This window comes from Cupressus sempervirens, chromosome 1, assembly GCF_028749045.1.
Source record: "Cupressus sempervirens isolate cs-2001-9-10 chromosome 1, ASM2874904v1, whole genome shotgun sequence".
Lineage (NCBI taxonomy): Eukaryota > Viridiplantae > Streptophyta > Pinopsida > Cupressales > Cupressaceae > Cupressus > Cupressus sempervirens.
Genome location: NC_143118.1, coordinates 878,721,372 through 878,865,550, shown reverse-complemented (window position 1 = coordinate 878,865,550; position 144,179 = coordinate 878,721,372). Strand labels below are relative to the sequence as shown.

Genomic DNA, 144,179 nt, shown 5'->3' with positions numbered 1-144,179 from the left:
TTTACTCTCCAACTTTCCAATCCAAAAGCGAGAAGTGAGGAATTAAATTCCTCTTTGGATAATTATTCACTTTTTGGGTGAATAATCGATTAGGGCATTTAACCAGCCAATCCAGTTAAACCTCAAATCGACCCAAACGAAAATAGGTTATTCCTATAAATAGGAATTCATCTATGGCAAAGCTGCCAGAAATTAAAATAAAATAATTAAAAAGCCTGAAAACCCAAAAACACATAAATCTCCTTAACAACTTCGCGACAATGCGAACCTCTAAATGCACAGACATGCTTACTGGTCTAATCACATAATGCAAATGAGTTCGGATTTAATAATCACCGAAAGGTTTAATTTAAACATTTAATTAAGGATACGTTGACCATACAAGAACGACATTGGTAAAATATGAATTGTTGAATCACTAACTCCATGTGCCACTGCCAGGGATATAATCCTGCACACTAAACAACACAATCAAGTGCAATTGCATATAATAATATAGCCGAAGCAATAAATGCATTAAATCACCTAATTTAACCATTTATTTAATTATATTAAAATAATCTATTTACATCACTCATATTCGCATAAAGCATAGCAACGCAAGAATGAAGTAAATAACCATAGCATTAAATCCATCATATAGCGAAATTAGAGGTATGTCCAAATACCAGATAACCAGATAACATCATAAAACACACTATCATCTCAAAATGGCATCATCATGCAATATGATTAACTGAACAACATAGTAGTCTAAAATCCATGATACTGGAATCAAAGTGTAGCATTTGACCCTCAAGTCATCTCAAATGTAAAACATCACATGAGTAACAAATATCTCTCTAATCAAAAATATAACAAGGTAAATGTCCGCAGCACATAACCAAAGAATCCAACATGAACAATCCATTCTAATTACTTAAGCATTTAATAATGATTGATTACTCTGTGTTAAAAAGGCATTTAAAACATATAAACAACCATATTCATCAACATGACTAACCACTGCTACAGGAACCTAGTCCAGTGTAGCATGGTAAAAGAACATAGTGCAATCTCTGCACACATCTCAAGGTAATCACGGAACAACCTCATGATACCACATCGATCCTGGTAACCACTGGCACAAACCTCAGTGAACCAAAAATCACATCATAATCTCATCGATCAGACAAAAGCATAAACAAAGCAACTGATAAAGAAACATAAATCCAAACACCTCAACGGTGTAGACCACTCAGGGTAACAATCATGATCCATCACAACAAAAGATCAGCTAGGTTGCATCCATCAGGATGACTTGCAAAAGTCAAATGGGAGAGGCACTACATATGGAAAGCCCTATCAAACATTTATGGAGGAGATCAGAATGTCCAAAGAACAAAAAGAGAAAGCCTCTGAGGAAAGTTTGATGATATGAAAATGGAAGAAAGTGAGAATGCTGCTCAGTATGCCTCTAGAATAAAGGAAGTGGTAAGTGCAATAAGATGTTTGAGTGGTCAATTAGATGATAATCTTAAGAACCTTGCTCCCTATCTATGTTATTAGAGTATCAGCTATACAAGAGCTAAGATGTGTGCCAGGAAACAATCTAAGTTTTGAAGGTATAGTGGGTAGACTCACTGCATTTGAGTTATCTAACTTTGACAACTACAAACCTGAGAATGTTGAATCTGCTTTCAAGGCCAAGCTATCACTGAAGGATGTTGAATAGGTGAAATCAAAGAAGGGAAGATTCAAAGGTGAGTTTCCTATCATTTGTTTCAATTGCAATGAAGTAGGACATATTGTTGCAAGGTGTACACAGCAAAAGGAATACAAGGAAGGCAACAAGTACAAACATAGAAGAGAAGATGATAAGAGAGATTACAAAGACAAAGGCAAGAAGTGTTATATTGTTGAAGAGGATTTAGATGATAATGATGATGAAGTTGTTTATGTGGCCATGAAGGACCAATCTGATGAAGAAGAGCCTACAGCATTGGTAACATGTATGAACAAGAATGACAGATGGATCATAGACAGTGGATGCTCACATCACATGACAGGAGACAAAAGTAAGTTTGTTAACTTTACTCAGTATGATGGAAATAGTGTTAGATTTGGTAATGATGCTCCATGTCAAATCAAAGGAAAAGGCTCCATTAAGCTTACAGAGCAAATTTCATGTGATAATGCATACTATGTTGAAGGACTAAACTACAATTTACTAAGTGTCTCACAGTTAGGCAATGTAGGGTGCAAAGTAGAATTTGGAAATAAAACTGCAAAAATCTATGATACTGATGGTAAATTAATAGGAAAATGAGATCAAACAAGAAGTAATCTGTTTTATCTTGATATGGAAAATGCTTCTTGTCTTGTTGCAAAATTTGATGACGTGTGGTTATAGCATAGAAGGCTATGTCATGTCAACTTTGATAATCTGGTCAATATCAGTAAAATGAAGAAAGTCAAAGGTTTACCTAAACTAAAGAAGCCTGACAATATCATGTGCAAACAATGTCAGCTAGGAAAGATGACCAAGTCAAGTTTCAAGAGTAAAAATTATACATCTAAAGAAGTACTTGAGTTAGTCCATACTAACTTATGTGGTCCAATAGAAGTACAAAGCTACAAAGGAGATAAATATATAATGTTATTTGTTGATGACTATTCCAGGATGATGACTGTTATGTTCTTAAAGCAAAAATTTGATGCTTTTCAAATGTTTATGCGGTATGTGGCTAGAGTTGAAAAAGAAATAGGAAAGAGTTTGAAATGCCTGAGATCAGACAGAGGTGGTGAATTCACATCAAATCAATTTGAGACATTTTGCAATGAAAAAGGAATCAAGAGACAAACATCATCTCCTAGAACTCCTCCACAGAATGGAATTGCTGAGAGAAGAAATAGATCTGTGATTGATTGTGCCAGAACATTAATGATGGAAAAGACTGTTGCTCTAAAATATTGGAGAGAAGTTGTAAGTGTGAATGTTCATACACTGAACCGAGTACAAGTCAAGAAAGGTACAAGTACAACACCTTTTGAAATATGGTATGGTCACTCACCCAATGTAAAGCATTTCAAAGTATTTGGTTGTAAATGCTTTATCCTTAAAGATGCTAGAAATGGAAAATTTGATTCAAAAAGTGATGAAGGCATATTCCTTGGTTACTCCACTAGAAGTAAAGCATATAAGTGTTTAAATTCTAACACTTACAAAATTGTGAAAATTGCAAATGTAAACTTTGATGAGCATGCAGATGTCCAAGTTGAAAAACCAAAGAGAATGGATGACTACAGAACCTTTGTGTATTCTTATGAAGGAATGCTTGTTGATGAGGATGCTATCAATCAAATTGGGATTCAACAACAAGTTTTAGTTTCAGCTGAGTCACAACCAGTAAATGTTGAGCTGCATTCAGAAGCCGAGTTGCAGAATGAAGGAAATGCACATTCTGACTCTGAAGTCAGTACACATGAAAGAGGCATAGAACTACTTGACAACAAAGTGCATAGTGACCCTAAATCTGAAAGATCAAACATGGAAATAAGGACAGAACCAAGATTATCCAAATATGTAAAGAAACATCACCCTGCTGAATAGATAATTAGTGGCAAAGATGCAAGGCCAATGACAAGGAATAGACTAAGAAATGAATCATGTCTTAAAGAAAATTTGAACCTAAAACTGTATATGATGCATTACAAGATGGTGACTAGTATAAAGCTATGGAAGAAGAGATTGATCAAATAAAGAAGAACAAAACTTGGAGTTTAGTTCCCAGACTAGTTGACAAGAATGTGATTGGTACCAAGTGGGTATTTAGAAACAAGCTAGATGAGAATGGTGAGATTACTAGAAACAAAGCTAGACTAGTATGTAAGGGTTATGCTCAAGAAGAAGGATTAGACTATGGGGAAACATTTGCCCCTGTTGCGAGAATGGAAGGAGTAAGAACTTTACTTGCATATGTTGCATATAAAGGTTTTAAAGTCTATCAGATGGATGTCAAGTTTGCTTTTCTGAATGGTATATTGGAAGAGGAAGTCTATATTGAACAACCAAAGGGATTTGTTGATGAGAACAATAGGGATATGGTTTGTAAACTACATAAAGCACTCTATGGTCTGAAACAAGCACCTAGAGCATGGTATGAAAGACTTCACAAGTATCTAGTGCAAATAGGATTTGAAAGAACTGACGATAACAGCAACATGTACATCAAATCAGAAGAAGGTAAGGATATTATTGTATCTGAAATCTTTGTGGATGACATAGTGTTTGGAGGAAAGGAAGTGCTTTGCAAAAGCTTTGCTGACAAAATGAAACATGAGTTTGAGTTGTCTATGTTTGGATAGATCAAATTTTTTGTTGGATTGCAAGTACATCAACTAAAACATGGTATATTTATGACACAATCAAAGTACATCAAAGAGATACTTAAAACATTTGGATTGGAAGACTCCAAACTAGTCGGCACACCAATGGCAACAAGACATAAGCTATCCAAAAATGATGTATCAGTTGAAGTCAATCAAAAAATGTACAAATCCATGATTGGAAAACTACAATATGTTGTACATAGCAGACCAGACATAGCATTAGCAATTGGAATAGTGGCTAGATTTTTTGCTAATTCTAAAGAAAATCATCTCATAGCAGTAAAAAGAATAATGAGGTATCTCAAAGGAACTGATGATTTTGGCCTATATTATAAAAAGAATGAAAAGTTTGAGCTTAATGTATATATAGATGCAGATTGGGGAGGCAACATTGATGATAGGAAAAGCACAAGTGGAGGAGCATTATTTTTAGGTAAAAGACTAGTTACTTGGACTAGCAAGAAGCAAACATGCACATCTCAGTCCACTGCAAAATTAGAATATGTGGCAGCAGCAGTCAATTGCACAAACATTGTGTGGCTCACACATCTATTAAAAGGAATGAAAGAAGAGGTAACCAAACCTGTGATATTGTATTGTGATAATACAAGTGCTATAAACATATCCAAGAATCCAGTAATGCATGCAAAAACCAAGCATATTGCAATCAAGTATCACTATGTCAAAGAATTGGTAGAAGACAAACAAATAAAGATGGAGTACATTCACACAAAGGAACAAACTGCAGATATCTTCACCAAACCATTGCCCAAGGATGCTTTTGAATATCTTAGAGGCAAGTTGGGGGTAATGCCCCTAACTCAAGCAGTTTAAAGCAACAAAGAAGTTGCCCTGCATCAACAAAAAAAAATCATTGAAATATCAGAAGATTGATGCAGATGATGACAGAAGGAGCAGGAACTCCAAATCAGTCACAAGCATGGTGACAGAGGGAGAAAACATGAGACACAAAGCTTATATTCCGCATGTTAAAGATGCTACATCTTTGGCATTTATGTCAAAGAGGGAGATATATGTAGAAAACTGATCAATACAAAGTAAGAAGGAGATATATATGAAAGAGGGAGATTTATGAGAAACTGAAAGGTAAAGATATGAAGATATATGAGATCAGTAGTAAGGATGATTAATGAGAAACTGAAAGGTAAAGATATGAAGATATGAAATCGGTAGTAAGGATGCAGCAGTCAAGAGGGAGAAGTAGAAAACATACATAATTTTGGTGGTAACTAAGTTGATCAATTGATCAGTTTGGTTTGCCATCAATGCCAAAGAGGGAGATTATTGAAAATGATTGAAAAGCTCATGAATGATGAGTAATGGAATTGGTAAAGAATGTTTTCAATCATTGTTTTGTCATTGATGTCAAACTTGCTACTTGTAGGAATGACAATTGCTTTAGTAATCCAAATACTATCAATTGGTTGATTGACAAGGAGGTGGCAATCAAAAAGATGTAACTAGAGTACCTAGAGAAAGGTTGAAGTTATGATGTTGTAATAAAGTATGAGGATCAGCTAAGCCATTGATGAAATAGTGCATTGATGACATACTCTAAGACACAGAGGATGGACACACCAAGACATATCAAAGATGCAAGGATTAACTAAATCCTAGTTAGTGCCGAACAAATTCTTAGTTGAAGCTTAGCAAGTTCAACTTAGTGTGTGCCGAGTGATCTTCAGATGTCGAGTGATCTTCAGGTGTCGAGTAGTCTTCAGGTGCCAAGTGAAGATCAAGTGCCGAGTGATCTTCAGATGCTGAGCAGTCTTCAAGTGCCGAGTAGTCTTCAGGTGCTGAGCAAGAAACAGGTGCCAAGTAAAGATACAGGTGTCGAGCAAGATACAAGTGTCAAGTAACACAGAAGAAGCCAAGCATCAGTAAACCAATAATGCCAAGTTGTTGCATTATTTTGAAAATTGAAGATTCGCCAGATTTGAGCCGACATGGTAGTTATCTAGAATTTTGTGAATTAGATAGAAGATAAGAATGATGAGCTGGTGGCACAGAACACTATGTAAAAAAAAATTGGTGAATACAATTGGATTCTAGATGAAGTTTCTAGATAAGAGCACACTGGTACATTTGAGGTGATTTTGAGACCAAAATTTGCGACCATTTATTAAAATGTTTTAGATTGGTCGCAATATGGAAGGAAAAATCTCTTCTTTTTTTAAATCCATGCCTGTGTTGGTTGAAATTTCGACCAACACTTAGTTGAACATGTCAAAATGAAAAAGAGTTGCACCCGCCCATTTCATTGTTTTGTTAAATAAGGGTTTGGCTGCCCATTTCATTGCATCATTATTTTGTTAAATAAGGGTTTGGCCACCCATTTCATTGCATTTTGTTAAATTGAGAGGAGATTAGTGCAGAGGATGGGATGTATATCGCTCGTGGGGCATCTCGATTTGGATGTGAATATGCTTGGGATACGGATGTGAACACCATCTTTCTCATCTCCGCTAGTTTGAAAGATTCTACGGAGCGCGCGCAGGGGAGCTACACAAGCAATTTAGGAGAAGAGGCAGAAATCAAGGAAGAGGTAAGGAATCAAGGTGCTTATCACATTTTTCTGCCATTTTTTGCTCAATCTTAGCCATGGCACCAGGCAGTTGGATTCAACCTTTCAATTATGAAGGGATCCCCTTCATATGTATAAATTTCTTTAAAATATGTCACGTTGTTGCTAAAAATGACCTTGTGACTTAGCACCTCTATTGTGAATCATGCCTTATTCGTGTGGACCAGATGATTGCCATGATTATAGATGGAGTATTGAATACTATCATGACTCAAATTCCTTGTTTCCTCACTGGGGCACCTCGCTCAAAGATCATAGCCATGGACACTTGGCTTCCATTTCTCCATATGGTAGTTAACCTTACCTCTACCATTAATAACTATTGGCTTCACAAAAATCATTAGGTGCATTCAAAGATTTAAAGTTCAAATGAATGCATTCACCTTTCTTCAAGGACAAATCAAGAAGTTAAAGATTTACATTTAATATTTGATTATGACAATTTATACCCCATGTATGACTTGGAGAATCAAATTACTAGTTATCAAAAATGGTATTGTATTTATGTTGCTTAATAATGTCTCTAGTAATCATTTCTCATAATGATATTTGCTCTCCATCAAAATCTAGAAACCATGCTTAGCACTACAAGCTATTATCGATACTTCTGTCCTGATGACCTTTATAACATAAGGTATGATCTGATGCCATAACTTTTTATGTAAACATTAGTGCCTTGCTTTGTATTCATGTACTTGTAATAACATATGACCAGTATTTACATTTGATCTCCATATTTGAATAACAAACTTCGAGAACTTCAACAATTAACTACCTTAAGTCTAAATAATTTGTTTCTTAGTGGGAAGATTACTCTTTCCAACATTATACTATTGACAAGAATTCAACATTATACTATTGGTTATGTTGTTGCTTCTTTGGTTTTTCCTACTAGTTCTTTTCTTTCTGTAGGCTCAACAAGTAATAGTGTTCCATTTTGAATTTATTGTTTTGCTAATATTTTTGATAAGGCCTCAATTAGTGCTTCTTCTATGCTTCTTGAAGGTGTTTCTAGTGCTATCTATTTAGTGGATGTTGGTTCCTTTTCTATTGGTGCTTTTTTTTCCTTAGTTTTTGTTGGCTCTTTGATTTGTGTGGGGACTCCATTACTAGATTCCATTTTCTAGCAAGTTGAGGCTACAAAGGTGAAAGAGGATTGGATTATTGTAAAAAGGAAAAAAATTATAAATTTGTCTTCTCTTTTGATATGACTATTCAATCTCATATATGGGAAAGAAGAATGGTAGCTCTTAGTGTCTTTTTGTTGGTGGTAGGACTTGACTAGTTTTTTTTCTAGTCTATCCTTCTTTTATTTGGATGGATATGGTCTTTCACGATCTTGTCTATTGTCATGCAAATCTATTTTTTTGGTCCATTTCAAACATGAAAGATGAATTAGCATTTCAAACACCTGAAGTATTGATAGTAGGGAGTCCATTTCATCCAATGATGAACCTTTAACTGGGACACCAAGAACAGTAAGTGTAGTCCTCGAAGCTATCATACCTGTGTTATAACTTAATTGTTTCATTAATAAAGATTCAAGAACCTATCAAACATTTTGGTTCTTTTTAGAGATGTGAACCACAAATGACTTTATACATTATTATTTCATTCATTAGAGGTTCACTCACCAGGTAGGGGTGTTGCTCCACCTGCACTTGCTTTTATGACTTTGATTCCTTTTCCATGGGCCTCTTTAGCATATTCTGCCATTCCATCATGTGTTCAATGAGTAGATTCAATGGTTATCTGCAACACAACCAGAATTCAAATATCTTATCAAAATGTGTGGTACCAAATATTGTTGCATTCCATTCACTTAAGCATTTCTTAAAATTATTCTTCAGGAAATTGTGTGCAATTCAAATAGGCTTCACAAACCAACCTCATATGAGACACTAAATGATTTGAAAATTTTTGCAGCAGTTGTCATGACTGGCAGATTAGAATCTGAGCCCATTATAATACCCACTTCTGGGCTACCTGTAAGAAATAGACAAAAGGAAGAAATCTTAAGACAATAGTCTATGTATGTACTGAAACAAATCATAGAATGAAAAATAAGACAGAAAATAGTAATGTAGAAGAATAGAGATATTGGAACTACAAAATCAATTGGGACAGACGCCTAAAAATATTGAATAAATAATAAATAGTCAATTCGCAAAACTGCAAGCATATGTCATGATCAATGAGTTGATATTGTTGTACATCAAGGGTCTAATACACCAAGATGATGGAAATGAACTTAAACATATTCATCTGTCAATTGGAATTGCTCCATTTTGCTGATCTATGTGCTGATAATCCTATGTATTCAAGGTATGATACATTGAGATGTTAGAAGGGAACTCAAGTTTGATGGACTGTGAAGTCTGATTTGCGGTCTCTGTGAGCTATTATCATCCAAAAAATATACCCCATTTCATTCATCTATCCATGAGCTATTTCTTGTGATTGTGATTGTGATTGAGCTTGTAACTCAATGACCTACTTTGGTTGCTAGTGTAGTTTTAGTCTTTTTCTTACTTAGATTCACTCCTCTATCACAATGTAATGTCCCCAAATCTTATTTGATACACTAACAGATTAGATCTAATAGAGTAAATATTATTCTAAATAGAATAGGAAAAGGTGGATTATAATTAACGAGGACTGTCATCAACATTTATTTTCCAAATATAATTTTCAAGCCTCTTGGAGCATGCAGGGGAAGAAGCTGACATAGCTTATGAAATTATGATATGCTCTTATTCTACGGAACCAATTTTTGTTGAGGTTGGACACCCAACATATTACCTCAAAACCATGTGGTTGATAAGGCACTGTTAGAAAATATTTCTCAACATATTCATTTTGTTAAAAAAGAGTCAATGCACAAAAAAATTCATCAATGCACATAAAAATTCAAAAATCATTCCTAATGGATACAGAAAATTAATGAAATAAGGGGGATATGATCATATTGTGTGACTTATGAAGATAGATATTGGAACCCTTAACATGAACTAATATACTACTATAACCTTGTTAACATGTTTTTTTTTTTTACAGTAGATGATTTGTGATGCAGTCACATTGTTCTTTGACGTTGAGATCCCAGTCATGTTTGGAGGCTTCATAGATCAAAATTTACAATTATTTTTTATTGATCTTTGAAGGATTCATAGATTAATTTACAATATTTTCAGTAATCTTCAAGGGCTTCAAAAAAAAATCACTTTGTGTGATCTGTGAAGGCATCAAAGATAAAGTCATGATATTTTCAGTTATCTTTGAAGACTTCATAGATAGATATGTCAAATTTTCCTAAGTTCAAAGATTTCAAAATTTATGTATTTCATAGAAGGATAAATCCCACAGCGTAATTATATTGTTAGTATCTATTTTCTCAGAAACTAATTAGAGAGGAGTATATCATTGAATATATAGATTTTAGTGGCTTAAAATGAAATTCCATGTGGATGCATGGCCAGGATTGATATAATGCCTAGATATCCAAAACATCTCGGGGACAAGGGTATTGCAAAATGTAATGACACACAAAATGATTACCTAGAGATTCAATATTAATAAAGGAGTGAAAGTCTCAATTAACAAGAGTAACAAACCATGTCTAATAAGGATAAGATTGAAAACTAAGAAAAGATGACAACTAAAAGAATAAAATAATTTTCCAATCAACTACAATGTTAAAAACTTTCAGCAAATCCAATCTAATTGGATAAAATGACTCACCTTTAGATTTTTGAAGCAATGTTGGAATAGAGCAATGCCGCCACCACCCATGACACCCATTCAAAATGCAATTCGAACCTACCAAAACTATAAACCTTACAGAAAATCCAATGCAAATGGATATTAGGTCCACCCCTGAACCTCATTTGAAGCTCAATTTTATGAGGAAGAAAAGAAATTATACATACCCCAATTCTCTCCCATTATACCTACATAATCAAAATACAAATTAAAACAAAACATTAAGATCAAGATTCAAGGATATGGAAGTCAAATCACAAAAAAAGCATTTATAATAAAACCTAGCACTATAATCTTCTCTAATTCGGATATTTATCTACCAAACGATTCAGTCCACAACATAGCTTTTTTGCTTTATAAACTATTTTCCGAACCAAAACTACTCTCATAAGGAAGATAGGGCTCAACCTTTTAGACCAATAATTACATGGAAATGTATGTGAAATGTCTGATCCTATAACCCACTTCAATTTCTTGATCATTTTTTTTTGTTCTCTCTCATAAGATTTGGCAGACATTTGTTGGTTTTGTGTCTGGATGAACTAATTTTAGAAGTTTACATTACAATATTTGTGAAATTATCCTTCCAAAATTGAGAAGGTGTCATGCGCAGAACCTGACAAGGCAACCAACACAAGCACAACAATTTTTTTTTAAATTTCTTTTATATTATTATTAATATTACCGTTAACCTTTACTTATCTTTAAACCTAACACATGGCATCAATCCAACTGACCTATAACTCTCTATGACATCAAGAACATCCTCAACTAAACAACACATCCTTGTACCTTAACTTGCTACTTTGTTAACACAGAGTACTCCTTTAGATAGACATGGAACTTTCACATTACTCACACAATAGATTTCACCATCATAATATCGGTTCTTCCTCACACTACATTTTAGATATATAGATGTTATCATGTTTACCATTCTACTTTGTTCACTAACATTGGCTAACTTAATTGGAGACTACATTTGATGGATGTCGTTCTTTAGTGAATTAACTATACTTATACTTTGATATTTTGCAAAGTGATTTATAGCATTGACTGATATATCTATGTGGATATTAGTCGTAACCAAGCTTCATGCATATTGTTGACATGAACATTCTATGTAAATTTTATTTCAAACTTATTATTTTCTTAACTCAATTCCCACAAACAAAGGTAACATTCCTATTTGTTTTTCTCTAATAAATTAAAATTCCAATTAATAACTCTACATTATTCCCATAAATCTTATATTAACTACTTCTATTAATCTTCTTAAGATCTTTACTATACTAAAACAATGACATTTTATCCATAAAACTATACCCCAATTATACTAATTCTTCTTACATAACTAAAGCCAAAGTTAATTTCTTATCATATATATATTATTATTCTTTACCAAAATATAATAATAAAATATCTACTCATTAGTTTAACTAAATTTTCTATACTCTAACTATGACACATAACTATAATAATGTCCTAACCTACATACTTATTACAACCTAAATACTTTGTGCTAGCCTCCAAACTAGTCTCTAGGCATGAGAGGGAAGAATCTATAGCATTATGCTTTCATGCTAGGCGCCTAGGATGAAGGAGGTCTTGTCAAGTCAAAGTTTTATTAAAGTCTATTTTTTCTTGCACTCCTCACAATTCAAACAAAGCTGCGTACTATTCCCAAACTTGCCTCTTTCCTAGGCGTGGGTAGTTGAAAATCAAACAACTTTTATTCCATTCTCATTTTACATGGGTAAGCGCCTCATCCAAAATATGAGTAGCAATGAAGAGGATTGTACTTTTTCCAAGGTGGAGACTGAATGGTGAATGGGGTACGTTTACCCAAGTGTTTATTTTTTTTTAAAACAAGTCTCCTTCCATCCTTATTTAAGATGTAGCGCCCAAAATGACATAAGGTCTGACATGGGTCAGAGTATATCACTTTTTGTGATTAGAAGTGGGCTAGGGAGTTGGGCGCCTTGTGGGACCATGTCCCCTTTTAGATTTATTTGATTTATTGTTGTTGACTTGCTTGATTCAATTCTTTATGGAAGTGACCAACATTTTATTTTTATTTTATTTTAATTTTTTTTTGTTTTAGATGTGAAGATTTATTTTAGTAAATATTGTATTTCTTCTACATGTGTACTATACCCTGATTTGACTAAAACTTGAGTAGTGGAACTAGGGTAATTGTTGGAGAGTTTAGTGTTAACTCATTCCTATCCTAGCTCCTAAGTCACCTAGGGTTCTTGATAGGATGCCAAGCATATCCTCCCATGAATATTTTAATGATATGTAATCAAGAGAAAAAGGTTATTCTCTTTCCCATATATTTTCCAGAATGTTAGAAGAGCTCCTACAGCAAGGTTAATATTATGCACTTATGCATTGATGCCAACTATTTGTTTTTCTATCCTAAATCCCAAGGTAACTTTTATATTATTATGCCAAGATTATTGTGAGGGATTGAACATACTAATTGTGGCCTAAAAGAATTCTTTTAACCTTGATCATTCACTTATTATAATATGTATGCATTTTACATGAGAACTTGGATATACAACTATTGTACCAAGAAACTGAAATAGAAATAACATTCCATAATCCAAATCTTTCAGTGTTGCTATTATTTCATAATGATGAAATCCATTCCTACTATCCACATAAAGATGCAAGATTACAATAACTAAAGGAACAAGATAGTTTATCCTCATACACAAGAAGGAAACTTTCTCCAATAATGTCAGAGATACACAAAAAGGTGGTGAAATCACTATAACAAAATTACACAAATGGAAAGACCTTACTACCATACCCAAATGTTTCCTCAATTCCTCTATTTTCAATTGGATATAAGCAACACCATACTCTTTGATCACAAAAAGAACCACATATCAAGTTGGAGATTGCACCTCTATTATCAAACCAATTACAATAGTATTCCTTTCTCTAATGCAATGAAATTCTCTTAACCTCCAAGCATCCAAGACATCAAATAACCTGTAAATACAAAAAAATATGGAACCATGGAGGCTCACCTCCCAACCTAGGCCTCAAGGAGACCACCCCCGCACTAGGGGAAACAAGGTTCAACCAAGTTGCACTCAAACATCATCACAATAACAAAAACCAACAGGGATATCTTAGTTAAACATCACATTTACAACTCCCAACCAAGGCATGCACAATGATTCACACATAGAATCATAAACATTGGGTGAATGTGGGCTCACAATTAGGAGATTTGCCATATCCTATAAGATTTGTAACAACAATTTTCATGCCATTTCGGGGCTTAATTGATCAATGATTTCCATGCCTTTCGGGCTTTCACAAAACAATAATTTCATGCCCTTTCGGGGCTATTCACAAACATCAAGTTTTCATGCCCTTTCGAGGCTTTCACAAACATCCTCCAATCATACTACCATCAACGAAAACATTACTGGATTTCCATACTTCACCAACCTTCTTCCACACCACCACTCTCCATACTATCCATAACAAATTATGAAGGCATATGGCATACAATGGAGACCATTCTCCAAGGTTCTCAACTATATCTCAAGCCCAACTAACCCCTTCACCCTAGGCTTGCTCTTCCCTCCCAAGGGTGAGTGAAGCCTTCACACCCATGTACAAATCCAACACTCAAATAACACAAGAAAATCCAAGAAGAAACCCCAAGAAAATTCATGAAACAACACACACACTTTCACAACACGACACAAAAACTCCAATGACAACACATGATCCCATAGCATTCTTACAATGTCTAATTTCAACTGCATGAAATGAAGAAACATGGCATGAAGCACTTACCTCCATCCAACTATGGCTTTGAAATGGTGAACCAGAGCTCTTCTTGTTTTCCTTGGCTTCTAGACTACTCCATAACCATATGTGTCTCTACAATTAGAGAGTGGGTAAGCAACTACCAAGGTTAGCACAAGCTCCCTATAAAGGCCTTCACTTTCCTCCTCACCTACCCCTCTTACCTTCTAGTATTTTCCACCAATAAGAACTGATCCAAGTGGTGTAATGAGGTAAGAAGTCATGTTACAATATGATTTTCGAATTGGCTTAGAAATGACTATTTTTGAGGGTCTCCTAGGTTCCCTAGACCAACTTATGTTTATATTTAAACCCCCAACCCATACTATTACCATGTAAGTAACTTATTTTCACAAAATTAACACTTGGGAATCATTTTAGGCTCTCTAAAGTTCCTATCAACTTGTAACTTGAATTTCCATCACAAAGGTGACTCTTCCTAACACTCTCCAAGGTGGGTTAATTGATTTTGTCATGAGGATTAGGCTCAAGTTAAGTGACATCATGCCAAAGAATCCTATTAGACATGTCATTTACACATAAACATTACAAGTGTCAAATGACACCCACACACACATTAAAACACTTTACACTTCATGATGACATGTCTCTAATTAATCATACTTCCTGATTATTACACTCATGCACAATCACATTACGAAATAAACACGATACAACGAGGTTTTGAATCTTCCAAATATTCACCTTGGCTTTACTGTGTTCACATAAGATTGAACCTTGTTTCCCCCATTTATCTCCATGGTTTGACTTTTCTGCACACTCAACTTAAACATTAGTAGCCCGATAAAATAATATACAAGACATACAGAGAAATGCAGAATAAATCCAATGTCACATAATACACATTAACATATACATTTAACTTCATCTAATCATTTCTGTTCTAACTACTATAAAAGAAGCATTGCACTGTCATAACCATTTAACCTTCGTCTAAATACACATATATAATTCATATTCAAAACATTGAAATTTCATCATATGGGTATTAGCATAATGAATTACTATTCTAAGTACTATCACCATTCTTATAATCCATTAAACAATCAAAACATATAAAATGGATTGCAGTACACATGTCTTAGGTGAAAATCACTAATATGCAGCCTTATGAACTACTATTGTCCATCAAGTTAGACATATTGACATTCCTAGCAATATCTCTTTATCACCCTACGAGGGGTTTGTGAGTAAGTTTCTAGGGTTAATTTCCTCAATCTATTAGCATGTTTTCAAAAGTGTGTCATCGTGCTTTAAACACAAGTTTCACATGTAATCATATGTCTTATTGCCACTTTAACCTACATTCATTGTTATCCCCTAGAAGAGGAAATGTTAATTCATTTGGCTAGGGAGCTGTTCTAGCAATCGTTGATCAAGTCCTTAGATTGAACCTAGAGAGTTTCATTTTCAGGTGATTTTAGTTATTCCTTCTAAAGTTACTTAATGGTGATTACACTTATCATTACTGAAGTCTACATAGTCTCTACTAAGATCTCATAAACCATTTCTAGTAACAAAAATGTTCGTCCTACTCTAATTCACTCCTAATCACATTCATTCTATGAAATCTAAAATGGGGTACTCGTGCGGGTCTTACATCCTCCCCCCCTAGCTCTCGACTTCCTCCTGGAAGTCTTCTATAATATGGCTACCATTTCCATTGTCATATATATAAGGTGTTCCTTGATTGGCATAAGTTTTTCCACTAAGGAACCTTTCCTTAGGATCACTTCACATTATATGTATCCGAGAGATAGACTAGATAACATTATTCCATAGTCCATGGAGGAATGATTCTTCTTAAATAAGTCATCTCATAAGTGTTTGTGGGCTAACTTCTTCCAAGATGGATAGGGTGGCTCTTGTTTATATTTAGGGTGCTCAGTTCATTGCAAGTTTCCTCGTCTCTTGGTAGCTTCAGGTTAGGTTGTGATGAATAATATATTCGATGGCTATTCTATAATATACCACTGAGGTCTTGTCCACTATACAATCTCATGATCCCTGTCGTTTGGCTAATCGGTGTCATTTCCTGGAATAAATCAATGTTGTTATCTACTTATCCTCTCTTATGTTGTACCTTAGGTGACATACTCATTTGATTTCCTTACACTTGGTCACATCTTATCACAAAGACTTCAATGACCTATGACTGCCACTTTATTAATGGAGTGGTTTAGGATTAGATGCTTCTATTTAAAATTTTCCATGATTTAGTTGTTTATTCATTCCTAATTCCTCATCAATATTCTATTCAAGGTCTTTTATTTTAATAGACTGTAATAAAAGAGCTTTTATTTATTTATTTATTTTTGTGTTGATAACTCGTGATCTTATATACTATAGCTTGTTTGGGCAATTGTTCTTTTACCATTGTCACCATAGTTTTCATTAGGTTCTTACTGGCTAGCTGAGTTCTCACTCACCTTAGCACTAATAAGATATAGCTAAGATCGACTTATCAGTGACAAGTTGATAACTTCCAAAAATTTCTAGGGATTCTTCCTTTAGTTTAACATTAAAATCCACTTACATGTCCTCAACTGTGGATACTTGGTGGTTATGGTATTCTTTGGTTACATCCTATTCGAGAAATTTGCCCTTACAACTATTGATGTGGCATACCAGTTAGGTATTAAGTCAAGATATCATTGCATATCTTTTCACTTCCAGTCCTTATAGGCTTATCACATTCAATACTGTTACCTCAAGTCTCTGGCATGGTGTGAAATTGTGGTATATTTGTTCAAGATTCAAAGTATTCCCTATTGTATGGGGTTCAAGGGAATCGTATCTCGTGATGGAATGAGAGGGTAATATTCTAATTTCCTCATGATGGTTGACAGAAACTCTCCCTGATATGACCAAACTATAAATTTACTGCAACATACTCGCAGGATAACAAAATAAATGCCTCATAAAATAAACTAAAACAAAGGTAATCATCAATTAAATGTAAATGTGGCCACAATGGTAAATCTTTTGTTAAAAAAATTCATGTTCCGAGGCAAAAGGGACTCATACCAAGAAAACATATCATAAATGAGCATTCCTCAAAATTACCGAAAATAAGCAAGACGGATCAAAACACAATAAAAATTCAAATTCTCAAAAGCATTGTGGTCATACCAGGGTCTTTCTGAGAAAAGATGAGGAAGGGTAGTCCTAGAATTACATGATGAATCCATGGCATACAAAAATGATGCCCTGGTATACTCTATTGCTTATGGTTTATTGAGTCTTAGAAATTTATCGTTCAGTTGCCTATGTTTCCTTATGTACTGTCCCATTAGTGTCAAAAATTATTAGATGCAGTCTAGGGTTAGGGTTTCCACCCAAATTACATTAGTGACCCTTTAGGTAGGAATAAAAGTATGATTTGTGCCACTCACTTTTGCTACTAAGGAGATCATTAGGTATCACTTGTACTCTTGTCACACCCTCCTCCAAACATCATTCAGGTGTATCAATAGCTTTAGGAGGGATCTTACCCTCTGATCTCATGATAGATTGGAATTCTTTAAGGTATTCTTGTCATAGTGAGAAATATTTAGTTTTTTTTTTTGTTTTTGCTGAGCTTCCATTGCTTTGAGCTATAGTGCAAACTGAGCAAAATGTTAGTGCTTGTGTGACAATTCGTCACCGAGTTGGAAAAGTAACAAAATGTTTGAGATGAATTGGATATGCAAATCCCATTGATCAATTCTAAAAAACCTTATTATTTCGAGAATTATATTTAGGATTATGAAACAAACAACAAATGGTTGTGGGCGTCATTTCTTAACCTTGTTATTAGAGTAGCAATAGTAGATTTTTGTATCTTCCACTCACCATTAGGCTTTTAACTGTCCAAGGGTAAATAGGCAAGAGAAGCCATTGATAAGGCATTGAAAGAGATCATTCAAAAGCCTTGTAGCATGGAAGGAGTAGATTGTGAAGACTTCTAGCAATTCTATTGGCTTACCAAATGACATATGTTATTACTATCAAACATACTTTTCTTTAGTGGATGAGAAGTAGAAATCCTTAGGACATATCCTAAAGTTGGATCTCATCCACTAGATCCAATATGGATGAGAAAAAAGAGTCAGCTTCCCTTAGTAATGGAAATCCTCTCATCACTTTCCCATATGCCCCTTGAGTTTTGTTTTCAAAGTGTTGCTTCTTAATAATTAGTAGGTAATTTTTCATGTTTTGATGGGAATTGTGCCATTTAACTAATAGTTCCCACATGGAGTAGTGCTTGCCAAACTGCATGCAGGCTTTTTATTTTCATCTTTTGAAGTTTTACCTATATGGGTGCATGTGTAGTTTTTAATGTGCATGAGAGTCCCTCATAGAAGACCTCAAGGGGATCATTTTTAAGTTTTTCGAGTTAGCAACTCTGAACTTTTGATCCTCTTTCTTCTCCTTATTATGTGACCATCTTATTCCATCAGCTTGTGTGTTGGTCTAGGTCACAAAAGCCTCGGGCTTATCATCAAAGTAGTATTCTAAATCTCAGATGAGGATTTTTTGTATTATAATCTAGTATTATAAACTAGTATAGGAGTATTTATGCATATAATTTCATACATCTGCACTATAATTTTATTTTTATGCATGGTTAGAACACTAGCTATAGTTTCTTAGTTTAGGAATTGAAGCATTATATAAACAAGTATGTACAATGTAAATAATATTGACAATTTTTTTGCAATAAAGCTTTATGCAATTGTTGCTTCACTCATGGTGTGAGAATGCTTATATCTATGTCATTTGATTTTTTTCCACATCTTGTTCAAAACATATAATGCAATCTCATCTATGAAGCGCATTAAAAGCTAAGGGTTTGGAGTGACTCGTATACAATTCATTTTTTGTCATTTCATTATATAGTTTGAACAAGTGTGGAAAAAAATCAAATTTTTATTACGAATTTTTTGTTCACCAATCTATGTTAAACTAATCAGCAAGGTCACTTTCCTAATACTTTATGAACTAGATGCTATTCGCAAGGTCAGTTTCCTAATACTCACTATAGTACTTGCTATTTAATTGAGATAGACACTACTCATTAGTTTGTTTGTATTCTCTTTGGATTTTGTTAAAGAAGACAGTTGAATGCTATATGAACTAAAAATTTTGTGGTGTCAATAGGCTTGTGCATCTCTTGAGCCAAATTACTAGCCCCAGTGACATTTGTTGTTGTTCAAAAGCAGCACCATACTAGACTATTTGCAAACAACCATGCAGATAGGCATTCTATAGATAGACTTGGGAACATCTTGCCAAGTCTTCAGTACATAATAAAGCAACTGAATTTCATAAATTATTTTTTTTATAGTTGATTTGTTTAAATATTGCCCATCAAAAATTACTTAGTACATCTCATCTTTTTTCTGCACAGGAGCTTGTAGTTCTGAAGAATCTGATAGCGAAGAATTTGAAAAAGATATTGTAGCAAAGGTATATTTGGTGTTCCTTTTTAAGTGAAAATGTGATTGGAAATTCTGTATGTTGTCATATTTCACTTGCAGAAAGGTCAAATTGTAAATAGAGGTGAAGTTTTATGGATTTAAGTTTCAACTTCATTATTTATAATGCTCTCGATTCCTCCTTTGTAGCTATAAAAATACTTGTTTATTTTCACCTTTCCAGATACCCTTTACCAGGTTCTTCAAGATTCCAAAATATCTTGGGCTAACCCCACTCCAGCATGTCCTAGCTCCTACTTGGTTCAGAGTCCTAACTCCTTTTTATATGTGTCTTCCTCTTACTACTCCATCTGCAGGTTGCAAACAAATCATCCTTCTTCCACCAATGAGTCATTCCATTCAAGAAAGACCATGACTGACGATATCAACGCACAAAGAAATAGGGATACAATTGCTAGACTATGTTCTAACTTAAAAATAAAAGGTGATGGAAAATTTTATTTTCCTTGCAAAATGTTTAAGGGCTTAAAGACTCGAAGATATCTAATCACAACAGCTGAGCAACATTGTAGGCAACATGGTCACATTGAAGGGGGAAATGAGTATCACCCATTGGTATGTATTTTAATAGTTTATAAATTACATAAGACATGATTTGATGATGACATCATGGTCATGGTTAATATAAGGTCATCATTTTCATATAGGTCAACATCCCTGAGTTTCATATTATGGACCATGACAATTCGAAGAATGCAGATTTCCAAACGAGGGAACATGGAGGTGTGAATATTGAAGTAGAAGGTAATGATACCATGGAAGAAGACCAAGATGATGAAGATCACGATGATCAAAATTATCACAATGATCAAGATGATGATGATGATGATGATGACGTAGAGCTTGATGTACCTTTACTTGAGAAGCCACAACAGTTCCTATATGAAGGCTCCAAAACAACTCTTCTTGCCGTTGTATTGCTATTGGTGAACTTGAAGGTTATGAATGGTTTATCCAACATAGAAATGACACGTATGTTAAGGTATCCCATCGTCTTTCATTATTTTACTTGTAGTTCCCTTACAATTAACATTGGGTTCGTGTAGCAATTAATATTCTTTAAATTAAGAAATTATATTTTTGGTAGTAGGTTGATAGGTAAGTGTTTGTTACCACCATCAAACATTCTACCTTGCTCGTAGTGAGAATTATCTACCATTATGAAAGATATTGGAATGAAGTATCAAATAATACATGCATGTTCGAACGATCATATTATATACCATAAACAGCATGAATTTGCAACACAATGTCCTACTTGTCATATCAGTAGATATCAATCAGACTGATTAACAAAAAAGGTGCCTCGCAAGGTTCTTCGACATATTCCCATTATTCCACGTTTGCAACGATTATTCAAGTGCAATAGCTTGGCACAATTTATGGATTACCATGCAAGCAATAGAAGTCAAGATGACATTAAGTGAATGCCTGCAGATGGTTTGGCATTTAAGGAAATAGAGGGAAAATGGCCACACTTTAAAGAAGAACGTCGTAATCTCAAGCTTTCATTGGCAGCAGATGGTGTCAATCCTTATGGAGAGATGAGATCTACTTACTCGGTGTGGCCTATTTTTTTTATCAACAATAACATACCTCCTTGGTTGGCCATAAAGAGAGCACATAATGCTGACACTGATTGTTTCAGGTATTTTTTTATTTAGTGGTCATCTAAATTAATTTATTATTACTAATCCCTCAAATGGTCAAAATAATTATGTAATGTTTTTGCTCATTTAACTAGGTAAGTACCAAGTTAAAGATATCAACGTATATATTGAACCCCTTATCGACGAGTTGGTGGTGTTATGGAATGGGGTTACTATGTATGACATTTGTAGACCAATAGGACAAAGACAATTTCAATTTCATGCAATGCTTGTATGGACAATACATGATGCCCCTGGGCTAACACATTTTTGTGATATGTTCTCTTCTTGACACCTCTTTTTTGGTATGTCAAAGTTAACACATTTAATCTAATTATACACGATCTTGTAGGTCTTCAAACAAAGGGTAAATTTTCATGTCCAGTTTGTGGTCCAAGGACAAAATCTCATCATTCAAAAAGTTTAAGAAAGCAGGTGTTTGATGAGAATAGACACTTTCTGCACAAAAATCATAAGTACCGAATTATCGAAAAACATATTTTCAATGGTCTAGAAGAGACTATGTCAAAGCCACAAAGAATGACACCTCGCCTATGGAAGTTGGCATACAATAAAATAAATCATCGAGGTAATGTCATTCCATTTGATGGTTTTTGTTTCAAATTTATATTTTGATATTGTGTTTTGTTTACTGATGATGTGATTGATGCTTGTGAAGGTCGTCAAGACATCAATGACCAACTTCCAAAAGGACTAAAAATTTATCCTACGTAATTTACTAGGTTTCCATACTACGAGAAACTCCCAATTGTGCATTTGTTTGATCCTATACATATTGGAAAGAATGTAGCAAAGACATTATGGAAAATCTTGGATGGAAGGCATGACAAAGATCAAATTGTCAAAACTTGTAGTGACATTGAAGAATCCAACCATGCAATGAAAAATGGCATTTGATCAAATAACAATGGCGACCAGATTGATACAAGTGCCCTTAGTTGGTTATTGTCAGAGCAGCAAAGCAATGCTATAAAAGAAGTCATAAAAAAAAATGATTTCCCACAAGATTTGTTGCAAACATAAACAATGTCATATCAAATAAAAGTGAATTTGGGCCAGGGTTGAAAACACATGATTGGCATACATTTATTAAGGTAATTCATGTTATTTTGTATTCACTATATATTTATATACTGCATGTAGTTTCAATTGCATTCTTTTATAAAATATTGAAGATCATTTTACAATATTGCAGTACGTTCTACCTCTATCTCTCCCATGCCACTTTGCCAACAATGTCAAATAGGTTATCTATGATCTTGGAAAATACATGAGGTGGTTGTCATCTAAAGAAATCAATAAAGAAGATATAAAATATTGGAAGAGAAAAATTCCTCTTCTGATGTGTGAAATGCAAAAGTGTCTACCTCCAAGTTTTTTCAATGCACAAGAACACTACCCCATACATCAAGTTGAGGAGATTGAATTGTGTGGACCTGTACCAACCAGGTCAATGTGGATGGTTGAGAGGCACTTGAAATTTTTGAAAGGCTTGGTTCGACAGAGAGCACATCCTGAGGGTTCTATGGTGGAGGGATATATGGTATACCAGACTATGGTGTACATTAGTGAATATCTTCCTAAGTTTGCAGCAAAGATCCATATAGATCATATTTGGGATCCCAACTCAATTAACAAATTCGAAGGGGAGTACTTGATGGGCAAAGGTAGATCAAGAAAAGTGAGAGGTAAATCTAAGATGTTATTGTAGTTAATTAATTCTTATAAATCTTCAATATAAGTTATTTTTAATTGGTGTATTTTTTTGAAATAGGTGGTCGAGAGTGGGATGCAATACATTTGTATATTGCAAACAATCTTGATTGGATGACGGAATGGATTGAACGATGTCAACAAAATGGTTGCTCATTAACATGGGAAGGTGTTGCTTCATTAGTTACAGAAGCTCATCATAATGGAGATTCCAATGTTATGTTGATGGTAGTTGATCTAGTAAAGGGTTTAAGAGGTGGAGAGGTACGTAAAAATTTATTAATGATCATAACTCGATGTATTTTTCGTATCAACTCACGATGAAAATAATTTACACACACTTCAAAAATTGCAGGTCAAGCACCACAAAGCTATGTACTATCATGGCTAACAATTTTTCATAAAAAGGTTGGATGACACTGTTAGGATAAACCACAGACAGAAATAAAAACTACATGCAAATATAACCAATAAGACAGAAATAAAAACTACATGCAAATATAACCAATAACAAAAAATAATAGAACACACAGAAATGAACACAAGGCACCAAGATTTAACGTGGTTCACCCAATCCCTGGGCTACGTCCACCAAATAGCAAGTCCAATCTTATTACAATCCAGTGATTACAACTTGATTACAATCTGTAATCCTTACAGCTCAATACCGCCGCAAGAACCAATTTCGTATCACAACATTATGAAAAATACCCAACCCTAAGCCCTTTTTATACAAGTATTAAACTGCTTTAGGGTTATAACATGTCGGCCATATGTCGGCCATAATATGTCGGCTACCATGTCGGCTACTGCCCAAAAAAAAAATTTTGGGGCGATGCCCTGAACCCCACTATTTATGAAGTATGTACAATACTTTCCTAATCAGTCACCACAATCTAACAATCTCCCACTTGGGGACTGATCAGGCTCCACAGTAAACAACAATCTCCCACTTGGAGACTAATCCTGTAGCAATACCACTACCACATAGGGCTCCCACTGGATCAAACCATCCTGGACTCTACTGTTCTTTTACTCATGTTCAGTCTAAAAGACCAACCGAAGCTGAAGAGGAGTTTAGCTTCTCCCTTGTTACAACCTTTGTCAACATATCTGCTGGATTGTCATTGGTATGTATCTTCTCCAGCTTTAACTGTCCATCCTCCAAAACTGACTGAATGAAATGGTACCGCAACTGTATGTGTTTGGTCTTAGAATGCAGAGCTGAATTCTTAGCAAGATGAATGGCACTCTGACTATCTGTGAACAAATAATTATCCTTCTGAGGATGTCCCAATTCTTCCAAGAAGAACTAAAGCCATATCATCTCTTTGGCTACCTCTATAGCAGCAACATACTCTGCCTCTGTAGTGGAGAGAGCATTAATCTTCTGTAACCTAGAAACCCAGCTCACGACTGCCCCACCAACAGTAAAGACATAACCTGTAGTACTCCGCCTGGTATCAATATCCCCAGCCAAATCTGATTCAACATAACCCTGTAAATTAGTAGTAGAGCCCCCAAAGTGTAAACACTTATTGGATGTTCCTCTCAAATATCTGAGAATCCACTTGACAGCATTCTAATGCTCAAATCCTGGATGACTCATATACCTACTAACGACTCCCACTGCATGTGCAATATCTGGCCTAGTGCATACCATAGCATACATCAAACTTCCTACAGCTGAAGCATAGGGTACCTTGGACATCTTATCCTCCTCTTCCTGTGTCTTGGGACACATCTCCTTAGTCAATTTCAAATGACCAGGTAAAGGTTTGCTGATAGCTTTAGCATTCTCCATAGAGAAACGTTGCAACACCTTCTCAACATAATCAGCTTGAGATAGTGTCAATGTTCTGTTCTTCCTATCTCTGCAAATCTTCATACCAAGGATTTGTTTTGCTGCCCCCAAATCCTTCATAGCAAATGCATGTGCTAATTGGCATTTCAGCCCCTTAATATGATCCATGTTAGACCCAGCTACAAGTATATCATCAACATATAAACATAAAATAATGTAGCTATCATCATCCAACCTCTTAAAATAAACACAGTAATCTGAATGACACCTATTATATCCATGCTCATGCATAAAACTGTCAAATTTCAGATACCATTGCCGAGGTGCTTGCTTCAAGCCATATAAACTTTTCTTCAATTTGCACACTAAGTTCTCCTTACCTTTGATCTCAAAACCCTGTGGCTGAGCCATATATATTTCTTCATCCAAATCACCATGAAGAAAGGTTGTTTTAACATCCATCTGCTATAAATGCAAATCTTCAGTAGCCACAAGACTTAAAACAGTACGAATAGAAGGCATTTTAACAACAGGAGAAAATATCTCATCAAAATCAATTCCCTTTTTCTGTGCAAATCCTTTTACAACTAACCTGGCCTTAAATCTTTTCTTACCTCCTTCCTCTTCTTTCAACCTGTAAACCCATTTATTCTGTAAAGCCTTTTTACCTGCAGGCAACTTGCACAAATCCCATGTCTTATTTTTCAACAAAGAGTCCATTTCATCTTTCATTGCAGACTCCCACTGAATCTTAGTATCCACCTGCATAGCTTCATCATAACTTTCAGGTTCACCAGCATCAATAAGTAAAATAGAATACAAAGAGGGAGAAAACCTTTGTGGAGGTCTAATTTGCCTTGTTGACCGTCTAACATTCATTGGTGTGTATGGTATTTGTTGTTGCAGTTGTTGCACATCATGAGGAATGGCTGGAACATCAGCTTTTGGAGTATCATCCAGCACTACATAATCATCTTCTTTATTCTCATGTTGCTGCAACAGATCTTTGTACAACACTTTCTCATTGAATATGACATCCCGACTTCTAATAATTTTAAGATTTTCAAAATCCCAAAGCCTATAACCAAATTCATTAATGCCATATCCAACAAAGACACATTTCTTTGATTTAGCTTCTAGCTTGGTTCTATTTTCAGAGTCTATATGAGCAAAAGCTTCACGACCGAAGGGCTTGAGAAAAGAATAACTCACCTTCTTACCAGTCCATGCTTCCTCTGGAATACCACAGCCCAAAGGAGTAGAGGGACCTCTATTAATCAAATATATTGCAGTATTGACAGCCTCCACCCACATGTGTAAGGGAAACCCAGCATGCAACTGCATGCTCCTTGCGCGCTCCATTATAGTCCTGTTCATGTGTTCAGCCACTCCATTTTCCTGTGGAGTCCTTGGAACAGTTTTTTGTCTACGAATACCATTAGTGGAGCAATAATCTTCAAATTCATGACTGCAATACTCACCACCATTATCAGATCTAAGACATTTTAATTTCTTACCAGTCTCATTTTCAACCAAGCATTTCCATTTCTTAAAAGTTTGAAATGCATCATATTTCTGTCTAAGGAAATAAACCCATACTTTTCTAGTTGCGTCATCAATAAATGTAACATAATAATGAGAGCCACCAAGGGAAGATACCTGGGCTGGTCCCCATACATCTGTATGCACAAGCTCTAATTTCTCCTTTTTGTTTTCCTTCCCTGTCTTTACAAAACTCACTCTCTTTTGTTTTCCATACACACAACTTTCACAAAAATCCATATTCACACATTTTAGACCTGGTAAAACTTTCCTTGAATGAAGTACTTTCATACCTTTCTCACTCATGTGCCCAAGTCTATTGTGCCACAGCGCTGTATCAAAATTTACGGCAGCTATTTGTTCTCCCTGCTCAATTGCAGTAATTGTTCCTGAATATTCATTTTTCTCTGAAACAATCAAAGTAGAAGGAACAATATGACCTGTACAAAGATATAAGGTGCCTACTTTCACACCTTTTGCTACTACAAGGGAACCTTTTGAAACCTTCCAATTTTTATCATTAAAAGTAACTACACAACCCTCATCACCAAGTTGCCCTGCTGAAATTAAATTTCTACTTAGTTTTGGAACATGTCTTACCTCATGTAGTAGCCAATGATTCCCATTCTGCAACTTAATCTTAATTTTTCCCTTTCCAACAATCTAATAGGGTTCATTATCCCCCAAATAAACAAGCCCAAAATCCCCTTGGACATAATCAATGAAATAACCTCTATGAGGTGTAGCATGAAATGAAGCACCAGAATCTAAAACCCATGAATCATCAACACTCTCTAAAGACAGAAGCAAAGCATCCTCTTCGGATTTGTTACTTACCACATTTGCCTCCTTGTCTCCATCTGATTTATCTCCTTCATTTTTCTTTCGATTCCAGCAATCTTTCTTTTTGTGCCCTGGTTTCCCACAGTACCAACAATCATTTGGTCCTCTCAATTGAGACCTCCTCCCCTTTGACTTTCCTCTTGATTTCCCATGATTTCCAGAGTTACTTCCTCTTTCAGTCGTTCTGCCCCTGCTTTGTGCATTTAAAGCACTTCCTGATGTAGATCCACCTAAGGATTTTCTACGAGTTTCCTCACTTAAAATAACACCGATCACATCATCATATTTTAGGGTACTAGATTCAGGAACAGAATTACTCACCGCCATTACCAAGCCATTCCAGCTTTCAGGCAAAGAACACAAAATCAAGAGAGCCCTAATTTCTTCATCAAAATTGATACCCACAAAAGATAATTGACTAGTAATAGTATTAAACTCATTTAAATGATCTGCAACAGATCCACCTTTTGCCATTTTCATATTAAATAAACGATTCATGAGAAATACCTTATTTGAAGCGGAGGGCTTTTCATACAGTGTCGCTAGGGTTTTCATCAAATCTTCTATCATCTTTGCTTTTGTAATATTAAATGCCACCGATGGTGCCAAGCATAACCGAATGCTTTCGAGTGCCTTTCTGTCCAAAAGATCCCATTCAGCCTCTGACATAGTTCCCTGATTCTTGGCTTTTCCTTCCAACGACTTCCATAAATCCTTCTGATATAAATAGTCTTCCATTTGCATCTTCCATAACTGGAAGTTCTGCCCATTAAACCTGTCAACCCTCAACTTACCCTCATCTGCCATCGCTCCCACTCAACTGTGAGACTCCCACTTAACCGTGAGACTTTCCTGCAGAGGATAACTGAAAGACAACCTTGCTCTGATACCACTTGTTAGGATAAACCACGAACAGAAATAAAAACTACATGCAAATATAACCAATAACAGAAAATAATAGAACACACAGAAATGAACACAAGGCACCAAGATTTAACGTGGTTCACCCAATCCCTGGGCTACGTCCACCAAATAGCAAGTCTGATCTTATTACAATCCAGTGATTACAACCTGATTACAATCTGTAATCCCTTACAGCTCAATACTGCCGCAAGAACCAATTTCGTATCACAACATTATGAAAAATACCCAACACTAAGCCCTTTTTATACAAGTATTAAACCACTTTAGGGTTATAACATGTCGGCCATATGTCGGCCATAATATGTCAGCTACTGCCCAAAAAAAATTTACAGTACTTTCCTGATCAGTCACCACAATCTAACAGACACAAAGAAAACCTGTGATTCTAACTGCAGTTTTCGAGGTCACCAATATATCATCTAGAAATGACATATATCCTCAACAATCTCAAAATCAATACAATGGAATCTTGGATGATATAATTGAGTGTGAATTTAACACCTTCAAAGTAGTTCTATTCGTCGTCAAATGGTACAAATTATGATTAAATCAAAATGATCCAGATAGAATGGTTATTCAACATGATAATGAATTTACAATGATCAATACAAGGTTGTTTGAGCTAGTTAGAGATGAGCCCTATGTTCTTCCAAGCCAATGTGAGCAAGTGTTTTACTCAGAGGTTCCACATAAACATGGTTGGTCATCTATTGTTAGACATGATCCAAGAGGAAGGCCGATAAAGTATAATGTTATGAAAGAAGAAGATATTGAAGATGATGAAGAAGCAGATGATGAAGATCAAGATGATGATGATGATGATGATGATGATGATGGTGATGATGATGATGATGATGATGGTGATGATGATGATGATGGCGATGGTGATGATGGCGATGATGATGGTGATGATGGCGATGATGATGGCGATGATGATGGTGATGATGGCGATGATGATGATGATGATGATGAAGATAATCAATGACTACAAATGTCGTCACCCCTTCTGATGATGATCTTGCATTCCATATATAAGGTAAATTTGTTCATGTTTATGATGTTGCATATTGTTCATGTTATCTTCTAAGTTATTTGTAGCATACATGTATCATGTAATTTTTAGCTAACTTAAGATAAATGATTAACATATGCAGGAAATTTGATTACATATTTATTGTGTTCATTTCTAATTATTACAACATATGTTATTTATAGTTACCAATGTTTATGTTGTGTCTGATTATGACCCTTTTTGCAAACAGTCAATTGACTACAGGTACATCATCACCCCTTCTGTTGATGATCTTGCATTCCATATATAAGGGAAATTTGTTCATGTTTGCGATGTTGCCTATTGTTCATGTTGTCATCTAAGTTATTTGTAGCAAACGTGTATCATGTAATTTTTAGATAACTTAAAGTAAATGATTAACATATTCAGGAAATTTGATTACATATTTATTGTGTTCATTTCTAATGATTACAACATATGTTATTTATAATTAACAATGTTTATATTGTGTCTGATTGTCACCCTTTTTGCAAACAGTCAATTGACTACAAGAAATTTGACTCGTTTGGCGTGGATTGTGCACAGTGACATGGATCAGCAAGTATAAGTCAATAAATAGACATAATTTTCTTATATTCTTCTTGTTTATCATTGAGCACGTATGTTATAAATAGACATATTATATAGTCATATAATGTATATATAGACAAAGAAGGTCCGTATAGAAATATAATTGTATAATCACTTTCAACTTACTACATTTTATATTTGTCACTTTCACTTTCCATTTGATGGATTGCATGACCCACCAAATAGGTACTTGTCAGATCTATCTACATCGACTGAGGGAAATGAGGAACTGGTAGATGAAAGCTCTACATGTAGTATGGCTTAAATAGGGAGATCAACTACAGGTCAAAAGAATAGAAAAAAAATTGACAAACACATGCAATTTTTCCTTGCTAATGGGGGGTCATGTTCTTATGATGATGAGACCAAAGGCGACATCAAGGTGCCCTTTCGGTACTCACACATTGAGAAAGAATGGGTACCCAATGAGCTACCTTCAATTAACACAGATTTTTGTGTTAACGAGAGGATATATCTCATTGCTCCATCCTCATTACATGGTTTGGGCCTATTTTTCATGGATGGGATAAAGGTAGGTTACAACAAAGTTGTCGAATTGTTCAAGTATGTCGATCCATGTTACAAAATTTACAATGATTGGATGCAGATTGTTTGGTATTAAAAAAGTATGCGTAGGTATGGGGTATCAGCTAATTATATACAACGGAAAAAAAATGATCAAAGTAAAAGATTTTCTATGTACATTGATGGGAAACCAAAAGCAATAGGTAATATTGCAGGTTTTATAAATAGTACGCGACCTTCTTCAACTAGTAAGCAACCCAATTGCATATTTGAGGCACATGAGGGGAATGAAGTTTTTGTTTGTGCAATAAAATCAATAAGTGCAGGGGAAGAACTGCTAATCAATTACCATTTAAATCGCATAGATACAAACAAAGTTACTATCATGAGGGCTGTAAGCACTCTTTACCATTTTGTTAATAAGTTTTTTTTTGCTGTCTATTGCTTTCAGTTAGCTGAATTTTTTATGTTTAATCTTTGTGACAGGATGATATGGATCCGACAGATGATAGAGGTCACCAGGATGCTACTCCCACCCCTTCTTCAGTGAGGGTAAACCTTTTTGAAATTATACAAATTAGATAGTTGAAAAATGTTATACTATTATGTTATTTTATTTATGGTGTAAGTACTATTTACCATTTTTTTAATAAGTTTTTATTTGATGTCTATTGCTTTCAGTTAGCTAAATTTTTTATGTTTAATCTTTGTGACAGGACGATATGGATCCGACAGATGATAGAGGTCACCAGGATGCTACTCCCACCCCTTCTTCAACGAGGGTAAACCTTTTTGAAATTGTACAAATTAGATAGTTGAAAAATGTTATATTATTACGTTATTTTATTTATGGTTTTTTAGTTTTTATGATAGTTTTACTGATATTCCTCTCACAATTTGATGTTCAGTATAAGGGTAAAGCAGCATCAGTAAGTGTCGAGCCACTAGCTACGCTTTCTGATGAGGATATTGTTGAAACTCCCAATTTAATAAAAATGTTGAAGAAAAAAAATTTTAAAATTAATTTAGAAGCAATGAAAATTTTGGATGAGGCAAATATGGAATCCAAGGAGATGATGAAGAGGCTATCAGATTTGAGAGCGCAAGATTGTCATTATGAAGTAAGCTCCAATGAATATTTAGTTATAAGAAAAGTTTAATAAAGATTTGTATTTTATAATCTTTTATGTTGTGAAGTAAAATATGTAATATTGGCAAAAATACTTTATTGATGCAATTTTTTTAAAGAGTTGTAAGAAACTTTAACTACTAAATTCTTGTTATACAAGAATTTTTGGCAACTGATCCACAACTTGGTCAAGGACAATGCAGTGAGGCCGGTAGTAGCAGAGCTCCGACTGTCACTGGTAAAATAATCTTTTAGTTGATAAGTTAGAAGGATTTTTTTATTTCAAACATTCAAAACTTCTTAACTCTTACTTTTATTATTTCAGAATGTCTTTGCTAACAATGTATTGTTCAAGTCATCCAGTTCAGGAGACTCCTAAGAGGTTGACGGACGCCCATACAAGATTATCGACTGCAATGTCGGCAACAAGGGGACGTCTAGTTGGTAAATCCTTATTTTTCTATATTTGGTTTTGTGTTAATTATGAGTTGATAATATGTACTTTAATCTTGGGTGCATCACATAGTGTATTGTTTTTTTTGTGGTAGGAGATGCACCGTTTGGTACGTCGCCAAATGCAGATCATAGTGCATGTATTGGTGATAATTCACTGTCATTTCCTGGAGCTACATGTATTTCTAGCATAGGAGCTATGCAAACATCGTTGTTGATTGACGATGATGAATCAATGCCTTTGAAATGTCCTAAGATTCCAAGTACTTTAAATAATATTGTTTTATATTGTAATAAGGATTTTCTTGCAAGACGTAAACATGATAGGAAGTGGTTTGGTAGGATCATCTGAATTATCAATGACCTTTTGTCTATACCAGTAATTCTCTAGTTTAGTAATTTGGTACATTGCAATTTCATGCTTTCAGTAGAAGATACTAACCAATTTTTCTATAGAGAACCAAAAGTGGGAGTCTTCTTTCATATTCAATGTTCAGTTTTCAATGATTTCCCACATCATTGCTATTGCCTGTTAGAGTTTTAGAGTGCTCACTTTCAACTTCACTATCTATTTTAGCAATATTTGTTTTCCATAATATCCCAGGTATGATCAGTGACAACATCAATTAAGAATGACAAAAAATGAAGGTCATGGCAAGTTATATGTATTATGCACTATATGTTTTTTTCAAGGTATACTGATTAATATAGTCACAATACATTTTTTAGTTTCAGAACATCAACAACAAAACCCCGGTAGAGTTTGACTGGTTTTAGACATTTTAAATTTTTTTCCAAACTTCTTTTTTGGTCAATTTTGTTCAAGTTGATCCTTCAACCTTGAAATAGACCACTAAAAAGATGAAATTTATCTCATTTTATGTATTTGTTATTCACTATAAAATGTATTCTTTGTATGATTCATTTTAATGGTTCTTACTATTAATTATCCCGTGACATTTTTTGCAGGAAACGATACATTTTATAGGAGGCTTTATGACCTCACGCTGTGAAGATTCAGGCCCACCATATGTAAAAGGTGGAACATCATAACTGAACTAATTTAATCCCACTATTTTTTTTCATATCATTAATTGGCACAACATTTTTCCTTTCATTTGGGTCTTTTCTTATACTAGCTATATCTAACAATTTTGTGTTTTTTCTTAAAAGGTGGAACTACCAAGATCAAAAATTAAAAGATGAACTCATCAAAGATATAGAGCATGAGTTTGGTAGTAATATTTTTGATCATAAGAAATTGTTACAAAAAGCTTCCAGACATCTTAAGGTTGTGAGGGACACATATAGAAAGAGCCTCGTCCTAAACTCGAAGTACGAGCGTCCTCCCTTTGTTTCAGTAAGGGACTGGAATGAGTTCATTTTGGATGCAAAGGAGAAAAGGGAATGTCCAAAAGAAAGTACACCAGCAAATTCGAAAAGGTATGCAATAGTATTAACTACTAGTACATTAATGAGCAAATTTAGGGTTCAACTTCAGTATCAACAATTTCAACTAGCTCAATTTAATATATCTATTGATGAAAGGTATGTAATTCATATGCTGACACAATTGCTTATAAATCTCAATCTCAATCTGGGCATAAATCCTACATAAGATATAACTGACACAACTGCTTATAAATCCTAAATTCATATGCTGACACAATTGCTTATAAATCTCAATCTCAATGCTGACACAACTGTATATATCTCAATCTAGGCATAAATCCTACATAAGATATAAATAGTGCGCTTATAACTTCACATATAGCTATATTATGTCTTGAAAATATAGTAATGCTCAACTACATGTACCATAGTTGTATGTGTTAGCAGTATAGGTGATAAATGATATTCAGTAATTGTAATGACAAGTACAATTTTTTTGAAAAATTTTGCAAGAATTTTACTAATGGTTAGTCTCCTAAAAGTAATAAGCATCACGTTCAATGCCAGAAACACAAGTTAATGAAAACAATCACATTCCTATCTTTGAGGACTAACAACAACCCTTGTAGATTTATATTTATTGGTATTGTGGAGAGATGATCCAGCCTACACTAGGTTAGACAAACTATTTGAGACTTCATTTGGATGACATGATGTATGTTACCTATAGACGATGGCTAGGCATAGAGCCATAAGATGATGTCTTCTCCTAGCTAGGATTCATGTTGGTATCTTAGCCACTGAATGTCCATTCTTCATTGAAGATAGAGAGATTTTTGCTAACCCATGTTTAGAGACAATTCAACTATCAATACAGTATATCATAGGAGTACTGTAGTTACACCTGCTTCACCAAGGAGGTAAAGAAAGGTTGTTCTCCTAGATTAGACCCAATTAGATGTATGGAAGATGTTAGTGGCCTTACCATTTATAGGTGGGACTACTTTCTAGATGTAGTGAATGATGGTGTCACTCCCTAGTACATAGAGCATTTGGCCACACATTCATTTCCTCATATAACTGATCCTATAGGGGTAGTTAGTCCACCACACCCTGATGTTCAGCAACCACAAGAACATCCTTTGAGGGAGGAGAGACCATTATAATGGCCACTGGTAGTTCTTGTTACAATTCCTTCTCATCTTGTTAAATTGGATCTTAGATCGAGCAACAATGAATAGGCACATAGGCCTACTCATGTGAGAACTCACAAAGAGATGAGCACCATGGGTGTAGTAGGAGGTGATGCCAGGAGACATAGGGTAGAGGGAGCCACCACAATAGGATGTTGGTGGAGAAGGGGATGATGACATGCCAAATTAGCCTCCACAGGTTTCACCCATAGGAGATGTACTAGCACAGACTCAAGATTCTCTATGACATGTGAGGGAGAGATTGAGGACTTCTCAGAGGTAGGTGGGCAAGTTACAGGTGCAAGTTATAGCTAGAGATGCATGACTAGCTAGAAGAGGGGAATTGTGAGATAGTAGATCTATGGTCTGAGATCATAGAGCTAAAGAGATAGATAGAGTTAGAGCGATATGAGACCTGTCATCATACCTCTCGGGCTTCTCATGTCAATGATATATATATGACACTGGATGTGAATTTTCAATGATATATAACTTCACATATAGCTATATTATGTCTTGAAAATATAGCAATGCTCAACTACATGTACCATAGTTGTATGTGTTAGCAGTATAGGTGATAAATGATATTCAGTAATTGTAATATATAATGATATATAATAATTGTAATATAATATAGTAATCATACCTAAGACCTATAGTTAGAGCGAGATGAGACCTGTCATCATACCTCTCGGGGTGCTCATTATTATATAGTATATGAAAATGCAGTACCTCTAGCTCAACATGTCTCAAGGTTCTTTGATTATGCTTGAGCTTCTAATGGTGTAGTGCCTCCTGTACGTGCAGATGTTACTCCTCCTCCTCCTCCTGGTGATGAGAGGGAAGGCTGTAGTTAGGTCCATGCTATCTTTTGTTCCTTTTTGTATCTTTATATTGATCATGAGATTCATTGTATATTTGATGTATCATTTTGAGACTTGAGATATTGATAGTGCTCTAATTAGCACTTAGTTTTGATCTTTTGATTGTATCACCCCTCCGATATGTCAATGATATATATATGACAATGGATGTGAATTGTCCACTCTTAAAAAGCATTAGAATTATTGATTGCAGTTTGCCTAGTAAGATAATGGTGAGCTTCTGTTTACCTAAATGTCTCTATTTGGAAACTGACACTCAACTTCTGGAACATTTTGCAAAAGTGAAATCGATTAGGAAAATCACTTGTTCTGATGATGAAGATTTTGCTAATGTCAAAGTTCTACAATGCTTTCCTTATTTGGAGGAGTTTTGCGTGCATTCTCCATTATTGGCCGTGTCCCCTACAAGTGTAAGCATTTATGTTATTTTAATCTGCATAAAAGCATCTGTTTGCAAGCATTTAAAGTTATGATTTTTTTTTTGGAAAACTCTAACCCGAATTTCATTCTTATAAATAATGCTGATAATTTCTGCTATTTCTTTCCACTCTATGAAATTTACTGTTTCTTAAACTCTTATACCTTATTTACAGGATCAAAATTATGTGGCATTATTAAAGCGAATGGTTTCAACATGATCACATACTAATTTTCTTAATTTCTATAGAAAAAGTGTTAAAGTTGACTTTTTATTTTTTTCTATCCTTAATTCTTCTTTTACTATGTGACTTTTAAGAATAGTTGAAGCTTATCTAAACAGTTTTCTATCCAAGTGTCAGCTTTGAAATCGTTTGTTGTGGATGTAAACTATACGAAACATCCTCCAAACTATGATGTAACGTTTCTGATCTTCTCAAACATTCTGAATGGTGCTCGACTACTAGAAGCAATCAAAATAAACATAGATTAATACAAGTCTTAAGTCGTGAGTCTTCTGCTGGAACAATGCTAGGTAGTTCCTATTAGTTGCTAGTTATCTTAGCAAATCAGTGGGGATTTTGTTTCAGTTACAACCACCATTTATAAAATCAGTTCCATGCAGTGTGGAGGCTAAAGAAGCACTTGATGCACAAAGGTGATGTCTTTTAAATTGAAAACAAAAAAATACTTACTTTTCAGCTACGGGTAAAAAGGAATGCTACTAAAACAATTTGAAATCTGACATTCGCCCTCAAGTTTATACCTGTTGTAGCCTTGGGGATAAAAACACTTTGAGTGTGGAACGTAGGGATAAAAATTTAATCTATAAAATCTACTAGCTGTTTCAACTTTTAGCTTATCGTTTACTTTGTGTGACAATGGATAATATAGACTGTCAAAATTGATGTGTAATTTTATGGAGAGGCATGTCAGAATATGGATAAATACTTAGCACGAACTCCATGGATAAATAGCATGATTACACATGTCAATTAAAGGTATGATGCTATAATTTCTTCCCTTTTTTCATATTTTTGGTGGAACATGCTACTTTATGCTAAAACCTTCATACCATATAATAATCCACTATTTAGTACTGATCTTTATATCTATATCATCTAACATATTTCAAACTTTTCATAGGTTGTAGGACACATCAAAGGCAACAGAGGTGAGGCTAGAAAAGGTTGGGCAGCACAGACTTGGCTCCAGGGGATATTCGAAAATCAAAGCACGCGTTGTAAGTAGAAATAAATGAATTGCAAAGAAAAATGACTTATAAAATGCAAATAATTTTTTTAATTAATAAAAAAATGCAAGCCATTGATTTTAATCTGGAGGCCACAGAAGAACACAAAAAAATTGCCTTCAAGCAAGGCTATGCAGCGGTGGCTGAATGCCTACGGAAAACTTCCATTGCCTCAATCGAACAGTCTCATACATCATGTGCATAGGTAAATATGCCAACATATATATATTAGAAATTGAATACTTGAGCAACAATTTATTTGATAATAATGTGCATGACATTGCAATGCAGCCTATTAATCATGACACAGATCATACGCAGCATCATGAAGCCCCTGATGTGCATTGTACTATCGATGGAGGTGCTCATTTGTTATTTAAAACTAATTATATAATTATTAATACAATTTAACATCTTTAATTGAACTTGGTGTAACCTTTTTGTGTTGAGGATATAGAATCATGTCGTGTTGAACGAGTGCCGAAGGATGTTCAAACTAATCAGCAGGTAGATCATGTCGCACATTCAGGTAAAGAAAATCTATGTTTTGTTCTTTTAAATTAATTTTTTGATTTATAGTTCTTTTACTTAAATAAAAACTCATAATTCACTAATATAAAATGGCGTGAATTTAACTCATGGAGTACTTGTTATTGCAGCGGAACCCCCTTTGGTGCAACGGCCTCATGATGTTCCTGAACGGATGAGGAGGAGACATGTGTTAGAACCAGTAGAGGAGGGGGATGACGAGGATATTGATATTCCTCTTAGAAATTTTATGAAAAAAAGAAACGGCAAGAGAGAAAAAAAGAAATGATTATTCATGAATGACTTACTCTTGAATATTGTTAATGAATATTGTGTTAATGAATATTATTCATTAATGTTGGGTGTTAATGAATTATTTAGGAATGACTTACTCTTGAATGTTGTGTGTTAATGAATTATTCACGAATGTTGTGTGTTTATGAATTTTATGTGTTAATGAATGTTATCATGTGATTATAATGATTGAATGTTATATTTCAAAAATGGATGAATTGAATATTATTAAATGTTAATGGGGATGACGAGGACATTGATATTCCTCTTAGAAATTTTATGAAAAAAAGAAACGGCAAGAAAGCAAAAAAGATATGATTATTCATGAATGACTTACTCTTGAATATTGTTAATGAATATTGTGTTAATGAATATTATTCATTAATATTGGGTGTTAATGAATATTGTGTTAATGAATTATTTATGAATGACTTACTTTTGAATTATTCATGAATGTTGTGTGTTTATGAATTTTACATGTTAATGAATGTTATCATGTGATTATAATGATTGAATGTTATATTTCAAAAATGGATGAATTGAATGTTATTAAATGTTAATAGGGAATTTAGAGTGATGTTGGGGGGGGGGGGGGGGGGGCCTTCACGTGGTTGGCCCTGTTAAGTAGAGAATATTTAACTATTCTCGAAACCAAGTGAAGCTCAAACTTTAAAGATAAGCTTATAGTTAATAGTGACAACCAATTAGAAGTCGAAATGAAGTTCTTCGTTATAGGTACCTTTTTAGTTTTTAAAGCACAATATCATGTTTTAATATTGTATAGTTTTTTTTTCTTAAGTTAAAGTATTCTTTTACTACAACAACATAATTTATGACCATTTTAGTAACTATTCTAACATCGCTTTATGAAAAATCTTGTTTTGGCAAAGATGGTGATATGTGGTGCTATCTATTCCTTGGGAGATTGGATTGCACAAGTCTGTATCTCAACATCAACATGGAAAATGGTGTGAAATTGCACTTTCCTTAGTCGTGGTTGCATACCTACTGCACTCTTTCATTTGAAAAATGAATAGAAATACCATATCTAGTAGCTTCTTTATGTTGTATTCATTTATTGGTAATGATTCAATGTCATACCATTTGATGGTAGCTTCTAGAGTTTCATTTAGTTGTAAGGTGTGTCTTATCTTTTCAAGTTTGTATACTCCATTTGGTAGTTTGGTATTAATTGATGATGTTTGGGATCTTCTACCTTCACTGTAGTCTTCATCATCATCCAACTTGTTGTTTGGTATTTTCCATGTTATCCTCTATTTCAATGGTCTTCGGCATGGTTGTGTATTTTATCTATCTAGTTCAAAGACTCTATGCACCTAAGGTGGAAGCCATTTAGAACTAACAATTGGAGAGATTGTGTTTCCCCCCGTAAAACTAGAAAATGTCACGAGTTTAAGGTCAAGAAGGAAGAAGTCGTAACATTTTGAGTAGCAAAATATGCTTAAAATTACATATTTAGTTGATTCTTTGGTGAAGTTTCTTATTTCAATTCAATTGATTTTGGTTGTCAACCAAATTCCTAACTCCAATGTATATTGTATTTCAGTGCTACATTTTCATAGGGATCTAAGTAAAATGACAGTTGACTATTATTTATATTTGAGAATTTGTGTTGTGCCTTACTATGATCCTCTGATAATAGAGGACAAATCAATCTGAATTTGTTTCTCATGTCCCATGTTTGATGCTTCTTCTTGTGTAACGAACCACTTTTGATGTGGGTTATGAACTCGGATGCTAGTATGCTATTACACTGCCATTTATTATAGAGTAGATATAATAAGTATCTCTGAATATACTGTAAGGGTCTCTAAACATGAGTAAAGCAGTATTACATAGCGTAGATCTGAACTCAAAATTCATGATGTTTTTCACTCTGGAGAAAGAGGGGAACTTAATATACTCGTAACACACGCCATTAGAAGAGATCCATTGGATGGTTTTTGTTGGGGTTTGACTCTCCTGGTATAGCGCTAAGCTAGGCTTCTAGGTGCTAGGATATTTGCTCTTGTTGGTGGTTCTAGACCCATTGAATGCTCTAGAGAATTGTCTGTCAAATTTTGGTTGAAGGAGCTATGCTTGGGCTATCAAGTCTTATGCAAAGTTTGTCCTATTTTGTGGTGATAACATGGACTTTTATCAGTGTAGAAGTATGGTCTATAAATTCTTAGAGTCTCTAGTGTCTCTAAGATATACACCGTTGGGTGACTAATTCTTTGAAGTCCCTAATGTTTGGTGACATTGAGCTATACCTATGTGAGTTATGTTTGGGTTTTCCTTCCTCATCTTCATTTCACTTTTTTGAGTTGTTTTGCCCGAGGCCATTGGAAATTCCCTTTGCTAGTTCCTAAAATTGGATGGATCTAGTACAATTTTGGGCTATTATATGTTTGTATTCTAATTGAAATAGAGATCTCTCCACTTCAATCATGGTTGAGGAGAGGCCATGGGTGAAGCATTGAATATGAGGGTTTTCCATTTTGTTGTAGAGATTGCATCTCTATAGGATACATGCCTAATGATTGCTATTTTGTGTTGGATAGGTGTTGTCACTTGATGGAGGGCCATGACAAATGACCATTTGACAATTAGAGCTTCTGATTCTGTTTTAGATTTTCCTTTTGAGGACTTGTTTTCTAATGAAGAAGAAACTTTTTTTGATTATATTGATGCTTCTCATGCTGTTGGTCTGAGCTAGACTTCTATCGCTTCCATTCTTGTCACAATTTTGGATGTTAGACCGTATTTCAAGTGCGATGCCTGCTAGCCTTGTGGCCTATGTTGTTGAAGTTATTGCTGCCACTTCTGTTTTGAACAAAATTCTACTGATAATGTTGACTCTTAAATAATCACTCTTGGGCCTTGTTGACAGGTTCTAGTGGGGTTTCCTTTGTTGCAATCCTAACAATAGCATTGCTTGGACTTTTGTCCAAGTGCATAGGAAAAGGTTTATTTTGTTGTGTTGTTGATGCCCTGTATTTATGCTTTCATCCCTTGTTTGTGTAAAGGTTAATAACCCCTTGTTTTGGCTGTTATAGAAAAATAACATATCAATATCATATACACTCGTTTGATGAAGCAAATAAAAACCTTCCAACAATAATTAGTCAGAACTATCAAAGTGAATTTTTAGGATTGTATAAACACAATTGGAAAATGGATCAAGAAGATTTCATGTCTTTCTCATGGAAACTTTGGTTATTATGTGTAAAATTGGCCTCATTCTTTTAACAATTATTGTCATGTTATCCGTAGAATTTTTTTTTATCATTTAAGTTTCTTGTTCTTGCAAGATGAACTACGAGACGCAGTGTTATTGGTGTTTGCAAATAAGTAGGATATTCCCAATGCAATGAATGTTGTAGAGATCATGATAAACTTGGGTTGCATTCTCTTAGGCAACGACACTTGTGAGTATTACATTCTTTATAATTTTCAGTATTAAAAATTGTAGACACTAATCATCTATTATGTTGCACTATTTCTACTTTGCATATAGTTTATCATTACTCTAGTAAACGAGAACAAAATTGGAATGTTTAGTGTTGCTCGTGAAACAACTTGTATCATGTCCTAAGGTATATACAAAGCATCTGTGATAATTTGTTAGAAATAAATCCTTTTATTTTATTTCTTATGGCTTTTGTTTTATTTTTCAGGTTTGAAAGATTACAGTCGAATAGGGTTCAAGAATTTTGTATTACAAAAACGTCTTATTTCTTTATTGATACAGATAGATTGAGGAGGTAAAAATTCAGTTTTGATGCATACTCATATGTAGGATGCAAACTTATTTTGATGTGACATTATGTGTGTTCTCTTTCACATTTTACTATCAATTTTCTATCCAATTTAATGACCCAAAACTACTGAGAAAAACTGTGAAGGTCACAATTGCCATTAAAATCTTGTATTACCTTTTTATGTTTATCGCTTACCTATCTGCAACTCCACAATCGATATTGGCAGTCTCTTGCCCTCACCGTACAACTGAACTACTTTAGTTTTATTGATGCAGCTGAACTACAAGTGCCTTTTGTGTTCTTGACAAATCATAAGCTTTCAACTTTTGTGAAGCCATTACGGATGCAAATGAACAACTAGTGAGGTGTCAATTTTAAGGCAATTTTTTGTTTCTATAATGTACAGTTCAATTGCTAGAAATATTTCATCTAGATTGTTAATTGATAGATTGTTAACTTTTCATGTCATTTTCTACTTTGGTTGGGTAGTTCTCCTTGCATTTGTAAATCGTAAATCTTGTTGCAGTCTTTAGCCTAATGATAGTTTGGTATTACATCCAAGGCAATAACATAGTTGACTTAAAACTTTGCATTAAAGAAAACATCAAAGGATAATATTTGAATTGTGGATATTTGTAAATTATGTTGGTTTTAGACATAGTTATAGTTATATATGCGCTCTTATGATGATGTGATTGGGACTGTAAGTTTTTTTGTCATGTTTATGTGTTTGAAAAATAGATGAAATTATTGGCTTTCATTCCTGATAAATAATTCTTTCCTAATTTCATTCTTCCCTGCAGGAACCAAAATTTAGACGTGTTGTGCCAATTATTGCAAAGGCTTTGCTCTCATAGGAGCCTTTTAAACTGCAAAAAATTTGAGTTGTAAAGCATAATTGCTCGGTGGAGACTCAGGATATTGTGCACATTTCTTCCTCCTTCCCATTGTTTTGTATGAAATAAATCATGTGACAAACAAAACAATGGTGTGGAGGTAGAAATGTGCACGATACCTTGACTCTCATGCACCGAGCAATTATGCTTTAGAATCAAGTTTTGTGCAGTTTAGAAGGCTCCTATGAGAGTAAAGCTTTTACAATAAATGGGATAGCTCGTCGAAATTTCTACATATCTTGGTCTCAATTTCAACACAAATGCAATATTTTGGTCAAAATTTTGACGCAAAACTGGTCCACTTTGGTGTCGCTTGTATGGCACTGGCGGAGAAATGTAAATTGCTTTCGTCACAATTTCGACGCAAAATTATGAAGGTTTACTTCAAAATTTTGACTAGCATCGTTTGCAAATGAGGAAATACCAGTTCATCTTGGACCAAGGAAATCGACGAAATTCGCATCGGTAAGTCCACCTTTATGTAGTCAAAATTTTGACGCAGAATGTATGTGGCAAAAAATTAAACAAAAAAGATCGACAGCAAGCTTGGTCGCCTTATTGACCTACTCTGGTCAAAATTTTGACCTTTTTGCGTCGAAATTTAAGCCTAAATTTACTAGTGGCAAGATATGGGACAGATACATTGTATCCTACCTAATCTATTGAAACCCTAAAGTTGGAAAGGGAAAATCGAGTAGGAAAGGTATCCCATATTTCTATTTAAGGAGTCATAAGGTCACAAAGCAATGAGATGGTCAAGCATGAAAACATGAAGTGTTGAAGAAGGTGCTAAGGTGGAAGAGAACACAGATACTTTGCTTCGATAGGTGACCATAGATATGATTGCATTGGTATGATGAGTAAGGAGACTCAAGGTGATGAAGCTTGAGATGACAAGCTTATAGAGTTGCAGTGATTAAAAGCCAAGCAAAGGATTGAACTGAAGTATGATCTGTAATCTGCAAGATATGTTGTAAGTTGTATCAAATCAAAAGCCATTATTGTTACTCTCTAGCAATTGTAACAGTCATAATAAATCCTATGGACTTAGGTTGGTTTAATAGCCATGTTGTAAATCCTTTAACAAGGTGACATTCTAATTGAATGTTCCAAAGTCCTTTGACCAGACCCATTCCTAACAGTATGGTGAAATCCTCTAACAAGGTCACATTTAACAATGTGTTGTAACCTTTAACAGGGCAGACCATCAAAAGTGGTTGAAATCAATTGTGCAGTTATTTTGTGGGTATCATTCCCACTCCAATTTTACCTTCTTATTCCTGGAGGGTTTCTGGGTTATCAAATTCTCAGTGTTATGGTGTGATTCATATTTACTTTTCATAATTGTTTAATGTTCAATCGCATGCATGATAATTTCAGTTATGTGCCATTAAGGATTTGGAGAAAAAGTTGCATTGGACCTTGAATAACTGATTCACCCCACCCCCCTCTCAGTTATTCTAAAGAATTATAACAACAGATGAGGAGGATGTAGAACAACTTGAAGCACTACTAGCAAGAAGATTCCACAAAGGTAAAGGCAAGTTCAAAGGTAAATTACCTATCATTTGTTTGAATTGCAATAAGGTTGGTCATATTGATGCTAGATGTCCAGAGAAGAAGAACTACAAAGGTGGTGACAAGTACAAAACTAGAAAAGATGAAGATAACAAGGACTACAAAGACAATGGGAAGAAGTATTGCTATATTGTTGAAGATAAAATAAGAGATGAATCTAATGAACATGATGATGAAGTGGTGTATTCTATGTATGCTTCTGGGTGTGATTGTGTGTTGTTTTAACAACATCAACGTTTTAGATCATACTCAATGATCCATAATCAGGATGGAGAGCTAAGAGAACATAATGAAGGATGAATCTAATGAAGATGAGGCAACTACACTTGTGACTTGTGTGAACAAGAATGACAAATGGATCATTGATAGTGGGTGTTCACATCACATGACTAGAGACAAAAGTAAGTTCGTTACCCTGAATTGTTATGATGAAAATAGTGTAAGATTTGGTAATGATGCACCAAGTTTGATAAAAGGGAAAGGTTCTATCAAGCACATATATAATATTTTATGTGACAACACTTACTATGTTGAAGGTCTTAACTATAATCTCTTGAGTGCATCACAACTGAATAATTTGGGATGTAAGGTTGAGTTTGAAAAAAAAATTGTTAAGATATATGACATTGATGGGAAATTGATTGGAAAGGGTGATCAAACTAGGAGTAATCTATTCTATCTTCATATAGAGGATGCTACTTGTCTAGTTGCAAAGTTTGATGATGTATGGCTATGGCACAAAAGGTTATGTCATGTCAATTTTGATAACTAGTTAGTATCGATCACATCAGAAAAGTTGAGGTTTACCTAAGTTGAAGAAGCTTGATAATATAATGTGCAAACAATGTTAGTTAGGCAAAATGACAAAGTCAAGTTTTAAGAGTAAAGCTCATATATCTAAAGGACTAATAGAGATCGTTCATACTAACTTGTGTGGTCCAATTGATGTGCAAAGCTATAAAGGAGATAAGTATATTATGTTGCTTGTTGATGACTATTCTAGAATGATGATAGTTATGTTTCTGAAATAAAAATCTAATGCTTTACAAATGTTTAAGTGGTACTTAGCAAGAGTTGAGAAGGAAACAGGTAAAAGTCTAAAGTGTTTGAGATCTAACATAGGAGGAGAATTCACATCAAATGAGTTTGAGATATTTTATAATGATAGAGGAATCAAAAGACAAACATCTGCCCCTAAAACCCTTCCACAAAATGGAATAACTGAAAGAAGGAGCAAATCTATAATGGACTGTGCTAGGACACTCATGATGGAGAAAAATGTTGTTTTGAAATACTAGAGAGAAGTTTTAAGTATAGTTGTCTATACCTTGAACCCTATACAAGTCAAGAAAGGTACTTATTCAACACATTTTGAACTATGGTATAGATTCTCACCCAATGTAAAATACTTTAAGGTATTTGGAAGTAAATGTTACATTCTTAAAGACTTCAAGAATGGTAAACTATATGTAAAAAGTGAAAAAGGTATATTCTTAGGATATTCCACAAGAAGTAAAGCTTATAAGTGTTTAAATACTAACACTAACAAAGTTGTGGAAAGTGCAAATGTAAGTTTTGATGAATATACTGAAGTGTATGAGGCTAAACCTATGAAAGAACTAGAAGAATACAAATCATTTTTATACTTTTATGAAGGTATGCCTACTGAAGAAGATGCTACAAATCAAGCTACAAACCAATAGCAAGTTTTAGTGACTGTCGAGTCACATACTATGAATGTTGAGTTGCATTGAGGAACCGAGCTACATTTAGATGATGAGTTATAGAATGAAGTTGAAGCACATTCTAATTTTGAGATTAATATGCATGAAAGAGATGTTGAACTACTTGAAAAAGATGTACAAAGTGACTCTAAAGTTGGAAGTCAAATTGAAGAAACTAGAGCTGAACCAAGATTGTCCAAATATGTCAAGAGACATCATCCTGTTGTACAATTTATTGGAGATAAAGATGCTAGACCAATGACAAGAAATAGATTGAGAAATGATACATGTTTTTAGAGCATGAGGGAACCCAAATTTGTAAGATATGCCTTAGAAGATGTGGACTAGAGTAAAGCCATGGAAGAAGAGATTGAACAAATTGAGAAAAACAAAACATGGACTCTAGTTCCTAGACCAGAAGATAAAAATGTGATTGGCACCAAATGGGTATTCAGAAACAAGCTAGATGAAAATGGTGAAGTCACAAGGAATAAGGCAAGATTAATCTGTAGAGGATATGCACGAGAAGAAGGAATTGACTATGGAGAGACATTTGCTCCTGTTGTAAGATTGGAAGGAGTAAGAACTTTACTTGCTTATTCTGCATACAAAGGTTTCAACGTTTATCAAATGGATGTTAAATCTGCATTTTTGAATAACATATTAGAAGAAGAAGTTTACATAGAATAGCCAAAAAGTTTTGTTGATGTTAACAATAAGAACATGGTATGTAGATTACACAAAGCTATATATGGTTTGAAACAAGCACCAACAGCATGGTATGAGAGACGTCATAATTATCTTGTGAAGATTAGATTTGAAAGGACTAATGATAACAACAATCTGTACATGAAGACAAGAAAGGCAAAGGTATTTTGTTATCTGAAATTTTCATTGATGACATCATATTTGGAGGTTAAGATGCTTTATGTAATACTTTTGCAAATGAAATGAAGCAAGAATTTGAGATGTCTATGTTTGGAGAGATGTGGGCTTGCAAGTATATTAGATGAAATATGGTATATGCATCATTGAGTCAAAATATGTTAAAGAAATATTGAAAACTTTTGGATTGGAGGATTCCAAAATAGTAAGTACACCTATGATGACATGACACAAGTTATCAAAGAATGATGATTCAACTAAGGTGAATCAAACATTGTATAGGTCTATGATTGGAAAATTATAATATGTAGTGCATAGCAAACCTAATATTGCATTATCTGCAGGGATAGTTACAAGATTTTATAATATGTAGTACATAGCAAACCTAATATTGCATTATCTGCAGGGATAGTTACAAGATTCTCTGCTAATCCCAGGGAGAATCATTTGATGGTTGTAAAGAGAATAATGAGATATCTAAAAGGAACAAAGGAGTTTGGTCTATACTATAAGAAAAATAAGAAATTTGAATTAAGAGCCTATACTAATGCTGATTGGGTTGAAAATATTGATGACAGAAAGAGCACCAGTGGAGGAGCATTTTTCTTAGGCAAGATGTTGGTTACATGGACTAGTAAGAAACAAAATTGCACCTCACAATCTATTGTTGAAGCTGAATATGTTGTTGTTGTTGTGAATTGTACAAACATTGTATGGATCAAATAATTACTCAAAGGTATGAAGGAAGAGATCACAAAACCAGTAACACTTTATTGTAACAAGAGGTGCAAGCGCCAAAGTTCCTGCTTTTGGTGGTGTTGTTGGCACGAGGACATCGAAAGAAGTTTTTGGTGTTGGTCTTTAACTCATAAATAGAAATTAAGCATGACATATTTTTTTTTATAAATATGAGTACAAGTTTGAAGGAAAAAAAAAAAAAGAATTTGTGTATGTATAATCCTTTTTTAAACTTTTAGGAGAACTATTGAAATGGTGGTTTGAGTTTGTATGTTTGTAGACATGAAAAATTGAAATCATATAAAAGGCATGTTGAGTGTGTAATTAAATGCCCCAAAGATTGTAAAACAATTTTAGAAAACATATAGAGGTTGTCAATTATATTTGATTGAATATCCATGAAATATTGTCATGTTTTAGAAAGAAAATGTTGTAATGATTTTTCAATTAGATGTTACTCATAAAAGGTTTTACTAATTGGAAAAATTATTAATAATTTTAGATTGTATGATATATAATAATAATAAAATTAAAATTAAAATTATTAATAATTTCAATTTTTTATTATTTTGAATTAGGTGTAGGAAAATATATCTATCTCATTTTAAATTTTATTTCTTATAATTAAGATATAAAGATTAAATTTAATTGTATATTTTTTTATTAATTTTTAAATTGAAATCAATTTATTTAATTTAATAAATATATAATTTAAGTAATAGTAAAAAATATAATATTAGAGACATTATAGTGTTATCTTATATTAAAATTTATTAAATTGTAATATAATTAAAAAGAAATAATTTGAAGTTTATTAACTTGATATATAGAAATTTTATTATTTTGCAATTATATTAAGCTCTCTATTTGGATTTTTCAATTCTTGAACCTTATTGTGGGTGTGTCTCAGGACTTCTTTCTTCCCTAATTCAATATTTTCTAATTTTTTATGAATATTTTCTAATTTTATATGAATATGCAATGTAGAACAACCATTATTAGATCATAAATTTGATTTTTTTAAAATTTTGTTTTCAGTCGAACCTAATCTTAGGGAGGGCTGGATGCTTCTGCATCCTAGATGTATGTATCATGCATATGTCGATCTCTCCTGCCTAGGCCTTCAAGAACTACAGTATTTAAATTAATTTATTGGGTGGAAAAAGTTTATAGTCGTAATTTTCAAGCATTGGAAATTTTTGCATAACTTTGCTAGTTGTGCCCTTCATTTTTACTTATAGCTAGCATGCCTCAGAAGCCTATTCACCACACGACAAGCATTTGATGCATTAACCAATACATTATGCCATCTATTATCTATTATTGTTTCCTGTGTCTCGTTTGAGAATGTGTCAATGCTCTTTGCCTACTCGAAGTTCCAAGTTCCAGGTTCATTTTAATTCTCCCGCCTACCCATAGGGTCCTTCTACAAGCCATGATTCATGAACCATGTCTTATTTTCAAGCCTATTATTCCCCAGCTAGCGAGAGAATCAGAATAGGCAACAACAATAAGAGGTGTGACATTGAGCACCAAGCATCTATTACAGATCCCTGTATAGTAGGGGTGAAACCACTCCATGTATTTGTGTGTACGCAGACCTGGCATTTTTGGAGAGTAGAGATCCAAAGCGGGAGAATATGGGTCCAATGCAACTTTCACTTGAATTATGTAGTAACATACGATGACAATTGATCAACTGCCTACAGGGGATCTTGAGCTTTAATCGGGTATGTTGCAGATAATTAGTGGGGTGTTAGTTGTGGAAAAAAATAATGATATCTTGTCAAAGAAAAAAAAACATTAAAGCTAACAAAATATACATTGAAGCAAGACTGGTACAAGTTGAATTTTGTGAAAGGCAAGAAAAGATGTTGGCAATGACATGGCTAATGTGGGTTTTTTAAGACCAAGTATGAAGCATATTTAGGCCGAGTTTGGTAGTTGTAGGTTATGTGGGCAATGAAGTTTTATGTTTCTACATGATGCCCTGTTTCGTCATTGTTCCTTCTTAGTTGGGCATCTCTCTTCTATTATTGTTACTTGCATTGTTCAGTCAAGGAGTTGGAAGCCTTCTTTTCTTCTGCCTTGTTTCTTTAAAATCTCAATTTTATGTTCTTTTTCTTTATTCCTATGATATTGATGACTGCTCTTGCTTGCAGGCTTTGTGATAGTTATTAAAAAAAACTTGATTCTTATGGGAAAAATATTTATTAGGATGGATTTTTTTGTTAAAAATGTTCTACATCTAAATTCGAATAGCTAAAGCGAACTGGAAATAGAAAATTTAGATAGACAATAGTGCGATACAGATTTTGGTATGAAATCTCTAGTATTAAGAAATTAGCATCTTTGAAAGCTTCAAACTTATCTAAAATAGTTGAAGCATAAAAATGACAATTCAAGCTCAATAAATTGTTAAGCATAAAATGGGCAATTCAAGCTAAATAAATTGTTAAGCATAAAAATGACACTTCAAGCTTAATAAATTGTAAGCTATATGAATTTTTTTTAAAGCTTCTTCTTAGATCCATAGACGTCTTTTATATTTTCTATGGAGTCTGCAAGATTTTTTTTGGATTAGGTAGCACACTCCAGCTGGAAATGGAAAACAATATTTCCACTGTTCATCCAGAGATTTTTCTAGATTTTCCAGATTTTCCAGAGATTAGAGAATTTTTCTAGCTTTGTCTACGGACGGGAAAAAAAATTTGATTTAAGCTAAAACGCCTCAGTGTCGATAAGGTTGGGATTAATGATTTTTAGATTCAGTACTAAAAATTAAGTAGATATTGTACAAGCCTGTATGCAAATATGGTAATAGCTCTAAAATTTTCAACAATTAAAAAGTTGTCATATAGTTAAATTGTTCGATGTTAAGGAATCCAACTACAATGAATATAAATGTTGTACATGTCTATTTTATTTGTTGAATATGGAGCCCTGACTAAAACCCCTAAAAGACACAGTCATACCTCAGCCCAAGTTCTTATGCCTCTTGATTTTCTTGAAGATTTCGCCAAGTAAGCGTTAAAATATGAGAGGGTCAAGTTCTCGATTACTGTAAGAACATTAAATTCATCACGTATGCTACACTTTTATATTCATCACATTATAGAGGATCATGCATAAGCCGGTATGCTTCACTACACATGCCAAATAATGAGATTTACATAAACACATATAGGAGCAGTAGCTTGGAATTGTTACACTACCTGCAAATTTGTAATGAAGGCATGGTCGTAATGAAGACATGGTGGTGGATATGGCGGTGGACCAACAACAAAATCTATGGCGGTGAACCAACAAAAAATCTAGATGAAAGGAAAGGACAATGCCAATGCCACATTTAATCCAAAAGTACATGATGCAGTAGATTTCTTAATTTCTTTCTAATTTTTGTTCCAGAATTCAATTTTTCTCCTTGCCTTTATTGGTAGGAGCCAATAGAAGTTGAGACAGAAAGCTTTTTTCAAAATTAAAAAATATAACAAAATCATAAACTATGAGAAAAACTATAGATATGTATTAATTGTTGAAGTCTATTGGTTAAAACTAATTAGCTTTTGAATCTGAATGATTCCACTAGTATTCCTGCCAAAGGCAGGAACTAATAATACAAGTTTTATCATTATATCAAAGAATTATGTGATGCACACAAAGAATAAGCACATTGCAATCAAGTATCATTACTTAAGAGAGTTAGTTCAAGATAAAGAGGTGAAGATGGAATATGTCAATACAAAAGAGCAAATTACTGATATCTTCACAAAAGCATTACCTATGGATGCTCGTGAGTCACTAAGAGGTAAACTAGGGGTGATACCCCTATCAAAGGCTATCTAAGTAACAAAAGAAGTGCCCTGCATCAAATAAGCTAATTTTCATATGTTACACATTGATGCAAAGGATCTTACTTTAAGAGCTTCCTAAAGTAACCAAAGAGCTGAAACTTCAAATCAATCACAAGCAAGGTGACAGAGGGAGAATTTTAAAAAGCTTATATTTGCATGTTAAGATGACAAGTCTTTGGCATTGTTGTCAAAGAGGGAGATAGTTATTGATCAAGAGGACAAAGACGGAGAAATCCTAACATCTATCCACTAGGAGGGAGATACAAGAAGTAATTTAGAGGGAGTTAGAAGAAAGAGTTTTGTAACCTAGTCAGAAGATGGAAGCTATTGATAGATAGAGGGAGAGATTTCAATACAAGGATTTTTTTTTTTGGTATTTTGTTGGTCTTACTATTTTAACCTAGTCAGTTCGTTTGATTGGTTTGGTTTTCCATCAATGCCAAAGAGGAAGATTGTTGAGAATAGATTGAAGATGATTATTAAAGAAGGAGATTATTGAGAACATACAAGTATGATAAATATGTTTCAATCATTCTTTTGTCACAGATGTCAAACCTACTATTTGCTGGTTAGACAACTACTTATATGATTTAAGTACTATCACTTATTTGATTGATGAAGAGGATTTGATCAAAATATATAACAATAGCACATAAAGGTTGAGTTATGATTATGTAAAAAAAGTACAAGAATCAATTAAGACAGTGATAACATGATGTATTGATAATCTACTTAAGGCTACAAAGGCTAGTTACAGTAAGAAAGTTTAGAAAAACAAGTTACACAAAGTTTGTTTGCTAAGCTTGACCGATTGGATAGTAGGTGCTGAGCAAAGTTAGTGCAAATTGAGCAGAAAATCAATTGGAGCCAAATAAAAGTATATTCTAGTGTATGCCAAGTAAAATAGTGGATGTTGAGTAAAGTTTAGTTGATGCCGAACACCAGTAAACTTTAGTTGGTGCCAAGTAAGTTTTTAGAGGATGTTGAGCAACATAGTATGTACCGAGCATCAGAAGCTAGATAATGTCGAGTTGCTACATTACTTTAAAGATCGTGAATTTGATGAATTTGAGCCAACAAGTTTGTTTTCTTGGATTGTGTGAACAAGGTAGAAGATAAGATTGATGAGCTAGTGGCATAGAATTCAAAGTAAACCGTTTTGAGGTGAACTCAAATAGGATTGAAGGAGAAGTTTCTAGAAAAGATATGGAATATGGGGTAGATTCATTATATCCTACCTAATCTATCCTAACCCTAAATTGGATGATGGAGAATGAGCGGCAAAAGATCTTAATTTTCTATTTATAGGAATGGTTGGCCAGAAGCAAAGGTTGTCATGTGTGTGAACCTAAGAAAGACAAGGAGTCAAGGGTTTTGCTTCATCAAGTGACCTAAGAGAAGAGTCTGCATTGGCACGTTAAGCAAGAAGGCTTAAGGATATGAATGCTTGAAGAGTGAACAAGCTATTAGAGCTAAAATATGTGAAGGCCAAGAAGAATGGGGGACTAAAACAATGATTTTTAATCTGCAAATGGAGTTGTAAGTTGTTATCAGATCAAGCCTTACTGTTACTCTCTAATAATTGTATCTGTCTAGGGTAAATCCTTTAGATTAAGGTTGACCTAACAATCATTTGTAAATCCTTTAACTAGGTGACATCCAAGTGAATGGTCTAAAGTCCTCTAACAAGGCTCACTCCTAATAAGGTGATTGAAATCCTTTAATAGGGTCACATTTAATAGTGTGTATTATAACTTTTAACAGGGTTGGCCTTTCACAGGGCATCACTTTAGAAGAGTGAAAAGGGGTAGCATGTTACTAGTGGTTTTTCCCAACTTAGGTTTCCACCTAAATCATTGTGTCATTTATATGTTGTTGAATCTATTATGTTTCATGTTTACATTTCTGCAAGTTGATTTAACAATAACCTACAAGATTTAAGTGATTTCATAATCTTATGGATGCATGCATGATGAATAATATTTTATGGGTTCACTAAGCTGAGAAAAGTTTTACTTATACATCTAGACCTTGGGTAATTGATTCACATCCCCCCCTCAGTTATTCTAAAGTATTCCAATAGATTATGTAGTTAGACTTTGTAGTGCCTCTCCCATTTGAATTTTGTAAGTTGTCCTGATGGATGCACCCTTGTTGATCTTTTGTTGTGTTGGATCATGATTGTGACCCTGAGTGGTCTACATCGTTGAGGTGTTTGGATTTATGTTTCTGTATCAGTTGCTTTGATTATGCTTTTGACTGATCTTTGAGATTATGATGTGATTTTTGGTTCACTGAGGTTTGTGCCAGTGGTTACCAGGATCGATGTGGTATCATGAGGTTGTTCCGTGATTACCTTGAGTTGTGTGCAGAGATTGCACTATGTTCTTTTACCATGCTACACTGGACTAGGTTCCTATAGCAGTGGTTAGTCATGGTTATGACTATGTTCGCTTATGTGTTTTAAGTGCCTTATTAAATGCATTAATGATTAGAAATGGATTATTCTTGTTGGATTCTTTGGTTATGTGCTGCGGACATTTACCTTGTTTTATTTTGATCTGAGAGATATCTGTTCTTATGTGATGATTTACATTTGAGATGACCTGAGGGTCAAATGTTACTCTTTGATTCTAGTATCATGGATTTTAGACTACTATGTTGTTCAGTTAATCATATTGCATGATGATGTTATTTTGAGATGACAGTGTGTTTTATGATGATATTTGGTTATCTGGTATTTGGACATACCTCTGATTTTGTTATGTGATGGATTTAATGCTATGGTTATTTACTTCATTCTTGCATTGTTATGCGAACGTGAGTGATGTAAATAGATTATTTTAATATAATTAAATAAATGGTTAAATTAGGTGATTTAATGCATTTATTGCTTCGGCTATGTTATTATATGCAATTGCACTTGATTGTGTTGTTTAGTGTGCAGGATTTATATCCCTAGCAGTGGCACATGGAGTTAGTGATTCAGCCATTCATATTTTACCAATGTCACCTTTGTATGGTCGACGTATCCTTAATTAAATGTTTAAATTAAACCTTTCGGTGATTATTAAATCCGAACTCATTTGCATTATGTGATTAGACCAGTAAGCATGTCTATGCATTTAGAGTTTCGCTTTGTCGCGAAAGTTGTTTAGGAGATTTATGTGTTTTTGGGTTTTTGGGCTTTTTAATTGATTTATTTTAATTTCTAGCAGCTTTGCCATAGGTGAATTCCTATTTATAGGAATAGCCTGTTTTCGTTTGGGTCGATTTGGGGTTTAACTAGATTGGCTGGTTATTTGCCCTAATCGATTATTCACTCAGAAAGTGAATAAGTATCCAAAGAGGAATTTAATTCCTCACTTCTCACTTTCAAATTGGAAAGTTGGAGAGTAAAACCCAAAATCCTCTTCATGAAGATTTACTGTTTTGTTCGTTGTGGGAGCTACGGGTGTGGGATCATCACGAGGTTGGGCTCGTTGGATCCGGCTCGGGGAAACCTTGGATTGTCGTGATTTTCAACTACTTTTGCGAGATATTTATTTTATGGTTCAGATTCCCGTTTTGCCCTTTTGGCTGTGAGGTAGGGCTTTCCTGTTTTATTGTTTCTGCTCCGTTTCTGCTTCTGTTTTTGGTAGTCGTTTGTTTGGAGGCTGTGAACTAGTGTTCCCCTCCGTTTCTGTATGTTAGTTCTATCCGGTTGGGCGGGTATGAACATTTCTCTATTTTTCGGGATGAGGGTTTGGGATTTTGCACCGTTATGTTGGCCGTTTTTGCATACGGTGTCCGATTCCATTTTTTTTGGATTTTTGGGGTTTTTGAACCCAAAGGCCAAATGGGTTTTAATTTTGAAGTTTTCCAAATTTTTGGAGTTTTTACCTCGTTTTGTGTGCTGCCCTGTTTTCTTAAGATTTCTTGGCACAATGTGGGTTGTGGACCTTGATGATCCGTTTGGATATCAGTCAGACCACTTTTACACTTTTATGTTGCATTGGGATGCGTGTTTCATCCGTACTCCTGACGTTGTGTTCGGTTGAGTGATTTTATACTTGTTATGGTTTTTGTTGGACCTTTGCTTTTGTTTCATGAATGCTAGGATTCATGTAGAATCCATACTCTCGGATTGAGGCCAGTTGAGTGAGTTCATGATGTTTGGTCTTGTTACATCATTGGGATTTGTGTAGAATCCATACTCTCAGATTGAGGCCAATTGAGTGATTTAATGATGTATGGTTTTGTTGGCTTTGGGATTCATGTAGAATCCATCTTTCCTGTGTTGCTTTCAGTTGGGTGTTTTCTTTGCATTGTGTTCTCATTCCTGTCCTTGTGTTATGATCTTCGTGATGGTGGTGCGCCACACACGAGTACGTGCGCGTACATTTGTTGGGTGACTTGTGAGGCCCGATCTTCTGTGGATTTGCCGAAAGTTATGATCATTGGGGTTGGGATGGGAGTATGCATGCCCACGGGCACTTGTCGTAGGATGAGCATGGGTAGGGTAGGGTAGCATATGGAGGGGGCTTCTATCTCGCAGCCCGATGATCATGGCATCATGGGTTGGCAGAGGAAGCTTTATATAAGTGATAACTAAATAAAATGTGTGACTGGTAATAAAATTTAAGATAAGTAAAATGTGTGAGCACCCGATTAAGTTCGAGGACACAATGTGTGAGCACCCGTTTAAGTTTGAGGACACACGATCCAAGCTTGGGCTTTTTGATGCCAAACGACTCTCCAGGATGTCAGCCCCTACATAGTAGCCTATTGAGTGTCTGACCAGGACCCCTACTCCTTGCATTGTCTTAGGTTCTTGGTTGCAACCATCATACTGTCTGGCGTGAGTGTTAGCCATGGATGTTGTGTTTTATGTGTGTTTGTGGTTGGATCATTATCTCCATTAGCACGGCAGGTGTGGACCTATGGGTGCCACGTGGTTGGGAGGTGTAGCTACCTTCACCACTGTTAGGGATCAGTGTACAGTGACGATCTTTTGTCCTAGTGCGACCGTTGTTGGATGTCTTCACTTGGTACTTCGAGTTCTGGAGTATGCTTTCTTGTGATTTATGCTTTCATTGGAATGCTTGGATATCATGTTTAGATGATGTTAGTTTATTTGATGCATTCCCTTATCATGATGGTTAGCATATGATTAGATGATGTTATTTGATTTAGTAGTATATCTGTTGCTTACTGCTGTTTAGCATGTGATAGGTGATGTTATCTATTGTAGGATTATCTTATGCGTTATCACTAGCATGTTAGATTTCCTTATGCTTATATTGTTGCATGTTTTTAGTAGTGACGTCCCTATTACGACAGTACCGACGATCTAGTTGGTGGCTTGGGATGTTACGCGCGAGGGATGGCTAGGACCCACGATGGTCTTATGATGCTATTGACGGTTGGGAGGAACCACACATTTATTTGGTTGTTTAGTTCTGAAATGTATTTTGTTCATTGCGATGTTTATTTCAGTATGTGCTTTGCTTTTATGTTTTAGATGGTTAGATGTTCCTCTTTCCTTGCTGTTAGTTCTCTCGAGTGTTCCTTCCTCGATTTACGTGGACTCGGTACTCCCCGGTGTGGAGGTTTCCTTGTTTGTTTAGCTTTTTGTTTGTGTTTTGTGTTGCACTGATTTGTTTCCTCGCGCGAGACTGTTTCTTCCTCACGCGAGACTATTTCTTCCTCACGCGAGACTGTTTCTTCCTTGTGCGAAAGAATACACTTCCCACGCGAGAATGTACATCTTTGTGCGGCGCATAGGAATCCTTGTGCGAGAATGTGAATCCTCGCGCGAAGCTCAGTAGTCCTCGCACGAAGTGCGCACTTTCTCGCGCGAAACTCGAGAACAGTTTTATTTCTCACGCGAGAAACAGGGGCTATCTAGGCTTGTTGGATGAAAGTTCGAAAGTTGGTTTTGGACACCCTTTTGGTTCTTACACCTTCCTGGTTCAAAACAGATTTCCTAGGGGTTTAAAATATATCATTTAAGTATAAGTTGACGTATATTTAATTCGTTATACTTAAGATATATTTTAATATATGCGACAAATCGTTTGAGATAGGTTTTAGACCTCTCAGAGATAAGTTATGGATTCTAGGAAATTTCAGGGCTTCAGAAATCCATACTTAGCCAATTTTCAGGGCTTCAGGATTTCAGGCTTAGCCAAATTTCAGGATTCTGCATTTTACCCCAGCTTGGTGTTTTGTTGATGAGTGGTTGTTTCTTGTGCCCTCGTCATGTGCGTTGTCTTTGTTGGCTTTGTTTGTGTGTGTCAGTTTGGTAGTGGCGTTCAGAGATTCGTTGGTTGCCGAGATTGTGTTGAAGTCTTCCGTTGCGATCTTTGTGATCCCTGTATGATGTTGTCTTGTGCATTCATACTTGTAAAAAAAAATATCTTGGCTTGATTTGAATCCTTGTTTCCAAGGATCTCCGGGCGGGGCATTACAGACTTAAAAAACTGTCTAAGTATCAACTAAGTTATCTAGTAGGGCAGATACAGTTTCGATATGTATGGATGACTGAGAAATTTTGGGCATGTGCATAGGTAGGTATAGATAGTACATAGTGTCAAGATGACATGTTCAAGTGCACAAGTCAATACAGTTAACATGGAAGAAGATACAATAGTTTTACCGGTTCCAACAATGTATAGACATGAATAGCTCATAATAGAAAATGGGTAATTATGAGTTAAGGAATTATTCTATTTACAAAATAATTACTTGACTAATTATAGATAACATCCTAGATGTTAACCCTAAGAGGGAGAGAGTTAATTTTGTATTTTGTCAAGTGTGTGAAAGCTTGAAGGCCAACTGGACAATGTTTTGTTAATTGCAATGGTATAAAAAGAAAGTTTATAATGCAAAGTTATGTGTGCTTCCATGGAAGACTATGAGAACTTTACGTGATGTGAATTTCGGTGTATGATTAGAGGATTGCAAGTTTTGTGATGAGCAACAAAGACAGAGATTAGATATTGAAGATATTAACATTATAAAGAGGTTTTGTAATTGTCTCTGGTATTGAAGAGCTTTATTGTATATTGCATGTTAGGGAAGTGGGCTCTTCTTGCATGCATTATGTATATGTATATAACAACTCTTAATAGGGTCGAGGCTTCTAACAAGGACTGAGACACTATATGCATGTACTCCTAACAAAGTTAATATCTTTAACCAGATACTTTTGATTAGTGGATCATTCTGTGGGTACCATTCCTACTGGGATTTTCCCTTGGCCAGGGTTTCCCTAGTTAACAAAATATGGTGTTATGTGTTCTCTTATTGCATGGTTATGTTTATTATTTAGTATAATTAGTAGGCAATTAATAATATCTAGTTTTGGGCTAAAGTTTGTAGAATATTGATTCACCCACCGCCCCCCCTCTCTTAGTATTCCCTATTTCTAATAACTTTATCTCAATGTATTTGCAAAAATTCTTACAAAAGATATCAACAAGAATCATAAGAGACATAAGGATGTTACAATGGAAATTACAACCCAAGATGAGTCATTTCAAGCAACAAAAATGATCACCGAACCTGAAATAACCAAGATATCCAACAAATTGTAAAAATAAAAATAAATGAATAAAAAGTATGTAGAGAAAAATATTAAAAACAACTAGCATTATTGGAAAGATCACATAACAAGCTTTCCAATGATATAAAGTTTTCACAAAATGGAGATTAGATGCTCAAGATATTTCTCCTGGAGTGCAAAATAGAGCCCGAAACTATAATAGTTAAAAAATCCACCAAAAAACATCAAAACTAAAAAAACCTACATCATTGTGATGAGCTCAAAATCAATTTTCCACACATATCTTTTTTGCGAAAAAAGAGAATCTATATACCTAAGATACGAGCAAAAAAACACCAAGTAGGTCTAAACCGAGTTAGAAAGGTTAATAGGCATGCTGATGCAATGTTGATGTCAGTAGATGACGAGCCCAAATTTGATGGTCAAATGGTTGTCAAGGCAAAAAAAAAATCCAAAAAAAATCCTCATACCTAGAAAGCATCATCAAGAAAGCCAAGTCAATGTCAAAACAAATTCTAGTGGCCAAAATGTGCATGTGGCAAAATTCGCTAGCATAAAGCTAGAAACCACAATCAGATCTCTAAAACCATTGCCCAATGTCACAAAACCGTTAAGAAGACAAAAAAATCTTGGTGTTGACAAACCATTGTAGGCCCTAGACCACTGCAAATAAAGGTTTGGAAACTGCTTTTCAAAAATGCTCCACATATGCCAACAAGGGTGGCTTGATATTTGACATGTGGTGTTTAGGCAATAAATAATGTGCCTAAAAAATGAATTGGCCAAAGCAAGGCAAAAGTTAGCTTTAAAATACTGAGAATTGCTTGCAACTTGAGTGGCTAGAAATTTTCCACATGGCGTGTGGGGCCAAAAGAAGGCCTACGTGCCTTTTGCCCAACAAAATGCACCTTTGTTATTTTTTAAAATTCTATTGTGCACAGGGGCGGACCCAAAAAAGGACAGGCATAAGGCTATCAAAAAACGTGGGGCCCAAAGTCAAGGGTGTGTTGTTGCATGTAACAACACTTGTGCGGGGCCCAAAAAGTGACATCTAGCATTGAATTAGAGGTGCGCGGGCCTGCAATGCTAACATTGTACCCTGCATAGAAATTAGAGCCCACGAGGGATGTGGAGCCGATGGAGATGTTTCTCTACTCGAGGAGGTCTGTTGCCAAGGGTCATGTGGACTGACAAGGGGTTGAGCACAAGGATAAGGAGTCTGCCTTTGATAAAGACAACCCTTATTTAGATGCTTTTTCAAAAGTGCCCTCTTCCTCCAAAAGGAAAAAACACATGCACCTACATAAAAGTATTAATTTTTTTTTTTTTTTTTTGTCAAAAAATAATTTAATATTGTCATCTTAGAGTGCATGCCCAAGATCCTATAACCTTTTGCAATTTCTTTTTGGCCTCAAACTACAACTTTGTCCAAAATAGACAAATTTTATATGGAAATGGGGGTTTTGGGGTCCTCTGAGCTCAATGATGATGTTTGTTAGGGCTCAAAGTCACCATAAACAAAAGTCCCCCCAAATCCAATAAAAAACCCTCATGAAGAGAACAGGGGCATGAAATGTTGGAACTCCTATACCATGTTGAAGTTGAGGAAAACTCAAGCCACTTCCCCCAAGAATCACTTGCATGCAAACACCTATCATTGAAAGACATAAGAAAATCTATGGAGGGTTGAATTCACATATCCACATAAGAGGAAATATTATTGATGTGCAAAAGATAAAATGCAATTGTATTGAATGAATGAGTTACAAAGAGATATCAATCCTTGCAAAAGGAGATCAAAACCTAAAAGGGAACTAACCTATGTTGTATTATAATAATTAATAAAAGAATTAATTATTATATGCCTAAAGTTAAGCTTAAGTAAACTAGAGATAATAAGTGACTTAATAATTAAATCAAAATAATTTAATTAATTAGAAAACACCTTATTACTCTAATAGTGGGGTGAATCAGTATATTACTGAGAACTTCAAATCTTATTTTAATCTTACCTCAGACTAGTCTACAGAGATAGATGACTACAACTTAACTAGTTAGGATCAAGAAAAAAAATTAAACACAAGTAGCATCACATAACACGTAGATTTGTCTCATGTAAATCTAACTAGGGTGAAAACCATGATGTGTGAAATAATCCTTACAAAGCTTGTACTCTCTTGAAGTGCACTTGGTTAAGAGCCTATTTTTGCTAAAAGATTACAAAGACACTATCAAGTGTCACTTAGCTAGGGAGTTTAGTATAGATTTGTGAGAGTCTTTCTCAATCAAGAGAAGCCTAGTTAAATGAGTTGGAACACAAAATAATGTGTGACCTTATTAGGGGATTTGATACAAAGAACTTGTTAAAGTCCACCCTCGACAATATTTGTTGTTGTAGTGATTAGAGAATAATAGAGAGATCAACCTAACTAACATAGCTACTTCACTTAGCTTGATGTATATCACTTTGATGGTCTTGGACCTAACTACAAATTTCTCTATCGTCCCTCAACTTTGCAACTCATACACAATTATTGACGTAATCATATTTTCTAGCTTTAACACATTTTGTCACTATGTTATTCAACACACTGGCTCTTGTCAACACACTTCACCTTCACATGGTGTTCTTGTTAGATGTACTTTATACAAATGGAAGTCATGAAAGTTCTATGATTTTGATAGCTTGTTCTCTTAGAAAGAATTCAAATCCAAATTCTCTCGTCTCCCCTTGATGTAATAGTACATGCTCCATTAATTGAAATGTCAACTGTGATCCACCTACTTTTGACATGTCAAACATGTGTATCTTGCCTCTATACTCCATCCAGTTGATTTTGTTGCAACCTATCTATGTGACCGCTAGTTACTCCATCCTACATGCTTCTTTGACTTCTTGTTATGTGTTCTTATGTACTTAGCCCAATATTTCTAAGTGTGAATTTTCTCATGACTTCATTCACATGCCCTAACCTTACTATGTCTCTAGTCACACCTATAGATGAGAGATACACTTGTGTGATCACACTACTTCACTAGTCACAATTTTGGACTAGTCGATACTTTATTTGAGTCTTTAACATCAATGGTGATCAAATCATAATTGGTCGCATCAATAAGCTCCACCAGTCTCATTCCTTATCTTTTTGACACTTGTGCCAACACTATCACCATTAGTAGAAAAATCCTTCCCCACTTTCTCTTGGCCACTTAATTTTAAATCAAAACCCAATCTTAGGGTCTATATCTAGGATTTATCCTTTGTCACACATGCTTGCTTCTTTTTTCCATTTTGTCATTCCTTAGGAATTCAACAAGATTTATCTACCTTAGTGACCTTTAAAACTCTTTATATATGTTTCATCGACACATCTTATATCCCTTTCCAAGTATTTGATTTTCCTTAATCACCCAATCTATTGCCTTGCTTGCAGCCACATCATTATCGTACTCAACCTTCTCTGAGATGCGATGCTCTTTCTTTTCCATTGAGTAGAAATTGATGGATGTTTCTTTCCACCAAGTTCCTTTTCTAAACCCTCTTTTCTTTGGATGATTTTCTACCACATGCCTCATTTGGAATCATCTCCTACATATGAATGAGATGCCTTCATAATCCACTTGTTGAATCCACTCATCACTGCCAAAGTTTTACTGATACATTTGTTGGAAGAGCCTTCATAACATCTACTTCAACCAAAATGCATGCATATGTTGAATGAATTTTATTTTGAGATTCCATATGCACACTCATAAATTTTACCATGAATTGCAAATAACTTAAAGACATTGATCAAACTAGAACTATAATGGAATATTTGGAAGCCTCGCCCATAGGAATTTGATAGTTGGTTTAAAGGCTAGATACCATAGTTTTAATAATATAATGTATTTACTATCCCACATCCACAAAGATTCATAGAAAATCATATTTTTGTCCAATGTATAATCAAATGACAAAACAAAGAAGCCATAAGATAGAGCATCAACCAGTACAAGGTTGTGAATAGTTATGTAGTGCAAGCACATGAGTGCATCTCCTATCCACAGGTGACCGAAGATAAGGTAAGGATATGACAGGTGAAGGAAGTCATAAGGACATTCACACTTAGAAAAATTTGGGCTAAGTACATTAGCACACGTTGCAAGGAGTCAAGGAAGCATGAAGGATGAAGTGACTAGTCATCTTATAGACAGGTTTGAACCAAGTCATCTGGATGGAACACAGAGGCAAGATACACGTGATTGACATGTCACAAAGCAGGTAGATCGTGCCTAACATTTCAATTAATGGAGTTGGTATTGTCACATCAAGGGGAGACAAAAGAATTTTAATTTTAATTTTTTCCAAACAAACAAGCTATCAAAGTCATAAAACATCTATTACTTATGTTCATGCAAAGGCACTTCTGACAAGGACAACACATGACAATAACAAGAATACAATCTAAACATAGGCTAGTGAATTCAAATTTTGAATTCTCGAAGTAGGATTTGTAGCTGAGTGATCGAGGACAATATAAAAGATTGTTATTTCAAGAAAGAAGATTAGCTTGCAATTTGAAAATAAAAACGTGAGCTGATCACAATCATGAGGAAAAAGGAGATAAAGGAAGTGATAAGGGAAGGGTGTGAAGGTGAAGTGTGTTGATAAGAACCAATGTGTCAAACAACATAGTAAAGAAGTATGTTGTAGCTTGCAGAGTTGAGCACATTAGCGATCATGTCTAAGTTACAAAGCCGAGGGAGAGCAGAGAAATTCACAAATAGGTCCAAGAGCATCAAAGTGATCCACATCAAGCTAACTAAAGTAGCTATTATATTCAGGTCATTCCTTATGTTGTTTTCTAATCACTACAACAAAAAAATCCCGTTGAGGGTGGACTCCCGTTGAGGGTGGACTTCAACAAGTTCTTTGTATCAAATCCCCTAACAGGGCGACACATTATTTTGTGTTCCATTACCTCCCAAGATTAGAACCTAAATATTTAATATCCAATTATTTAGATCTCCAAGGAATGGCCCAAATTCCTTAAATATTCCAATTAATCTCATAATCTTTAATTGTTTTTCATTTTCTTCAACCTTTTCTTATACTTTTGAATCCAAGGAAACTAGGAGCCTCTCTAATAACAATTCAAAGTTCCTTATGTTCTTTGTATACTTGTTACTCACCTTCTTTGTCACATCCTTATATGATCCTTTGGTAGAACCCACATTCCCTACTCTAGTTGATTGGCCTATATGCCCACCACTACATTTGCCCCTCGAACTAGGCTCACCTAGGGCAAACATCATGTCACTAGGGCACATATAAGGGATAAACTGTGCTAGAAATACCATGGAGCACAAACCCTTCTCAAAACCACTAAATTTTGCTTCCTTTATTATCTTTATTAAATAACCTTCACCGCTTCCTTCACTATATTTTCCTTCTACACCCCTTGCAAACCACAACTACGAGGAAATTTGGACCTGTGATTGTCAACATGAGAGAGACCATCACTATTTTCTAACTCCATTGAAGGATTTAGCTTCTTCTTTTTCCCAGTGGGAAGAATCCCTCGTAATGCTATTCTAAACACCTTCATTCGAAAGATGACTGTTGCTAAAGAACTAACCATCTACCATCTCCCAAGAAAAATACAACCCCTCATTAAAAAAACATTGGCACCTCCATCAAAATCATTGATTTTCTACCCATCTCTGAAATGGAGGCAATGTTGATCATCATCAACTACAAGGGAGGGTGAACAAGGGAAACCCCCGGTTACCGAGGAAGCCCACAATGACATCATGAATTGTAATTAGAATCATTATCTTTATTTTGATTTCTTACACTAATTAATCCCTTTATTACAAGTCTACATTTATTCTTTTCATTTCTATTTATTCATTTTCTTTTGTAACTATTTGTTCATTTAAAAAGTTTTTTTACTTCCTTTCTCTTGTTTTCTTATTATTTTATATTTATTTATATGTTTATAATTAAATTTGTAGATTTATTATTTATGCATCTTTTATCATTTGTCATTCTTTTCTAATCTCCTTCTTTGAACTTAGTGCTAATTCTTTCCCTCTCCATCCCTCTCCCTTTTATCTTATCTTGGTTTGCAATCTATCTATCTTCTTATCTTCTTTCTACAACTCTTTCACTGATGTAGGGGCATCCTGAGTCATGATATTTTATTTTCTTTTGGTGGTTAATTTTTTGTTTTGCGTCGGTTTAGGTTCTAAGGGACCCTAGGGGTTTTTTCAAATGATTTTAAATAGACGTTGAAGTCTAGGAATTCAATTCTTTGAGTTCTCGACAAAATCTCATTAAAAAATTTCTAGTGATGTTCTGGCGTGTATAAGGTTGGAGTTTTTTTTCCTCATTATTCAATAAGGCCCTCTTGGCAATTTTAAACCACATGGGCCTTAGGTTGTACATATTTTGAATAAATGCAAAAATTACAAAAAAGTTGTGAAGTTGTAATGCAGGCAAAAATGCAAACTAGTCATGGCAGATGCAACTTTGGGCATAATTTATGGAAATCAATTGAAGAAGTTGGAAAGTGGTGGAAATAAATGTAAAAGTCATGATTCTCATGAGAAGGGAAGGTTCTATGAAGTTTGGAGTGAAAGATACTTGTTTTTAAAACTTATACAAATTATTTTCCATGTTTTTCTTACATTTTCATTTTGAAACTTTAATTGTATGACCTATATAGATTGGGAAAATCCCTACACATATGTGGAATATATAGTGATTTATTATAGCTTTCATTTCCATATGGTTATACTTAATTTTATGGTGTTTTGAATAAGATTCAACGATTTTTATTTGTGAACTACTCCAAACCCTACCTAGGGTAGTAATCATCTTAAATTAAAAATATAGGCCTTCCACCATTCAAAAACTATAAAAATTGGCAAAAAAGTCTATTTTGTGTCTTCCGTCATTCCTAGAAGGGAAGACTTGATTCTTGTTTGGTCACATATAAGTTATGTATGTAATTTTTACTCACGTTGCAAGATTACAAGCTCGAATAGGAACCAAGTCAAGGATGGTTTTATGTTTTGATGTTGTGCTTTGGTTTTATCAGTGGGTGTATATGTTATATAGACTAAAAATACATGATGGAAGGATTTAGATAGGTTCATATTTGTATGGGGATTACTTGAAGAGGAATTTTGTTGTTGTCATGCCTATGTAAAGACAAAGTTAAGTCCTTAGCATTGAGGACTTTATATGTTGGTGTGTGTTTGGATTATTTACTAGAAATAAATGTCTTAGAATGGTGTTAAATGCAAAGAATAATGTTGGGTTAATCAAGGATTGAATGGGATTGAACAATGGTGACAAGAGTAGGCTCCTAATAGGCCCTAGTGACAAGGTGTTTAAGAAAGAAAACCTAGGATTAATTAGTTGTTTTGAAGAGTCCATTGTGAATCATTGATTGTTTGTTTTGGTTTCAAGTCCTTCCTCTGCATCACTTATCTCGATGGAACATAGAATATGTTCCAAAATGTTGATACAAATAATTTATTGAGATTAGATTAAATTTATAGCCACACCACAATAATGATAACGAATTCTAGAAGTTGAGTGTCTTCGATTTTTTTTTGTTTTGTTTTTGTTTTGTTTTTTATCGGTAAATATCATAAATAAATTATTAGTTATAAAAGTATAAAGAGATTACAGTACAAAAAGGTCCCTATCTAGACTAGAGAACAAAACTAGATGATATACAATGAAAACCAACAAGACTCCTAAAGCAAGCCCAAAAATATCCTCTACAAAACAATAAATGACTCCCTTCCTCCAAAGCACTTATCATGCAAATGTAAAAAATCATTAAAATGATAAAACAACACAAATAGGAAGGAGGGATAGAGAAATCAACCCAAAAATAATATTGTCACTACTACACAAACAAAAAGAGGAGGTTGTGTGTGGTTGGGAGGGGAATGAAGCCTCAAGTTGGGGTGATTGCCACCACCCATCAAAGTGGTCAAAGGCAACAACAAATGTGCATTCTTATTATCCACTAGGTGTCCTCTATGCCACAAACTCCAAAAGCCTTCCAATGAAAAATTCTTTTAGGAAGAAATACTATTTAATCCCATGAAAACTAACTTGGGATGCAATTATGCACTTTTACTTCATCTCATCTCAATTCCAAAGAAGAAAAGGGTTAACTGAGGGGAAGAAATTCCCCCACGTACATCTGGAAACTCCCCCAGTGCAAATCCCTTACCTAAATAGGTAGCGAGAAAAAAGGATTCCATGCCACCCAACTATTCTTCCAATACACATTTGAGCATTTTTTGGGTATTCTCCTCCTTTGTGCTCATTTTTAGATGCCAAACCATAAACATAGAATAAATATCAACATTTGTGATGTGTAAATATTCCTTCCCCATATGCCACCATCATCTTCTCAACTCTGAGGGGAAATTCCCTTACATTCTCATCTTCGAAGAAATAAGAGAGTTAAAAGGAAACCTTTTTCAAATCTTTAAAAACCCACCATAAATAGTGTTGAAGGAGATACACACATAAGTGCAATACTCCTGCACACATCACCCAAGGACTTCATAAATGTTATAAACCACCAATAACTCAACATCCCTTTCAATTTGTACTACCATAGATAATTAATTGCACAATTACCAAAGTCCAACTAAGTGTTAGGGGGTTTGTCCATCTCGTCACTACCAACCATATAGATAACCTACTTGGATAATTTATCAGCCTCTTGATTGCCGTCTCATGTCATATGGGAGACTTTGAAAAAATTAATTGTTGACAAAATTGAATTGATCATCTTGATCATTTTGTCAAGTTTATGAAACTGAGCTTTAGCATAAATAATGACATCAATGATAATCTGGAAATTACCTTTGAGACATAGCTCATAAACATAAAGTTTTCTAGCCAATCTCACTCTAAGGTGAGCGACATTAGCATCCATTATGTTATTTGTATTGGATATAACTTCTTCCACTCCAAGCAATAATATGACCATTCCAATCTTTAACAATACAACCCATATAAGAGGGTCCACAATTTCCTCGAAACACCCTATTAACTTAATCATAATCCATCCTTCTTCTAAAAGAATCTAAAATATCAATTGAAGGTGAGCAACATTAGCATCCATTAAGGTGAGCAACATTAGCATCCATTATGTTATTTGTATTATATATAATGTCTTTAGACTCCAAGCAATAATCTCACCATTCCAATCTTTAACAATACAACCCATACTTGAGGGTCCACAATTTCCTTGAAACACCCTATTAACTTAATCATAATCCATCCTTCTCAAAGAATCTAAAATTTATCAATTGTTTGATGCTACTCCTTAATAGTTGTCAATTAATTTTTTTATATCTTTCGATTAAAAAAAGATAGTAATATCCATATAACTTAATCATTATCATTAAAAACAAAAGAGACAAATTGATTTCGCCCACCTTGAACAGCCTTCACTTTCATTTACTTTGGTCGCTTTCGATCCGAGCCCTCCTTCCGCGAGAGTCGAACATATTCATTTTACTTACGTATATATATATATATATATATATATATATTATATATTTTTCAATTAGAAAAAAGCATCTGAAATCCCTAAAATTCTTTTTCTCCTGTGTGATTTGTTTACCCTATTATGTATTTCAATAACTTTCAAGTCCGCACAGGTATTTAAAAAACCATGGATTCCGTTAAAAAAGCCCTTGAAATCAGTCAATAATTTTAATATAATGATCCAATTTAGCCTTGTAGCTGATAATTTGACAGTATTGGTACCCAGATGATGACATCCATATCAATTTTTGGGGTACTTATAGCCAGGATTTGTTTCAGGTAAAAGATGAAGATCAAAGAAAGCTTTCTTTTATATTTGGTGCTCAACATGTCATCTATATCTGAAGCAGTATTGTTTTTTATACTTTTGTCTTGTTAATCTGATATAAAGGATAGCAAATTCTAATACTGTTTTTGACTGGGTCGGGAGAATTATTATTATCATGATGGCAATTTTTGTTGAATTGCACCGGTGATTAGTCCTGGTGTTCGACATTAGGATCTCTGAGCTTGTATTCTATCTTGTCTTTATGCAATTCAATGGCCTCATGGAGTTCGAACTCTTGACAGTGTTTCTGAAATTGATGTTAATTAAAACCTAGGGTTGATACGTTCTGTTAATGTATGCCTGTACATTTTGGTTTAGGGCAATGGATCTGTCGAGAGTTTATATTTTTTTCATCGTGTCACGTGAATTTGACTTCACCTTTAGTTTTATCCCCAAATATACTGTAATTTTGGCAGTGTATTTTCTTGCTACTATTATTTTTGGTACGTAATTGGGGAGTTCTTTCATCAGCCATGTTTTGACTCAGCTAAGGATGAATAACGACCTTTCTTTGTCTGATCTATGAAAATTTACATAGACTTGTTCCAAAACTTTCTTAGGTATGCTTAGTCAATATCTTGGCATTTGCATTGTTAACTTCAAACCAAACCTGGTGGGCAAATTTTTTGTTGGGAAACGATTTTTTTTTCAGAAGCTGTTTCAATGCACTTAGTCAGTAATCTCAAGTTTTGAGAGATTATACTTTAATAATTAGTGAATGGTACATGTTTTCTGATGTCAACTATGCACAAGGAAATACATTATCAGTCTTAGAATACCTTTCAGCTTGGAAGCTACCATCTGAGCTGTTTTCAGTCTGTCAATAATGTCGCACATAGCCTTGTACAGCCATGCTTTGCTTGAAAAACTTCATTTCAAGGCAGAAAGCATGGCATTTGATGCTTCGACATTGGTGGTATCATGTGAATTGCCCTGTTTTATCACAATACTATTGCCCACCGAACTGTTCGAAGTGGCTATGTTGCTTGTGCTTATATTGTATTGCTTGTCCTTCCAGAAACCAGAATACCCTTTTAATGTTCATTTTATGTTACAAAATCTCTTCTTTTTATTATTTAATTATCTATTGTGATAGTCCAGTGATCCAACAACCTGGAAATGGGCTTACTAGTCCCTTTTTGGCTCCCAAACAAGCACAGGACAAGCCACTAATCCCTTGGGGCAGTATGGGTTTTTTCTATGCTCCAGTATTCCATGGATGAAGCAGGCTCAAATACGTTGTACTGCTCACCATTGCAACAGTGTACTGTTGCTGCACAAGCACGGGAGCATTTTAAGGCACAAGATTATTTAAACATTTTTTACGTGTCGTAGTGATCACCAGTGCAACAGCATACTGTTGATGCAAGAGCCTATGGGCATTTTAAAGCTCAATTTTATGTTAACTTATATTCTCAGTGACAGCTGGAATTTGTTTATAAAGTTTCAGCCATGATTTTTTTTTCTCATGTGAGATTCGATAGCATTATAATCTATTTAATGGTACAATGAACTCTCATAGGATTTTACTACCTTTATGTTAAGCTTACAGTAACTATGGGCTGTGAAATGCAATACCTGGCTGTGATAATTTTCCCTCATGCCATTTAGTATGCAAGGAAGTAACCTCTTGAAGCTTTTGGTTGTTAAAGTGTTCTAGAACCTGAATAATACGTGTCAAATTATAATTGAATAATATTTGTTCTTGTACTTAAGAAATCTAATATTACCCACCCAGTTGCATAAATCTATCTGTCATAAAGAAATGCTACATAATCTGAGTGATAATGTTTGGATATATCTTGGCTGGAATTCCTCAGTATTGAGAAACTGTGGCATGGTTGGTACCCTTTGGACAGATGGCTTTAGTTAATGGTTAACCTTATATATGGCTGCTTACTATTAAATCAAGGTGTGCTAAGTTGAATTTATTTCTTCTTCCATTTATTGATTGACAATTTTTAGTGTAATAGAGAATTGAGTCAAATTCACCAACTTGTAATTTCCCATGTTTTGATGGAAGTTTGCATGCTTATTTTAATTGTCATTACAATAAACATGGTTAAATGCATATACAAAAATTTATGTGTCGTGCCTGAAATTCAACTGACGCTTCTATATTTAACTAATTTGAAAAATCTGTTTTTTTGCAGCTAGATGGAGGTTCTGATGATATGGTATTGTGTTTAAGCACGGTAAGAATCAAATGGTACATAAGTTTGGACTTTTGGCATTGCAGACTATGTGGGAATTAGGATTAGCACAGAAATAAGCATAATTATTATCCATTTAAATTAGATGAAGACCATTTGGGAATTGGGATAAGCTTATAAATAAGCACAGGTTTTTTGTTATGCTATGATGATATGGTCTTCCATGAACAGATGGTACATGGGTTTGGACAATTGGCTTTCTAAAACTATCCCAGAATTGTGTTCAACACAGAAATAAGCATAAATGCATGCATTCTAGTAGGATGTAGACTATGCGGAAATTAAGATTAACACAAAAATAAGCATAGGTTCGGATTATGCTATGATGATATGGTCTTGTGTTCATGGAAAGAATCAGATGTTACATGGGTTTTGACTTTTGGCATTGCAAAACTATCCCAGAGTTATGTTAACTCAGAAACAAGCATAAATGTGATGCATTTTAATAGGATGCAGACTATGTGGCAATTGTGACAGAAATAATCATAGGTTTCGATTATGCTATGATGATGTGGTTATGTGTTTAACCTTGCTAAGAATCATATAGCATATAGGTGTGGAAATTTTGCATTGCAGACTGTTTGAAGCGGGATTAACATAGAAATAAGCATAAATGCTATGTATTTTATGCATTCTTTGTTGGGTAATGCAGTGATTTGAAATTCATGAGAGGGATCTTTGTAATCCATTATTTTTGTAATCCATTATTTCCAGAATTTGTAGCAATAATGGTACCTGACTATGGAAAGCATCAAAATACAGCAATTTTGAGATGAACCAACCTGTCAAATGAAACCTTTTAGCATTGTACTCTCTCTCTCTCTCTCTCTCAAACAAGTTGGGGTTCTGCAGGGGCCTCTTATGTTGGAGCTAAACTAAATGCAAATAGTTACAGAGGTAACAGAAAAAACAATGCCATTCATGGTCTCTATATGGAAAAGTATATTAGAACTAGTATTCAATTTACCATAACTTATCTAGTTACATAATCTGCTTGGAGATATATATGGGCTCGCTGAAACAGAATGAAAACCCAAGAACCACACGTCGATTTTTCAGACCATAGACAAAAGCTGATCCTGAAAATGGCATTGGGAAATTAGTCATTAACAGACAGCATCAGCAGCATGGAGAGCCACAGTAATCACCACCTGTTGCAAGCTGAACATGCTTCTCCCAAAGCTCCTTCAGTGCAAGTTTTACAACAATTCTTTGAACGAGAATGACAACTCCATCATGGCTGACAAACATGGATGTAAGCTTGCTTGAGCGAGGGATTTGAAATTGCGCACATCAAACCAAAACAAGTGTTATCCCTGTCACTCAAGACAAATTGGCAGAGGCTTTAAATACCATATTGTCAAGTAAGGTCAAATCATTAAGGCAATACATGCCACATTCAAAAGAGAAGAACCGAATTACCCAATATTGACATGATTGGCTAATTTACTATCTTCCCAAATTGTTAAAACAATGTTCCTAGGTGATTGAATCATAGAGTGATAAAAACCCAAGGCCAGGGTCTGAGCTACCCAAGGAATTTTGTTTAGGCATCAATTAGGGCAGCTACCTGCATCCATCTCTAACTGTAGAATTCATGATAACCTGTGAGTCTTCCTCCCAAAGTTGGGTGTTTAAAATCACATTTGGAAGCAAATCTTGATACCCTCATCAATGCCACTGCTTAGTCTTGTTTTATAATAGAAGAGAGAAAAGCACCAATTCATTTGTTGGAACAGCAGCCTTGATTACAACCCACGGGATCAATACTACATTTGAAGAGAAGACTTAATGCTCTCATTAGCAATACAATTGGCTGATTCAATACCTTCTCCAATTGTTAAAGCAATTTTACTAGGTGACAGACCCAAGGCTGGGTTCTGTGCTTCCCTAAGAATTTTGTGTAGGCATCAACTGGGGCAGCTGCTAGCCATCTCTAGTTGTAGAACTTGTGATATCGTGTGAGTCTCTTGCTACATTGGAAGCAAATCTTGATACCCTGCACATCTTGCACTGCTTCAGCTTTATTGCTAGTCTCATTTTTTTAGTATAAGAGAGAAAGCACTAACTCGTTTGTCAGAACAGCAACATATAATATCAGCCACCAATTGCAAGGCCAGGGTACTGCTTTTACTACTGTTGAAATGCTCTTTATAGAGCCTACTAAATGCAGGACCTTCTTGATAGAGTCATGGGCACCACTCTCTCTTAGGACCTGCCCCGTTTTCAGAGATTCTAGCACTGTAGCTGAGAGAAAGCACTAACTCGTTTGTCAGAACAGCAACATATAATATCACCCACCAATTGCAAGGCCAGGGTACTGCTTTAAACACTGTTGAAATGATCTTTATAGAGCCCACTAGATGCAGGACCCACTTGATAGAGTCATGGGCATCCCTCTCTCTTAAGATCCACCCCGTTTTCAGAGATTCTAGCACTGTAGCTGAAGAATTAAGTAATTTTTGTGTTATGACAAGGCGTAAAAAATGTTCAAATACTCCAACATGTTTTTATTTTAAGAGAATTTGGCAATATATTTTCTGTACATGACTCATGGGTTTTTTTTGTGTATTTTTGCAGCTTTCTCTATAAAAACATTATTGCTGTGAATGCATGATTACCATGTCGAGTGAAAGTGAGGCTTTACCTGGCACTCAATCTCTCGAGTTAAAGCGATTTAACCAGGTAGATTTGTAAACATCTAATTGGCTTCTAGTTTTAACTTTAAGTAGAATTATTTCTCTTAGTTGTTGCTTTGTTTAGTTCCATATCTGGTTTGGATGATGGCTATGCTGGTTTTACTTTATTTCTACATCTGGTTTTAGGGGAATAAACATGGAACAGTGCAAATGTTACTAACATTGAAAGCTGTTTCTTAATTTCTGTTGTTGATAATCAGCTTTGGCAAGCCTAGGATTGTTAATAAGAAACTATTATATTGGTTTTGTAGGCTATAGAGCTAGAAAAGCAATTGCATTCTCTGATTGGATCGAAAGGTTCATTAGGCCTTAATGTTCGCGATCTACGCTTTAAGATCCGAGAGATCTATGAAAATATTATTCTGGAGGACCATGAATATGCAGAAGGCCATGAAATAGAGCAAGCACTTTGGAGACTTCATTACAAACAAATTGAAGAATTTCGAACCAGGATCAGGATAAGTGTGGCTGCTGCCACATCTGGGCCATCTGTTCCTATGCCTGGAGCTAAACATGTTACAAGGAATGAGCCTGTTCACAAGGTTTTAGCGAGTTTCAGAAGCTTTTTATCTGAAGCAACAGGATTTTACCATGAGTTCATGTTGAAGCTCAGAGCAAGGCATGGACTTTCTCAAGACTTCTTTTGTACTGAGGAGGTTTCTTGCATGGGTAATCAGAAGACTGATGCAGATCTGAAAAGATGTCAGTTGTCATGCCACCGGTGCTTCATATATTTGGGTGACCTGGCACGGTATAAAGAACTGCATGGAGACGGGGATAGTCAAAACCATGATTGGTCAGTTGCTGCTGGTTATTACTTGAAAGCAGTCTCTATCTGGCCTGCAAGTGGAAATCCCCATAATCAGGTCAATTGCAATTTATTGGTATATAAATTTTAAGTCTAGCTCTCAGGAATTCCAGCTGTCTCACTCTTAGAGATGTAGCTCTGTGACATCATGATTACTGTGGGTTTATTTTGAAGTGGCTGTGATAATCATAGTAACGTCAAAAAATGATTAACTTAATTAATATCATATACTCAGGTTAGTTAGTATTCAATTTGAGACAACATAAACATGTTAAAGTTGAATGGTTTCCATCTTCATGTGTGTGTGCAGCTTGCTGTGCTGGCAACTTATGTAGGAGATGAGCTTCTAGCTTTGTATCGCTATTTTCGGAGTTTGGCAGTCGAGCTACCTTTTGGGACTGCAAGAGACAATCTTGTTCTGTTGTTTGAGAAGGTAAGGAAGAAAATTTCTATGGGGTATTTGAATCATTATATTATGACTCAAGCTTTTGGAACCAAATGAGTAGAAATTTTCTTCAATCAATTTTTTGGATCACACTCTATGGTCTATGTTATCATCAAGACGAAATGGATGTGGATTGTTCTTTATATAGCTTACTGTAGCAAAAGTAGATTGACGCCATTTATAGTCCACCTTTGGAGAAAAAAACCTAAAATTAAATGAGTCAGCCATTCTTATATCACCTAATGATTTAAAAATTTTCAATGTAACATTAGTACTTAGGTACGTTGGGACGAGTTTCTGTGCAGGGGGGAAATGTGCCTCATTTTCGGGACGGTGGAGGGACAGCCAGGGGACGGCAGCAAAACAAAGGATGGGGTAGGGAGGGGTGTTGTATAATATACATATAGAACTTGAAATGCTAGTTATGAAATGTTGTTTCAGTAGAACATACCAAATTAAAATACTTGAACATAGCAAAATTGCAACATGAACTAGAACCATTGAACATTCAACATAGTAACAAACTGCATACCCAATAGTAACATTCAAAAATCAAAATTCAAACAGAAATTCAAGTACCCATCCTGTGGCCGCATGGTTGTGGAATGGCGGAGGTGGGGTATTTGGGTGCTTAGGTACCCGATGCAGGGACGTCTCGGGGATGGGTACAAGGTTTGGGAGGGGGGTGCAAGTCCCCGTGTTAGGTGGGGTTACTTGGGTACTCAGGTACCCGATGTAGGGATGTCTCGGGGACGTGTACTTCAAGGTTTGGGAGGGGGTTGCAAGTCCCCGTGTTACACTGAAATTTTTTACTCTTTCAAAATTATTAAATGCCCACTTCTTATAAGGTAATGTGTCTTTTGAGCATGTTAATTATTGGTCTCCCTGAAACAATGAGTGGCTTAAGCTCAAGGCCTCATCCCTATTCAAATATTAAATATTTATGCTGATTCAACTGCCTAACTAAAGAACAATACCTTGTAGAATAATGTTCTTCCACCACTCTTCCTTATTCAAATTATAAATAGTTATGCTGATTCAACTGCCTTTACTCAAGTACCTTGTAGAATAATGTTCTTCCACCACTAACTTTAGCTCTTTCAAAAGAAATATGGTATTTTATTTTTGAATGGGTGCTTTGCCAAGGCCGTTTTGGTAACTCACTCTTTGTATCTGGAGCATGTTTCTGAACCTTTGTGTAGATGGAATCATGGAACAACCAATTTCACCAATGTATGGCACCCTACATGATCTGCTAATTTACAAACTCCATGTCCTTGAGTAGGTTCTAATCTATGAAGACTTCGATCGACTTTCCAAGATTCTTATGAGGTAGGAGTATAGCAAGGTCACATTGATACCGTGTTTCATTATAATTTCTACCCCTTCATGGAGATGCTCTCTCTATATGCAAGGAAAACTGCAGGTTATCTTATGTATTGTCCTTGCCTTTTTGAAAGGTTTAGCAATCTGCACCCACATGTAGCTGTTCTTAACAATCATTTGTAGGTGATTAATTTTAAGTTTAAGATACTCATCATTCCAAATATGAAATCTCTAACTGCCAGGGTTTTTATGACTTGAGACATTTTGTTGGATGGTGATGGATGTAGCATTCAAAGTGATGCTACGTGAATATCTTTACTTTGTGGTTTTATACTTCACGAGATAGCCATTCATATGATGTATTGGAGAGGAGCATATCAAAAAAAGATAATTTATCATGACGTTCCAACTTACTTGTGGAATTTATATTCTTTTAGCACGGCCATGGAACTCCTTGGTCAAAGGCACAATGCAGCAACAGATTTTTCAGATTGTATGCTTGCTATTGGTTTTAGGTGTGCACATCTTCAGTAGAGTATGGATCACACTCAGTGATCCATCATCAGGAAAAGGAGATTTTTCAGATCTATTTTGATTTCACATTTGCTTTCTTTTTAGCACCTGAACTAGACGGTTGGAATCTGCATTGTCATCCACTTAGTCATCAAGGTTAGTGTTTCTCTCTGTTTGGACATCCCACATTTTCTTAATAGATGCGGACATTAGAGTCCCAGACAATATAGATTATTGGCATGATGCTTAAACATGCTAGAAATTAGAAATTGGAATCCCATTCTAGTGGCCATGCAATTACATTTCAAAGTGTAGTAAGTCAATCTTGGTTCAGACACCAGGAATATTTTTTGAGCTTCTTTTTCACAGATTGTACTGACTTTTTATTGGTATTTTCCTTCAAAATTAGCTCTTCAGCTTCTTGCTTTTTCCTGTTGTAGCCTATGTGCAGAATCTTTTCTTTTTGTCTCTTGCATTAGTGCTTTGCGCTTCTCCTTTTCCAATTTTATCTCTTTTTGTATTGACTCTCCCTATCTTGCTGTGAGTCAGACTTTCAAGCCAGACATAAAATTCAGAAATTCCGTTAGAACATAATGTTATTAGAAGTCATACCCTTAAAAACATCTATCTGTTGTTATAATAGATGGCTATTAAACCTTATGCATATTCCATGCTTTATAAAGTATATACCTTATTAATTGATAATCAATAAACTTTAATTTTATCAACTATCTATAAATGTAGGTTTGAATAAGTGTGACGAAAAAGTATTTTGCTACTAACTCTTCTAAATATAAGGAGGTTCATTTTTGTCAAGAGATACTGAAAGTTGACCCCTTCATCCCCTTCCATGCTGAAATCAATAAATGTTTATGAAATATCTTTGAATGTGCCTACTGTTGATGTTGTAGCAGCAGTAGTTATCTTTCACTCCTTTAGCTGCCTTACTTTATAACTTCAAGGCAATGAAGGGTCAAGACAAATTTAATATTCTTCCAAGAGGAATTCACATATATAGTATAAATTGATATATTTCGTTTCAGAAGATTGATACTAAGGAATTTTGTTATTGGCAGTATATTAATAGGTACTATCAGCAATGCTTCAATTCAGCATAGTGTTTGGCCAAATTGTAAACCAATCTTCTACTATTTCATTAATATAAATGATATATATGTGGTTGGGTTTTTGTCCCTCAAGTTTGGAGGGCTTTCCCAGGGTAATTCGTTGTTTCTTATTGTGCATTATTTTGTTTTGCTACTTATTTTCAGTTTTGGTATTAAAAAAATCAACAGTCTTAGAGCAGGTTTTAAATTTCTTATTTTCTTCATCTTCCCTTGCTTTCGGCAATGGTGCTATTTGTCAAGAAGATTGTGATGGGAAGGGAATACAAGTTGAAGGATATGTAGGAGGCAGATTTCGGTCATATAGAGCTAGATCTAGCCAAGGTGGAGATCCCAAGGCTCATGGCATGCGGGGTGAAGTACAGGTCCTTGCACCTGCTTAAGTATGCTTGCATAATTGACTCCCTTCGTATGATGTTTTAGATTGTTGTGCTCATCGAGACCCTTACAATCCTCAGAGGAAAGTTTCTTTGTATTCTTTTATACACTATTTCTATCTGGAATATGAAGGAATGACAAAGCCCAATTTTATTTTACTGTCTTGCTTCTAGTTTCAGCAATTTCAAGCTTAGAATTCATTCCAGTTAAGATTGTATTTGTGTTGCGATGGATAATTTTTATTTTCCGATGAATGTGTGTATGAATTATTGAGCAGTCGGATGTAGAAGAGCCTTGATGTACACTAAGTTGTATGAGCCCCTTTTAGACAACTAGCTTGACAATGGGTTGTGTGATAAGAGCATAGAAGAAGAGAACATGATTGATGTTCAAATCCCACACGAATCACATAAAGGGCTTTGCACGCTTTTGTAGTTTGGACAACAACGAGCAAAATGGGGTACCTGAAGGGTATCGTAACAAATGTCTTTCACAACTTGGGGTGCAAGGCACCCTTCTGCCATGTCAATTTCAGGCATTCTATAAGTTACATACTGTATCACGAGCTATTTGCCTTGACTGAGGGTATTTTCACAGGGTAGCTGATGTATTGCTAAAGAAAGGCCAATGTGAGTGTGGGAATGTGTTGCCCCTCAGATCTATTCTTGAGGGCTGTGTGGTTTTAACGTAGATCAACATATGCATGATCATGGCTCGTTTACTCGGGCATTGAGAGACTTTGCAGCTGTCATTAGTCGTAACCTGAATAATGACACTTTTAGAGCCAACTTTAAGAAAGATAAAGATTAGAGTTGTTTTGGCTGCAAAATCTTCATCGTACCAATGAAGGGATGGCTGGAAGTGCGACTATTCTATTTACAAGTGAGGTGGACAGAGGGAGTGATGCTACATGTGCTGTTGTTATGCTATGTGCATGGGGCGTTGGAGCGCTGCTTGAGATCAATGATGCTAGGGTTTCACTATTCAAGGGTTTTGTCCACCTTTGTCTTCGTAGGGCTAGGCTTGACAAGGACTTCGCTAAGGCTAATTCCATTAGCTCAAATGACATTCAAACTGTTGGGACTTTTCATTTTGAGGTTTACAATGAGGATTTCTTGCTACTTTGTGGGACCCTTCAGAAGAGGGCTTAGCATGTATGGGTTTGGAGCATGGGTTGCTGCTCCTTCATGCGTCTTGGGGCACCTAAGCAACAAAATCAGCCTAACAAGGTATGTTGTCCTTTGTGAGAGGGAGTCATAACATCAGTGATCCTTGCTACCCGCTAAATCTTATATTCCTCTAAGACAAAGAAATATGAGGTGAAAGCCCTTTGAGAGATGTTGCCCTTTCCACTCATGGGAGTAGCCATGGTTGATGCCATGTTGAGACTTCATGATGACATCACGTTGAATGACTTTGTGATGACCACTTGTGCACATGTTTGTTTCCGCCAATGGGTGTAGCCATTGTGGGTGTAGTTTTGAGTGACTTCATGACATTCTCACATTGAGAGATTCCATGAGAAACTATTTTTGTTTCACAAATGGGTGTAGCCATTGTGAATATCATGCTGAGTGATTCCATGACATTATCACATTGAGACATTTCATGATTAACTTTTTGTTTCACAAATGGGTGTAGCCATTATGGGTGTCACGTTGAGAGACTCCATGACATTGAATTGTTGGAAAGATACCTCCCTAGCTAAGATGTAGTGTTGATGTTATAGAAGCAAGAGTTATCTTTCCCTCCTTTAGTCGACTCACTTGATAACATCAAGACAAATTTCACATATTCTTCCCGGAGGAATTCACATATATGCTACTGATTGATATATCTGAAGATTGATACCAAGGAATTTTATTGCCTGTGTATTGATAGGTGCTATCATCATCTCTTCAGTTTTGCTAGTGTTTGGCCAAATTGTGATCAGTCTTCTGCTTTCATTAATATAAGTGATATATTTGTGGCTGTTTTTTTTCTCCCTCAAGTTAGAGGGTTTTCCGAGGATAATTCGTTGTGCATTATTTTGTTTTGGTGCTTATCTTCATTATGGTATAAAAAAATTAACACCTAATGGCCAGCACATTATAACTTAAGTATTATAAACACACCTTTGAATAAAAAAGAGACAGGCTGCCCACAAGGACTTTTTCATTTTAACATTTTGCAAACTTCTGTTGAAGAGCAGCAATTGAAAGAGGAGATTAGGGCATCAAGTCCACTTCATCATCTTACATTTGTTTTTCTAATTTGTTTTGCATTTTAAAGTTTTTTTTTGAATTTTCTTTGCTAATTTGTTTTGTATTTTTAAAGTTTTTTGGAATTTTTTTAACACATAGGGAGGGCATTGTGATATTATTAAATTTTTTATTTGAACTTGTGACTCTTTTTTGAATTCTTAATGAAAACACACCATGGACAACAGTGACATTAGTGATAGTGAGGGGGTTGAAATTCAATTGTAAGAAAGAACTACACCTAGAACTCATAGAAGTATGACAGCCACTCGAGGTTCTTCTAGGAGTGGGACTGTAAGAAGGCCAGCAAGTACAAACCTGTTTGAATGTCCTTTTGAACTCCTTGAAACCCATGCGAAAGGTCCATTAACCCCCAGAACCTCTCTTACAATTTGCATAATGAATTGATAAGAAAAAATTCAAGGTGGAATAGAGTGTGGCAATCTGTGCAAAAAAATATAGGGGTAGCTATAAGCGGAAAGGTGGTGAAAGGATGACTGATTGTGAAAAAGAACTTAAGCTGAGAAGATTGAGGCAACTAGATTCTATATGGAAGGGGAGGTAAGAAAGAAAAGAATTCCATTGGATAGTTCACAGCCTAGTGTGTCATTGCCTATAGGATCTATGCACATTTGAATTCAAGGGGGATAGGGTTTACTTTTATTCTGGGAAGATGTCATACCCTTACTAAAAATAGCATTTACTATTTTTAGTAAGTTCTGCTGTCCAGAAATTTATATTGTTTTTGGTGATTTGTTTATATTAAAAACCATATTTTCTCATCAAAATTTATTTTTAAATATTAAATTCACAAATATTGGTGTGATATTTGGAGGGGCATAATCTGGGCTTATAAACTGATTTTTATTGTCAAATGACAAGCCAACACAAGTGGCACAGTGCATTTGGAGTGAAAGAAATAAATGGACACTTGGTGTTGGGAGTGTATGCAAACTAATCTAGCTCCTTGGTTGTGGCTTTTGGGTTACCAACTTGGAAATCAAATATTTTTTCAATAAATATGAGTTGTTCTTCATTTGGCATAATTTACTTTCATGTTTTCTGTCTTTCTTTTGTTACTCTTCAGAAGCTGATAAACTTGTGGAGAAGGAAGACTCAAGAGTGGGAGTCTGAGGCTGTCAAGGTGTAATCTCATACAAAGATTACTAGTGTTCATAAGATTTTAAAGTTCCTTGTGTTTTTGTTGAAGTTTGTTTGAGATTTTTAGGAGTTTGGGTGCTATTAGTTTTAGATTCTGATTTCAGCCTGTCAAAGTTTATAATGATGATATTCTGGTTTTGTATTGGTGTTGTTTCTCTTTTTCAAATTGATATTTTATCCTTAGAAAGTGTTTAGTGTGTTTGTGTGAAGTTTCATTTATAATGGTGTGGTTCTACAGTGCCTACTAGTACCTTGTTTGGGAGTATTTTGTGTTTTAGTGTAATCTAAGTTGCAGGAGTTCATTCTTAGCTTTAAGGCCATGGGTCTTTTTGTTATGCATATGTTTTCTCATGCATCTTATCTGAGGAGTTTGATGAGGCACTTGAAAAAACAATGTGGATTGTGTTGTTCCGCTCACCAATGAATATACTGAGGGGGGGTGTATCACTATATTGCAGATAACTTTGAATCATAGTAACACAGGGACGTGTCCCCGCTATTTTTGGGCACCGTACCCAAGACAGGGACACACCCAAGACGAGGGGACGATGCTCCTGTGTCCGTAGTGTCGCCACCAACTTGCCACCGGGAGGGGGACATCCCCGCATCCCTGTTTGGGGACTTGGGGACGGGGATGCATCCCTTGACCCAACTGGGGATGGCCGACCCTTTTTGACACATCAAAAAATGCAAAAAAAAAAACCATTTAAAAGGTTTTTTTTTCTGTTGTTTTTATTGTTTGCTAAGCTTGAACCTTAGGTTGACATGGATGATGAGAGGCCTCTAGGCAGCCTCTACTGCATTTTGGTGGCCCTTGGGCCATTAGTACTTGACGTTTTGTCTTTTGAGTTTGTTGTTTATACTTGAGACTCGGATATTTGAAGTTTAAAAGTTGAAGCATTGAACATTGTGATCATATCATGGTTGATGCTACTTGATGTAATTAAGTTTATGATGCCATTGAATGATTGATGAGATAATGATACTCATACTTTTGCTAAATTGATAATAGATATCTATGACTTGAATTTGCTTAATTATTTAATTTATTTGATAAAAGTTGGAAGTTAGAAGTTAGATATCTTTTATTGCTCACGAATCACTGTTCAATGTTCAATGCAATGTAAAACTAAACTAGCAATAGTGGTCTTGATGAACTTATACTTCATATTTATGTCTTATATTGGTATACATCTTTTTATAATTAGCATTTTAAGTATCATATGTATAGTATATACTATATACCCCCTGTCCTTCCCTCCCATCCCCCTTGCTGTCCCCTTGATGTCCCCAAATTGATGCCCCTTTATCCCCCCGTCCCGAAAACTTGTCCCCCCTTCACCCCGTCCACCTGCCCCCTAGGCCGATGTAACTATGCTGGATTCCTTCACCTATCTTATCCTCCCACCAGTCTGCTGCAACTTTAATGGTTAAGATCAAACAAACAAAAATTGAGACAAAAACAATATCACATAACATACAAATCTATCTCTTGGAAACTTGACTAGGGTAAAACCCACAGTATGTGAGATGATCCTCACAAAGCTTGCAATCTTGAAGTGGGCCCGGTCAAGAGCTTATCTTTGTTAAAAGATTACAAAAGACATTTTCAAGTGTCACTTGGTCAAGGGATTTAATATATACTTGTGAGAGTCTTGCCTGGTTAAGAGCAACCTGGTTAAAGGACTTGGAACACAAAATAATCTGTCACCCTGTTACGGGATTTGATACAAAGAACTTGTTGAAGTCCACCCTCAACGGGATTTTTTGTTGCAGTGATTAGAAAACAACATAAGGAATGACCTAAACACAATAGCTACTTTACTTAGCTTAATGTAGATGACTTTGATGCTCTTGGACCTGTTTGTGACTTGCTCGGCTCTGCAACTTAGACATGATCACTAATGTGCTTAGCTTTGCAAGCTACAACACACTTCATTACTGTGTTGTTCGATACACTGGCTCTTCTCAACGCACTTCACCTTCACACCCTTCCCTTATCACTTCCTTTTCTCCTTTTTCCTCGTGATTGCGATCAGCTCACGTTTTGCTTTTCGATCTGCAATCTAATCTTCTTTCTTGAAATAACAATCTTTTATATGATCCTCGATCACTCAGCTACAAATCCGACTTCGAGAATTCAAAATTTGAATTCACCAACCTATGTTTATAGTGTACCCCTGTTATTGTTGTGCTCTGTTCTTGTCAGATGTGCCTTTGTATGAACGTAAGTCATAGATGTTTTATGACTTCGATAGCTTGTTTGTTTGGAAAGAATTCAAATTCAAATTCTTTTGTCTCCCCTTGATGTGACAGTACCAGCTCCATTAATTGAAATGTCAAGCACAATCTACCTACTTTGTGACGTGTCAGTCATGTGTATCTTGCCTCTGTGTTCCATCCAGTTGACTTAGCTCAAACTTGTCTGTGAGACCACCAGTCACTTCTTCCTTCATGCTTCCTTGACTCCTTGCAACGTGTGCTAACATACTTAGCCCAAATTTGTCTAAGTGTGAATGCCCTTATGACTTCCTTCGCCTGTCATATCCTTACCTTATCTCTGGCCACCTGTGGAAAGGAGATGCATCATGTGCTCACACTACATCACTGGTCACAACCTTGTATTGGTCGATGCTCTGTCTTAGCCTTTGACATCAATTACAACCAGATTATAGCTGGTCACACTGGTAAGCTCCACCAGTCTTGATCCTTAGTCTTTCTGACAGTTATGCCAACAGATTGCCCATGGACACCATTTTGATTCCAGTTTCTCAATAATTGATTGCAGAAGTTTACTTGCTGTTTGAATCATCTTATGTCAGTAAACAATATTATATGTTTTTGCTGCAAATCTGTAAAATCAATTAATTTCGGTTTTGTGTGAAGATTTTGGCGTGTGGATATATAGAGAATTTCCTTGACAGTGTTGGTGCAACTTTGAGATTTGGAAAAAGATTAAATCTGAGGTTTTCAAAACATAATCAGATCTGATATAAATTTTGTAAGATATATTACAAGACAGGAGAATTACCTAGTGTTGCAGATATGTTTAACATACTATCATGAGATGTGGTTGTTTCTTGTATTGCGAAGTTTTTTTCTCATGCCATTCAATTTCGTGGAACATGCTCACCATAATTTGAACAATTTTTCAAAGATGTGGTAGCTGTTCAGTCCCTTGTTTGTCTGATATGGAGAAATAAGCTATGCACCACCCTCTGTGATATAGATTATTCCGAAGTTTGTGTGATGATGGAAGAGATGAGATAAACTTGGACAAGGGATGGATGCTCCATCATCATATTTGAGTGGATTGATAGAGTATTCAAGCTCAGAACTTGGGTTTCCCTTTTCTATAATGAATTGTCATATCAAGCATATATGTACTTTTTAAGAGAGCATTGGATGGCTTCATGGTATTTATCTTGGACCATTTCTTAAGTATTAGTCTTGCAGTATTTGAGAGTATGTTCACCTGAATTGGATTCCACCTACTTCTTCATATGTCGCATGTTAATTTTAGGATCGCTGCAAATATAATAGCACTGCCTATATTTTCTGCGTGTTCCAAAGGCAGCGATCTGTCTTGCATTTATGTTGAGGATGAGCCAAGGAGAGACTTGTCCCTTAACACGACATGTTTATTCATTATTATGCGTTTAATATAATGACAATTATAATTACATACATGTGTGTGTGTGTGTTACACATAATATCTCGAGTCATTATGATTTTTATTTCTCTAAAATTTGTATAATAATAATGTGTGTGTGTATATATATATATATATATATATATATATATATATATATATATATATATATATATATATATATATATTGTATGAGTTAAGTATATATATACATCTCATATATACTATATACATATCTTCACTAGTTTTGACTCATACATTTCTTCACTAGTTTTGAGTCTTCACTCACTGTATTTATCTGACTGAAGCTACAAAACATCAACACTCCCTCTTAGCTAGGGAGGATAAACAAACCCTTCAGACACGATTTGCACAAAATGATAGGCCTAATAATAATCTTCGACTAATGACTGCAAACATAGCCAGCCAAATTAATTTGCATTCAATACTCCACATCGAGAAGCATAATCCGAAGCTTGCAGAAAACCCGCTCGTTACAGATTCTATTAAGATTTGGGCATTTGTGAGTGCAAGAGCTTGTCCATGTCGGCACTGCATGACTGGGGCTGAGATACGTCACACTTGAGAGTTTGAGCAAGATTGGGGGCAGAGTCATTATGTGAACATCTGCTTGCTCTAGGAGATGAAATTGATGAGTAAGATTTCAAGCACTTCAGCCTCTCCAACCCATCCCATCTTCAGTATTATAGAGATCTTAGCTGCACTCTTTGATTATGAGCTATTATATAATAATCCATGAGAGAATATATAAAAGCTACATTATTCAATATAGATTTTGCTGGTTGTGATATCTACTGCTGGCAATTGTTATGTCTTTATATCTTGCATAACCTACTCATATGCAATGCATGTCAATATTAATATCAGATTTTTGCTTTACTAAAGAACAGAAATTTCTAACTTGAATTGCTATAATGATTTTTCTGCCACTGCATTCCTTAGAATTCGAGTTGTAACTTGATAATTTTTAGATATACAATGAGCATTCAACCACCAATGCGAGGATCCCAAACTCATTAATGAAAAGCTTAGCCAACTCAGTTAATGTTGAAGTGTACGAGAGGATGAAACCACAAATTCATTGAAAGCAATATAAAATTATATTGAATCAAGACAATTTGAGCTTCAGTTTCACAATTTTAAATGCTCTCTTAAAGAATGAGGTCTTTGCAAGTTATGCTGTTTTACCAATTCAATTTAAAGTTCTATGAAACCATTTTCAAGGAAGCATAATGAATAGAACTGAGTTATTTAAGATGCCTCTAGAAATAGTATTAAGTATGCATACTATCTTAATTTTAAATGAAGTCTTGGCTCCTAACAATTGCCAAATGGAATCGACATAACTAGGACATAATACTAAAGTAGTTCTCAAATATACCATGTATAAATTGCACCATTGTAAGTCCACTGCTAATTGTGTTTCTTGTCACTGTCAAAATGGAACAGCACAACTGAAAATTCAGAGTTTATGGTCTGTTTCTGATTGGTTCACATCATGTTATGATGTATGAATGCAATATGTGAGGAAATTGTGCATGGTATTGATGATTCATATTGAGATGATATAATATGAATAGAATGTTACTCCTATATCTTACTCGTTATGTTCAAAAACGTTTGAAGAATTAATCACTAAAATAATGAAGAGTTTTTTGACTGGTAAAGATAAACATAATAATTGTGTCATATTTTGGCAGAATCAACTCCACTATTTCCAGCTTATTGCTTGTACCAATGAGTCAAGCTCCCAAGCCCCAAAAGTTTGCGAGAGTACAAAAAGCAAAGGTGACAAGACTCTTTTGATTGGTGATGGATTGAAATTGACTATAAAAGACCAAAGACAACATAGCGCTGGAGAAAATGCAGGTTCAATTTCAGATTTGAGGAAAAGTTATCGTGTTCGCTTTGTTCGACTAAATGGCATTCTTTTTACAAGGACGAGGTAAATAATATCTGGTTTCTGAGCCTGAGCAACACTTCTCTATGCATTCAATTCCAATAGAGAAAAGGCAAGAGTTGTGGACGAGTAAAAATAAACATGATTTCACATTATTAGATAGAGATTTTATTAATATTATGTGATAAAAATCATATTAGCATTACATTTGCTTGGTATTGGTTGTTGGGAAAAGGTGTGTCATACACTTCACATAATGCTTATGATGTGCAATATAACATTTATATGCATGTATATGAAATATAGGGATGTGCACATCACATTGGTTAGCATTGTCAGTGAAGGTTGGATGGAGATTCAGTATAAATCTATATTTACTATTTCAAACTCAATACAATAAGCATGTCAAATGCATGATATCAGTAACTTAGGATGCAACAAATATGCAACACAAAAAGTCCACACACATAATAGACACAGGTTTTTATGTGGAAGCTCTTATGGGAGAAAACACAACAAAATATTGCTTACTTGTATGAAACCTTCGTACAGATTATTTTTGCACCAGTCTATAGGAGACACCAATTTCCAACATCTGGGCAGCTACCCAGCAAGAGACCAATTTCATTCAATGAGAGGCACCAACGTCGTGATCACCTTAGATAGAAGGCACCAACCTTCATATGATAAATGTTCAGGAATTTTCTTTTGGATCAGCTCTAAATCATCTTCTTAAATCTGCTATAATTCTATTTCAAAAATTTGCCATCAATATTGCTAAAAAAGTCTTTGATGTATCGGCATTGTTTCTGCTCAAATACTTGCCATGATTTTACCTTGAACTCTGCTACGACCATGGATTAAATCTGCTCCAAAATTCTGAATTTTGTTCTTTAGGTCTGCTCTTAAAATATGAATGATATTCAATAAATATTTTTGTTTATCTATCAAAAAACATTTATATATGCCTTGCAAAAACACCCCTTCATCCAAGAGATTCGACTTGCAAATACTAGGAGTCGACCCCTTTTGAAATCATTTATTTGTGTTTTAAATCCCCATAATTGGGTGGGCTCCAAGAAGGGTGTTCCCTTTTTAAATCCCCATAATTTGCATTTTTGAAACTTGACAAAGTGGCTCAGGACATTGGTCAACCCTTGTGGGCAATAAACTATTATATAACAATTTAATCATCTCCTTGCTCAAGAAAATGTTGATAATAATGCATGATCTAACATCTAATAATATAGTCACTAACTTGCGACATCAGTGACAATAATCCAATACATGCAATGATTTTGCTTTTTTTCTTTCAATTTCTTTTGCATTATTCAATTCCTTATCTTTTTCTTTTTATTTGTATACATACTTTGTTGTGTATGTATATGTTCAGTATATTTAAACTTAAAGCATAGTGAGGAGGAATCTTGCTTAGCAATAGTTTACTTACAGAAAAATACAACAATTGCACACACACATATGGTTGTTTTATTTCTTTTCTTTTAGTTTTTGTGTTTTTGTTTAAGTTTTCTTCTCTGTGATATATATATATATAAAATCATTTTTTTTTCTTTTTTCTTACTCTTCTAGCTTTTTAGTTTTATAGTTTTTTGTTTAATGTTCTCTTTTCGCTTTATTTGTATATATTTATATATATACAAAGTAGAGAGAGTATTTACTCTTTATATATATAGGATTAATATATACATATATATACATATACGCACATAGATATACACACACTTTTCGTACTTCTCCTTCTCTTACATTTATATTGGCTTATTTTTGTGGCATTCCTCTTCTATTTGCATGTTACTTATTTCATTTGTGTTCTTTTTAATTTAATATCGTTTTTGTTTATTTTAATTTAAAAAAAAATCAATTTTGTTTAGTGGTGTGTTCCCCTTTTATTTTATTTTTCTGGTTAGGTTTAATTTATTAATTATTTGTTTTTTTATTTGTGTCTTTAGTTGTTTCAATTCCTTTCGTTTTTTTGCTCTTTATTTTGTTTTTCGTTTTTTTATTCTTATCAAATTTAATACATTCATTTTTTTTTGTTTTTTTGGTCTTATTGTGGTATTGTTTGTGCTTTAACTTGAAGATTAGTTTCTAAATTGTTTTTTTCAAGGTCCTGTCAACCTCGGTCAGTGTGCTGCTTACCCTTCTCTCTCTTGTCCTCTTCCCCTTTATTCTATTCTGGTCTGCAGTCTGCAATATTTTTCTTCCTTGTTTGCTCTCCACCATCCTGATGATGGATCATGTAGCGTGATCCAAACGTTGATGATAAAAAATACTACACAATTGAAGCCATAAATTATTTTATGACAAATCGTCCGATAGTTAGGGACATTTTGAATGTTATATTTAACATTGAAATAAACGTTTAAAAAATGAATGATATCAATTGGGAAAAGTTAGCACCAAAAGCGAAATGAGGGGGACATGGTTTTACAGGCACATGGATTATGCAAAATATTGTTTGGTGGTTTTTTGCGCACTTGTTTATATAAAAGCAAACGTGAGTAGTTGCTAAGATTGGCTTGTGGGACCTTTGGCTTGTTGGCTAAAGTTGAATGAATATCTCTTGTAAGTTGTATCTGTGAACCTACATTGGGATGTGTGGTATTAGGATTCTCATTTGTTTGTGCACATGGAGTGTAATGTCCCTAGTAGAGTTCACAACACAATGTTATCGTTAGCCTATTTTCCTTTGGCCCCGTAGGCTAACTAGGACATAAAAGGGACTTTGAGGCCATTTGGCCTACGTAGTTGTTGGCCCACTTATAGTGCCCCAAATTTAACATTCTGAGCCAACTTCTCTACTTGCATATCATGCTTCGATAACCATTTTTCTCCTTAAATTTGCAGCTTAAAATTCTGGTTAAGTGAAAATATAGGTTGTTGAACCCCTTGAACCCGATCATACAGGTTCAATCAGGTTCTAAAGGTTCAATCGGGTTCAACATGTTTAAAGGTTCAAAATTTCCAACACAGAGGAAAATGAAAGGGAAAGGCCATTAACCAAGGGAAACAATTTTGAGAGAATTTTGTAATTTTGAACTTTGGGTTTGACAAGTTCGAACAGGTTCATCCATGTTTGAAAGTTCAATAGATTCAAACAGGTTCATCCCAGTTCGCAGGTTTAACATTGTTCAAAAGGTTGAAACAGGTTCAAAAAGTTCAAGAGGTTCAGTGACTCACAATGGTTTAACAGTCCCAACAGGTTCGATGGTTCAACGTGACAGATAATTTCTGTGCACATCCGACAACCCAAAAATGCATTTAAAAAATATTGCTGGTTATTTAAATATGAGGCTGGCCCACCTAGTTTTTGGTCTTACATATTCCTAGATACATTTTTTATAACAATATAAACATATATGGTATATTATTTTAATATTTTCTCAAACAAAACAATTAAAAACGATATTTTTAATTTGTTGGAAAAGCAACAATTAAAGAGAAATTATTTTATTATCCTTTGTCAAAAATCAGTTATAGCAACTGAAAAGGTTATGAGGGAATTATTTATGGGAGAAAACTTTCAGCAGAAGGGGTTCTTGATTCTGCCTTTGGCTCGAGACTTTGTGTTGTGGGCAAAGGGTTTTGCTTTCTGTTTTGATTGTAATTATAGGGAGAAGGGAAATATTTTTTATTTCAAACTGTAATTTGTGAGTGCAGAAGCAACAAGATCTGTGTCATCTTTTTGCATGTTCAGAGAAGGAAGATAATTGTATATCAGATCTTTGAGTTTGAACATTTGTCTTTTGATTGAAATCAATCTTTGAATTGATTCAGTTGTATCTGAATTTAATTACATACATGTCTGTTATTTGGTCTTTGAGCCTTGGTGATTCGTGTATTTGGAAGAGAATGTTAATGCCTTCTTTCTTGCATTTTCTCTGTTATGTAAGCTTTGAATAAATGGACTTTATGCCATTTGTTTGTTGTTCTTAGTTGTTCGTTTTCTTTAACATCTATTCTGTGTTTATGGGTAGATGTTTTTGTGCCTTTCTTGCTTTTTGGTTAAAAGCATCTCTGCTTGTAGTGTAGTGGATTCATTGAAAATCTCATATGGGGAGCTGTACCCAGGACAATTGAGAGATCGCTTATGTATTTTGATAGCAAAGCGAGCCAACTGTTAGTTGCATATATTTGTCTTCTTGGTCTGGGCATTTGGGAGTCGTTTTACGACTGTTTTTGTAGAAGACAAACTTGTTCACTAACAGATTTTTGGCAACTTTGTTGGGGACATAGAAATAAAGACCAATGCAGGATTAGTTATCTTTAGTTAGATTTTATTCATGCAAGATTGGTGACAACGTATCTTAATTTGAAAAACTTTTATGTTAAACAATTTTGTTTTATATTATGGCTTTGGTTGCAACACAACGATGGGGATCTCGTACAGGACCCTTTGCCTTGCCTCGATACTCATCCTTGCATAAAGGGTCAAGAGAAATTCTTCCTAAGTTCATGGGAGAAAAATCACATGATTTGGATGATCATATCCGAGCGATTACAGTTGTCTATGGAATACTTAGCATGCAAGAAGAGAACGTATTTGTCAAATTATTTGCTCGAAATCTCATTGTAAATGCTGCTGATTGGTTCCAGAATCTGGAAGACGGTTGTATTACTTGTTGGAATGATCTAGAGGTAGAATATATTGGAAGTTTTAAGCCTGTTGTTGATGTTGGTAAGCTGCTGTTAAACTTCTTTCAAATCCAAATAAAAGAGAATGAATTCATGAGTGATTTTGTTGATAGATTCAACAGATGTGTCAGTAAAATTCCTACAACATATCGACCCAATGAAAGTAATCAGTTATGCATTTTCTTTGCTGCTATGGAAACTGAAATAAAATTCAGTTAAAGCGTTTAAAAGTGCAAAGAGGGGAAGATGCACATGTTGGAAACTACAATTGAAACAATTGTTATGTTGTCATTGATGTCAAACCTTATTGGTGAGACAGTTGCTACCTAAGTAAAGTGGCAGATCAAGATGATTGATGAAGAGGATTTGAGAAGAAGAGATAATAAGAGGACCTAGTCGAAAGGTTTAGTTATGTGGAATTACAATGGGCACTTGAACAGTTAGACTTTGGCAAGAGAATGTGTTGTTTAATCATAACACTAAGTGGAGAAGATAGTTGTGTTAAAGCCTAGAAGAGATGATCAATAAAGAACAAATACTTAGGCTTAACCGAGCTTCAAAGAAGAAGATTAAGGAACTTGTAGTTGAAGCCGAGCTATGCTAGTGTTGATAGAGTGAACAGTAGAAGCCGAGCACATTCAGAGTCAACCAAGTGCAGTAAAGACAGAGTAACAGAAAAGTTAGACTGAGTGCCGGTAAAAGGACCCGAGCGAAGATAGTGTAAGCCGAGCAAGATAGTTTAGTGATGACCGAGGCCAAGTAACACAGTGTTGGCTGAGTGACAACATTTTATAGTTTGTGAAGGAATTGAAATTTCTAGCTAACATAGTTGAATTCTTGGAATATGTAAAGCGTGTTGAAGATAAGGATTAATGATTTGAAACATTTAATGCAAGGGAAACCGTGTTGCATAATGGCAGGCAGATTGAAGTGCAAGGACAAAGTGATAACAATTAGGTTCCTTTATTATTGGAATATGAATTTAGTTTTGTGCAAACATTATCAGATTTTGCTATTTTAAATTGGCAAATAAAATTCTGGAAAATTATGAGAGTTGTGTTATTTTGCAAAAGTTATCACTTATAAATTAATTCCAATATTTTGAAATTCAGTTTATGTTCCTAAAAATGCAAAGCAAAAAATTCAATTACATGGAAGACTTATCATTAGAGATTGTTTGCCAAGTGTTTTACAAAATGTCAAACCCAATTTAGTTTTGAATTGGAGTTTGTTTGAGCCATAACCGACTAGGTTATTACAATGTTGAGAGAGGATATATATGATTTTGATGTAGATGATTCGTGTTTCTTCTTGGAGGTTTATGTTTACCTAACACTAGAGTTGAGGTTAGCATGGAGCCATTACGATCACTATGTTTATTGTCATTTTTTCTTCTTGTACTTAATTGTTTACTTTTGAGTAACAACATGGTGTTTGTTTGATCTCTTTATTCTATAATGTGGAGAACTTGGGAGAGGTATGGAGATTAGTGGTGAGAGTCGTGTAGCTTGCAAGTTTGCATATCTTTGTGGATGTTCCTTGGTACTGCATGACATTGATGACATATGCTATACCTTCTATTTGAGTGATATAGGTGTACTTTTTGATTCCTTGATTGATTCAGCATGGACATTATCTGTATAGTGGAAGTTCTAAATTCTATATGTGTATTTTTTTGGATGTTTTTGTAATTTTTTGTTTTGTGCTAGTAGTGTATATACTTGGGATTTGTTATTGTGTATTGGATTAGATATGTTGATGGCATATGATCTACCTGTGTATACCTAGGTTTTGAGTTATGGTTAGTTGGATGTGGTCATAATTAGTTGTAGTTGTTGTTTGTTGCACTTGTAATAACCCCTTGCTCTTTTGATTCACCTTTGAAACTTTATTCATACCCGACTCGAAGTTGAACTTGAACCTTCGTTTTATCCTAAGTTCAAGTTTAGGTTCAAATTGTTTGTGAGAAAGTTGAAAGCCTCATTGCTTTAGTCTTCGGTTGGTAGTTCGCCAAACTTAGATGTTGAACTTGAACCTTGAACCTCTAGGTTTCAAGTTCAAGTTCAACATTGAGATTTTATTAATTGAGTTCATGCGCTCTCTTTTGTGATTTCCCTTTTTTGGCTTTTCTTTAAGAAATTTGGGCTGTTGTATGTTGTGGGTTTCTTTTATTTTCAGATTGTCATGTCTTTTTCCTGACCAAAGCTCCCCAAACCTGAAAAAGGGACTTGTTTGTTGAGTTCTCTCCCTGAAATCCATGATACATCCTTTGTGAATGTGAACTTGACGGGATTAATAGAGAGAACCAAAAATGCCCAAAGTGGAACCATTGCTGAAAGGCTAATCAATAGTGGATTATTAGAAGCTGTGACTTTTCCTCCTGCTATGGCATGCCCTGAATTAGTGATAGAATGTGCAAATAGATATGACTTCCAAAATAGGTGCATTAGAAAGGTTTTAGGAGAAATCTTAGCAAGGATTGATAGGGTTATTGTTATAGCAGCTTTTACAATTCCCCATAAAGAACAGTACGAGCTTTGGACCTTTAAGGAAGCGATACAAATATATGAAGGAAAGAAGAAAGACTATAATTGCCTCGTTGCACAGAGCTGGCTTTTGAAACCTATGAAAGGAGGTTCGCGATTGCCTAAGCCATTGACTATTGAGTGTTTCATAAAGGAGATTGCAGATATAGTTTTCCTCTTAAATAGGGTGGAAGGAAACAAATATGCTTTTCACTGGATGTATTTCTTTATACAGAAAATTGTGAGAGGTGAAAACTTTATTGATTGGGCAGAGCTAATAGCCGAAAGACTGCACAAAGAGCTGTTGGGATTAGCCAATTTACCCCTTCTTAATGTCATCCTACCTTTTCTATATTTTAGTTGTTTCAAAAAACTGGGAAGGGCTTCTCCACAAGCTATGGACTGAAGACATGAAAATTTACGAGTATTACAAACATTTGCAAGCAAGGAAACACTCCCAAGAATACAGAAGGGTCAACAGTGTATTTTTGGGGAGATTAGTCTTTGAGCTAAAGGAGAGAGAAAACAACAGGCTTTCTGGGGAACCTATGCATGTAATTGATACCTATGGCTATCATTTTATCCAATTCCCAAAATTTACCTTTATCATAATTGGGGCTTTCGATGGTGAACCTCTTAAATTACCTCGATATTTCTTGGATAATATCGTAGTATTGGAGGTATGCAGTTGGTTGGTTGTTGTTGAATAACAATTGAAAGACATTAAAAAGACATCAAGAGTCTTGTTCCCTATAAAGCTGGGTCATTACAGATGTGAAAGTCTCAAAGACGCCATGGCAGTAGAAAATGAACTCCAAAACTTGAATCTGAAGACCTACTTCCCAAGGAAATATTTTGATTATGCAAGGTTTGCCAAAGAAAATCTAGATGTCACACCCACATTCAGGCACATTCCACATATGGAAGATTATTGGGCCAATTGCCCTGATGAATTCAAAGTCAAAGAGAGGTTGTGGTCAAGAATGACTCTGAAGCAAGTTGTGACCTTCAAAATCGGCTTAGACATAAATGGAGTCGAAGATGATGAGCAAAAAGATGTATCAGACCCATGGTACCTGGAACAGATTGAATGTTTTCCAATTATCGAGCTAGATTGGAGTAAAAGAGAAGAAGATGATCTACAATCTAGAATTGCCAATGGGATCAAAAGAACAGAGGAATGGCTTTTGAAAAAGTGAACCATTAAAACTATCACCTAGTCATCAAAACAACATGCGCAGTTAAAGAAAAATAAGTCTTTGAAAAGAATGATTACTCTCACTGACCATGTTAATAATTCAGCTGCAAGTAATCAGGAACTTGAAGTTGAACCAACTCCATCAAAGGTTCAAGTTCAACACAGAATGAAGCCTATCAAAAGGATAACTCGCTCAAGCACCAAGAAGAAACAAAGGGAGGGTAATCCTAAGAAAGATTGTGAGACATTAGTGGATTTGTATCCTCCGGAAATAAAACAAGAAACAAAATAGGTTCTTGACTGTGACACTTTCAATATGGCTGAAAATCAACAAGACATGAGTGGTGAAGGCAGCATTCCTATGGATTCCCTCACCTTAACTAGGAGCTTCCTAACACTAGAGAAGACCCCCATAGCACCCAAATGGTTGGAAACTTCCGTTACCAAGAAAAGAAGTATGGTGGCTTTGTTTTTGCTTATTGATGACCTAGTAAGTAAATGCTTGGGCAAGACACCTAAGAGCAAAAAGCCAAAGACTGAGTCCAAGCTTGAGTTCGATGAGAATATGGGGCATTGGATGACAAAAATTGCCAAACCGGTCTAGGATAAGGAAGATAATGAAATGAGTACTCAAGACTATCAAATATCAAAGGTAGACCTTGGAAAAGGTTGTAGAGCAACCGATATGAAGATTTTTGAAGTACCCAACAAGAAGATTGCCGAACGAGTCTGGAAGGATGCCAAGGACAAACAAGACATGAGAGAGATGATGAAAAGCATGGCTTAGTATATCAATGCCATTTAACACCTTGAACCCATACCACTCAATGAAATACCTGCTACTGCAGACATCAAGTACCAAATTAATCAAATATTCCTAGATCATCTGCAAAAGAGCAAGGCAGTCACCAAATCATTTGAGGAATGGATTGAGTTTCTTAAGGCAGAGGCAATCAAACAGGTTAGTGTTTTGAGCGAAGCTTGGAAAGAAAACACAAATGTCATCAAGAAAATAGAATCAAGCATAGAGTCCCATGAGAAAGGGAAAAGCAATTGGGTCAAAGAGGTCTCGTGCATGGAAGAAGTACAGGAATATGGCTTACAAAGATTTCTTATAGAATGACCAGTACAAGACTTGATGATAAAATTTTCTAGGTGACAAAGGATTGCATTGAATGGAGGAACGAAGCTATCACGCAAGGCATTTTTGAGATCAAGGAATTAAATTGTAGGTAATGTCTCATTCAGGGTGATTTGAAATGGATTGATAAATGATGTACTAATGTGGAGGAGAATTCGGCTTGGTCTGGTGAAGAAATTGCCAAAGATTTGCAGAGAAAGGTTCCAGGGGCTGAAGGAGGTGAAAGCACTGACAGTATAGGACTTTTCAAAGGTCACTCATGTGGAAGCTATGTTGATAATCAACTAGAAACATTTGGAGATGCACGAGACAAAGGTCAAGCAAATTCGCAAAGACAAGGAAGTATGGAAATAGAGGATTGCGTATCTCGGGATGCCACATCAATAGGTCATCTCTGCTTTTACTTTTGCCTATGAAAACTAGAAAATTGCCCGATTCTGCTTCAATGGAGAAATTCTAGGATTTTGGGACACTTGGAGGTGCTTGGCAGGCAAGCGTTGAGCGCCATAGTTTTATTTTATTTTGTGTTATGCTTTAGCAGTTTAAGGAGTCAGGGTAACTGAAAACTATTCACTGCTAGTGGAGTAATTTTGACTATGGTTAATTTCGGCCCTACATGGCTATATATGCATGATGGAGGACGAGAGGATTAACATTTGAGATGGAGGTGACCTTGGGTATTGTTGGACATATATTGATGGAGCACATGGAGCACTTGAATGTCTTGAAGGTACATGCTAGCTTCAAGGATTGTTCTATTGGTGTATGAGTTAGTTTTGACCCCTTTTGCAACTTATGCAAGTGGGAGAGTGGTGATGAAAAGTTTGTTGTACACCTTGCATAATACTTATAACAGGTTTGATATTCTTGTGGAAACTTTGTGTAGGAGCTGATTGATGACTCAAAACCCTTAGAATCCTAGCAAGACCAAAACGTCTTTCACAAGAGGGAAAATGCCAAGAAAACTTAGTTCATCATGCAAAATAGCATTATTAAATGTGAATGTTTACAATGAGATGCCTTGCTTTTAAAGACAAGTTTGAGGGATAGAATTAGACAAGGCTGTGACATGTCTTAAATCTTGTGTAATGAGACGACTAGCTCAATCAAATATTAAATGACCTAGGTAGCTAGAATTAAATTAAAACCATAAAGATAAGATATGATGTGGCTTATCAAGACAGTTAGGGCTTCTAAACACAACTCCTCTTCTACTAAGACTAACTAGGTACAAGACTTTATCAGTTACAAAACCTTATTCACACCAACACTCCCTATTAACCACAACTTAGGGATTAGAGTGGGTCCCGACAACCAGGCCATATTAGGTACTCTACAATTCAAATTTCTCTCAAACAGGGAAAAGCAGAACACCCACTAGGACCAACTTCTTTCCATAAGAAAGAGAAGATACAAAAAAGATGATGTATGAAGGACACAATGATACCCCCCAAGAACTACATCCATCATGATGTTAAAATAATGATCCGCCCATAAGAGTTAAAGAAAGAGACTATATAGCCCTTGCTCCCAATGTATAATATCATGCAAAAATAGTGAATGCTTGAACTGATATGTAGAAGCAACATTTCTCTTTCTGGGAAGAAGCTAAACTGAGTACAAAAATGTAGGATCTGTCTTTGTAAATTGCTAATCTGTTGCCAAGTCCTTGGCAGATGATGATGATGCCAAAAACCAATCAGGTACAGGGCTAATCACAATAGAAGGTGACAAATGGAAACTGATTTGGAACAAGCTCCAAAGACAAATATGATGTACCAACAGTTGTGCCATGATTGTCATCATATAAGAGAGATAAACCCTTGAAGTTGTCCTTTAAATCTGAAATGTGAGATTCCACAAGCAATGGTGCAATGTGTGACAGATAGGAATTCCAATCAAGAAGACAATCAGATACCTCTTGCAATGAATCGCAAAAAGGTCCCACTGAACCAACAACAGAAGATGGACTATACAGCTTAACAAGAATTAGAATCTCAGCAAATGAAGGTACACCAATTGTTTATAGGGCTGGCTACCTGATTCCTACAGTTGAAAAATATAAAATAACAGAAAGAATTGAGGAAAACTTAAGAAATTAATTGGCAAAAAGTTGGAATTTAGATTGTAAATTTTGAGGTCGAGCTATAAACAGTATGTATAGTAGCAAAAACAAAGTTGCTTGCTGATTACATTTCATTTAAATTTTTTCCTCTGGTTTCATTCACCGATTCACCAAAAAGGGAATTATGTTTAATATGAGTCCATTGGCTATTTATGCTACTCTTGTAATAATATCGGCGAACAATCTCCCAAAAGTGAGACTTGAACTTGCTAATGTTGCGTGGATCATTTTCTACCATTTTCATATAAAGGAAAGTATTTTAGAGATGAGAAGGTTGGATTTGAAAGTATAGACGTAAAATCTATGGTGGCAAAAGGTTTCCAATTTGGAAAGCACATAATATTGGTGTTTTGTGTTATCTTTTTGTAGAAGACTCTTATTCCTATTTAATGAGGCCTCACGTTGACTATCTATCTTTAAGTTTTTATATGCTCTGTGGTATCTTTTTTTTGAAAAGAATATCGTTTTGTCATGTCATTGAAGCTTAATGTGTTTATTTTAATTTCTATCGGGTTTCTACTCAAACACAGACACACATATGATCATCTTGTTAATGATTGATTTTAATAGAATTTTCATTTCTTTTGTGTCTTTTATGTTTGTAATAATCAAAGGGGACACACAAAGCTCACAAGCACCTCTAAGGGATGTCAGTAATAGAGAGCAAGAACAAAAGTGAAGGCCACTACTTGGGTACTTTTTTTTAGAAAGCCTGTTGAAGATTTTGGTGCACATAATGTCTTATAAGCCTCTTTTCTCTCACAATTGTGGCCAATCGGCATATGAGTTGTATGTTACTGTTTTTTTCTTATAAAGATTCACTATAATGCTTCCACTGTTTTTCTGATTTTTTTGTTCAGATGTGTTTTGTTTATTTTTAAACCTCCTGTGTTCTTTCGGTAAACATGGCAACTGTTGTAATATCTAATAGTACATGTCTGAATCTATTTTATTGAGTTATACATGTTCTAATCATAGACTCTAACAAGAAACTTACGCACTGCATGTGACAATATAAATTCCTCACTCATGAATTAAGAAGTGTGCACAGAGAGTTTTTGCATGTGCCCTTTTCTGCTATGTTTTTCCCTCTTACAACATTTGTATAAGAGCCTTCCGAATCTTGGGGATTGATCGCGAACATTATAGGTTGAATACAGAAGTTGGACATACTCTAAGCAGAACAGAAGAACATGTGCAAGTGCAGGGTTCACTGCAAGAGATAGGTTAGGTGCTGACATTTAAATTGTGGGTTACAGGATTGTGACCGTTGGCTACAGACAACTAAATAGGTTGGTTTAGCAGCAAATGTTTTATGCTGAATGTTGTAGAGAAACATAAATCAAACAAGGGCAGTATTTAGCATAGTCACAGATGCCATCAAACTGCAAATAGGGGCAGCATATAATCAGTGTTAGCCTGCTGTCAGGTTGCAAAGGTATTGCAGGCAAAATGCTGTCATAATAAGTTTTCTATTATTATTTTCTAGAACAAAAGTAATTTGATATTTTCCCAGATCAGTATTTTTTACAAATTGTTGAATGCAGACTCCCAACAGCAAGTCGAATGCAAAGTTCTGAATCATATGAAGTCCTTTATAAACCATTAATAGCTATCTAGGTTTTTTACTACTAGCCAACAGCAATTCAAATGCAAAGTTCTGAATCATATGAAGTCCTTTATAAACTATTAATAGCTATCTAGGTTTTTTATTACTAGTGTATGTTGGTCTACTATGTTTACAAGCATCTACCGGGTATGTATGATATAACAACACACGTTAGTTATTTTAAAAGGTAGGTTAATATAAGTTATGACTGCTTATGTAATTCCCCCATTTGTTTCTAAATATAACACACACTTTGACATTGGTGCATGTGCTACAATTTTCTCAATCTCCATGTATTCATTCTGGTATTAAAGTGAGAGAGCCTAAGGAGAGGGTATGCTATACAAATCAATTTGGAATGAGAGTTTCGAGACCGAAATTTGCATTGTTGTGAGATGGCTGACTAAATTTGGAATCAAACTGGTAAAACTGCATAGCAGTTGGAGGGCTAACCAGAGGGTACATACCAGAAACTCTTACAAAGAGGAAGCCAAATGCACTGAAAGGGAAAACGTAAGTTTTGAAGGGCCGGCTTTTGTTGAAGCTGACTTATGTGAAAAGAGGACCGATTGGACTGACAAAAAAATGCTAGTGGACTATCACTGTCTGTATTGAAAAGTGCAGGCTGGCTGTCATAAAAGGTGCAGTATGACTGATAAAAACTGCAGATTTATGAAAAAAAGAAAGAGGCATGTTATTAGAGTGGACAGAGCACAAAGTGCAAATGGGCAATTTGCACAGCATACGGATTATGCAGGAAAGAACTGGAAGACTGTGTAGAGACATTTGCTTCTCCGCATAGTAGCCCAGTTTAGTTTGAAGGCGTTTTAGATTGATGTGAAGACTACCTTCTTAAATGGGTTGCTGGATGAGTTCTACATGCATCAGCCTTAAGGATTTTTAGCTTCTGGCCATAGTTAAAATTTGCAGGTTAAGTAAGTCTCTGTATGGGCTTAATCATGCTCCAAGTGACTTGTGAAAAGTTGATAGGCATCTCTGATATTCTAGATTTAGAACAAGTTTATCTAACTTGGATTTCTATGTCAAAAGCAATGGTGATGACATTGTGATTCTTCTTCTATATGTTGATGATCTTTTTTTCTCAACTTGTGGAGCTATTGTATTGCAGCAAGTGAAATTTGCACTATTTTGACATGACTGAGCAAGACCTTGAGTAGAATTGCCTAGGTGTATAATTATAACTACATCACCACTCATTTTCATGGCTTAGGTCAAGTATGCTAAAAAGTGTTTTAAAAGCTTTTGCAGTTCTTCCACTACAACCACACAGAGGTTGAGTTGAAGTTGTTAGTCTATGTTGATTCATCACTAGTCAATGAGTCAAATCTTAGTTTTGCTGTTTGTTATTCCTCTTGATTTTTTGCATAGTTGAAGCTAGTAAATCCCTAGGTAGCGAAACACATGTTTTGATATATCTAAGCTATTATTGACTGAGACATTTTCTATCATAGGGAAGAAGCTTTCAAGTTGACAGGTTATATGAATACTGATTGGCTTGGTTCAATTGATACTTGGAGATGACTTAGTGGTTACATTGTGTCTTTGTGTATAAAAGCTTTATTTTTGGTAAATTATTCATCAATACGCTAGCTTTTTCTTCTGTTGTTTCTGAACATAAAGTAATGAATGTGATAATTAGTACTAGTTGTGAAGCTGTGTGGCTGTGTTCAGTTTTGTGTGATTTTCAATTTGCTCCAATTACCAAAACTTTATTTTTTTGTGTCAGTCAAGATGACCAAAAGGTCTTTCATATTTGCACCTAGCAGATTGAGGTTAATCTTCACTACATTCCACAAGTTTTTGATATTGGTGATATTTCTATCATTTGTTGTCCATCTCAAGAGAGACCGACTCAATGACCAAAGCTCTTGGTGCTATATTTTAGGGCAAATTCTAAATGTAAAAGAGTGTTAAGAAGAGCAAGAAATCACTATTCACAACCCAAACCCATAGATAAAACTACGAGTTCAACATATGAACTTGTTACACTGTGTGAGCTTCCATGAGGTTTTTTTAGAGGTGCAACCTATCTGTGTATGGGCAGAATTAAGGTCAACCTGATCAGATTATGAGCAAAAATGCTAAATATACAAGGTATAATAATTGTTCTTTCACTTGCATTTGCCCTTTACAGCAGATAACAACAATGAAGGCAGGTATAGAAGCAAATAGTAGAACTCTGGTTATTTGTCCTCCGAATGCACAAAGGGGTAATCTCCTGATGAGAACAGTACGAATAACCTTCAGAGAGCAGAAAAAGGGCATTGGGCAGCAGTAGCAAAAACTTATAATGATGCAATGGCAGAAGGATAACAACAATAAAAGCACTTACAGCAGAAAATAGTGGAAAAGGCGCTTGTTTATCTTCTGAACGCATAAAGAGGTATCATCTGAGAACATGTTGAACATTAGTGTTAGGAGACTAATATACTTAATCTATAATAATGCTTCAACCATTATTTGAGACATTACATATTTATTTAAATAACTTAATCATTCATGTTATATATATATTTCCATTTATAAATAAATATTTAATTATGTCCAAGGGGTTTAGCTTAGTTGGTTGAAGCAATAAATTCTCATTGTGGAGACCCTGGTTCAAATCCCAAGAGGGACATCTTTGTGGAATTCTAAGTTGTGACTCTTGGTCTTCTATTGGTTGTATGTGTCTTATTGTAAAAGGTGGATTTTAAGTTGTGGCTCTTGGTCTTCCAACTGTTGTTTGTAGTGTGGTTGCTCGTAAGGAGCTTGAATAAGATTGTAAGTCTCATGTTGTTGGTTGAATAAGCACAAGATTTGTAAACGATTTCAATGTATATAATAAATATTTAATTATCTCATTGATTAGAGTATAGTTTGTTAATGTTTGGTTAGCTTCAGTTGGATAATCCCTTGAGACTAAATTATATATATATAGTTAAATAATAAATTGTTTTATTAATTGAATAATAATGAATAGACATGTCCCATGAAAGGGCATGTCTCTCCATGTCTCATTCACAATATAAGAGAGAGATCGCTGCCCTTGGAAAACATATACCAAAGAGGCAATGTTAATACATTTGTAGTGATCCTGATAAATTAATGTGGTATCAGAGCCTAGTTGCAAATGTGAGAAAGGATTAGAAAAGACAATGGAAAGAATGTATGATGCAACAAAGGGAAGTTTTAATAGAAGATAAATATCAAACGATGTGTTTTAATAAGCTTGATATATGACAAGGAAAAAGATACCATGTTGCACCTTGCCTTGAAGCTCGTCTCTCATCAAATCCCCATTATATTTGAGGTGACTGAGACATGGCACAGAATGCTTATATTGGTAGATAACAACCCCTTTTACAATAGATCCAAATCTTCAAATATCAATAATTCTAGATTGTGTGGTGGGAGTGTCAGAAAGGGAGGAAAACTTCATAGAATTTTTTTAGTTGCTGTCAAACATGGAGTGTCACATGGCAAATCTCCTATCGAACACGAGTCTTTTTGGAACATCAACAACATGTACCATTGCCAATGTATTCATCAAAGTGTTTTGCCAATGCAAGAATAGAAGATTGGATCTTTCTATGGCTTGGAATGCAAGGCAGTGGAAGCACAATGCCACAAAACACCCACAGCTGATTCAGCTTGACAGGACAAGACACTAACAAGGAATGGAATAGATCTTTATTTTTCTTACACGGAGGCGACTTTGCTCTGGTTAAGAAGGCATGTCGATGTTCAAATCAAAAGAACTAGCAATAGGGAAAAAGACGATGACGACAATCATGACAACAATGTAGATGATAATTTTGTTCATGGTTGCAAGCGAGACTTTGTATGGTAGGATCCTTGACATTCCTAACTTTCAATACACCGCTAAGCATTTGGAATTGATGAGACTTTGAAACATAAAACATGCATAGGAGGCCATGTCATATAGAGAATGAAGGGTATAGAAGTATCTAAAACACAAGAAAAGGCACCGATAACATAGAAAGGAAAAAATGGTATATACGAACCCTTGAGACATATTGCCCATGTGGAAGGAGAATAGAGGATAATAATTTTAAGGAGTCAACATGGAAGATACAGTAAGGAAGAGGGAACTATATGCAATTACCTGTCAATGCTACGATCCATGCCTTGGGAGTGTTGTGGGCCCTTTGATACAAAAGGGGAATTCTTGTTCTGATCCAATCATGTAATATTCCAAATTAGGTGTTATGATTTATGCCCTGTTTTTGTAAAGAAGGTAGAGTGGATTTGCATGTCATGTTGGTATTTTGGTGAAATTTAGGGCCCAATCATTAATTAAAAATTACTATTAGCCAAGTGTTGAGATCATACCGACAATGAGATAGCGTTTCTCTAAACTCAAACATCATCATTCATGTCATTTGAAGATTGGTTAGATACAAACACAAGAGTAGGAGATATGAAATACTGGTCAAAGGATGCAAGCAACTAGCAATCAGTTTTACCTTTGGAGACTCGTCTTTAGGGAAGGAGCTGAATAAGCACCAGTTGGATGTAAATATTAATTTCTTATTTCCATAGTTACACCATACTAGGCGACGAGGGGACAATTTTCCGGAACAGGGGATAGAGGGGCCTTAATTTGGGGACAGTGGCAAGGGATGAGAGGGGTTGTATATACTACACATATGGTACTTAAAATGCTAGTTATGAAAAGATGTATCGCAATATAAGATATAAAGATGTAAAAGAGTAAATACTTGAGCATTGCATTGAATTGGAACATCGAATATTGAACATAAATAGTTGAATCAACAAATAGTCAACATTAGGAGGTCCCCCCATCCTCGGTGGAGCTGGCTGAATCTGGTGTTGTCATAGGGACGGGAGAACGGATTCCCCAAGTCCCCGATGCGTCCTCATCTCCGAGACGTGGGGCAAAAACGAGGGGGATGCATCCCTGTGTTACTATGCTTATTTCTTATAAATATAAGTGAATATAGATTTGAGATATTAGTTACCTTAAATTATTATGTGGTATTAATAAGGAAATAATATGTTGAAAATATAGGTTAAGTATATGGAATATATGCATATATATTCTAAGTTTTAATTTTAAATTAGATATTTATCTATATTATATTGGATTGATGCAAATTATTATTCTTGAGTATTATATTAGTCTCTCTCATATTTTCTAAATACGTACTATAAGAGCTATTTGCCTTGATCTTTTCATTCGAGGATGCCTTGCAGGAAAAGGGATACTGGTATTAGATTCAAAGGGAGTCTAACACTTCTTTGAAGGAAACTTTGGATGAGGAGCTTAGAAAATTGATATTCAGAGGGAGTTTTGATACTTTATTAGAAGTAACCTTGACAAAGAGGTCAAATGGTTAGTGTTTCTTTGTGAAGAAGTTCCAATTGCAATCCCTTGTAATACATTCTTCTCTATGAGAGATAAGTTTGAGGTGAAAAGCTTATTCCCTGATATGGTTCATGGTGGATATCATGACAAAACCACATGACAATATCCGTGGTGACTTCATGTAAACTTTTGATTTCATGTGTGTATGGGCTTGCCCCCTGTGTACATCACGAGGAAGTGACGACTTCCAAATGATCATCACTTGTATTTGCAAAATTTATTGGAAGGGGACGATCTTACAATAACTTTAATCATGATATACATTATATGCAAATGTTGAAACAAATCATGATGGATTATATCTTGTAAATTAACAACTAAGTGAATAATGGATTATATCTAGTAAATTAACAACTAAGTGTTAGATGTCATTCACTTGACAGTCAATGATTTGTTCGAAGGTACTTGGTGAATATCATGTGTTGATATTTTGCAGCCCTTATTGAGTATTTGGTGAATATTATTATGGTAAAATAATGAATGTGTTATCAAACAAAGATCATAAATGATCTATATATACAAGTATATATAAGAATGTTTCTATATTGAACAAGGAGAGAGATAGAAATATTTTGAAGAACGAAAGAGAAAGTTTCCATATTGGACTGAGAGAATATAGAAACATAGAAGAAGAGTGACAATTAGAAATAGAAATAATCTACGAAAGAGAGAGAAACAAAAATAGAGAGATTCAAATCTAATACCCTCCCTTAATGGTCAATCTAATGTCAAAACAATTTTTTTTATAGGAGAATCCTCAAAAGGCGTAAAAGGCAAACTTGGGCTGATTAGTGAGCTTTGCATGTTCTACAATATTGGTCTATGGTAGGACGAGTCTCGATACCCAGAACAAGCACTTCAAGGCGACAATACTCGAAGATTGCCATCATTCTCTGCTTCTAGGTGTTGTAGTTCTTTCCATTAAATTGTTGTCCGTCTTCCAAAAGAAGATTGGTGAGAGATGCCATGACATGTTTTTTGATGCAAAAAAAATGAATATCATAAATGGCATGATGTTTGAGGCAGATTGACAGAAGACCCAAAAAAATGAAAAGACACCCAAAAGAGATCTTGAAAAACCCACAAAAAATTTGAAATTAGATTTTGATTCTGCTTGCTCAAAAATTGAGGCACATAAAATGATGCACCCAAAAAGAATGGAGAGCAACCCAATTGAGAACTAGAAAACCCAATTTGAGTTTGCAATAAAAATAAAATTTCAGCTTGATCTGAAGGGTAGAAACCCTAGCCGAAAGTGCAGGAACTAGAGGTAGTCATGGAAGCTCAGATATTTGCAGAAGAAATAGGCTCACAAAAAAAACATCAAATGCTGGCCCAAAAATGCCAATAAGTTAGTTGTTTTATAGAGGAAGTTGGTCGCGCGAGCAGGGGAAAGGCAGATTATGCACGAGTTGCAGGAGAAAAGCCGCCCAAAGAAAACAAATATACAAAAACCCGGGTTTTTGAACACACTCAAGCAAAGGATGTTGAAAATCTTGAGTCTAATATTTCATGAAAAAATTAAAGATTCTCAAAACCTATTTCAAAAAATAACTCAAAATTTCAATAATAAAATTATTATTTTTCGAAAAAATAGCTCTGGTACTATATTATGGTAAAATAATGAATGCTTTACTAAATAAAGATCATAAATGATCTATATATACAAGTATACATAAGAATGTTTATATAACGAACAAAGAAAAAAATAAAAACATCCTGAAGAAAGAAAGAGGAAGTTTCCATATTGAATAAAGAGAGAATATGGAAAACATAGAAGAGTGACAATAAAAAATAGAAGTAACTCTACAAAAGAGGGAGAAATAAAAATAGGGAGATTTAACTATAATAAATATCATGTGTTGATATTTTGCAGGCCATTACTCAGAATATTTGGTGAATATCATATGTTGATATTTTGGAGGCCAACACTCATGATATAAAATGTGATATCAAAATGATGGAGATCTTCTGATCAAAGATATTCTTAAAATTTGCCATTCCTAATATTACCAATGGTGTAATAATATAATATCTACCCCCTGGCTACCCTCCCTAGCTAAGAGGTAGTGTTAATGTTTGGTAGCTTCAGTTGGATAAACCCTTGAGACTAAATTGAAGATATATATATATATAGTTAAATAATAAATTGTTATATTAATTAAATAATAATGAATACGACATGTTCCATGAAGGGACATGTCTCTCCATGTCTCATTCACAATATAAGAGAGAGATCGCTGCCCTTGGAAAACATATATTAAAGAGGCAATGTTAATCCATTTGCAGCAATCGTGATAAATTAACATAGTTTTATTACTCAATGATAACAATTCTATGTTACCATTTGTTTTCATTTAAGTCATTCTAATCATTGATTAAAATGTATATGACCTGATGCATCTCTGTTTCGAACTGTCGACGATGCTTGTATTTATTAGTTCTCATTCGACGATTGAATTATAACAAAAAAAGACAATGATATCAGAACATAAGAGTGAACAATAGCAGGCGGATAAAATGCTCAGTACGATCAAACTATTAAGAATGATACATAAAAGACGACACTGCATACTGAATTTGATAGGACAGTTTACATGTCGAACTCTGCATATTGAAATTGATACAGATTGTTGGCAGCAAATCATATACTCAGATTGTCAATCTTATCAGGAGACTATCTGGATTAAGAAGAACAATATCAAGTATCTTCAAAGACCATAATTTCTGAGATTATTAATACTCAGATAAGTTGATCTAATTTTAATACTTAGTTCTGCTGCAAATTATAATTAAAAGTTGTTCTATTTTTTAATAAACAATCAGAAATTGTTTATCTGCATAGGAAATTCATATTAAATTACTATTAGTGTGAATTTTTGTAACACAACAGGGATAACATCCAAAGAGCAGAAAAGGGATATTTAGGGAACAATGGCAGAAACTCTAAAGATGGAATGGAATAAATGAGCACCGTAACATCAGACAGCTCCACCCAGCATCCCCTAAACATTCCTATGAGAATGCCCTCCATAGTTAGGAGTTGTTTTTAAGACATCAGCAAATTACAGTAGGCTTTTATGTTTTTTTCTCATCCCAGTCCTCGAAATGTCCCTTCATTAAGGAAATATTTAAGACCCTTCGGGACATCTCTGACGAATACATTTATACATCTCTGACGAATACATTTATTTTCACCATGTAAAATGGCTGCTATTGAGCATATTTTTCTTAATTGGCATGCCACTTGGGAACAAATTGTTGATCTAATGACTAAATTATTCAGGCTTGGAATATTTGTAAAATTGAGACATTAAGGTATAATTAGAGATAAGGTGTGAATGTATTAATGTTTGTAATATTGTAGTGATTTATTTATCAGTCACGCCTAAAACCATAATTTACACAATGTAATTTACAACCAATGGAACTTCTTCCCTCAGTAGCAAGTTTTTCCTCTTTATAATAGTGATTTAAAACTGAATATTACTCGAATTGATTTTTTTAATTATGTTGCAATCGCTCTATACTTAATATTTAAGAGATATTATGTTTTAGACTGTTCCTCAAGGATGTGAACCCAGGGCCTATACCAAAAATTGGAACGTATGGTGTCACGATGCCCTTTCATGCGTGCACTCATAGAAGCAAATATCTTTTGCCAAAAAATGTAGAAAAAAGGAGAAGAGAGAAATAATCACTGTTTTTTACATTTAAATCCATGCTAATTACATAGAGATTGACTGAGAAACGAGAAAGTTCACCATGAATAATGTTTTTAGCTTTGTTTTTGAGATCATTGATTATAATGTACAGTTCATGATGTGATGATACATAGTTTGTCTTCCAAGTCTGAATTGCGATGTTAACCACAAACTACTAAATACAAATATCAAGTTACTAGTAACTAAACCATTTGTTTGTTCTTGGAAATAAACCTGACTATTGCTATATGGAACCCAGTACCTAATGGTTTGATAACATCAAATTAATCACAGAAATTCTTGAAACTCAAACTGTGGAAACGAAAACGAAGGATACGCTGGATAACCTGTTTTTCATTCATTCAAAAAGTATATAAGGAAACCTCCACAATTGATACAATTCACATTTGCATGGAAATCAACTTGTATCTTGCATTTAGTTTTCCCGTTCATAAAACCTAGTCTTTTAGTCAAAAGAGACACTGAATGAACTCCCTGCAATCTTCTATTTTGCTCATCATTAACTTAATTCAGCGAAAATGGAATCTTTCAAAATCGGCATTAACTAGAAAAACATCCTTATCACTTATAAGGATGAGATGGAAGATAAGTCTAAATTATTAGTAATTTTCTACTCTTTAGACTTATGAATGTTGTATATTTTCATACACAATTCTCTTTTGTCTTGTTCTTTTTTAATTTCCCCTGTGCTGAAACTAAATAGTATTGTCTTGGTTTTATCTTACTAATTATTTGCAGTAATTATCAAGTATGTGCACTAATTATTTCGCCTTTTTCTGTACTCTCCATCTGGTGCTTACTGTGTATTCCTTTTAGCCTGGAGACATTTCCAGAGGTTTATGCTGCAACCATACATGACTTGGAGCAATTGCTTGCTTTAGATGATATATGCCTTGAAGCAGGCTTAGGCTCAGAGCTTCGAAGTGGGATAGGCACTGGAAGTAGTGGAGCTGCTGGGGTACTGCAGCTTGTATGCATCCTTATTTTCACTGTGCACAATGCAAATGGAAGCACTACTGTGCAGCAACCAACCTATGCTGAAATTTCTCAGCGCTCTGAATTATTACACCATGCACTGACCACGGCATTTGAGTTTGCAGGCCGACTTATGCGTAGATGTGCAGATGCAAATGATGTCTCCAGTAGCTCCTTTTTGCCTGCAATGTTAATTTTCATGGAGTGGTTGGCTTGCCGGAAAGAGGTGACAATTTCAATAGAAGAGGATGAAAAGCAAGCAAATGCAAGGTGTTTCTTTTGGAAACAGTGCATTGAACTTCTGAATAAATTACTTGGGAGCAAGGATTTGAATGCTGGTGCCACCTTTACTAGTTTGGATAACTCTCAAATGATTATTGAGGGCGATACTACATTATGGGAAGATATTGAGCTGCAAGGGTTTGTTCCTCTTCTTCCTGCCCAAAAGGAATTAGACTATTCAATAACCCCTGCCAGAATAGGATTGAGAGATAAAAAGGAACAACAGGTCCGTGTTCAGCGACTCTTGGCTGCAGGAAAAACCATTGGAACTGCATTTAGTGGCACTGGAAGAGGAATTGCCTATAATAAAGAGACTGGAAAGTTTTACTTGGCTGGGAACATGAATGATGACAAGGCATCTGTAAATCGACATATTATAGCCAAAGAGGTGGCTGAATCTGACCAAGGTATTTCCGGTGTACCTAATACTGGGTATGTAGGTGAACTTAAAGAAAACAAAGTAGCAGGGACAGATACATTCCCACAATCAGTAAATGGGGATGAAGATGATGAAGAGTACATTGTTTTCAAACCTGTGCCAAAGGATGTCTCTGCTTTGAACACAATGCGTTTCTCTGCAAATAAGGAATCCGGTGAAGCATCTTTTGGTGTTCCAACTGTCACATCAACTGCTTTCCAACGTAAGCTTCCACTTGAGAAGTCGGAAATGTATACAATCAGCAAGGAGTACACACCAGGTGCTGTATCTCATGGGTATACTCAATATCCAATGTGTTCCTTTTCTGATTTTCTTCCTGATGCATTGCTTCAAGGTGATAGCATGGGCTTAAACCATGATCCGACTCAGGGTCAATCAGTTACTGAGATTGGTTGTACATTGTCCAGCCCTATGCATTCATTGGTTGGTACAACTTTTTCTTCAGTTTTTCCCAGTCCTGGAAATGCTAGTCCAGCATGCCAAGTAGAACTGCAGCTGAACAAGCAAAATAGCTTCGGAGGGCCATTGTCTGCTCTCCCTAACCTCACACTAAGTAGCTGGGGCATCCAGAATCATGATGTCATGCCCAAAGGTGGATTGGGAAATTCAAAAATCGATTCTCCAGGTATTATTGGACAACAGAAGCTTACTGATATGAGTTTGTCATATTGGAATACACAGATAGATATGCCATCCCTTTCTGGATTGTCAGACCTCTCTATTAATGACTTAGTATCATCTCAGGCAGCTTGTGAGAAATATAGCATGGCATCAAATTTCTCAGGACTTGATTCACAGAATGACAGAAACCAACATAGTGGTATACCTTCTAATTTTTGTACAGATTCTCCTTTCTCAGTTGCCAGGCCACATCCATCAGCGCCTCTGCTTCCAGAGGAAAACAATATTAATAGTTCTCTGGATATTTCGACTGGTATGCAACACATAAATCAATCAAGAAATGTCAGTTTGGAGGCCGAAGGTATAAATTCTGCATATCCAATGCAATTGGAGTGTGCAGATGTGGAAAATTCTTCTTTAAAGACATTTCTTCCTAGCTTTCAGCCTGTAGCAAAAGAGAACCCTGGCAGAAGTTGGATGGGACCTTCTGATATTGGTCCACCTCCTGGTTTTGGTTCTACTCGATTCATGTCTGGGCAGAGTGATGAAGATGCTGAAGCTCCTCCTCCTGTTGATGATTATGCATGGCTTGATGGTTACAGCTCTGGAATGCCTGGTACAAACAGTGAAAGATATGGAAACTGGGGCCTTCCTATGTATTCATCAGACAACGGTATATGGACATCAGGTAATAAGTTGCCTATCTCGCCAAATAGAACAGGCTTTCCATTTCCAGGAATGGGCTTGTCTGGATTTGGCTGTGCTGATGATCAGCAACAACAGAAGACACTAGATGTGCAGTTTTATGAGCAGTTGTTACATGAGCAGCAGAATAAATGGTTTGATTATGGCACGGAGTCAAAGCCCTTGCAATTTGGAACTCTACAATCACTCTATGAAGCCCAACAGCAATCTGAGTCTCAGAAACAGTTACTTTTATTACAACAAAAACAGCAAGAATGGTACAGACGATATCACATGGGTGGTCCATTTGCATCATAAGAGACAGTTGCATCCTTAAAACGTGGGCACATATCTATAATATGTCTCAGTGGCAGGAGTGTTTCTCGAAAATAGAAGATATAATCTGGGACTGCCAATCCAGTTTCTAAATCTTAACAATGACAGGTAAAAACACAATTTTGAGATTTGTGCACTCTGACAAAGGCTTTAAGTTGATCAATAATGTTTTTATATGTTAGAATGTTTTAATTATGCCATCCTATCATGTTGTGTTTTTTGCAGTTTTTGGAACTTCTAATTTCTAATTATACTAATGCACTGTTATCAGCAGGCAGGTTTTTGTCAATTGTCACTACACAGCCTATTGAGCTTCCAGATGTTCCAATCATATTTGGTAGCGATTTTGCTGAGTATACAAGGACTTGAACCAATATTTTAACTATCAATGCAAGCGTTGAAGAATCCACTGAAAGAGTATATGCAATCATTTATAGATAAAACTGGAATTGGCAATCCCACTGAGTCTGCTTGATGTTGTTCACGGAATCACAAGTTTTAACTTAGGAATGTTGCTGATTGAAGCAATGAAGCTGAAGGTTTTCTACCTTTTCTCTGGGAGCAAGATTTGAGACATACACGGTTTATGTACCCATTATGATACCAATCTTGGCTTTGTGTGAAACCAACATAACTGAAGGCAAGTGATCCTTGCCCCAACCCAATTTTATAGACGTGATAGAAATGTTTTCTTTCTTTTTCTATGTGTCACATAATGTGTAGAAATAACAAGCACAGGGTTCACACCCTACTATATTCTTATTGAATGAAAGTCTGTATTTTGGATGGGGAGTTTACAAAGATATAGTTTTTCCTTATCAAACCAAAAACACTTGTTGGATTAATATGACAGTGTATCTATTTTCAATGCAGGAGAGAAGCTTTGACTTGCACCTGAGCAATCGGAAACCATTTAGCTTGTATTCTTCTGATCCATTTTGATTGCATCTTTCAGCTTGTTGAAGAATCCCCAAATAATTTAAGGCAACAATTTTGTCACAAATTATCAACTATAAAATACTTCATTTGCTTGTTCAGATAAGGCATCTAGTGCCTATACAATTGCTACTTGATTTGTTTTTGTAATTGAGTTTGTTAAAAGAACCAAGAGGATCAAATCTGATCATGTGAACATTTAATATATTTGGTTGTAATTGCAGCTGGGGTATCTACTCCCATGAAAAGAGTACAATTGTGTTGTGTCATATTAATCTGATTTATGGACATTATCACTAAAATAATATAGTATTATTAGGATGTTTAATTGTTTCTACTAGTGTTTTCATGGATACTCTTGTTGAGGCCTCTGGGTTAGCTTGATTGTGAATAGTTTTGACCAGTTTCCTGGTTGGAAGTTATTACCGACGTGATATTTCCAGAGTACATGATAGCATCTAGAAGTGTTTCTGGATTTTAACCATGTAGAGATTTGTAACAATGTCACGTCATCGGTAATTAATTATCAACAAATAGATGACTTTTTCCCATCCAGCAATTTCATTTCCCAGTGTCAACCATTTAATAATCTTATGGTGGGTTTTACTAAAGGCTGGTAGCGAGGGAAAATAATTAAAGCCAGGTATACTTTTTTTTGTGTAAGATGTGGATGTGTAGATGTAAAGGTGGTGGTCGTTCATCGATTTGTAATTTTAATCAAAACAGAGAATTGAGAAGTGGAGGCCATTTTTCAAGTTTGGGTTTTGTGATGATTTTATGTTTTAATTTCATATGCAGATTGAAAGAATGTTTGTTCAGAATTAGTATACTGATAGTCATTGCAACAAGTTAATATATGTGAGGGAGATGGGAGCTTGCAGAGATAATTTTGATTGAGAGATTAAATAAAGAGGTTGAAAGAATGTTTGGTTGGAGATTAATATTCTCATCTTGACAAGTTTAAAAACTCTATGGGAGAAGGGAGCTGTTTGATAGAACTTTTGGAGAGATTGAAATTAATTATCTAATGTTTCTTAATATGGATTTATTTATTACATGCATGTGTTTGAGAACTACCCTATCCATTCTTCTGCTTAATGTGTGCCATCATTTTTGTTGGTATAATTTGTCAATATGGGTTTTGGGCAGGTAATTTTAGGAAGGATGATAATTTTAAGCTGAATTAAGTATTGCGGCAGCAAGGGATAGATTGCAATGAATTGAATGCGATCACAAGACTTGAACATTGAGTTGGTGGCTGACTTCGTGCCAAGTTAATAATTCGTATGGAATGATATTTTAATATGCTTTTTAAAGTTAAAGCAGCTGATTTTATTGAAACGGAAGGAAAAATTCAGCCAAATACAACCCAATAGGGAACGCTTGAAGGGTATGAAAAGAAGTACAATCAACGATACATGAAGATGTATAAAGAAGTAATTGTGCATATTCTAAAATGAAGGTCTGGGGAATATAATCAAAATACGTGGAGATCGAGATGTAGGTGGTATCCTTGCGTTACAAGTTTGACAGAAGTGGGCGAGTTCCAAAAACTCACTCTTATTAGGTGAAGACCTCAATACTCGCTAAAAAATTTGGGGAGGGTTCAGACTCTATCTTGTCGGCTTACGAACTGTAGAATTTGTGATTTTCAAGAATGATCCTCCTGCTGCCACTTCAGGAGTGTCATTTTTACGCAACGACAATGGCAGGAATCTAAAACAGATTTATCTTTTGAAAGATTGATGTGAATCAATCCCAAGGTTCTTTTAGGCTATTTCTCCACCGCTTGGGTAGTTCAATTGAAGATAAATGTAATTATTCATTAGGAGAAATTGAAAATGTATTAGACAACAAAAAATAACAAGAATCATAATATTTCAGTTTTTTTTTATTAATGAATGCAAATGTAATCATGCAACTAGGATAAATTTCTTTGAGGAAATGGTAGAAAACTCGTGTAGCCCAGATCAACACAACCAAAGCTTTGCAGATGCAATGGTCAAAGGAAACATTAGAAGGTGGATGATATTCTATAATTCATTGATTGTGCAACCATGAGTGCTCACATAAGATGATTTGATCTTAATGCAATAACATGATAAGAAGTGCAAATTCATGAAAACACAAAATTCAAGGAGAAATTACCACACCATGAATAGTATCCCCAATTGTATATCTTTATTGCAAAAATTGTTGGTCCTTGTTACATTGTACAATCATGCTTAAATAGAGAAACACCATCAAAATTGAAATTGTTGGAGTTGGCGTTTCTACCATGCAGAACTAATGGAAAACTATGCAAAACTAACTCTAAACTAGTTGCTTACTGAATTGGATTTATTTTTATACATTCATTACATGCATGGGGCCATTACATGTCAAGGAAACTAAGAATAAGAAGAGAAGGAGGTGGAGCTTCAACCAAAACTAGTCTTCTAGGGGTACTTTGATCTTTACTTCTTAAAATATCATTGCATTCTCATGCACAACATTTTCCCTTCTTTTAGAACTCATATCTAACTCCATATAATTTTTATCTCATCTTAAAACTCGGATGAAAGCCTTATGAATTTGGAATAGTGCAAAATGTGAAAGCTCAATGCTGATTGAAATCGTTAGAGCCTATCTCTATGTCTAAAAAGTTTGTTGGCCACTTTTCAGACTTGTCGAGTGTCCAAAATTTTGGAGGTCTGAAATTCTTCAAAACTACAAAAAACTTAGAAGCCTGAAAATTGCAAAATTGGTTATGGGTATTCCCCTTATTAAAGGACCCCTAGATAAGCTCACTTGAATCTTTCTATAATACCTATCACATCAAAGAGGTTTGACATATTTAAGGTGTGAAGCTTCTTGTATTATTTCTTCTAAAACTTTCTAACCTTCGGCTCCACAGCTTCATATCTTTCAATCTCTCCACATCTTTTCTAATGGTTTCCTCATTCTTGAAAATCCTATGGAGATCTACCTCAGTGGTAACAACTTCAAATGAACCCTTGAATTATTATGTTACCATTTCCATGGGGTATAGCTAGGTCTTTTGATTATCTTCATAAATTTCTACTATCACCTTGTTGAAAAGGAAGTCTCCCTTGGCTATCTTGTCAGATGCTTCTTTTTTATATCTTCGATTTCTAAAAATATTTGAAGCAAGCCCTTTGCACCTATGCCTATAGCATCAATCCACTCATCAAACTTATCCAACTTAGCTCCTTCATACAACTTTAACAACTTCTGAAATGTCTTCTTCCTTATTTGATTAAGTTTAGACTTCATCTCCTCCCAGTCATGAGATTGGTGCAAAATGTTGTTTTTTCCTTCTATGAAGTCTCTAAGCTTGATTTATTCTAAAAAATGGAGTAGAGTAGTTGCAAAATAGTCTTTGTACACTCGTACCCAAACGTGCAAAATTATGTCGCTACCATATGCATGTGTCAAGCAAAGAATATGAATAAGTATTTGTCTTAGCTTGCTTTTCAAGCGCAACCTTTAATGTAGCCTCTAAATCAATAGGATTAGTGTGACCCACTATCTTTCACACAAAATATTTGAGAGCCTCATTATGCCTTTGCATAGCCTATCTCATCAGTATCCATGCACTTGGACAAGTGTGCTTAATTGCCATTGTTGCCAAGGCCTTACCACCTTCTCAAGTAGGCTAACCCATATCAATTTCCTTAGTCATGTAGTCCTCAAGTGTTACCTTAAATTTACTACTCTATGAAGGGGGAATGAAGATCAATGCTTTCCAACTATGTGATTGGTCTAATGCCACATATAAGATCATGTGTTCTTCCATACTAACTACAAGCAACTAAAAGACGGTCTCACCATAGTGCCCTCCTTAGTCGTATTGGTTCATTTTTGTGGCTAGATAGCCTTGGATAACGACCTTGATTTGGTTGATTGGGATGATGTTGCTGGTTAGACCTTTGCAATCCACTGGTGGAAGGAGCCCTTTCTTGTTCAATTCTTCTACTCGTTCCTTTGTACCCTTCTCCCCCATCATTTCATATGTGTGTTCTTGTTGTTTAGGGAGGAAGGTGGGGCTTCTATTGATGGTGCTGATGGAATTTGAGGCTCCTCAAGCACCCATTGTTCATCGGTAGTAGCATCCTCTTTCTTAATATCTTCCTCTATTTGGAGGGGGTGGAATGACTTCTTCTGTGCGTGAAGGTAGAGGAGGAGGAATAAATGTCTCTACTATAGGCTATACTTCCAAGATAGATTGGGAGTCCTCGCCCTTGGGCTCCTCCACTATTTGTTCTTCCTTCCTTATATCTGCTTCTTCCAAAATATCCCCCTTTATCTTGTCTTGATGAATCTCCTCCATTAGAACATTTTTAGGCTCTACGTATGTATTGGCAGCTTTGCTTTGAGAAGTTACTTTGGGAATCTGCACTTGCTCTATAGTTATCTTTGTAGTGACCTTAATTGTAGGTACTTGCATAGTAGGGACCTTTTCTCCTTTTGCTCCTCCAAGGTGAACTCAAAATCTTGGATAGCGAAATCATTTGAACCTCATTCCTCTCCCAAGTGCTCCTCTTGATAAGAAAATCCATCTATATTGATGGGTTTTGTTTGTGACTGGAGAGGTGTTTGTGTTTGATTGACTCTTTCTTCTTTATTCCTCTATGGTAGTCATGTTTTGTTGAGTTCTTCTTATTAGAGGAACATCATCCTCTAGGTCCGTTTCTTCATCCTTAACAATCGGTTTCATTGCCATTGATTGACCCTCTTCCTATGATATAATTGATTCTTCTTGGAAGATGCCAAATGAGAAGTAGAAGTGGGATTTATCTTCTTCTTGGATGACCCCTATTTAGAAATCTCATTTTCTAGCTAGGGATCCTCCTCTTCAATCGAGGCCTTCCTCTTCTTTCCTTTCCCCTTCTCGTGGATAACTTCAAATGCCACTAGCCTTGCATACATGTACACCATTATAACTTATGTGATTATGCAAATGCCCATATAGGAATGGTAACTTTCTTGTCCCTTCCCTTGTTTGGCCTTTGGGAAACTGCCAATTATGGTCTGATGGCACCAAATCCAACTTAAACTATTTTGAGATCCATCTCAATGTAAGGTTAGTGACATGCCTAGCCTTATGTTGTATGTCATCATTTGTTGATCAATCCACCTCTGTATTCAATACTGGACACTAATAAATCTTATCTCTATTATACAATAGATCCAAAACATCTTCAAAGTATTTATCCTAGGGTCTCTTCAAAATATCTAGCTTTATGGAAATATCTGTTAGTCCCAAGATCATTCTACAATAATTCCTTATGTGTGCTACATAAACATCTTAAAGATTAATCCAATGATCTTCAATGTGATTTTCATGAATGCAATCCTTCACCTTCACCTTATTGAAGTACCCTACAAAATCAAACATAAGTCAAATAGATACGTATTCCTCTAGAGGATACTACTCCCATTCTACAATGAAAGTTCATATAGCCTTCACATCAATTATGGTGCATGCACCAAATATTTATGGGAAAATCCCAACAATATTTATGCTTTGTCTTGACCGATTCATAGGCAATCTCTATCTGCCTACCTATCTCTAATAGTATCAATTTATTTGAGGGCTACCTCAAAAGATTGTTTGGATATATGGTGCCCCCTAAGACTTTGATGTATGTAAAAGTTCTAAACTAAAATTTATAAGCCCCCAACTAACTGATTCAAGCAACTGCCTCAATTCAGGTTTTCTTTGCCTTATCACCCTCAATGTGATCGATGACCACAAAGATGAATGCATCATTCATAATTCTGAATTTAAGATTCTAATATTTAGCTTCTTTCTAATTAATTATGGGTAGGTCATGTCAGGCCATACTACTACATCCTTTCTAGACACCCACTTTGAGATCCTTGGATAATCATCCCTTGCAACTAGATGATATACAACCTACGATGTCATGTAGAACTTGGACTCATCCTTGCCTCCCACAAATTGATCATATATGTTGTCACTGATGATTATTGCATAGCCTATCATATTTCTTTTACTTCTAATCTTCTCAATAATATAAAAATTCCACAACTCAAGTTGCCCTGGAGACAACCAATCCATTGCTATGCTCAAGAGCACTATGACATATCCAATGTCACCAATCATATAACCTCTGCTCATTTTCACTCTATATATCCTTCCTAGAGGATATATAGAGTGAAAATGACCAGAGGTACAATCAAATAGTTCTCTAGTATCAACTTGTTGGTGATCACCACATTCTCCTTGTAACACCCATTGGAACTCTCCAAGGTGATCTTGAAGAAGGTGTCAAACTTGCGGATGTAGAACACTAAGTCCAAAATAACCCCTTTATTATACTCTTCACCACCTTCTCATCAAGTACATAGTGGTTTTCCAATGCCATTATCAAAGTAGAGGATATGATGACCATTGGATGAGTTGTTGTAGGTACCAATACAACTAACACCATGGTTGTGTACATCTTGGATCTTCCCAGAGGTTTCTTGCATTACTCCAAAAAGTAATTCTAGTCCAAGTTTCCCATCTTAGTGTTCTTGATCTCATAGTGTTGATTAATGAACTTGGATTGGTGTGGATTTCCCTAGTGCTTGTGCTTCTTTGGTTGAAGAGAAGCTACCTTTGCCTTTAAAGAAGATGACATTTCACAACTTGCACAAGGGACACTTGTTTGGAACTTTATTGAAATAAATGAATATTATACTAAGAAGAAATAAAATAATCTAATCAAGGTTACATTAATGACCCTACAAGACTAAGATGCAACTGACTTACTAATGATAAAATTCAAACTAACTAACAAGCAAGAATTTTGGAGTTTAGAGTTTCTAGGATATCAGAGGTGTTTGAATGCAAAAATATGACAAATTTGAGGATTTGAAGAAGGATGTATGAATAACAAAGGATCAGAGACTTCATGGTTGCTGGAGTCTTAGAAGTGTAAACCTCTGACGACTCTTTGGAGTTTTGTCTTTGTGAGTGAAGAAATGGAGGGGAGTTGGTGTTTTCGGGATGTCAAACCTGCAAAGGTATGATATCTCCAAAAAAAAAATGGAGCTGGCACGATTTAGAGTGGAGACTATAGGAAGGTCAGGGTTTTGGGGTTGCAAGAGGTGGGAGCCTATGACAACTCCGAAGTTCCAAAGGAAGCTCTTGCCTTGGGGTATTTTTTGTTGAAGTTGATGAACGGTCAACCCTATAGCTCCCAAGATTCACCTACATGCAAACACCTGTTACACAAGAGAGAATCAAAAAGCTATTGAGGCAGAAATTGCCAGATCCATAGATGAGACATTCTTGATGAGCAAAAAAGAGATTGCTATAATCAAAAGTGAATAAATCTCAAGTAATTTTTACAATGAGAAATCATCCTTATAATGGAGATAGAAACCCTAAAAAGGTCTAACATAGGTTGCATCATAATAATTAATAAAAGAAATTAATTATTAGATGCCTAAAGTTTAGCTTAAGCAACTAGGAAATGTCTAATTACTCTAGCACTGCCCCTTAAGATAAACTTAGGGAGAAGCTAGAAACCTAGAAACTACTACTAAAAGCATAATTGGGTCACGACAAACAAGGCCTGATGAGGTACCCAAGCACAACCAAATCTTTGAAAATATGAGAAATAGAGAAAACCACATGGGAAAAATGCTACTTCAAAAAGAGATTGAAAACATGTCGAAAGAAACTAGTGAAGGATTGAAGAAGCCTCCAAACTAGAGAATCTCCCACAAGATAGGAACAAAAGATGATCATGAAGAACACCAATAAAGCATGTAGAAGCTCCAAAACTCTATCATAAGTAACTACTGATCTGAAGAACTTCCACTGAAATAGAACTTGACTAGGTAGAGAAGACTCCAATCTGTATGGATTTAGGAGGCACACAAAGGAAAACAACTGAACTCGAAGATACATATGGCATGAAACACCAAAGCTTGAAGAGTTGATCAATCGAACCAAGGAAGCATGAGAAACAACAAAAGAACCCCCCTAATGCAGACAAGGGTGAGGTGACAGGCAACTGGAAAAGTGGGCCAAAAGAACTGCAAGTCAAGGAACCATGATCAAGATGCACAAAAGAGTACATATGTGTGTGATGAGGTGATCAATCTCAAACATGTCATGAGGCTAATGTCACAGAAGGGACACTCACTGGACAAAGGAAGATGGAAAACAAAGTAAAAACATCAACCCCCCCATGACACTTTATCAGAGTAGTGCATGTACAATAAGACACAAGATATAATGAATCTCAAGAATACAATAATCTGTACGAGTGTCCTCAAATGACACTACTTGAATCGGAAGGCAAACAATTGAAACAAAAATATAGATGTAGATAGGTACTTTATCTCAATGCATTTGCAAGAATACATACAGTGATGTCTACATAGACCAGGAGAGACATAAAACTAGTACAATAGATAGTACAAGTCATGATGAATAATTTAAAACAAAGAAATCGATCCCCAAACCTTGAAACAACCAAGTTATCCAACATAATGCATAAATGTAGAAGATTGAATAGAATGTTCTTGGAGCAGAATCTGGAAAAACAACTAGCATCACTAGAAAGAGCTCGGAAAGACCTTTCCAATGATATAAAGAATTCCCAAATCGGAGATTGGATGATCAAGATATGTCCCCTAGAGTGAAAAAATAAACCCTGGACTTTGACAGTAGAAAAAACCATCAAAACAAAAAACTAATTGTACCACTATGACGGGCTCAGAACTAGCTTTTCGACGATATCTCATTTGCAAAAAATAGAGTCCGTATGCCTGAGACGAGCAAAAAAGTGAAGGTAGGTCCAAATAGAGGCCGAGGAGGCGACAAGAAGTGGTGATGCAATGCTAACATGGCGCTGACATCAGCAAGTAACAAGCATAAATTTGACAGTCAAATGACTGTTGAGGCAAAAAAAGGCCTAAAAATGACTCCTACTAGATAAAAAATACCTGATTACCAAAAACAAGACAATGTAAAAAAGTAGTGTCGCCCATAAAAGAGTCAGTGCTTGATTAAAAATTGGTGGCAAAAAAAAGTTACATGAGCAATAAAATACCATATGTCACAGCAATCACCATGAACAACCCCCACCAAAAAATGGGAATCACTTTTAAAAAATTGTCGTGAAAATCATAAAATGTCATGGCAAATGGGAAAACAAGGGTGAGTCGTGAAATATGACGTGGTAGGCCAAAGTGGGAATTGGAGTGGATTTTAATTACAAAGCTCCAAAATTAGTGGAGAACCATTCAAAAAATGGTTCCATAAAGTTCACATAAATCTCCATGCACTGGAAAATGCCACCAATTCTTCCGTAAAACATGTGAGAATCATTTAAAGGAAAGAAAGATGCCAAAAAATTCATCAGCTTTATGTGCAAGAAATGATCTACATTTTGTGTTGAAGACCTCAACACCATCATAGAGCCTACAATAATCAACAACATCCAGTTCGTGGATGGCATCATGTGGATGCATCATCCTAGAACGACAAAGATGAATGTCTTTCTTCAAAATCTAGACTTCAGATAGAGGATTCGAGGAATTCAAAGGCATAAAGTCTCTGAAGTCCAAAGAATCCTAACACTTAGACACAACAAAACAAACCTTGATTTGACTTTACTCAAAAACCCTAACTGGTAAAATGAAACCTATTGACTAGACCTCAAAAAATAAGAGACTAAGGATAACTTTGGCGAACAAAGGGACTAAGGACAAATTCAACAAGAACCACAAGAGAAAACACAAACACCATGACTAAACCCTAATCACAAGTATAAACATAGCAATATGGTGTAACTAGGGCACAAAGATGGACCCAAATGGTCAATGCAAAAGGTAGCAATGAGGGTGACATAGAGGTGCCTTAGTACCTGTGGACTAGGAAGACAATGATAATAACAAAGGATCTTTGTACACAATCTCGTAAGATAAAACACACCACATATCATATACACACAAAAACTCAAAGGCAATGAAAATAAAATGACAAAACGAAGGGAAAATGCCCTTTTATAAGTTGCCCTTAACAACCTAAAATGAGTTAGAGATGTTGGACTTGTTGGTGTTTGACAAGTTTGAAAGTATGATAGGCTGACTAGACATCAACATGAAGACCAAGATTAAGAGAACTAGGATTCAAGGATATTAAGCATTCAACATCCCCAGACACTCAAAGAGAATGCAAAACCCAAAATATTAGCCCTAGACCTTTCAAAGGTATCAGAGGTTTAGAAACTCGAACCTTTGGCTTCTATGAGATATCTGTAGGGACAAGCAAAGAAACAAAGACATTAAAGTTTCAAAAGTTTTAGAGATGTGAATCTCTAACAACTCCAAAAAAATAAAAAACTTAGAAAAAACAAAAGAAAAAGAAAACTAAAACTGACCAAAGAAGGAAGACTCAAAAAACCTTCGTGAGTAACCTGAGACCTAAGCCAACTATTAAGGACACTCAAAAGTGGATACAATCTGATGGACTAGGAAAACAAAGGCAAGAGAATTAAGAATATCAAAGGAGAAAAAGCAAAGAAAAAAGGGAAAGCCCATTTCTACAAATGCTTGAAATGCAGTATGTGTTGTGAAACCACAACAATATGCCTCCTTATATAAGCAAGGATACAAGAAATAATGATAAGGAGATGATAAGATATCACCTACACAAGTGGAATCATATGTCCATCAATGTGGATCATCCTCCATTACGTAATGAAGTATGTACTATATAACAAGGATGATAATGTGATAAATACACTAAAGGTGGATCTCACACATAAAGTGGAATGATATAACAACTATCACCACCTAAAGTGGAGTTCTCCAACACCATGTGCTTATTTGAGGCTCAAACTCCAAGGTGTCTCAAACACATTATCCTAAGTAAGCTTAAGTGTGTTTAGTGAAGATTTAATTACACCAACAATAACTCAAACTTGCTCACCTTAAGTTGATACTTATGAGACACTACACACAATTACGTGAAAGTTGTAAACTTTGAAACACTAACTTATCTCTAATGTCTTTTTGTAAATTAGAAATGAAAATATGTTGACCATTTATATCTTGCACATGATAAGAAATTTCAGTATGCAAATATTATAATCTACTAATAAAATTAGTCACAGTTTCCTTAATAGCTTGTCTAAAATGAATAAAATTATTTTAAGAAATTTGAGGATGGATTTTATCATGAAATAGTTGAATGAAAGCATCAAAAAGTTTTTGAAATGATCCAATAGAATAAGGAGACAAAGAAAAATAAAATCATAAGACCTTATCTCTAAATGTCCTAGTGAACAATTTAGCCACAAGTCCATTATCATTAGAGAAGTCACTATACAAGGTTTGATTTTTTTGACATTAGTCAAAGGGTCACCTTCTCCATTATGTGCCTCCAATTGAGTTATTTCCATGTATTGATGGATAATAACATGAATGTTATCATCAGATAAGGAGATAACAATGTCACAAGTGAAAATATTGAATTTAGTTTGGGCATGGAAGAAAGTTGTTGTAAGGATGAAACACTTTGGAAAAGGTTATTAATGGTGGTTTTGGTGGATATGTTGGTATAAGACATGTATGGAAGGGAAGAATTTGGAAAATTGTGGGAAATGGATGGAGCATTGCAATATGAAAGTGGGACATTATGGTAGGTGTAGATGATAGTTGGCAAATACGTGGAACATTCATAGGAGGAGTGATGATAGGGTGAGGAATACTTCCAAGACTAACATGTGTAGGATTGGTGTTTTGAATAGATTCTGTCATAATAGTTGGAGTATATGTAGGCTTATCAGGTAAGGATGTTGGAATAGGGAAATAATTGATAAGTAGGAGATACTTTTAAGGAAAAGTCAAATTGTGATATTGTTATCAGGATTCAATTAAGTAGTTTCTGTGTCAAACTCATTGGCTAAACTATTATAAGTAGTGTTTTACAAGAACCCATCTCTTATGAGAATAAATGGAATGTTTAGAACTCGTTGCATCTAGGTGATGTTCACAAAGGTGAAGCATTGAGACTTCCTAGGAGGTTATCCAACCCGGTTATACTTTATCTCAAGTACACCTAACCCCATTTGAAAAACCTTAAATAAGTGTTATACCTTATGAGCCATACACTAAGAAGACCCTTAAGCTCTTCAATTGATAACTAGGATACATTAAACACAATAAGTCAAATTGTGATATTGCTATAAGGATTCAACTTGGTAATTTTTGAGTCATGCTCATTGACCCATTTTTCATGAGTAGTAGTTCATAATTGTTGGAAATTATAATTGGAATGATTGATATGTTGTCATTGATGTCAAACCTACTTGAGAGACATTTACTAACAACATAGAGTGCCACATCAATTGATTGATGAAGAGGATTTGAAAAGAGAGATAACTATATGAACTAGTGAAGCTGTTGAGTGAAGAGGATAAACTATGAAGGATTTATAATGGGCACTTTATCAGTTAGTCTTTGACAATATGATATATTGTTTACTCAGTGTATGAAGTATAGAAGTGCTGAGTTAATCATAAGCAAAGCTTAGTAAACAATGTTCGGTCAATGAAGGAGATGAAATAGAAGATTAAGGAAATTAAGAGTTAGCCACACAAACAATATTAGCCGAGTGGTTGTTATGGCCGAGCAAGATGAAAAAGAAAAGTATTGTAGTGACTGAATGTAGTGTAGATTGAGTGAACTAGTGGAAGGCAAGCGAGACAAAATAATAGCATCTGAGCAACATAGTGATGACTGAGTGTCAACAAAGTTACAATTTGTGAAAGAATTAATTTTGAGGCCAACATAGTTGAATTTTGGATTAGTCAAAACACGTGGATGATAAGAATTGTTGAGTTGGCATATTTAATGCACAAATTGATTTTTGTTATGCATTCAAAGGCAAGGATTTAAAGAGAAGTTCCTAGAAGTATCAAGAAAGGAGTAGAAGATTAAAAAAATATATGGATAGATTCATTGAATCTAACCTAACCCTAAGATCTATAGTGATGTTTAAGTGATAACATATCAAACTTACCTATTTAAGGAGGCATAAGATATTTTTCCAAGGTTGGTTAGTTGTTGCTTGGTGATCTTAAGGAGAACTAGTGAACACAAAGTAGTAGAGTAAGAGTGGAGAGAATGGTGGAGTGTGATTTCTCGAAGGGTTACCAAGAAGATTAGTGATGGACATGTTAATGGAGTCCAGTCAATGAACCAAAAGTGAGCTAAATGGAGATCTAAATTTGCAAAGTGAGTTGTGTTTTACAGATCAAACCTGCTATTACTTTCTAACCATTGTGGCAGTCACAATCCTTCAATCAAGGTTGACCTAATAGTCAATTTGTAAATCCTTTAATCAAGGTGACATTCTAATGGAATGATCCAAAGTCCTCTAACTTGGCCACTCCTAACAGGGTGATTAAATCCTTTAATAGGGTCACACCTAACAATGTGTTTTGTAACCTTTAACAAGGTTGGCTCTTAACCGAGCTCAATTTAAAATAGTGAAAAGTGGTAGAAGGTTACTTGGTGGTTTTTCCCAAATTGGGTTTCCATGTTAAATCTTGGTTTCCTATATGTGTAAACGTTATATGTGTGATTCATGCTATTTATTTATTATTGGTTGACATATACTATACAGAGAACTAATTGAACAAAATGTTAAGTTTTTGACAAGTTGCTATATGGATCGAGTTATTTAATGAGACTATTTAAGTTGTTTGAAGTTGTTGAAAGTTGAATTGGTACATTTGGGCCTACAGATAACTGATTCACCCCCTCTCAGTTATTCTAAATATTCTAACAACAAGAACCTATCTCCCATGATAATTAATGGAACATAACAAACTTTTTATATCTAGGTGATTCTCATGGAGGTGAAGTATAGAGACTTCTTGAGAGGTCACTCATCCTAAAACTACTTTAGCTCAAGTGCCTTTAACAATAATTTTCTCTCTAAAGTTAAACCCAATTTTCTTCCAATTTGGAGAACCTTCAAGAATTTTTGTGTCTTATAAACCATTCATTATAAATCCCATTAATATCATCAATTCATGAATAGAAGATTTTTCTATGTATTGAGGGAAATCAAAATGGAAATTTGAGGATCTAAGGTTTACCAAAATGTAATGAAATAAGAAATGGTGGAATTATGATGGATCGTGTAGGTGTAGTGTTCATGAACTTATGGTAAATCAAAATGGGAAACTCATACTCCAATTTCATCACTTGTGAACATTACATTAAAAAGGGGAAAGTGCCCACTGGACATAAAAGAATTAAAGCATTGAATAAGTGTGAGTATTTATTCTTTGCCAAGAAGAAATTGAATAGAATGAAGAAATGAAGGGATAGGCATACATAGAGTAAAATGCAAGTAAATATTTATACAGGTGCAGATAAAAAATTGATAAGAAAATTTTGGCTAACACTGTACCAAACTTAAATACAAATTTTGTGTTTGAATTACTTGTTAAGGGTAATTTGGAGTGTAGGGAGCGATTGGACTTGCCCCTAATGGTGGAAGGTGTCCTTGATCTATCAAAAAGGGATAAAGAGGTAGTGGATATATAACATATGGTCAAACTTTCTTATAGTCAAATAGATAACTCTATCACCTATCACTTGGACACATAAAATGAACTAAATGTTGCGATAAAAGGGTTTGAGTTAGTCAAATCCTCATATAGGAATTAACCTTGAAATCAAATTGAATTTTCATAAATAAAAAATGTTCTATTAGTAGCAAAGGTTTGATAAGAAGTTATAACTTCACAAGTGTTGAATTTCTCATGAAGATCCTTGAAACTTGTTTTGATTTAGTCTTGACCTTAGATATAACATGAATACATTCACACATGCTAGGATTTAAACACCACTTTGTATCTTCTAGAATTGATGCTTGAATAACTCCTTAAATGCTTGAGTACTTGAATTGAATTTCAACATAAAGTAATAGATTTAATATCATATGATGGATTTGAAAATGAGGTAACCTTGTACTTATAGCTCACTTAGCCAATTAAAAGCTCAAATCTTGAAGTAGGCAAATATAAAATAAAATATATCCTAAAATTAAAATACCATCCTTCAATTTGAATATGGGACCCTTTTAACATCTAAGGGGTGACTCCCAAGATAGGGTTGACCAAAACAATCTTCTACATGTAATGTACATGTTCAAATACCCACTCAATTCAATCTTGGAGATGGAGGAGGCTTTCATATGGTGGTTGTAGATGCACATTAGAGGAGAGGAAGTCTTTCAAAGGGAGGTGCAAGTTGGTGTACGGTTGGAGGCAAGAAATTTGTACAACTGTAGATAGAGTGATGAAAGGGAGAAATGGAGAGAGCCAATGATGATATGTAGGGAAGAGGGGGAAATGTAGTGGTAAGACAGCTCAACATATGAGAAGAGGGGTAGAATATAATGCAAGTGAGTAGAGGGAGACTAAATTAGTTTGTATATAGATGGGGGGAATGGTGTTGGGAGCTTGCAGGCAGAGTGAACATGGTGAGAGGGAAGTGGCCTACAATGAGGTAATAAAGAGACCATAAGTAGAGACTTTGTACACAATAGGAATTCAAAAAGCACACAAAAGGAAGCTAAAGGTCATACAGAAGGGAGCCAAAGGTTGCACTATAGGAAGCCAAAGATTTCATAGTAGGAAGCCAAAGGTTACACAATAGGAAAGAGAATACTTACATGAATAAAGAAGGTTTTGTATGGGGTTTGAATCCGCTATACAGAAAGTATAGTGAATTCGAATGTTATATGCCATATAAGATAATATTAGAACAACATATGCACAAGATATATGCCAAACAAGAATAGATGTTGAATATAGATATTCACCATTTATATTCACAAACAAAGATAGTGTTTGAGATGTGCTAGACCTAAAGAAAATTAATACAAAGAATTAGAATAGGGTGAGGGTTTAATCCGACTGAAACCAAAATAATAAAGTAGGGAAGGTCTTCCACTTTTGAAATGGTGAACAATATTGAACTCCGATAAGAATTCACAATACAATAAAATAATCTAAAACTTCATACATACCACACTTAAATACCCCTTCAGAAAAAAAATCTTAAGGGTTTACAAAAGAATGCTCACACACCAAACACTTACAAATAATTAATAAAAATTGGGTCCCTTTATTGATTAAATCAATTAATTAAATAATTTGTAATGAACTTATGATATTATTTGATTTTCAAAACTATTTAATTAATTAACCTAATTAAAATATTTTATTAAAAATTGGGGACATTACAAACCCTCACTACCCAAAGATTGTTTTCCCTGAAGCAATCCATCATCAAATAGTTTTCCCACTGTAGCTCCAAGATCCCAAACCAAGCATGGATATTGATAGTTGTATCTACTAAAGTCTTCATGCCACATCATGATCATGTATGCACACTTGATATAGGTGAGAAAAGTAGATATCCATCAAGCTTTTGTTGTGTCATTCTAATATAAACATGTACATGCCCAGTCATCATGATCCCATTGAGACACCTAAATGATCAAATCCAAAGCCTTTATATCATCATACTCATAAATTTCTTTAGGGATCTCATATCTGAGGTACAACTTGTAGTTTCCATGAGTATGCCCCTTACATGAAGAGGTGGCAATCATGTATGCCTCATGCCTAGCCAAAGGCTAAATTCCATATTCAACCAAATGTAAAGATTGCTCCTACAAAGAGTCCTCAATCAAGTTTGTGTCACCTGGAAGTTGAACAACTACTGGTAGAACTTGTTTATTCGAAGTGTTGCTGGTAGAACCCATATTTTTATCCGGTTGATCATTGGGTGTTGGTTTGATGATATTTGTGCAAGTATCTTCCTCCATAATAGTTTCCTTGATCTTGGACTCGGTTACCAAATAAATTCTATCTTTGTGGTAAATGATGTCACCAACCACCATGTATTTGTCATCCTACACTTGACGAACCAAAATTTGGCATGCATAAGTATTCTTATAGTATTTGACCAATGGATGTGCCTTCCAATCGACTAGAGACCATATGGCATTGATGGGTTCCATATTATGATACAATGCCAAACTATTAGTTCTCCCAACATGTTGGAAAAATCCCTAGCTCTAATACCATTGTAATATTTTGAAGATTGGTGATCTTAGCCGGAGGTGATCTTTGTCTAAAGGCTATTTTGGTCCAAAGGTAATATCTATTCTTAATGGGATCTCAATCCAAAGTCAATCTCAGTCTAAAGGGGGTCTAAGAGTGAAGGCAATCTTGGCTTAAGGCTATCTTAGTCCGAAGGCAATCACAGTCTGAAAGGATCTTGGTTTGAAGAAAATTGCGATTAAAGGCTATCTTGGTTCGAAGACAATCTTTCTCTGAAGGCAATCTCAATCTATAGGAAATATTGATCTAAAAGGGATCTTAATCTAAAGGGATCTCAGTCCAAAGGGGATCTCATTCTAAAGGCAATCTTGGTCCAAAGGGGATACTGATCCAAAGGCAATCTCAATTTGAAGGGATCTCAGTCTAGAGGCGATCGCGATCGAAGGCTATCTTGACCCAAAGGTAATCTCAATCTGAAGGGGATCTCGATCCAAAGGGGATCTTGGTCCAAAGGAAATCTTGATCCAATGGGGATCTCATTCCAAAGGGGCTGTCGGTCTAAAGGCAAACTTGGTTTGAAGGCAATCTCAGTTCGAAGGGGATCTCAGTCCAAAGTGGATCTTGGTCTAAAGGAAATCTTGTTCTGAAGGGGACCTTAGCCTAAAGGTAATCTTGACAGAAGGCTATCTCGATTTGAAGGCAATCTTGATGAAGCCATATGACAGGTATATTGATCATACAGTTAGAATTGGATGCCTACACCTGAGATGTAAGTTAAAGTAATCATGCAATGTCTCTAGATATGACAATTAACTTGGAGATGCAAAACAAATGTGCATTAAGATATTAACTTAATGCCAAATAGAATAATTGTACACAAACAAAGATATTTTTCACAACACAATCTAGAACATCTATACAATAGATTCTAGAAATAGTCGCCAAACTTCTGTGATGCAGATAAATTAATTTCCAAATGATAGTACTTGATTACATAATTTGAACAAGATACGAGTAGTTACAAAGCAGTCAACAAATGTTGACAATTAGAAAGTATAGCACATGTAGTGAGATATCCAAGTGATACCTCGAATGACAGAAAAGGGTGGCATTGAACCACCAAAATTGCAACATGCATAACATAATAGGGAGGGTCTTCAAGAAATTGTGCACAACTTCCTCAGCCTTTAGCCTCTGGAAATACAAAGAGAAATAAAATCCAATCCATGATGCCTTCAATGCCAACGACAACCTTATAAATGACTTTGAGGAAGCTTCCCCAATTATTACAAATAAAACCTTGGCCGACAAACTTTAATTATTAATTTATTATTTCAACCTTTTATATATTAAATCAATTAATTAAATAAGTCCTTGTGATATTATTTAATTATAAGGATAATTTAATTAATTAACTTGATTAAAATATTTTTAAATTTTGGGGACATTACACTACACTTCAGGTCACCCTTTACGAGGCAGAAAGTGCCTAGATTTAGATTGGGGGTAAATTTTGATATGGGGGCTCACAAAATGTGCACAAAATAAAGGAATAATCAAGCATAAAAGTGATGAAAGTCTTGGACGCTAAAATAAGACCTAGCTAAGTGCTAAAATTATAAGTTCTTACAATTTAGGACACTGCACTTTCAAGGAAAAGTGATAAAGGAAAGTAATATAATTCATTAAAAGCCCATATTTGCTTGTAATGTCCCTTCACAATGCATTGATAAAACTTTTCCAAAAATAAAAAATTCTAACTTAATATAAGAATCACAATATATTGATAAATTTAAATTTGTCAAAATGGAAGATAATTCATAATAATATTCAACATAAATTTCTAAAAATGACTCAAGAGGTAAATTTTTATCTTCATTTCTACTATAGAGTTTCTATGGATTGTCTTTTCGAATATCAATATACTCAAATTAAATGATAACATCATCAATATTGGAAATAATACATCATCACATATTCCTCGTAAATATCATATTGTGACCACCTTTTAAATACTTGGAAATATCAATACTGTAAGAATTTTCCCGAGGCAATAATTTAATGCCAAGATCAAGAAGCTTAGAAGATAGCACAAGAGAGACAAATAGTGATCAAATGAGAATCTCAATAATGATCAAAATGATAATGGATATTAGATGAATACACACTAGAAGTGCCTAAATATAAAGGCAACCAGAATGACTAGGAGTCAACAAAGAGATAATCATCACAACTAAGCACTTGTCCACCAAGAGTGGATTATCCTCCATTGTGCATGAATGTACATGAAACAATGATAGGATAAGAATACAAAGGTGTATCTCATAAAGAGATGTAGTAGACAACATGTGCTCAATTGGAGTGCAAACAACTATGTTGTTTACATGACAACTCATATGAATATGCAAACTCCTAGGTGTTTACATGACAACTAATATGCTAAAGCATTAACCTAAGTAGACTTAAGTAAAGTGTAAATAGTAAATACTTATTTACCCAACACCCCCCCTAAGTGTAACTTAGGGGAATGCACTTAAGCTCACAAAAGCTAGATGGAAATGCATGACGAGTCTTAGCTACTAGGCCATGTTAGGTACCCATGTACAAACTGGAAGTGTAAAAAATATACAATGCAATCTCTCATAAAGTGGAGAAAGAGGGAAAACCACATGAGAAAAACCCCCTTCCAAAAAGAGAGATAATTACAATAAAAGAAAATGAGAGAGAAGAAGACCTCATGCGAGGAAATAATCCCTTCCATAAGAAAGAAGAGAGAAGTCAAGTGACTCCCCTTACTGAAATATCACACACACCCCAGAGATCTTGCAAATGGATATACTTGACCTCAGTGAAGGGTTTGGTGAAGATGTTTGCAACCTGCTCTGCTGTAGGACAATATCTCAATCTCAACTCAATGACTGCTCATGCATCAACTCTCTGATGTAGTGCATATGAAACTTAATGTGTTTGGTCTATTGATATTGAGCTGGATGTTTTGAGATCTCAATAGCACTTTGATTATCACAATGAATGATTGTAGACTGTGGAAAGTTGAACCCAAACTCCTTCAGGATATGTCGTAGCCATATAGCCTCTGTAACTATAGTAACAACCTTGCGATACTTAGCCTCAGTCGAAGAAAGAGTAATAGTATTTTGCTTCTTACTTTGCCAACAAATGGGGTTGGAACCAAGATGAAACATGTAAACTGAAGTAGACTTGTGGGAATCAAGATTCCCTGTATAATGTGAGTCTCTGTATCCAACTAAATGAAGTCTAGTACTTGTTGCATAGTATATCCCATGTGTATGTGTACCCTGTATGTAGTGCAAGATGCATATGGTGGCCTTCCAATGAAGCTCATGTGGCTCTTGCATGAAGCGAGAAACCATGCCAACTACAAAAGCTATGTCAGGGCGTGTATGTGTCAAGTAAATGAGACTCTCAACCAACTGTTTGTACAATGTAGCATCAACAAGTGGAGAGGAAAACTTGGCCTCTAACTTAACACTTGAAATAAAGGGAGTAGGTATAGGCTTACAATCACTCATGCAAAAGTGAGAAAGTAAATCAAGAGCATACTTGGGTTGAGAAAGTGTGATCCCAGCTAAACACTGTGTGATCTCAATACCAATGAAATAATGAAGTAAACCCAAGTCTGTCATAGAAAATCTATCCTACAAAGAAGTCTTGACAATGGCAATGATGGATGAAGTACTTCCTATAATGATCAATTCATCTACATAAAGCATGAGTATCAAGTGTGAGTCATCCCTCCAAAGAATGTAGACATTCAAATCTAAATGACAGCTGGTGAATCCTGCTGAGAGTAGGAAGGAATCCATCTTGGCATACCAAGCCCTAGGAGTCTGCTTAAGGCCATAGATAGACTTCCTCAACCTGCAAACCATAGTAGAATCTTGTATGAATCCCTGAGGTTGCTCCATATAGATCTCTTCAAGAAGATCCCCATTGAGGAAAGCACTCTTCACATCCATCTGATGTACAACCCAACCATGAGCTACAACAATAGCTAGTGTCAAATGAATGGAGTTCATCTTAGCTACTGGTGGAAAACTCTTAGTATAATCATTACCGGGAGCCTATGAGAAACCTTTGGCAAAAAGTGTATCCTTATACTTATCCACACTTCCATCTATTGCAAACTTGGTTCGATAGATCCACTTACATCGAACCAACTTTCTTCCCTTAGGAAGAGGAACTAAGTTCCAAGTGTTGTTTTTCATTAAAGAGTTATATTCTTCCTCCATGGCCTTGTCCCATTCAAGAACCCCTAATGCTTCCTTAAATGATTCTGGATCAGAAGCAATGGCAATAAATGCATGCGGAAATGATATGTGGCGTGCCCTTGTCCTCTTAGTATTTGAAGGATTCCCCACTAATCAACCTACTAAATCAAGTGTTTGTTGTGCCCAACGAGGTCTAGTGGAAGAAGAAGAAGGAATATCCTCAATTGTTTGTGGACCCTACAAATTTGGTGTCCTGCAAGTCAAAGTTGAAGGAATATCATCTTCCAATTCACTATCATCACTTTCCATGAAGAAGGAAGAAGGAATTGAAGGAGCCAAACTTGGACAAGTCTCTTCAAAGTGAACACTCCTCTCAAAGAAAATTTCATGTGTCTTTGGATCCATCAGTTTGTATGCCTCAAGATGGTTAGGATATCCAACAAATATACAAGGTTTACTTTGAGGTTCCAATGCCTTCCTTTTTTGTGGAGGTATTCTTGCCCATGTTGGAAAACCAAAAACTTTAAAATGTTTTACACTTGGTTTTCTTCCACATCAAGCCTCAAAAGGTGTAATTCCATCCAAGGCCTTATGGGGACTTCTATTTTGGATGTAACTGGCACAACACATAGCTTCTACCCAAAAAACTTGATCTAGAGACTTATGTTGTAGCATACAAGTGGTCATTTCCTTAAAGGTTCTATTCTTCCTTTCAGTAACACTTTTTTGTTGTGGAGTGTATGCAACTAAATGTTGAAGATCAATACCCTCATGAGTAGAAAAGTCTATAAGCCTTGAGTTCACATACTCCCTTCCATTATCTGTTTGAAGAATCTTGATGGCTTTCACTAATTGCTTCTCAACTTGAGCTTTGAAGGTGATAAAATTATCAAACACTTCACTCTTATGAGCAAGAAAGAAGACCCAAGTGTAGCGTGAAAAGTCATCAATGAAGGTGAGAACATAGCGAACATTTCCAAATGATGGCACTAGAAATGGGCTAGTTACATCACTATGAACCAATTCAAGAACAACATTAGCTCTCCAAGACTTCCCCTTGTCAAACTTCTCTTCAGGATGCTTGCCTGCTTCACAACCTGTACATACACGCTCTGAATACTTGACTTGAGGTAGACCTATGATCATATCCTTGTTGTTAAGTTGTTGAAGGTAGCAGTAATTGAGATGTCCAAACTTCTCATGCCATAGTTTACTTTGTCAATTTGAGTGGGTCAACAAGGCAAGAGAAGTGGACTTAAGCACAAAATGAGAAAAAGAATAAAGTCTTGTATCATGATTAGCCTTTCCAATTGTCACCATAGAATCATCCTTTAGATTTTTCACCACAACTAAATTAGGAAGGAACTCTACTTTGTTGCCACATCCATAGTGAGATATTTGGTAGATTGAAAGGAGGTTGTTGCTAAGGTTGGGAAAATGAAGAACATCCTTGAAAACTCCATTGTCCAACTCAACATTTCCTTTTCCTTCAACTTCTACTTGTGTGTCATTTCCTACATAGATGTAAGGTACATGTGATGGTTTCAAAGAGGAAAAATGCTCCCTTGAAGCACCCATATGATGTGTAGCTCCTGAATCAAGAACCCATTCCTCAGAATTGTTTGTAGTTGCTACCAAAGCTTGTCCCTTACCTTTTGAAGTGGATGAATATCCCTTATCCTTATAGGCATTTGGCACATCAATTTTATGTTTCCTCATTATGTTTAGCAACTCATCAATTTGTTTATCCTTTCACTCATGTTCATCATGACCATTCTTATTACAATAGGGACAAGTTTTCTTCTCCCTTTTGTTGAAGTTGTTCCCCTTATTATTTTTGGAAAAAGACTTGCCTTGTTGTGAGGAAGATTGATGTGAGGAGGTAGATTGATGTGTAGAGGAAGATGTTGTGTGTCATCTTGTGGCTTAGCGTTCCACTACTTTTGCTTCTTGTTGGAATTTTTACCACCTTGATTCCTTTGATTCCCTTTATTAGCTACCAAGGCTTTGGACTTGGAAGACTGGAGAATTCTCATGCTCACTAACTTTTCATGTTCTAAGACCAACATTCCTGAAAATGACTCTAGTGAAGGCTTAGTGAATGCACTTCCCATTGTTAACTTGTGAGTATTATAACTTGAAACAAAAGCTGCATATTCAGGAGGAAGATGAGTCATCACATGTTTGATCAACTTTCCATCCTTGATGGGTTCACCACAATCCTTAAGTTGTGCCCTATACATATCTACTTAGGTAAGATAATCTTTTATGGTGTCAAAATTCCTAGGATCCAATTTGAGAAGATTGTCCTCAATGGTGTAGGCCATATCTTCATCTACTATCCCATACAATGCTTCAAGTATATTCCAAAATTCTATTGGATTGGTAATGTTCCTGATGTGATATTTGATAGGATCTGAGATATTCTTTAGCAAGGTTCCTAAGACCATCTCTTGTTTTAATGCCCAGTCTTCTTTACGAGACTCATCAACATCATCATCAAGTTTCTTTGCAGCACTAGTTATGTAACATAGTAAACCTTTTTCAACTAATGGTTCCTTTATCTTTTCGTTCCAAGTAGCATAATTATGTGATGTTAACTTAGAAAAAGAACCCATAATGCAAAAGAAATAGCACAATATCAAGGAGACAGAAGATCACACGACACACTCTGCCTTTCACTCAATCAAATAACCGCCACCCCAAAAATGATGCTTGTGGCACTTTATATGTAGTGCATTTACAATTGGCCACTTGTCAAAATGGACAAAAGTGGACATTTGATTTTGATGGTTACAATTAGAAAAAATGAAGCTATAGCAGACTCAAATACATAAGACACTTGATCTCTCAAGGATCTAAACAAGTTCAAGTGCTAAAATAGGTCAAAAAATGACCAAATGTTGAAAGTACAATATCTACTTATAGTTGCTCCATTTTGATACCAATTCTAAAAAGTAGACAAAAAATATGCACTTTCAAAAAACAATGACACTTGAAAATGTCTTCTTATGAGTCTAAACAGAGCCTTTGAAGTTGCAAAACAAGGATTACTCAGCAATAGTCACAAAGATCTACCTATTCTACAAAATCTATCCACCAAAAGCAGAAAATAGCTGCACCACTAAAATATTTAGGAGATTCTACCCAAAATTTTAAAAAAATTATGCTTGATTTAGAGTTCAGATGAGTGACTTATGGCCCTTTGAAGTCAGACTGTCAAATAAAAAATGTATATGAAAAGGGGTCCCATTTACCAATAGCTGATGATGTCAGCAAATTGCAATGCTAAATTTGACGGTTTAGGTCCCGTCAAGGCAAATAAGAGAATGCACCAATGACGTTCCAGTGGGTGTTAAATTTTATGTAATGAATATTTGGCAAAAATGCAAACAAAAAATTACCAAAAATGACTGTATACCTTTCTCACTATAGACTTGCGCAATGTCAATGTGTAGAGGGTACATCTGATCCGTCAAAGGACTGGTAATGCACTCGTGATGGGCGGTGGTACTTTGACATGCTCCAAGTGCCAGATGCCTCTGCATGGATGTGCACAACTTCCAATGAATTCAAATACCCTTTCTATTAAATTGATAATGGCAGATCGTACAAGGCCAGTAGAAGTTGAACTCACAATCATCTCTGTGAAAGATTTGACCAATGTAAATTGGCGATATGGAGGTCTGTGTCCTTATGCAGTGATTTGGGTCGATCTGGTCAAAAAGGTTTTGACTCAGGTCAATCGAGAGGGTGACACAAAACCCTCATGGAACAAGAAGCTCATCATTCTGGTCACAAAGTTGTTGTACAATGCAGAGCTGAAGATCGATATTGGAGCTTGGATCCTCAACTATCCCAATGTGTGCTTGGGTGACGTTGTCTGCGGGTTTAGTGACTGCCGCTCCACAAAAAGTCTTGTTTAGTGCAAAGGTGGATCTATGTTTAGATCATGGAGCTCGTCGACAATCACCAAATGATGTGGGGCTTGCTAATGGAGCAATGGGATAGATTACTGTCGTGTATACTCAGAAGTTGCTCAAATACAAGAGCTTAAAACTGAGTGCTACTCAACTGATCATGATATTTTGCTTGATGCTGCGAAAGTGCTGAGAGTCTCTTTTTCCCAACGTTCATAAATCGGGTCCCGAAGGGTCTAAGACTTATCGAAGTTTTGGTCATAGGAATTTTCCATTCCGCTGGAACGATTTACAGCAGAGGAGCCACCATGTCGATGCCAAGAAGTTTGAAAATACTTCAGTTTGAATATACTACAGAATGTGGGTAATGATCCAAGACTCCAAAGACAAATTGATGGAATTCAGAGATCGCTCGATGAGAATGGTGGTGTACGGAGCAAGTCCCAATCGGAGTTTACGACAGGTTGCTCACTATCATAGATAACCATGCACTCATATCCAGAAGTCTAGCGAGAAGCCAAATCTATAACTATGTAAAATTGACAAAACATGCAGAGATCGAGCACCACAATACTTGCCAAAAATGATATGGCCATAAATTTTTTAGATCTGAAAACAATTGAAAATAGTGTTTTTGATAAAAACGACAAATCCGTATCGCAGCTCAAATTGAACCTCAAATCCAATACCGCAGCGAGCTTGAAGAAGATCAAATGTAATCCTCCAAATGGGCAAATCGGGCTTTCAAGTCTTATTTGCGAAAAAAAAAATTTGCCTCAAATTTGACTTTTGCCCTCAACATAGGCAAATTTATAGTCAAAATTTATGGAAATAGCCACCCACATGCAATGGTAAGGTCTGATCTTGCTCAAAACGCTCCTAATAACTGCGGATATCTGGATCTGAATCGTGGCCCTCCAAAATGAAGCAAAATAAAGCTCTCCAATGGCTATGCAATAAAGCTCCTACAACTTTGATTTCATGTAAGGATTTGCCTAAGGCAATAATTCAACACCAAGATCAAGAAGCTCAGAAGATAGCACAAGAGAGACAAATAGTGATCAAATGAGAATCTCAATAATGATCAAAATGATAATGGATATCAGATGAATACACACTAGAAGTGTCTGAATATAAAGGCAACTAGAACGACTAGGAGTCATCAAAGTGATAATCATCACAACTAAGCAAATGTCCACCTATCCTCCATTGTGCATGAATGTACATACAATAATGAGAGGATAAAAATACAAAGGTGTATCTCATAAAGAGATGTAGTAGACAACATGTGCTCAATTGGAATGCAAACAACTATGTTGTCTACATGAGAACTCATATGAATATGCAAACTCTTTGGTGTCTACATAACAACTAATATGCTAAAGCATTAACCTAAGTAAACTTAAGTAAAGTGTAAATAGTAAATACTTATTTACACCAACAAATACGCAGGTGGGTCATCCTTAATATTGTTGAGAGTATGTAAATGTGCATCTTTACAATTTCTAATTCATGGAGTGGAGGAGGAACATCCTCTTTGATCAAGAACAAGTGCACCAAAGTGGTCATCATCCCACCTCTTTGAACAAAAGAGTGGAAGATTAGTTGTCCATTCCATCTTTGATAGGTATACTCGATAAGAGCATCAAAGGAGGATCATCTTCTCACTTCTTGTGGACTTGGAAGGAGGTCTAGTTGCAAGGCAATTCCTTTTGATTCCTCAAGGAATCATCGAGAGTGTTTTGTATTCCTTGATTTCTCTTTATTATCATTTCTTCAATGATGGATGAGTGAATTCTTAAATGATGCCTAAATGTAATGTCCCCATTTTAGCAGTTGACCAAGTGTGTGTGTGTTAGCCTTGTTCTACATGGTCCTGAGGGCTAACAAAGGGTTTAATGGGACCCTGGAGTGTTTTGGCCTAGTCATTTCCAGTTTGGGCCAAAACGAAGTTGATTTACTCAGTTTCAGGCATACTTACTATTTTTAGTAAGTCAACAGGACACAGTGCAAGTCAATTTTGGTGATTGGATTCGATACTCCTCGGTGAGAGCTTTCCGATGAGCTATCACTCACATTATTCGGAGTCCGATTGCTAATACATTTTAATGTCTGAAGTTTTATTAAAGTAACGTCTAATTTAATTGTAAAATATTAAAGTGTTACTTTAATATTTATTTAATGGTGATGTGTACCCAAGGGAGACATAAGGGGTATTTTAATATATGTTTTATATATTAAACATCTTTTATCCCACATTGCCCATATGAGTTGAGCGGACCCTTGGAAATAGAATAAAAGGAAGCATTTGTGGCTTCATTAGGCAGGTTGAATATGAGAAGAAATTGGTGTGTGAGTTGCAGCTCCGTTCTTGGCATTTGAGGACGTCTATCCTCTCTTGTAACATTCTAGACGTCATTCCCTTGGGGTTTGGCCTTTGGAATTCTTTGTTATTGGTTTCATTATCAGGCAATTTAGTTGCATTTTCGGCTACAGGCAGATTTGATATTTTGCTCATATCTTCTTCACTACTTGTCCGATGCTTATGCCGCTTGGAGGGAATGGTATTATGAAGGTAGTGGACTGATTGAAGGACAAAGTATTGTAGCAGCAAGTTCGTAAGCATGGGCTGGAGTATTATGTCAATACTGCTGAAGTAATTAGTGAGTTGATAAATCTGCCATGTATTTGGTTTTATGAATTCTGAAAATAACATTTTATTAGCAGCAGTTCATTTCCACTTTGCATATCATTGTAGTTTCTTTCTTGTTTATGTTGTATGATACCAATTCTATGCACGAAACACAACAAACAATAAACGTTTGACTTCCGGAGTTATAAGGGGTTTAAAATGTTAAACGGAGAAAAAAGAAGTTGAATGCAAACTGTTTGACATAATTCCTTTCAGCAATTTGGTTTAGTTTTTTGGACATCTAGGGGTGCCCATTACACTAAATGAATTGACGATTGAATGGTTAATGTCTTTTTAATTTATATTAAAATGTGATGATGGGTACTCTACTTGCAAACCTAAACCCACAACAATAATAGAGGAAGAAATAGAAAAATAGGATGTCTCTAGAGATGAAAATTAACTTGGAGATGCCAAACAAATGTGCATTAAGATATTAACTAGATGCAAAATATAAAAATCATACACTAACAAAGATATTCGACACAACACAATCTAGCACTGAACCACCAAAATTGCAACAGGCATAACATAATAGGGAGGGTCTTCCACCTCTAAAATTGTGCACAACTTCCTCAGCCTTTAACCTTCAAAAACACAAAGGGAAATAAAATCTAATCCATGATGCTTTCAATGCCAATGACAACCTTATAAACAGCTTCAAGGAAGCTTCCTCAATTATTAATTTATTATTTGGGCCTTTTATAATCAATTAAATAAGTCCTTGTGATATTTTTTAATTTTTAGGATCATTTAATTAATTAACCTAATTAAAATATTTTTAAAATTTGGGGACATTACACTACAGTTTAGGTCACCCTTTATGAGGCAGAAAGTGCCTAGATTTAGGTTGGGGATATATTTTGATATGAGGTTTCCAAAAATGTGCAAAAAACCATGGAATATTCAAGCATAATAGTGATGAAAGTCTTGGACACTAAAATTAGACCTAGCTAAGTGCTAAAATTATAAGTTCTTACAATTTAGGACACTACACTTTCGAGGAAAAGGTGAAAAAGGAATGCAATATAATTTATTAAAAGCCCACATTAGCTTGTAATGTCCCTTCTCAATGCATTAATAAAATTTTCCCAAAAATAAAATTTCTAACTTAATATGAGAATCACAATATATCGACAAATGTTATTTTGTCAAAACAGAAGATAATTCATTGTAATATTCAACGCAACTTTCTCAAAATAACTCAAAAGGTAAATCTTTGTCTTCATTTCTACTATATAATTTCTATGGATTGTCTTGTCAAATATCAATATACTCAAATTAAATCATAGCATCATTAATATTGAAAATAATACATCATAACATATTCCTAGTAAATATCATATTGTGAACTCCTTTTAAATGCTTGCAAATATCAATACTTGGGTGGGTCATCCTTAATATTGTTTAGATTATGTAAGTGTGCATCCTTACAACTTCTAATTAATCAAGTGGAGGAGGAACATCCTATTTGATCAAGAAAAAGTGCACCAAAGGTGGTCATCCATCCCACCTCTTGAAACAAAAGAGTGGAAGATTGGTTGTCCATTCCATGTTTGGTAGGCATACTCGATAAGAGCATGAAAGGAGGATTATCTTCTCACTTCTTGTGGACTTGGAAGGAGGTCAATTTGTAGGACAATTCCTTCATTTTTTATTTGATTGTTCAAGGAGTCATCTAGAGTATTTTTGATGGCTTAATTTCTCTTTATTATCATTTCTTCAATGATGGATGAGTGAATTCCTTAATGATGCCTAAATGAATTGATGATTGAATGGTTAATATCTTTGTAATTTATATCTAAATGTGATAATGGGTCACTACTATATTTGGGCCCAAATTGTGACAACAAGCCATCGCAATTA

At 35.2% G+C, this 144,179-nt stretch overlaps 1 protein-coding gene across 3 annotated transcripts; it reads left to right on the top strand.

Moving 5' to 3' along the window:
• The first annotated feature begins 68,992 nt into the window (after positions 1–68,992).
• LOC149580627 (uncharacterized) lies at positions 68,993–114,658 on the top strand. Of its 3 annotated transcripts, none has more exons than XM_089792511.1 (9): positions 68,993–69,131; positions 71,334–71,375; positions 73,974–74,078; positions 74,344–74,958; positions 75,211–75,333; positions 87,461–87,705; positions 110,869–113,497; positions 113,664–114,029; positions 114,263–114,658. In XM_089792511.1, the coding sequence occupies exons 3-7, from the start codon at positions 74,007–74,009 to the stop codon at positions 113,369–113,371; spliced, it is 3,558 nt and encodes a 1,185-aa protein (XP_089648637.1). In that variant the 5' UTR covers positions 68,993–69,131; positions 71,334–71,375; positions 73,974–74,006; the 3' UTR covers positions 113,372–113,497; positions 113,664–114,029; positions 114,263–114,658. The 3 variants fall into 3 exon arrangements, with proteins under 3 accessions (XP_089648637.1, XP_089648652.1, XP_089648644.1); XM_089792526.1 differs by having other exon boundaries at positions 113,661–114,029; XM_089792518.1 differs by lacking the exon at positions 71,334–71,375 and having other exon boundaries at positions 69,007–69,131.
• The last annotated feature ends 29,521 nt before the right edge of the window (positions 114,659–144,179 follow it).

What these genes read in the sequence shown, in the direction of transcription:
- LOC149580627 (XM_089792511.1), top strand. Translation starts at nt 74,007, where the DNA reads ATGATTACCATGTCGAGTGAAAGTGAGGCTTTACCTGGCACTCAATCT. An exon ending in AGTTAAAGCGATTTAACCAG is followed by an intron (nt 74,079 to 74,343) that starts GTAGATTTGTAA and finishes TTGGTTTTGTAG; the next exon opens with GCTATAGAGCTAGAAAAGCA. An exon ending in GTGGAAATCCCCATAATCAG is followed by an intron (nt 74,959 to 75,210) that starts GTCAATTGCAAT and finishes GTGTGTGTGCAG; the next exon opens with CTTGCTGTGCTGGCAACTTA.